At 40.2% G+C, this 113,646-nt stretch overlaps 6 protein-coding genes and 1 pseudogene across 10 annotated transcripts in view; 6 read left to right on the top strand and 1 right to left on the bottom strand.

The window, feature by feature from the left end:
- The first annotated feature begins 4,431 nt into the window (after nt 1-4,431).
- gpr20 (G protein-coupled receptor 20) lies at nt 4,432-14,729 on the top strand. Of its 3 annotated transcripts, none has more exons than XM_030750563.1 (7): nt 4,432-4,556; nt 9,519-9,799; nt 9,923-10,189; nt 10,301-10,545; nt 10,886-10,970; nt 13,891-14,016; nt 14,182-14,729. In XM_030750563.1, the coding sequence occupies exons 2-7, from the start codon at nt 9,602-9,604 to the stop codon at nt 14,365-14,367; spliced, it is 1,107 nt and encodes a 368-aa protein (XP_030606423.1). In that variant the 5' UTR covers nt 4,432-4,556; nt 9,519-9,601; the 3' UTR covers nt 14,368-14,729. The 3 variants fall into 3 exon arrangements, with proteins under 3 accessions (XP_030606423.1, XP_030606421.1, XP_030606422.1); XM_030750561.1 differs by having other exon boundaries at nt 10,271-10,545; XM_030750562.1 differs by lacking the exon at nt 4,432-4,556 and adding an exon at nt 4,829-4,914 and having other exon boundaries at nt 10,271-10,545.
- A 6,450-nt stretch (nt 14,730-21,179) lies between these two features.
- LOC115794037 (serine/threonine-protein kinase pim-2-like) lies at nt 21,180-25,418 on the top strand (annotated as a pseudogene).
- An 8,230-nt stretch (nt 25,419-33,648) lies between these two features.
- On the top strand, nt 33,649-52,882 carry LOC115794573 (solute carrier family 45 member 4-like). 2 transcript variants are annotated; one of them, XM_030750153.1, is made up of 13 exons: nt 33,649-33,784; nt 36,115-36,422; nt 39,050-39,238; nt 39,345-39,524; nt 40,740-41,386; nt 41,644-41,769; nt 41,872-42,120; nt 42,233-42,352; nt 42,715-42,814; nt 42,925-43,005; nt 43,097-43,227; nt 48,037-48,105; nt 48,283-52,882. In XM_030750153.1, the coding sequence occupies exons 2-13, from the start codon at nt 36,197-36,199 to the stop codon at nt 48,586-48,588; spliced, it is 2,424 nt and encodes an 807-aa protein (XP_030606013.1). In that variant the 5' UTR covers nt 33,649-33,784; nt 36,115-36,196; the 3' UTR covers nt 48,589-52,882. The 2 variants fall into 2 exon arrangements, with proteins under 2 accessions (XP_030606013.1, XP_030606012.1); XM_030750152.1 differs by having other exon boundaries at nt 41,641-41,769.
- Nucleotides 52,883-54,185: 1,303 nt separating this feature from the next.
- LOC115794574 (DENN domain-containing protein 3-like) lies at nt 54,186-77,025 on the top strand. The gene is made up of 28 exons (XM_030750154.1): nt 54,186-54,244; nt 58,089-58,248; nt 58,987-59,176; nt 59,324-59,410; nt 63,593-63,708; nt 63,934-64,058; nt 64,189-64,300; nt 64,456-64,575; nt 64,681-64,779; nt 65,283-65,402; nt 65,579-65,694; nt 66,118-66,273; nt 66,365-66,461; nt 66,582-66,685; nt 67,008-67,195; nt 67,324-67,483; nt 67,637-67,832; nt 67,954-68,122; nt 68,894-69,186; nt 69,270-69,440; nt 69,751-69,880; nt 70,392-70,499; nt 70,790-70,929; nt 74,670-74,830; nt 74,983-75,119; nt 75,381-75,499; nt 76,131-76,268; nt 76,454-77,025. Exons 2-28 carry the CDS (start codon nt 58,165-58,167, stop codon nt 76,670-76,672), a joined length of 3,855 nt encoding a protein of 1,284 aa, XP_030606014.1. The 5' UTR covers nt 54,186-54,244; nt 58,089-58,164; the 3' UTR covers nt 76,673-77,025.
- A 1,014-nt stretch (nt 77,026-78,039) lies between these two features.
- Nucleotides 78,040-86,935, bottom strand: LOC115794806 (potassium-transporting ATPase alpha chain 1). Its single transcript, XM_030750461.1, has 24 exons — nt 86,864-86,935; nt 86,307-86,411; nt 86,015-86,074; nt 85,581-85,784; nt 85,165-85,278; nt 84,888-85,022; nt 84,467-84,584; nt 84,003-84,271; nt 83,722-83,800; nt 83,143-83,262; nt 82,947-83,056; nt 82,433-82,567; nt 82,095-82,287; nt 81,648-81,823; nt 81,381-81,517; nt 81,089-81,239; nt 80,633-80,801; nt 80,182-80,336; nt 79,805-79,928; nt 79,461-79,606; nt 79,208-79,341; nt 78,699-78,800; nt 78,365-78,456; nt 78,040-78,272 (listed from the first exon to the last, which is right to left on the bottom strand). The coding sequence occupies exons 1-24, from the start codon at nt 86,867-86,869 to the stop codon at nt 78,244-78,246; spliced, it is 3,063 nt and encodes a 1,020-aa protein (XP_030606321.1). The 5' UTR covers nt 86,870-86,935; the 3' UTR covers nt 78,040-78,243.
- Nucleotides 86,936-90,627: 3,692 nt separating this feature from the next.
- On the top strand, nt 90,628-97,276 carry tbrg4 (transforming growth factor beta regulator 4). The gene is made up of 11 exons (XM_030750460.1): nt 90,628-90,708; nt 91,169-91,688; nt 91,795-92,115; nt 92,779-92,953; nt 93,177-93,334; nt 93,426-93,536; nt 93,630-93,774; nt 95,421-95,663; nt 95,823-95,934; nt 96,068-96,182; nt 96,727-97,276. Exons 2-11 carry the CDS (start codon nt 91,263-91,265, stop codon nt 96,826-96,828), a joined length of 1,908 nt encoding a protein of 635 aa, XP_030606320.1. The 5' UTR covers nt 90,628-90,708; nt 91,169-91,262; the 3' UTR covers nt 96,829-97,276.
- A 5,136-nt stretch (nt 97,277-102,412) lies between these two features.
- nacad (NAC alpha domain containing) overlaps nt 102,413-113,646 on the top strand; it is a 12,225-nt gene continuing 991 nt past the window's right edge. Inside the window, exons 1-9 of one of the 2 annotated variants that reach the window (XM_030749537.1) lie at nt 102,414-102,702; nt 105,554-105,840; nt 105,955-107,485; nt 108,431-111,493; nt 111,637-111,879; nt 112,423-112,514; nt 113,197-113,265; nt 113,381-113,527; nt 113,619-113,646. The exon at nt 113,619-113,646 is cut by the window's right edge and continues 107 nt beyond it. In XM_030749537.1, coding sequence (XP_030605397.1) covers nt 102,618-102,702; nt 105,554-105,840; nt 105,955-107,485; nt 108,431-111,493; nt 111,637-111,879; nt 112,423-112,514; nt 113,197-113,265; nt 113,381-113,527; nt 113,619-113,646 — 5,545 coding nt within the window. In that variant the 5' untranslated portion in view covers nt 102,414-102,617. Of the gene's footprint in view, nt 102,703-105,553; nt 105,841-105,954; nt 111,494-111,636; nt 111,880-112,422; nt 112,515-113,196; nt 113,266-113,380; nt 113,528-113,618 lie in introns of both variants that reach the window. The other variant, XM_030749536.1, reaches the window with a different exon arrangement.

Here is a 113,646-nt window from a genome sequence, read left to right as displayed (position 1 = left end):
GTTTTAGGGAGAGGAGAATAACAGTAACTCAAATAACCAATCAGCTCAAAGAATTCTGGACATTCTCCTCTAACCTCTGGCATCAATAAGGCATTTTTACCCAGAAAACTGCCACTCAATGGATATTTTCTCTTTTCGGACCATTCTCTGTAAACCCTAAAGACGCTTGTTTGGGAAAATCCCAGTAGATCAGCAGTTTCTGAAATACTCAGACCAGTCCATCTGGCCCTAACAACTGTGTCACATTCAAAGTCACTTAGATACCCCCCTATTCTATTACTCACTCTGAACTCCAGCGGGTCATCTTGACTGTGTCTACAAGCCTAAATGCACTGAGTTGCAGCTGCTGTGTTAGCTGATAGACATTTGTATTAATGCACAATTGAACAGATGTACTCATCAACATGGCCAGGGAGTGCACATTTTAGAGGACTGGCTTAAAGCTTAAAGTGGATCATTTCAGATAAATTATAACTTTTTTCCAAGCTATTCGTGTTGGATAAGGCGTTGTGCGTCGTGCATTCACTCAACTTCTCACTGTTATACTTTTCCACAGGAGTAAGGAGTAGATAGAGAAGTGAATCAGTAACTCAGAAACAGGTCAGCAGGTTACAATTACAATGTTAGAAAGTTTAACTGCCACTTTATCAGATTATGCTGCTAATAAAAGTAAGTCAAGTAGAGAAGACCTGGACACTATACGGCCCCTGGGCCACATCCAGCCCTGACTGGCCCGTGTGGGTTTATTAGGATTCAAACGTATACACTACTTACCACACTTATTAGACCACATCCCAATGTAAGGTTTATGCCGCAGCTGCCCTAAATTAACTGTATTGGTAATTACCAAAATGATGTTTTATGTTTCTGTAATGGTTAATCTACCACTATGCACAAGTGCTTCAATTGAAAAACACTGAAAAAGAAAGATTGATGCAGACTGTAGAATTTTTTTAACAAGACATTGGACTAAATACAGTATTTACTGAAGTTGGAGGTAAAGCCATGCATTTAGAATAGAATAGAATGCCTTTATTGTCATTATACAGGATGTACAATGAGATTGGAGGGCCACTCCTGTTCAGTGCCATGTAACAGAAAATCAAACTCTCTAAAATAAAAATATTATGAAAATATTATAATCTAGTATGATCAATATAATCAAGAGATATACAGAAATAAACAATGTGTAAAATATACAAAAAATAGCATGTATAAAAATATATACATACATTGGTGCATCTGTACATTGTAAGAAAAGTAATATGTGTATACATATAATAATGAAGATGATGAATATTGCACTTGGTGAATGAATATTGCACTAGTGAATGAATACTGGATATTACACAATATAGGAATGTCAGATATTGTTCAGTATGAATAATATAATATTGCACAGTTACAGTGGGTGAGTGTGTGAGTTCAGGGTGGTGATTGCTCTGGCGAAGAAACTGTTCTTGAGTCTGTTTGTTCTGGCTTTGATGCACCTGTAGCGCCTGCCAGAGGGCAGCAGGTCAAACAGGTCAAAGCCAGGGTGTGAGCTGTCCTTGATGATGTTCCTGGCTCTGCTGATGCAGCGGGAGGTGTAGATGTCCATCAGGGAGGGGAGAGGGCAGCCAACGATTCTTTGTGCTGTCTTGACTACCCTCTGAAGCCTGACCCTGTCTGCCTCAGTGCAGCTGCCGTACCATACTGTGATACAGTACGTCAGCAGGCTCTCAATGGATGAGCGGTAGAAGGTCAGCAGCAGGTTTGAGTCCAAGTTGTTCTTCCTGAGGACCCTCAGGAAGTGAAGTCGCTGCTGAGCCTTCTTGATAACAGCTGTGATGTTATCTGACCAAGAGAGATCAGCAGAGATGAGGACACCAAGATTTGTGTGGGACCTGAGAGCAGAAATTTGAGTTTTGTGAGTTGAAAGTCAAGGACATCCCAGAGCTGTTGATGTGACTGTCTTTCAAACCTAAAATAGACGAGCTCTCTCACTGACCAAGAAAAAAACTGCAGTTGCAGTAATAAAGTCTGAAAAACATGCACATTTTTTGTATGATATTTTGGGGGGAATGTTGTTTAAATAGTGATAGAATGTTGGCTTTTTTTTTTTTTACTACATCTACATCTTTCACATTTTCATTGCGTAATTGTGACACCTACTCTCACCAGTAGCAGTTTATAAAGAGATCAAATGAATATTGTTGGTTGTTGGTGCTTCCCTCCACAACAGTCCCAGTTTCTCATGTGGCCCCTTAGATAAAATAATTGCTCAGCCCTGTACTAGAGGGTGACTTTTTCTCAAGCTACCACCCCAGTGTAAATATAACAGTAGAAACGCAATTAATAAAAAGACCTGTCTTTATTCTGTTTCTCATTGTACATGGTTCAGTGACTCTTCATAGAGCACTCTGGGTTATTGCTTGGCAAAAAAAAAAAAAAAACCCAACTACTTCACTTTTCTTGTATCTTGCTTCCAAGCAGTCCTTTCAGCCCTTAATGCTCTTCATTGTGCTGCAGTGTGTGTAGTAGTCTTACACTTATCCAGTGGCTTCTGTCATTAAAGTCAACCCTGCTGTCTGAGGCTCTGTAGTAATCAAATATTTATAACTCCAGGCAGTGATATAAATTTGTAATAATGATGATGATGTCTGTGATTTGCCCATGACACTCACCAATCTTAACCACTTCACTGCTCCTTTATTAAGAGTAAAATGACCATGTGCTGCATTCAGAAAAGCAAATTTACTCCCATCTTTGGACGTTGGGTTCATGCCTCACTTCACCTGCAACCCAAATTACAGTAAGAGTCATACACATCATTTCTCTCACGCGCTCAGCTGCTGTTCCAAAATAACCTTAAAGTTCACTCTCTTATTTCTTTTTGTCATGCTTTTTTTTTTTTTACATGGTTACAGTTTAATGTGAGTTTGGATGATGACAAGCTAAACGCAGGAATTGCAAACATATTACATCCAGACACAGTCACTAATGCTCATATACTTCAATATTTAGTCACAGACATTTACCAAACCAAACCAATTTCTGTCATCATTTGTCTGTGAGATCCATCATGATCAGGCTACCTGGCTAAATATTCAATTTAAGACAGTGACAGACATCATTTTACCACTTTGCTACTGGGTATTTTATCCAAAGGCACAAAACCAGGTCACATTCTCACCTTCTTTCTATGTGGTAGTAGATTAGTCATGCAGCGATGTGAGGACAGGGCTGTGAACCTGGACTGTGTCAGGTTGACAGAGAGTTAAACATGAAGTCTGGGACAAATCATAAAGTTTCTAGAGTCTGACATTTGGTTAAACAATCACCACTGGCAATTAGACTGTAGATGAGACAGGAGACTTTGGAGGATACAGGATGCAATGCAGAGAGCCCCCACAAAATAAAAACGGATATAATTTTAAAAAAACAAAAAAGACTCGGTGGGAAATGGTATAAAGCTAATTTGGTGCCAATCTCTAAGGACGTTAGAAACGCTGATTTCCTAATGCATGATTCTCAGGATCACATTTTAATCGTTGATTTAAAGGAGTCTTTAAAAGTGCTTTTCTTCCAAAGTGTTGTGTTATGGTTGCAAGAGGGTTGTGAGTGTTTCCTTTCACATTTTCCACCTATGCATCTTGTCAGGAGGGATACATGTAGTTGTTTGCGCAATCAATAAATTGTTCTTCTCATCATTTCCATTACACAAGGAAGTTAGGAGACGTTGCAAAAGAAAGGGAATTTTTGCTGCAGATTGCTGCACCAATCTAAGAAGTGCAAAAACTTCAGCTGTCATGTATCATCAGTGTTCAGAATGATATAAACCAAAACTTCCAGATACTCTGGTTGCGAGCCACACATTGATGCACCATCTCTCTAAAGGCATACATTCACCACCACATCAGATATTGTAACTGTCTTTTTGTTACCCACACATACAGACAGATATATATGCTGTTTTTCCTCTCAGGCTTTCTCTAATATATTCTCCTGCCCCTGCTCCTTGCACTTCTTTCCTTTCTGTCCTTGCACTGCTCGTTCTAACAGGTTGATCCATGACGCTTCTCTTGGCATCTGTTATTCCGGATCTTTTCTAGTGAGCCTGACAAGTCATGAGTGATGATGAGCCTCTTGTCAGGAAACCTAGAGATGCAAACCTGTCCCACTCTGCAGCACTGAGGGAGGACTGAACCAGGGAGTAGTTATAAAGAGGCAATTTTTAGTCACTAAAAGTTGCCTCTTTATAACTACTGATGCTTAAAGCATGCTTAAAGCATCAAATGTGTTTTAGAACATGTGCTATGTGTGTGCATACTTGTGCTTTAACACTGATGTGTGTGTGTGTGTGTGTGTGTGTGGTGTATATAGACACATGTGTGTCCCACAGAATGTAAACACATTCTAAGACTTCCTGTCTGAGGTTCAAACTGAAGGGAGCTTTAGAGAGTGAGGGAGGAATGTTTTAAGCCTGAGCCACTGGATGATGAGAAAGAATAAAAATGATGCTAAAAGAAGGAGAAAGAGGGGAAGAAGAGAGAAATAAGGATACACAGAAAGAGGTGAGATTTACAACAACAGATGGAGTGGATGATGGATGTGAGAGTGTTTGAAAAAATTAGAGAGATTCAGAATGGACAAGGACATCTCGTTCACAGATTTAAAGAAGAGCGTTGATTATTGCAGCTGACAGACACGACCAGCACACTCAAAACAGAAATGAAATTCTACCTGATGATGGACTGCTTAATTCAGAATGACTTACATAAAAGTGGATGAAGATACAAAGGTGCAAAGGTCACTGAAAGCTGAAGCGTCTTTGAACAGCGATGAAGGATTTTTGGATTAGGATTTAAGGACACCCTAATTTCATCAGCGCTGATGACTTCAGTTACTCATTTGACTCCTTTTTCTCAGCTGGTACGTTGCCTTGAAACAGTTATGTTTTATTAAAGAATCAAGATTCATATGAAGTGTTAGATGTTTGTGATTTGTTTCTTAATCATGGTGTGCTGAAAGACCAACAGCGAGCTCTTATTGCAAGTGCGAGTACCCTCAGATCAGAGTTCCCTTGAAGGGTTTAAAGCAAAACTAGAGTAAAAAAATATAATATATTACCATCCCACTCCATAATTTTGCTTTATGTACGTTTGTGATTGCTGCCTCTTAGACAGTTCATAGTACACACACACACACACATGCACACACACACACACACACACACACACACACACACACACACACACACACACACACACACACACACACACACACACACAAAGCAGGACTCCCACGCTACTGGAATTTATTTGGACAATGCTGTGATCTGCCTCCGGTCCCTCTCTTTTCCTCTCAGTATCACTTTGCAGTCATTGCATCACAGCTGTCTTTGAATTTAGAAGAAGAACAACAGCAATAAGATGGAAACAGTGATGCATTAGATTAAGTCTGGGTTGACTAATATTGACAAATATTAAACCTGTATCTCAGTATATCTGGTATAGCTGCTCTAGGAAGTAGTCACACCTTATAGCATATAAAGTGTGTGTACTGTATAGTAAATTTCATTTTAAATTAATAAAATTTGAATTTTCTTCCCAGAAATCTTTACTCAGTAGCCCATAATGGCAAAGGGAAAACATCATTTTGGAATTTTTTTTTGCAGATTTATTAAAAATCATGTTTTTAATTTTACAAAAAGTTTACATTTGAAGCCGTTTTGGAACCAGCTCTAGTTTTGGATTATGGGAAGTCTCTATCAGCATTACACACCTGGATTTGTTCAGATTTTTTCCATTCTTTGTGACAGATCCTATCAACCTTCTTTAGGCTGAAAAGAAAGCATCTATGAACTGCCACCTTTGGGCATTTCTGCAGATTTTCCACTGGGTTAAATTCTTAGTCTTTGGCTGTATGCTTTGATTTCCTGTCATGCCAAAAAGTGGGATGCCCCATTCTCAGATCAGTTACACTTTGGTGCAGGGTTTCTTTGTATTTACCTGCATTCATCTTTCTCTCTGTTCTGACCACTGTCCTTGTCCTGTGGTACTTACAGCCACACCACAAAGCTGCCACCATCCTACTTACAGTAGAGATGAGCAGTGGCTGGTGTTCACTGGACATGATGCTTGTTCTACCCAAAGTGCTAAACATGTTTCTCAGACCAGACTATTATTTTTCTTTGCCATTTTATAAACTCAAGTACAGTGTCTGTGTCTGGATCTACAAAGCGTTCCATTGAGTTCATGGCTCTGTTCTTTTGTCTTGGCATGCAGTGTGAACATGAGATCCTGTGGCTGCAGTTGTGCGCCTTTCTAAAATATGTCTAATCAGTTAGGATTCCATGAGTGGATTCCAATCATGTTCTAGACATATCACAATTATTAACCCTTACATACTGTTTTGACATTTGACATCAGTAAAAATTCCCCAAATGTCATTTTCTAGCCTGAAATTTGATGACTTTTCCTAAAGTGATCCAAAATACACAAAAAGTATTTAGAAATTTTATACTGTTGTAGGTGCTACTGGATTTTGTATATTGAGGCTGTTTCGGGTCAAATTTGACGTGTATCTGCTGGGATGATTTTAGCTCCACCAGTGTGGGTCAAATCAATGAAATTGATGGTTTTAGGAACTCTTGCAACTGCAAAACTGTCCCTGCCATGTCTGTGGGTATTTTTTTATGGAACATTGGTGATAGAGTGTAACTAAATAATCTAAGAATGAACAAAGTAGAATCCTTTTATTCTGAGCTGAGATTAAACTAACTGGAAAATGCTCTTGTCATTTTCACGTAAAATAAAATAGATTTAAACCATTATGCCTGTTATGTTTTCATGTTTCAGGTAAAACAGGACATGGTATTGTGTGATAGTAAATGTTTTTCTCCATGAATGAACATTTCAAAACCTAAAAAAATCCATTTTCAAGCAAATTGAAATGCTATAAAATATTGGAAATAAACGAGTTTCAATACTTCACCTGTATTTTTAGGTAGTGACTTTATTTATCACTTATTTTAGGATGACAGTAGAGTTGATATTTTTTTGCCATTCTGCTGAAACTTATAATATCACTAGAAAACCTAAAATAAAACATCAGTCACATCTAATTATTTCCAGATGCTTGAAGGCCTACAGCTTGTCATGTTGTGATGGGTTGTTTAAAATGACCATCGGTCATACACCAACTCCTGTGTGTGTGTGTATCAAGAAAGAAAAAGAAAGAAAGAAATAGCTCAACAAAAAATTTCCCCCAGAGTTCCCTCCTATAACACTTGTTAGCAGTTTTAATGATGATGAACTAGCTCAAATAAGCTGAATAATATTAAGGGGTGTCACTGTGAAAACACTCATTTATTTCCTTCGGTGCTCTTAATGTTATGTGGCTAGACTGCTCCAGTTCATGTAGATGAATTACATTATTCATGCCTCACCCTCGGTTGAGCATGTTATTCCCATTAGCATGAATAGACTGCATTTTTCATCAGCCGGCTGATTATTTTGCTGAGATATTGGTTGTAAGCAATGAGCATACACAACGCAAAACACTGGGCTTCTTAAACTTTTCCACTGTGGGACTCACAAGAACAATTAAACTGCATTTGTCATGGAAGACAGTAGATAAACATTGAAATCCACACTCATTTATGTTAAACCTTATATGACCTTTTCTAAGGCTTTAAATGCCAATCGATCCCTTGGGAGATTGATTCATCTCGCGATGCATCTCTTTCATGCTCCTCATCTCATACAGTACTGCTGATCTGTTGGATTTCAGTTCAGTTAAGTAAAAAAAATCTATGCACAGCTAAGAAGATGACAAAGTTAAATGAAGTATGTGTTTAGCATTAGTACAAATTTCTGTAGGACATTGTGTGCACATTGTAGGACTTCTCCAAGCTGTGATATTGGGTGAAAGATGTCCAAAATATATTTTTCATACTTTTATGATACTTTAATGTGTAAATTAAAGGACAAGTGCAGTTGTTGTCTGCACTTGTAAGTAATGTGTACCATAGCGGTTATACTGTAACCTCAATCTGCTTAGCAGATGATCAGTTAATAGATTGATAGATAGATAGATTTGATTGTCCCACAAGGGGAAATTAACAGAACACCCATCCAAGAAAAACAAACAAACAACCAGACAAAGATGGGAGATAAGTGTCTGCGGCCTTGTTGCCATCACAGATGATGTTTCATCTTATGCCTTTTCTCCTGATTTATTGTTCTTCAGCCATTAAATGCCATACTGGGCTTGCAAAGGTCTCAGCAAAGTATCCAGTGTTGGCGTGTATAGAATAAGCAAGACTGTAAATATCCAATCCACATACAAACAGACTTTATCCAGTTTTCCAGTTTCACTCTATCACAGTCATGAGGAAAATTCACCATCTTTCTTTCCAGAGGTAAGCGCACACAGGCCAGCTCAGACAAGGGCTAATTAATGCAGCCATTAAATGACTCTTATTAGAAATCTAAGCTGAGCTATATAAATGGATAACAAAGGATTTATTTCTCTTTTATTATGACTGAATGACTATGTCCCTAGATGTCCAGAATAATGACATGTTTTTCTGTACTTTGTGAGTGGGTTATATCCCTGCCAAGAATGTTTATTTTTTACTTGTAATAATAGCTGGAATGAGAATTGCTCATAGCCCCTCAGGGAGTATTGCTGTAGCAATAAATAAATATGGTTACATTATAAATAGATGGGTTAAGCAAACCAGATGTTGCTTTAAAATGGCTGTGCCAATTCTCTCTGTCTGAGGTCAGAGACAGAGAGAATGAGCATATATATATATATAGGGTCTAGCAAGAAAAAACTTTCAGCCTGGCATGTGTGTGAGGGGGCTAATGCTAATTAACTTGCTAATGCTAATTAGCATGCTAATAAGCGGAAGAGAATGGATGGATGGATGGATGGATGGATTTGGGAAGGGAGGGTAGGGGTCGTCTGACACGAGATCCAGGCAATGCGGAAGTGTACGAAGGGATCCAGTATGAGCGCTATGTGTACACAAAACACGGCATCGGCGGAGGAGTTCAGTTTTCTGGGCTATTTCCAAAAGTCGTTACATTTGTCGTTTGATGCTTTTTGGGAAAAAAAAGTTGCGGGGGAAGGGGGGGGGGGGGGGGGGGGCTGTCTGAAAAGTTGCTAAATCTAGCATTGGCAACACTCAGGTCCTAAGAATTTATGTTTAATAGGAAGCTTGAAATTGTCATTTGTGTTCCCCTTTTCCACTTCTTTCCCCTCGCTTTCACGCTAGTCGCCATTTTGCTTTCTGTAGCCACGCAAAGTCAAGTGTGAATAGGACTGTGTGAGATCACCCGTGTACATCCCCCATGGTAGATTGTAAATGCCGCATATATATATATATATATATATATATATATATATATATATATATATATATATATATATATATATATACACACACACACACACACACACACACACACACACGGTTGTTGTAAATAAATTGATGTAAATCTTTCTGTTATTCTATCTGACAGCGTCTACTTCAGCATCGGTGTCATCCTCACAGTCTGCATCACTATCATTAACGTGGCTCATCAACACGTCACTCATCATCATTATGATGAACATCAATGGTACAGAGTCCTGGCTTTTTATCAACACTTCTTCTCCTATCCTGCCTGTAATATCCAGTCCTGCTAACACAAGTGGTGTGGAAAAATATCTTCAAAGACTGGCACATTTAGATGAGGGACTCTACAATGACTTCTATGGTCTCTGGATTGCACTCATGGTCATAAACTCCATTATATTCCTGGTAAGGTGTTTTTACAGAGCCCTTTTAATGTTGTACACACTTTCACTTTTTTACAACTTAGGCTGAAAATGAATACCTCGTGTTAATTTTCCTCTCATTTACCTCATATCTCCTGTTTTTCAGGTGGGCACGGTGCTCAACATATTTGCACTTTATGTTTTCTGTTTCCGCACCAAGCAAAAGACCACCTCAGTGATCTACACCATCAACTTGGCAGTGACTGACCTCTTGGTGAATCTCTCTCTGCCAACTCGCATCCTTCTCTACTACAGTGGAGGAGCGTGTCTCACCTGTTCATATCTGCACATCTTCAGCTATTTTGTCAACATGTACTGCAGTATCTTATTTCTAACCTGCATATGTGTCGACCGATACCTTGCCATTGTGCAGGTGAGTCTTGTCTGTGGTTTGGTTACACAATCATGTTTGCAAACTGCTAGCTACTTACCAAACCTCACAAAAAAAATGAAGAAATCTGCGCATTCTGTTCTGCCTCTGCAGGCTGAAACCTCTCGTCGTTGGAGGAACTCCAGTGTGGCCAAATGTGTTTGCATTTCTGTATGGCTGTTTGCCATTGTGGTTACCTACTCCTTTCTCTCCACCGCTTTCCAGCACACAGGCTGCTGCCTCTCAAAGCTCCTCATTCTTACCATCACTGAGTTCTTTTTACCCCTTGTCATCATTGTGGTCTTTACTTTGCGCATTATGTGGGCTCTAACAGACCGTCGTCTGATGCAGCAGAGCAGGTATAACCAACATTACACAGATGGCGTGAAAGAAAGCTGGAGTTGCTTGCTTTCTTGTGTTGGAGAAAATAGTAACTTTAAAATCTTTACATGGGTTCTCTCCAGCTACTCCAGCTTCCTCCCACAGTCCAAAGATGCACGTGCATGTTAAAGTACATGTTAGGTTAAGTGGTGATTCTAAACTGGCACTGGGTATGAATGAGTCTATGTGACTGGCAGGGTGCACCCAGCCTTTTGGCCACTGACAGCTGGGATAGGTTGGAAGCCATGAAATGTAAGCTATTGAAGCCATGCAGCTAATGCCAAATCATGGTGGTAGTTTTAACTTTATTTTTATCAGGGACAGGAGAAGGAGGGCTGTCCAGCTGCTGACAACTGTGCTGATCATCTTCACAGTCTGTTTCACACCATTTCACATCAGACAGGTGAGTGAGCATTTTTTTTTTTTTTTGACACATAAACTACTCCTCATATTTAGTAATCCTCCAAGACTCAAATGTTACCGGTAACACCAGTGGATAAAACAAATATGAAAGAATATTTATAGTGCTATCTGAAAACATGTCAAATAAAATAAAAGGGCAAGAAGAATTCATTCTATTCCGCCTGGAGGAAACTGTGGGTCCTCTCAACTTTTTCCTCCAAGAAGGTATCAAATGAACAATGTGAGCCAGAAAATGGCTCATAAATTGCAGTCAGTTTTTATACACGGTCCCCCATTTTCAACAGCTCAAATGTAATTAGAGAATTTACTGATAAATGGTTTATGGTCAGGTGAAACCTGTTCCCTCATTATTTCACAACAAATTAAGCACAAAAGATCAGAAGTTTACTAGAAGTACTTATGTTGCATTTGCCATATTTTTGGTGGAACTCTCAATATGAGCTGCAAAGCGATAAAAAGGTAAGAGAGATGGTGAAAACTTTATGAGTGGTCAAATCAACGATCTTGGACATTCCAGTAAAGCCTTTCACAACATCTAGCCAAGTCGCGTGCTCCTGGCGCGTGCTCCTGGCAGTGAACCCCAGGAAGGCTGCCGGACCAGACGGAGTACCTGGCAAAGTGATCAGAGCATGTGCCCACCAGCTCACCCTGATTCTCACCAGGATTTTCAACCTCTCCCTGGCCCAAGCAGTCATCCCCCCCTGCCTAAAAACAGCCACAATCATCCCCGTCCCCAAAAGGTCATCTGTCACCAGCCTAAATGATTACCGCCCTGTGGCCCTCACACCGGTAATCATGAAGTGCTTTGAGAGGCTGGTTCTCCAGCACATCAAAGACCATCTGCCCCCCACTTTCGACACCCATCAGTTTGCATATCGTGCAAACAGATCCACAGAGGACGCCATTGCTGTAGCTCTCCACTCTGTGTTGAGCCACTTGGAGCAGCAGCAGAGCTACGCTTGCATGCTCTTTGTGGATTACAGCTCAGTGTTCAACACAATCATCCCGGACATTCTCACCACCAAACTGCCCACCCTGGGCCTCCCCCCTCTCACATGTTCCTGGATCAAGGACTTCTTAACCAACCGGCCCCAGACTGTGAGACTTGGCCCCCATCTCTCCTCCACCCACACACTGAGCACTGGCTCCCCACAGGGCTGTGTGCTGAGCCCCCTCCTGTACTGCCTCTACACCCATGACTGCAGTCCAGCCCACAATAACAACCTCATCGTCAAATTTGCTGACGACACCACAGTGGTCGGACTCATCTCAAAGGGAGATGAGGCAGCCTACAGAGAGGAGGTCCTGAAGTTGACAGCCTGATGTTTAGAGAACAACCTGGTACTGAACACCATGAAAACCAAAGAGATCATCATCGACTTCAGGAAGCACAGGACTGACCCAGCTCCCCTCTACATCAACGGCGAGCGTGTGGAGAGGGTCCACACCTTCAGGTTTCTTAGTGTGTTCATATCTGCTGATCTCTCTTGGTCAGATAACATCACAGCTGTTATCAAGAAGGCTCAGCAGCGACTTCACTTCCTGAGGGTCCTCAGGAAGAACAACTTGGACTCAAACCTGCTGCTGACCTTCTACCGCTCATCCACTGAGAGCCTGCTGACGTACTGTATCACAGTATGGTACGGCAGCTGCACTGAGGCAGACAGTGTCAGGCTTCAGAGGGTAGTCAAGACAGCACAAAGAATCGTTGGCTGCCCTCTCCCCTCCCTGATGGACATCTACACCTCCCGCTGCATCAGCAGAGCCAGGAACATCATCAAGGACAGCTCACACCCTGCCTTTGACCTGTTTGACCTGCTGCCCTCTGGCAGGCGCTACAGGTGCATCAAAGCCAGAACAAACAGACTCAAGAACAGTTTCTTCGCCAGAGCAATCACCACCCTGAACTCACACACTCACCCACCGTAACTGTGCAACACCCACATCTCTGTGCAATATTATATTATTCATACTGAACAATATCTAACATTCCTATATTGTGTAATATCCAGTATTCATTCACTAGTGCAATATTCATTCACCAAGTGCAATATTCATCATCTTCATTATTATATGTATACACATATTTACTTTTCTTACAATGTACAGATGCACCAATGTATGTATATATTTTTATACATTCTATTTTTTGTATATTTTATACATTGTTTATTTCTGTATATCTCTTGATTATATTGATTATACTAGATTATAATATTTTTATTTTAGAGAGTTTGATTTTCTGTTACATGGCACTGAACAGGAGTGACCCTCCAATCTCATTGTACATCCTGTATAATGACAATAAAGGCATTCTATTCTATTCTATTCAAAGCTGCAGTAGAGGCCTGGCTGAGCATCGCAAGGGAAGAAACACAGCATTTGGTGATGTTTAGGGGTTCTTGACTTCAGGCATGGACTGCAGAAGCTTTCTTCCAAATATTGAAAACAATCCTTATATTTATATTTGTCCAGTTGCCTTTGAGTCTGTGAAAATGGGGGGCTGTGTATAAAAAAATGCCTATAATTACTAAACAGTTAATGCAGCGCTTTTATTTTAGTATAAATGTCCAAAAGCATATGGACCTGTATCTCAGTAAGGTAAAAATGACACAAAAGAAAGGAGCGCAATTAGAAAGAAAGAAGTTTGTTAACATAAAATAAAGAAGCTTAAAAACTAGACCAAAGTACAATCGAATGTAATCTAAAAAGCAGAATATAATATAGCAAGGATCTCAATTAGTTAAAATTGATACAAAATACAATAAACTTAACAGTTTAATAAAATACTAAAAACACAATGGATGTATTTGTGAGATCAATGTTTCTGTTTGATGTTATGGTAAGCGCTATTGTATGTGCTTTAATGCAACATTCAGGCATGCCCTTTTGTGTTGTAGGTGGTGGTATACTTCTACCCTGACATGCCTCACCATGTGATAGTGTACCACTTAACTGTTACCCTCAGCAGTTTGAATAGCTGTATGGATCCTGTTGTCTACTGTTTTGTTACAAATAATTTCCAGGTGAGACTCAAGTCCATTTTCCTATTCTCTTCCTTCACATTCTTCACCTTCCTTCACATATTTCCTCCCTTCTCCTCATCCATCCATCCCTTCAGGTGTGATATGTCCATCATTATTTTTTACTCATTGATTCCCTAAATAATTTACTGCCCTTGCTGTCCCCAGGCCACTATGAGACATCTTTTCCGCCATGCAGAGCCTGAGCAGACCAGTGGTGACATTGTCAGTATGCAGCACAGCTCTAAAGCCTCAGGAGGCACGGTCAATGCCATGACAAATAATATGATATTAATGACCAAGATTCCCAACTCACTGCAGAGCTTAAACATGGGAAAGAACCACACACTGTAAAGTCTTTTACAAAAAGGTGCATAAAACTAAAAGTGACAGGGAAGGCCCTGTGATAGTTATGAATTCTGTAACTTATTGACCAGAAGATCCCAACACAGACACTCAGTGCTGCCATCAGTTTTTAATATTGAGCACCAACCAAGCCTTTCGCAAACTACTACAATAACATGCAGATGTTGTCTGCAGTCCAGGTTTCTCATCACACCAAGAAACATTCCCGTTGCTCTGGACTGACTTTCCATATGTCATGTCTCTGGGCACTTATCAGTTTAGCCAGCTGACTTATGGATATTGTTATTTCTAGAAAACATACAAGAAAATGTCTTATTAAAGTGTGTTCAATATTCCAGTGTTGTATGTTTTCCTTTAAAGTGAATTGCCAAGATGCAGATTTAAAGAACAGATATTAACAAAGATGATTATAAGTCAGCGGCGTGCGGGCACTTTTACAGAAAGGCAAGCAGAGACTCTTTAACAAGACAAACTGGACCATATTAAAGCTCTTCCTGGCTAAAGAATTGTAAAATATTATAATCCATCCAGTAATAATATAGTCCATCCATCCATCTATCCATTTTCTTCTATTCATCCTTTTCAGGGTCACGGGGGCTTGGAGCCTATCCCAGCTGTCATAGGGTGAGAGGCAGGTTACACCTAGGACAGGTCTCCAGCCTGTTGCCTGTTCACACCTATGGGTAATTTAGAATCACTGATTAATCCAGAGATACTTTGATGATACTTCTATAATCATCATCAAAATATTTACCATTAGTGGACAATGATGAATAGTGGAGGAATTGTTTTAGAACCATTCCTTTAGAAAAAGAACACCATGCAAACACCTCACTACATTTAAAACTGTATTATTGGCAACTTGTATATAAAGTCTCAAAGTAAAAGTACTCATCAGCCAAAAAAGGTTCCCGACCAATATTATGTGGACTATAATATTTGAGTTTGAGTCAGGTTTGAGTAAAACCTGACTCAAACCTGCTGCTGACCTTCTACCGCTCATCCACTGAGAGCCTGCTGACGTACTGTATCACAGTATGGTACGGCAGCTGCACTGAGGCAGACAGGGTCAGGCTTCAGAGGGTATTCAAGACAGCACAAAGAATCGTTGGCTGCCCTCTCCCCTCCCTGACGGACATCTACACCTCCCACTGCATCAGCAGAGCCAGAAACATCATCAAGGACAGCTCACACCCTGACTTTGAACTGTTTGACCTGCTGCCCTCTGGCAGGCGCTACAGGTGCATCAAAGCCAGAACAAACAGACTTAAGAACAGCTTCTTTGCCAGAGCAATCACCTGAACTCACACACTCACCCACTCTAACTGTGCAACACCCACATCCCTGTGCAATATTATATTATTCATACTGAACAATATCTAAATTGTGTAATATCCAGTATTCATTCACCAAGTGCAATACTCACCATCTTCATTATTATATGTATATATTTATTTTACTTTTTTACAATGTATATGTTTTTATACATTCTCTTATTTTCTGTATTTTTAATACATTTTATTTTCTGTATATTTTATACATATTAGATTAGCTACATATTAGATTATTTTTATTTTAGAAAGTTTATTTTCTATTGCATGGCACTGAACAGGAGTGGCCCTCCAATCTCATTGTACATCCTGTATAATGACAATAAAGGCATTCTATTCTATTCTATTACTGCTGCAGATGTTTAAAGTTGTGCTCACTGTAAAAACTTTATCGTCTTATTCTTCTGGCTGTTCCCTTTAGGGATCACCACAGCTGATCATTTGCCATCATCTCATCCTGTCTCCAGCATGTTTTTCTGTCACAGCAACCCTCTACATGTATTCAGTTCTAATCCTGTACATTCTGGTCACTCCCACTGAAAACTCTGCCACCTCCATCTCAGCCTCCTGTCTTTCTGTTTAATCTCCAGCAATGCATCATATTCTATAAAATTACATGCTTGCTGTGAGCCCTAGCTCTAAAAAACAAACCAAAAAACAAACAAACAAACAAAACAAAACAAAACCAGCTTAGAAACACGGGCATTATTTTAAAAAGTATATTAAATAAACTGTCCTTGCTTACCTTTCTGTAAAAGTCACTGCACACTACTGGTTAGGCTACTGATACTGATGGGATTTCCCCCCCCCTAAATCGTTGAACCACAGCTAAAGTATCCATCCATCCATCCATCCATCCATCCATCCATTTCTATGGAGGACCAAAACTGACATAATTAGAAATAAAATCATAAATATATATATATATATGTATATATATATATGTCAATAGACGACAAGTACCGTATATTGTTTTTCCTTTTCCTTATACATGCATTTTCATCAAGAAATGTATAAATTTTCTTTTTTGTTTTCCTTACACGTGTTTTTGTCAAGAAATGTAAATATATATTGTTTTCCTCTTTCTTATACAGTACATGTGTTTTCATCAAGAAATGTATGTATTCTGTTTTGCCTTTTCCTTATACAAACATTTTCATCAAGAAATGTATATATTTTCTTTTCCGTTTTCCTTACACATGCGTTTTCGTCAAGAAATATATATATTTTGTTTTGCCTTTTACTTATGCGAGCCTTTGTTCTTTTTACATTTCCTCGTCCCCTCTTTTACTTTACCGTATGCATTTCTGCCTCATTATGCAAATGAGGAGGGCTGCCTTCTTGCTCCAGCTCCTCTACTATTGGTCAATAAACAGGAAGGAGCAGGATCCATGTGCAGATCAATTGTGCATGCCTGCGTCTTTGACTTCAGTTTAGCAGCCCCAAAAAGTTCGGCACTATCCATAACTGACACAACCGCAAGCAAAAATGATCCTAAGGCATCAGCAGGCAGCAAATATCCAGGTCTCCCAACAGTTCTTGTGTGGTACACAGACTTGTGCAAGCGACACACCACCTCCTCCAAAACCTGGAGAACTAATGGGTCAGCTTCATTATCCGTGTCTGCAGCTAAATGCAGTAGCCTCTCATTCAAAAATATCTACACGAAACAATAAATAGTCATTACTGGCAGTATTGCTTTCAGCTAGGCTAACAAGGTGACTTAATTCTTCTGCAATTGCCTGAGACAAGACCTGGAATTGTCAGAGACCTACCTGGAAAATTCACGGATGCTCATCATCTTTATGATATAGCGAAAGGTAAGGTTAACAATGACAGTATTTATGTGTTAGTTAGCCGTGGTAATGTTATCCACCATTGTCATTTTACCATTCTGTATCTGTGTATAAAACAAACAGTCTCCGATTGGAAAGTAAGCTAACTAGTAGCAACTTTAGCCACAGGTAGCTAAAATATATACTGCTGCCTGTCAGTGCTGTAACATTAAAAGGTTTACTTTCTATATTAATGTCAAATCACTGACATCTTCAACACTGTTGTTTAGAATAGTGTTTTAAATATTGACTTAAAAGCTATATGCCAAACCATTTCATGTTCTGATCTGATTCTGAATTTTTTTGCTTTCTTCTTGTGTCCATCTTTCTCAGCAGCAGCCCACCTAACAAGCATGGCACAGTCATCGAGATGTTGCTGCAGTGTGCCATGCTGTTCCAATAATGAACAAAAAACTGTGTATTTGAGTTTCCACGATTTTCCAGTGGATGCAGAAATACGTGTCTGTTGAGGGAGAGCGATCAGGAGAGATGAGGGGCCAAGATTTAAAATCCTTTGTGGAGGAGGACAGTGTGTGACAGTGTCTAAAAGGAGACACACTAGTTCAGAGCCTCCCTACAACTCACACTTCTTGGGTGAACATTCATTACTGCAAGCAGCTGTGTTGGAAATCAAATCTCTCTGTACATCTACCCTGTGCTTCTTGTTTTTAAATAGCTATTAATTAAGGAATTGATGTTGTGAAGAATTCTGTAAAATGTTTTGTAAATAGCTTGTCTTGAGTAATATGCATATGTACATCTTTTACATTTAAATTGCATCTGGCAATGGAGCACGCGGAGGAGAAAAAATGTTCAAATTAAAGCTTCTCTTGTGGAACAAAGAAACGAGGTTTGTGGCAGTTTCTTGCAAACATTTAATAATTATATTAAACACTGTACATGGAGTAATGATGTTAAAAATATATATATTAGTACATACACAATTTAGGTCCATTTTACATTGGCAAAGAAAATGTATTTATGAAAGGCATATCAATTGCATTTCAACATTAAACTAAATTCCTCAGGGTTTTCAACTTAAGAAGACATCCATGTAGATGTCATGATAGAAATGATCAAGCCTCTGTCTCACTGAGAGGATAAGCTCCTCATCCCCTTCAAGTCCATGCAGCAACTTGCATATCCCTGGTTGTGGAGAGTGTCTTTCAGTTTCTTCCTGCTGGCCATGATGTGAGGACCTTCAAAGTGAGACATGTCAGTTTTAACATAGATTTAATTATGTCATGTGACCTTGCAAACTATGACAGTCACACTAATCACCTCCCTGTACATGTTTATAATGCCAAAATAACTCCTTTAATAGTTAGTTTAAGCTGCTGCAAATTTTAATGGTTAAATTTATTATAAAGATAATATAGAGGGCATATATGAAAAGCAAAGCAATAAATACTATTACATACATACTATTCACTCTTATGTTTATGTGAGAAATGCATTACCATCTTTGAATAGCTGGGGGCTCATATATATATACACTCCTGATCAAAATCTTAAGAGCAGTTAAATTTCAAGAATTTGCATTTTGCACTATTGGATCTTAAGAAGGTTCTAAGTAGAGCTTCACAATGCTAAAAGAAGAAATTGGCGCAAGAGACAAAAACGTTTGAGCAGGGAATTTATTGAAAACTGCATTTACACTCAAACATTATTTTTTCTGCTGATCAAAAGTTTAAGACCATAGCTCAAAAAAACCTGAAAACCCCCTCAAAACAGAAATCAAAGTGCCAAAAAAAGGACTCAGTAATGAGTAGATCCACCATTCTTGTTCACTTCAAACAATCATTTAGGCATGCTTGATGCCAGTGTTTCCAGGAGGCTAGTGGGAACGTTGCTCCAAGTGTTGAAGATGGCTTCACGAAGGGCACCCAATGTCTGGAACTGATGTCCATTTTTGTAAACTTCCCTTGCCATCCATTCCCAAATGTTCTCAATCGGATTTAGATCAGGGGAACATGCATGATGATCCAAAAGAGTGATGTTATTCTCCTGGAAGAAGTCCTTTGTCAGGCGGGCATTGTGAATTGCAGCATTGTCCTGTTGAAAAACCCAGTCATTACTACACAGACGAGGGCCATCAGTCATGAGGGATGCCTGCTGCAACATCTCCACATAGCCAGCTGCTGTTTGACGCCCCTCCACAACCTGAAGCTCCATTGTTCCATTGAAGGAAATTACACCCCAAATTATGATGCCTTGTCATGCCAGTAACATTGGAAGCCATCAGGACCATCAAGGTTAAATTTTTTTCTCATCAGAGAAGAGAACTTTCTTCCACCTTACAATGTCCCATGTTTGGTGCACCCTTGCAAAGTCCAAACAGGCAATTTTGTGCCATTGAAGAAGACGTGGCCTTTGAAGACGTTTTTTGTTTCTGAAGCCCTTCCCTCGCAGATGCCGTCTGATGGTTATTGGACTGCAGTCACCACCAGTAATGGCCTTAATTTGGGTAGAGGATCGTCCCATGTCTTGACGAACAGCCAATCGAATCCTGCAGCTCAGTGCTGGTGAAATTTTTTTGGCTCTACCACTTGACTTTTTTGTTCCATAACTCTCAGGATCATTTCAAAAATGCAAAATGACTGTCTTACTGCGTCCAACCTCAGCAGCGATGGCACGCTGTGAGAGGCCTCGTTTATGCAGCTCAACAATCCTACCATGTTCAAAGTCAGTGAGCTTTTTTGCTTTTGTCATCAGGAGGTCTTGACAGTGTAAAGACTTGACAGAAAATGACATGGAATCCAAATTTTTGCACAGCTTTTGGCTTGTAAAGGCTATGGTCTTAAACTTTTGATCAGCTGAAAAAAATCATGTTTTGAGTGTAAATGCAGTTTTCAAGAAATTCCCTGCTCAAACGTTTTTGTCTCTTGTGCCGATTTCTTCTTTTAGCATTGTGAAGTTCTACTTAGAACCTTCTTAAGATCCAATAGTGCAAAATGCAAATTCTTGCAATTTTTTAACTGGTCTTAAGATTTTGATCAGGAGTGTGTGTGTGTGTGTGTGTGTGTGTGTGTGTTTTGACAATATTTATTTATTTACTGTTAATCTATTAGCATAACTTATTCTTCAAATAGCCATTTAGATGATTGGGGGATGAAGAAATGTGACTGATGCCTGGATCTTCTAGGTTCTTATTTGTCTGCAATGTTTATCTCCTGACATCAGACGGCTCACCGTGCACCTTTCATCCTCGCTGAAGCTATTCAGCCTGGAATGAGCGTCTTCCTACTCATGTATGTATCTTTGCAAGAGATACATACATGGTGCAGTAGCGGGTGGACAGTAAAAAAAGGCGCAGGTGTGTGATGTCACCAGACAGAACTTAAGAACATACAGTTCACTTGCACAGTCACTCTGCAGCGATATCAGACCAGCTGAATTATACTCTTGCATATTCACAGAGGTTTGGGCAAATTTACAAGTTTCCAAAAAAGATGGTCTATGAGACGATGAACGTCCATTATCCTGTGGCCTTTCAGCAAAATTCAGGTGATCATTTATTTTTGTATTTATTTTAGATTTTTAAAATGTTGAACATTAAAACTCAGTGACACTGAACATCACCCAGACTTTTTGGACATAATTTGTTGATAGAACTAAGGAATCACTGCAGTACATGCAGCTTGATAATAACTGGATCTATCTCATTTGTAGAGAGCTGTGGCACCACCAACCAACTCAACCACCGGTTGGGAGAAAAGAGGAAGGCCAGCACAATACCAGAGTCCCCCAGAAAAAGGCAGAGGTGTGCCCGTGGACCCGCTCAGCTGGCATCCGAGGCTGTGCAGGAAAGGGTGTCAAAAGGAAGGCCAGCACCGAAAGGGGGATGCCTGAAAAAAAGCGAAAGTGTGAACCCAGCCACACAAACTCCAGCGAAGCCATCAGGGGGGCTAACTGGACAGAGCAGGACAGAGCTGAGAAGCTGCTGGCCTCAGACACTCCCAGGACAACAAACAGGGAGCGTGCCTGTGACCCCTCCCCAGGCTGCAGCACTCCATCAGCCTCCATACCTGACAGTGGGAGTGCATCCCTCCCATTCACACACAGCAGAGGTAAACTGAAAGTGTGATAGACACTAACAGTGAGCTTAAGCTTGTATTGTTTAGTCAGGCTTGCAAATTCTCTATTAGCCTGCAGGTTTTAAGCCTTTTTCCACCAACACTTGGAACATTTACCCTTAATGAATTTCTTTCACTAACTTTTCACTAACTTTTCACTTTTCACTAACTGTAATCATAATCATTTGATGCAAACAGATGTCAGTTTCAGGGCTCAAAGTGTTACCATCAAATGGTCAGTAAGCCGTGCAAATATGCAAAGATTTCAGTGGTCAAACAATCCTTTCTGAGTTGTAGCACAGCATCGGTCTCCTCCACAGCAGGTCTCACCAGCAGTGTTTTGGAGCTGTGTTTAGCTTCCAGGGGCTTTTTATAAATGTGAAGCAGAGCTTCTTAGCAGCTGATGGACACTTTTTATGACTGTCACAAAATGCTGAGTATTTACATGATGGCCGCCCTCTTTAGCATCACTCTGGCAAGCGCTAACATACACAGACACAAACGTGTAGGATTGGATACATTCCACGATACAGCTGTGTGCAAAGAAGTCGGAAGGTGACAGGAATATTGTGGAAGCATCTGGGATTTTCTTTTTGTTTAAGAAAAGTTGTATTAACAATAACAGCGCACCGATGCGAGAATTCACAGTTAGCGATTGGTGACCTCTAGTGCTGCCTTCTGCATGCTCTTTCCTGTCAGCTCCTTCAAATAAACCACAGAGTATTTCTAGTTGCGCAAACATGCCTGAATTTAAATGTTTCCTGCTGTATCCTACATGTGAGAAAAGGAAAACATATCTCGCGAAGTTCATATGTGAAAACAGTTTATTAATCTCAAGATAAAACCATTACATATTCAGATGTAGGTAAGTAAGTGAGGGGGATTAGAAGTGAGGCATGTGGTATAAAATGCTTTGAGTGCTCAAGTAGAGCAGAAAAACACTAAAAGATCCAGCTCATTTACAACTGTAAAACATGTATCTGTGTTTGTGTAGCTCACTTTGAGGCGACGTACAAGGAGCTTCACAAGCTCGGAGAAGGAGGCTTCGGCTCAGTTTATGCTGGGTGGAGACTGTCAGACAGCTTACCAGTGAGTATAACACATATATTCTTATATCTCGTGCACGTTGCCAGCATTCCCTGCACTAACCAAAATACTCCTGACTGATCTGTAGGTGGTGATTAAACACATCCCAAAAGATGATGTGGAGTATGAACAAGTGGTGAGTGATTCAAACATTTAAAAATGTTTCACCTTCCTGTGCCTTTGCTGTTTATGAGGAAACCAGACAGAAAACCTCATGCACTCATTCATTTTTTTTTCTTTTCTTTAGGTCTTAAATGGCAAGACGTACATGATCCCACTGGAGGTTCTCCACATGCTGAAAGTGTGCGGTGAACCACTATCAGTAGGCACATCTCCAGCCGTCTCACTACTAGACTGGTATGACCTAGAGGAGGAGGAGGTCCTTGTGGTCATGGAGAGACCAGTCCCATGTATGAGCCTGCATAGCTACATAGAGAACAATGGTGGACCCCTGGAGGAGCATGTTGCTAAGGTAATATAGTCCAGCCCAGAGAAGCTCCACAGAGCTTGTTTGATAGTTGCCACACTGACAGGAATCAGACCCTTCTTCACTTCTAACTGTTCTCTTTGTGTTTCAGAACATCATGAAGCAGCTGGTGGATGCAGCCATAACGATGCACAGCAAAGGGGTCTTCCACCGTGATATGAAGACTGAAAACCTGCTCCTCGAAACCGGCTCCAGTGACCCGCAAGTGCGGGTCATAGATTTTGGATGTGGCTGCTGGGTACAGGAAGAGCCACAATCCATCTTCTCTGGTATGACATCTGGCTTCTGCTCTTCATTCAGCCATTGCTCTGCAGAGTGATGATTTTGATTTCAGTCTGAACCTGTTCCTCATCTTATCTTTCTGTCTGTGCATTGCATGAACCTCAGCGTATGCCCCTCCTGAGTTTTTCACACGCAGGAAGTATGAGGCTATCCCCACCACAGTCTGGCAGCTGGGCGCGCTGCTATATGAAATGCTGAATGGAGTGCATCAATTTTGCACCTCTAGTTTCCTCCGCAGGAAAAGACCATTTAACAAGTCCTAACCAAAGGTGAGACATTGGTAGAATAGCTGTGTTTTGGTGCTGACACTGTATAAACATTTTGCTTACAAGTTCCAAAAGATTGCTGCAGGTTCCATCCTGATCTTTGCTTTGTTTTCTGTCCTCTCTCTGATCAGACTGCCGGAACTTTTTGAAGCAGTGTTTAGCTCGAAACCCACGGGCTACGTTAGAGCAGATTCAGCAGCACCCCTGGCTGCAGAATCAAGCAAACCTTAAACACTTGCCAAGAGGCCTGGACTTTGATCTCCCTTTTATTTCTTTTTTTACTTATTTCTTTTTTGTTTATTTACTTTTGTTCAATTCATTACTTTATAGTTACCAGTCGCGGCAGATGGCTGCCCCTCCCTGAGCCTGGTTCTGCCGGAGGTTTCTTCCTGTTAAATGGGAGTTTTTCCTTCCCACTGTCGCCAAGTGCTTGCTCATAGGGGGTCATTTTGACAGTTAGTTATTAGTTATTTTTCTTTATAGTCTTTTCATTGTTATTGTTATTATTATTAACCTTGGCCAAACACTACATAACTCTACCCCAAATTGGACTATAGAAAATAATAAATAAAAACAAATTGATCTAAACTTTCTTGATATGAGTTTTGTTAAATTATTTCCACCTGTTAAGGTCAGTAGCCTTGACAGTCATGTGTAGCCTTATTTAAAAAAATACACGTGTAAACAAATGTTACCTGTTCCCCTCTCTAAAGCCCCATTTGCTCATGTTATTTCCCATGCTGTTGAGCTTTGTCTTTAGTGTTTTTGCTTTTATTGGTCTGATTGATTCCACCTGTTAAGGTCAGTGGCCTTGACAGCTTTTATTTAAAACAGCACAAATGTAAATGAATACATTACTTTTAGCACAGAATGGACCACAGGCCACAGTGAGGTTGGAGTTTGGTGTAACAGTAACGTGTTGGCAAGACAGGGGTAGAAATGCTCAACATAATGTCACTTAATTTGAGGCCTCAACAGTCACTAGTTACCTGCAGCTAAGGTAACTGGTACTATCCTAGATTAAACCTGTAGGGTTTTTACCTTACAGTATACAGTGCCATGACACAGGATTTGTTAATGAATAAAACTGAATAGATCTAAAGAAGGAGTTCCTGGAATTTGGGTTTATTAGAACAGGACAAATAGATATCCACAGCCCTCTCAGGCAGCATCTGACAGAAGAGCGTTTAATGAGCAGGGATTTGACAAACTTAAAATGAGATATGAGATAAAAGTGCATTTGCTGCATTTGTTTTGTTAGCTCTTGATTTTCAAAGACAATGAGGTGCAAACAATGTGCAAAGCACCATAAGAAGTCTATGTTCTGATGAAGACTTTAAACAGCTGCTGAGTGAATCTGTGTCCATGCTTGGAGGTCTTGTGTCCATTTTCCAATAATCACAATATGCAACAGAATCACGGTGAATGTTCAGAACTGTCGGTTTGATTTAAGGTGCTGCCAGTTGGTTTTGAGAGAACAATGAGTTCAATCTTTTTTAAGACTAGTTTATACATTCAGTGGCTGATAGAGACGGTCAGTGAGGATATACACCTCCCACCCTGTGTGAAAACACAGCAGCAGAAACTGATGTTTCCTGACTGGAAAAAAAAGTGAACAGGGATGACTTCTGTCTGTTTTAACCATCTAGGAGCTGAGAGATCACACAGACAAATAGAGCACATTCACTCTCATATTGTGATGGGGGTCTGAAAAACCGCTAAATCTAGTGACAAAGTCGCTAAGTTGGCAACACCGACTGTCCTGCTCCACAAAGGATTTTAAATCTTGGCCCCTCATCTCTCCTGATCGCTCTCCCTCAACAGACACGTATTTCTGCATCCACTGGAAAATCGTGGAAACTCAAATACACAGTTTTTTGTTCATTATTGGAACAGCATGGCACACTGCAGCAACATCTCGGTGACTGTGCCATGCTTGTTAGGTGGGCTGCTGCTGAGAAAGATGGACACAAGAAAGCAAAAGAATTCAGAATCACATCAGAACATGAAATGGTTTGGCATATAGCTTTTAAGTCAATATTTAAAACACTATTCTAAACAATAGTGTTGGAAGATGTCAGTGATTTGACAATATAGAACGTAAACCTTTTAACGTTACAGCACTGAGGCAGCAGTATATATTTTAGCTACCTGTGGCTAAAGTTGCTACTAGTTAGCTTACTTTCCAATTGGAGACTGTTTCTTTTATACACAGATACAGAATGGTAAAATGACAATGGTGGATAACGTTACCACGGCTAACTACACTGTGTATAAAAAAAAAAAAAAAAAAGTTGAATTCACGATAAAATACTGGCAGCTGTGGTGGTTGCCGGTACTTCACCGTGAATCTGTTTACAGCATTTACCGTAGAATAGTTTACAGTTAAGTACCGGCAACCACCACAGCTGCCGGTATTTTACCGTAAACAGATTCACAGCAAAATACCTTAAGGTGGGTTCATAGTAAAATACCGTAAAGTGGGTTTATGGCAAAATACCGTCAAGCGGGTTCATAGTAAAATACCGTAAAGCGGGTTCACGACAAAATACTGTAAGGCGGGTTCACAGTAAAATACCGTAAAGCGGGTTTATGGCAAAATACCGTAAGGTGGGTTCATAGTAAAATACCGTAAACTGGGTTCACGACAAAATACTGTAAGGCGGGTTCACAGTAAAATACTGTAAAGCGGGTTTATGGCAAAATACCGTCAAGCGGGTTCATAGTAAAATACCGCTAACCGGGTTCACGACAAAATACTGTAAGGCGGGTTCACAGTAAAATACCGTAAAGCAGGTTTACGCAAAATACCGTAAAGCAGGTTCATTGTAAAATACTGTAAACCAGGTCCACGGCAAAATACCGTAAATCGGCTTCACAGTAAAATACTGTAAACCGGGTTCATGGTAAAATACCATAAACTGGGTTCACGGTAAAACACTGGCCGCTGTGGTTGCCTGTATTTTACCGTATAAAATATGGTGACAATTTAAAACCATTTATGGTAAACAATTCCAAATACAAATGATATCCCTTAAACCTAATTACAGTCGTTGATGAAAAACACAACTGTGTGATAAATAACAGTATTTTATTGTAAAAATCAACAGTACATTCAAACAGTGGCAGCTGTTGTTGCCAGAACTTCACCCAGAAAAAAATATGGAACAACAGTGGCTAAAATTTTACAACCAACTACCCATTATTAATTACAAAGAAATAACATATAAAGCCCATTGCAAATAAAGACATTGTTGAAATATAAATCACTTTTTGCATTTAGACATTCTTTGGGGAAAAATATGTAATTGTAGTAGGGCTGGAACGATTCATCAATTAGAATTAATTCGATTCAAAAAAATTATTGACACAAATTTACTGTTTCGGTGCTTTGTTTAAACTCTGCAGAGCTCAGTTGTCTCCATGTAAGCGACGCTCCTCACTAGCATTAGCAGCATTATAGTGCTCCGTCGTCTTTTTGTGGGTTTATTGGTGGCTGGCAAACCAACATAGAACTGCATTACCGCCACCTACTGGACTGGAGTGTGAATCACACAGGCGCGCGCGCGCGCGCACACACACACACACACACACACACACACACACAGATTCTAAAAAGCTCTCCGTCGCTGCGATGGATTTCCTTTAACACAGAGTGGATCATCGCTAGAGTTGCCATCTGTCTCGTAAAATACAGAACCCGTATGTTACGGTACCGGAAGGCCCGCCCCCAGGTCCGAGGGGCTCCGTCAAAATATTTTTTATACTTTAATCCCTTATTAGTGACTAAATATAGACCTGCAGTAGAAACGTATTTTCGAGAATGCTTGTGAATACAAAGCATACAACATTACTCACACATGCGCCATGGATCCCGCAGCCACTAGTTTTTCAAAACACTCATAGCAGGCAGCGGTTTTAACTGCGCAAGCGCAAAGAGGCGAAGCTGTTATAGAGACGGTGAGCTCAAGTAGTGCAAAAAGAAATGTTTTTCCAGCATCCAAAACAGCAGCTTTTTCTTTTAGTAACCACCATTAAAATCTTTACTGGGAAACAGCTGGAAGTCCTTCATCAACCACCTGATCAGCAAGTGTTAAGGTGAAGAAAAGAACATTGTAGCTGCTCCATCCATCGCTGTTTGTTCACACGGCGAAAAACTGCAGTACGGAGTTAAAATATGCAGATAAACTGTTAATAAAAAAAGTATTTCTTATCTGATTACTCGATTAATTGATGGAATAATCGATAGAATACTCGATTACTAAAATAATCGATTTATGCAGCCCTAAACTGTAGTGACACCAGTTCTGCTTGAGGACCCCCATTAGTCATCAGGTGTTTACTGTGGACTGGCAGAATCCTCTCTACAGCCAGAATAACAAAATAAAATAAAGCAGTAATAATAATAATAATAATAATAATAATAATAATAATAATAATGATATTATAGTTCATACACAAATGAATTAAACAAATTTTCTGTTAGATGACATACATACCCCGAATGTAAAATATACACCTTGTCTTTGTGTACATATTAAGTGTCTTTAATGCAAAGGTCACGAAGGTCCTCCTAGAGAAAGAATGCGGTAAATGTCTGCATTAATATTAATTTCCAAAGCCAACCTGCAACTGTTCAGAAAAACTTCAAAAAATACTGCAACTTCAGTAATGTGGCCATGTGATGCTGATCAGAAAAAAAAAAAAAAGAGTTAGCAGTTAGTATAATTACTGAGGTGAAAATTAGTCAGAAATTAAAAAAAGAATACAAAAACAAACAAAAAGAAACACCATCAAAAACAAAACAAAAAAACAAATTATAACACTGATGTCAAGTCAAACTGCTGTCATCGAACATCTCTGTGAAGCTGGCAGCACTGCATTCTCCACTGCACTGTGCTGAGGAGAATGACACATTATTTTGTTGTGTTTAAAAATTGTATGAATAGACAGAGAAATCACTGACATAAATGTTTATTAGAAATAAAGCAGTAAAAAGGACAGTACAGAGGTGGTTCTTATAAACAGACGCAGTGCCCCCACCACAGCCTGTGGAACTGTAGTAGGTGGACAAAGCTGCACCAGGAGGCAGCAATCCATTAGTCCCAGCTAAGTCTCCATTAAGGAATAAAATATCAATATTCTGGTAGGGGATCGAAAATTTGTGAAATATTGAAAAGCTCCAGGACAACTGGACCCAAAGGGCTGACGCTGGCAAGATGTCAATCCCATCATTTAGGTCTGCAGTGCTAAACATCAACAAATGCAGAAATTGAACATGAAATGGCTACACAGTGCTTACAAAAGCAGATTCATCTAAAGCATTCTGTTGATAAATCAAAATACACTGAACTGTGCAACCACTTAACTCTATTTATCCTTGATAAGACTGGTTTCTGATCAGATAGGTAGACTGGTAGGATAGCAAAGTGGTTGATAAAGTCCATCTGAACCACTGGCAGGCGGGGCTGGCGGTAGCATAGGACAAGGATGGGCTCAGCCCACCCAAATTTGATTCTTGCCCACCCAATCAAAACCTCTCATACTGCCTGCAGGCAGTGAAAGGTCCTCCCATCAAGCTACACCTACAATAGTTTTGATTTTCCACACTTTGACACTTTCTCACTCTGATTCTGCGCTGCACGCAGGTTCAACTGAACAGCTCTTGTTTCGTGCTTTTCCTTAATCTGGTTCACACTCTAGTTTCCGTGTTCCGCCTTTGTCAATACGTTTCGCTCATTCAACCCACACTAGACCTTGGCTGGAATACTCTGTGGCTCGGGAGGCATGTTTCTGCTTCCTGAATGAATTTGTCATAAAGTTTGCCCAAAAAAACAGAAGACTGATTCTGTAGTTTTTCACATTTTGTGTTTTTGCAGTTGCAAAAACACAAAATGTGAAAAACTACAGAATTAAAAAAAAAAAAACATGTATATTCCAGCCACAAAAGGTCACAAATCTGTGTCCTTTCTGTGATGTCCCAAGCTTAGATAAATGGGGAGGGTATATATGTATGTCTTTGTGTCTACTAGGGCTGTATTCAACCCCCAAAAAACAAATATAGCCCAATTTTTTGTGTCTACATTTATGCTTGCCCACCTACATTTTCAGTCTGCCCTCCCAGCTACAGTGGGCTAGAACTGGGCCTGCTGGCAGTTAAGAAGAGAGCACTGACAGGACCAACATCCTCCTATCAACACTTTCACTCTGTTCACTGCACATGTAGCAAATTACATTCTAATACATTTCACACTCAAATCCATAAACAGTTGGGCCTCACCTGGTAGTACATGCACCACATGTCACGCTGGCCAAGGTTCGATTCCAGTTTGGGCCTTTTGCTGCAGATCATCCCCTCTCTGCTGTGTTTCCCATCTGTCTACTGCCACTGTTCAATAAAGCAGGCATGCCACAAAAATACAAATAAAAGACAGAAAGCATAAATAAAGAAATGATAAAAATAAAATAAACAAAATCATTTTAAAATCTTTAACTATCACCACTTAAAAGTCTTAATGGTTGTCTTAGACACGAATGTTAACAGGAGCAGATACACTATGTCCTGGGGTTAACATGAGATTTGGCAGATGGGGTAAACCTAATATCTGGTGTAGCAGCGATGCAGCATGGGAAGAATTTTACACACTGATCAGCTGACATCTGCTGCTGCACTTTGGTTTACTGCTCTTTGTGGATATAACTGAATTCAACAAGGTGTAAGCAGACAGATCAGCTCAAACACTCAAGCATTAAGTACCAGTTCAGTCCTTAAATTTAAACTGATGCCTGCAAACATTGGCCATTAACACCACAGCCTGCTCTGCACCAGTCCAACACACTGCATTACCGTACATGTCACCACAATACTTCAGACTAACTACTTTAGCCTGCTCTAAACTGCATAGTATTTTCATGTAACCTTTGAACAATTATTACATTTTAGCGCACAGACACACTGTGGTCCAAACTGCAGTTTGTTGAGCTGTTTCAAACATTTCAAATCACCTGCCAATTACATACATTCTGTTTATGCTGCTCACCTTCTATAATGCTAGCAGAGCTCTACTTACAGAGCTCATATCTCCATGGAGACTGCCACTTTTCCACTAGTACCTACTCAACTCAGTTAGATTCAGCTTGGTTCAGTTTTTAGGGTATTCCATTAGGCGCTAGTACCTTGTTCTTGTGGTTTTAATGGTGGTGGGCAAACCAGCTTATAGGTGCATTACCACCACCCACTGGACTGGAGAGTGGACCAGGAGGTGCTACCACATACTTTTTTAGTACCTACTCAGCCACAGTTCCAGGTGCGCCAAGTTGATCGAAAATGTAGAAAATGTGGCATCAACAGACTGCATGCCACTGATTGGCCAGGCAGTGATGTCACTAGATGAGTCATGCAAACGACTCAATCACAAGAATCACACCTGCCGTTTCTGAAACCCACCAGTATGCTGATGTTTTCGTGCTCAGTGGATGACGACAGAATTCATGGAAAAGAGACAAAATTGACCTCTGTACAGTATTCAGTATCAAACTGCCTTTCAGATTGATTACTTACTAACTGGAGATGTTCAGGTCCACATTCACCCTGATTATGCATCCGGTAAAATTTAGCCTTAAATTTCGCCTTTATTACAACATGTCACCTAAATAAATGGTTCATTTTGATTAAGTTTGCCATGAGGAACATGTCTTAAACCAATTCCCCCAAAATTACAGCTGAACATTTCCGTAGCTGATATTGGTTAAAGTTAACTCTGGCTTTACATCCACAATGCTGGCTCAGGTCTTCACTGCTGCTAATAGTATCAATACTGTTAACTTACCTTACCGTGGTGACATAACTTGTTGATGCAAAGTTGACACAAAACTGGAGTAAACCCAGGGGCAGCATGATGTACCATCATGTAGTAATGTCGTTTATCCCACAGAGAGGGCAGAAAAGGCGCTAACCTCTGAGTGTAACTGCTCAGTCATGGCTCAGTCTGAAGCTGCTGATTGGATACTGTCTGTGTGACGCATGCATGTATCTCTCAGTCTCATTTTATATTAGCAGGTTACTCTGTAATAAGCTGAATATTTTGGGACCACTCACAAGGTGAATGAAAAGAAAATCTGTATGATGAAATCTAAACTCAGTTTACAGTTCAGACACAGTTGATACACACAGAATAAAAAAACAATATAATGTTTTGCATTTCCTTTTCTGAAAAAGCAATCAAAAAACTGAAACTATTATTTGAAATAATTCCTGATTAAATTTCAGTCAACCTGGGAAATACATTTAAATGTACAATTCAGCAATATGTATAATTCAAACAGAAATTATTTTTATGGTATGATTGTGACATTTTTACAGAAATTTTACAGAAAAGAAAGATTTTCATAGTGAAAATGTGTGATTTCAACATATTTTGACAGTTAAAATGAAAGTTATATCTTGGTTCTTGATTTATGGTGATTAAATGTTTCTGCTACGGAGATACACCCTTTTCGATTTCATGGTCTATTACTGTTGCCATTTGGCAGTTTTCCACTGTATTTTTTACAGACTTTTTTGCAGTGCAGGAAAAAAGATCTTCACAGTAAAAATGTGTGATTTCAACATATTATGACAGTAAAAATTACAGTTATGTACTGTTTTTTTATTTACAGTAATCACATGTTTCTGCTACAGAAATACACCCTTTTTGATTTAACGGTCTATTACTGTTGCCATTTCATAGTTTTCCACTGTCATTTTTATGTACTTTTTTTTACAGTGTAACACATAAATACTGTCATTGTTAACCTTACCTTTCGCTATATCATAAAGATGATGAGCATCCGTGAATTTTCCAGGTAGGTCTCTGACAATTCCAGGTCTTGTCTCAGACAACTGCAGAAGAATTAAGTCACCTTGCTAGCTTAGCTGAAATGTTTTCTTCTTCCTAGGGGAAAATAATTGAGAAGCACTGGCATAATGAGGCAGAAATGTATATGGTAAAGTAAAAGAGGAGACAAGGAAATGTAAAAAGAACAAAGGCTTGTATAAGGAAAAGGCAAAACAAAATATATATATATATTTCTTGATGAAAACGCATGTGTAAGGAAAATGAAAAAGAAAATATATACATTTCTTGATGAAAACGCATGTATAAGGAAAAGGAAAAACCCTATATATTTACATTTCTTGGTGAAAACGCATGTATAAGGAAAAGGAAAAACAATATATATTTACATTTCTTGACAAAAACACATGTGCAAGGAAAATGAAAAAGAAAATTTATACATTTCTTGATGAAAACGCATGTATAAAGAAAAGGAAAAACAAAATATATACAATATATATATTTCTCCTTTTTTATTTCTAATTATGTCAGTTTTGGTCCTCCATACCATCCATCCTCTTCCGCTTGTAATATAATCAGAAAATATTGGGGAATAATAACTACTGATCTACAGCAGGGGGCAACATTGCCCATCCTTGGAAAACCACTGGAGAAAGAGCCCAAAGGAAACTTAAGCACGTTGGAAACTGCTTGAACTCAACTACTGTTCGAATGTAAGCACAGGGTTATTGAGTTATTTTATTTTTTTACTACAACATAGTATGATATTATATATATATATATATATATATATATATATATATATATATATATATATATATATATATATATATATATATATATATATATATATATATATATATATATATATATATATATATATATATATATATCCAGTATACATTTACTGTGCCTCAAACCTTTAAAAAGTGGGTCTGAAGATTGATTAAACAGAAGCTATCAGTTCTTTTGGGCTATATATATATATATATATATATATATATATAAAATGAGTCTGATGTTTCTGATGGCCACGCCCCGCATTTGTTACTGTGGAAACCAATGAACCTGATGAGCGTAGTAAACCAGATGGTCACTCAGTTAGCTGAACTGCAAACCTAAAGAAGTGAGAGAGATTTTGCTGACACGTCAGAGAAGTTTTCCACAATGCGGAAAGGGCTGAGCTTTACAGCGGTGTAAAATCTCAGGTACGTCGCACTTTCCTGTCGGTCATTGCTTTAATATATTAGCTAAGCCTAGCTCGCTAAGGTAACTTTAGCCGCTCGTCAAACGTCAGTCAAAGTGAGGTTAATGGGACTGCGCCTTAAGTCCGGTTTTCTGCTTATCAGTCCAGGCGAGAAGACACTTTTTCGCTGTGCGCGCTATCCGCATAAAACGGCTGATAATACCTAATTTTTCTTTTACTGTAGGTTGGCAGGTAGCTCAGGTGAGGCAGAGCGTTCCCCGAATAAAACATGCCGTAACTGGTCCAGTGAGCCCCCGACGCTCACGTGTTAAAACACAGTCTACTCTACACAGTGCTGTGAGTAACACGCGTTCAACTCACACTGTGGGGGGGTGTAAAAAATTTTAAGAAGTTTTTCTACATTACTAGATGTTCTGATTGCCGACTACACACAGAGACACGTTGCGAAAATGGCAGAATATTGCACAACACTCATTAACTTAAACATGAACCTAAACGTGACCTGAGCTTTATTTGGTATTCTTTACTCCAGAAAAGACAAGCAGAAAGTGAGAGTAAAGAATAGAGAGAATTGGGAGCTGCTCTTACCCCTACGACATTATTATTATTAGGGCCCGAGCACTAAACGTGCGAAGGCCCTATTGTAATTATTATTATTATTATTATATAGTATGTCTCGATGGGCTTTGCTTGACTTCGGCCGTTTACACTTACGCAACCGCTGTAGTAGTGAAATAATGGTTTGTGTGGGTTTTGTTCATGCCTCTGATTTCAGTTTTATGAGCATGTAGTTTTATGAGGTTGTAGTTAGGGGTGATGTCAACATTTTTAACAGAGCAATCGTAGGTTATCTCAGCCTAAACTCTTTGTGCCTTTATTTGGGTGTATAATGTTACCTTTTATAAATCATTTGCTCAGTGTAATGGGATAAGTTATATAAACACATTATAAAAAACAAACAAAAAAATAACACAACCTTGTGCTTTCAACCCAAAGACTGAGGAGATCCAGTGTGTCTGTTAGGCACCTGGGGGGTTTGTTGGCAGGATTTGGTTCCACTTATTCTCCTTATAATAGAAAGACTGCAAATCTCTACTAAATTGTAAGCTAAGAAAAAACCTTTTAATCCTAAGGGAAGTGATCTCTTCCAGGATGATAATAGAGGTCAGATGCTATGACCGTCAGTCACCAGATCTGAACCAAATTGAACACTTGTGCAGGGGTATGGACTAATGTGTTTCACCACTCTCTTCATCACCATCATCTTATCACTAAAGGAGGGAATATCTCTTGGAGTAGAGGCTCAGAGAGTTGTACAATCAATATCAAGGAGGATTACAGCTATTCTGTTGGGCACATGTTGCTCTAGGTTTGTGTGTGTGTGTGTGTGTGTGTGTGTGTGTGTGTGTGTGTGTGTGTGTGTGTGTGTGTGTGTGTTTGTGTGTTCCTGGAGTTTGTCTGGGGCCAGGCACCGTTTTTTTGTTAGGCCAAGGGAACCTTCGTTTTCCATTATGGGAGTATATTTTTTTACACAAGTGCTTCCTGCTATTTAAGTCTTGCTGCTATGCTTACAAAAATATCAGTTATTATGAAAAATCTGTGGAGATTGTGAGCAGATGTTTGGGGAAATGCATTAAAAGGGTTCCCTGTTTAAACCAAAGCAAAGCTACATACTGTGCTGTCTTGTGGCTTTAGCTTTTTGTACAACTATTATCTGTTTTGCTGCAGGTTGCTGTGTAACATCAACAGTAGGGCTTTGTAAAGAAATTTCAAGACATTTTAACCCTGAGTTGCACTTACTGTAGGTTTACTTGCACAACCTTCTTCTGTAATCTTATACTGTCAAACCACATGTGCGCAACCACCAGCACACACACTACAGCAAACACAGTAACAGACCTGTTATAGAGTTCAGTGCATGTTACCACAAACAGCTACTGGAAACCATAACACACTTATTACTCCACCTTCTCTCTCTTACGCGCTTCCTCAGCCATCTCTGTTATATCTTTTTGGAGGTGTGCAGAAATCTTGTGCGCAAGCAGCTGAAAAGATCATCACCACTTTCCAGCTGAGTTTCTTAGCCATATCAATGGGCGAGTGTGTCCAAACCTGGACTGGTACTACTGTTTTTTGGTTTTTTTGACATATTTTTATCATTTCAATGACTGTGCCTTTCCTCTGCCGTTCCTTTGCTTTGACTTTAGTAGTGACTGATAAGTGTTCCAGGATAGCTTTAGCTCCTCTTATGCAATTACTAATCAAGGTAAAAACCATGGACATGTTTTGTTTGACAGTGTTAAGACAGTGAAATTGTGCTTGCATTTTTAGGAAAAATAGTGGCACAAAGACATATAGACTGATATATACCAACCACAACCAAAGGGTTCCCCTAAAGTCAAACCAGACTGAAATGGTGGTGGCAGCAGAGGCAGGAGATGCTTCTGGTGTTCCAGAGATCAGAAAGCCCATGCACGCAGAAGCAGATGGCAGTGAGAGTGAGACGGACATGGAGGAGGAAGGCAGAGGAGCGCAGATCCCTCTGCATCGCTGGGTAATGCACGGGGCAGTGATGTTTGGACGTGAGTTTTGCTATGCCATGGAAACAGCCCTGGTGACACCAGTGCTGCTGCAAATAGGTAAGGTGACACAACACAGTTGTACACACAGAGGCAGACAGGCACTTTCCTTCTCTCACTTAAGGATTTTTTTTTTTTTTAGTAATGTCACTTTATGTCACTGATTCAATATGTGCAAAATAAGATGAATTTGTGATAGAATAATTTATTTTGCAGTACCTGTGTTAAACCAGCCTGTTCATAAAAAAAAAAAAGATCCATGTGATGCTTCTGCACTGGTGTTGATAGTACCTTTTAATCTGTAGCTTTTTCTTCTTCCCTTGTTATTTATCTAAGTGATATATTTGTGGCAGCGTTCCCCCTAGTTAGTGTCAAAAAATTTGAAGATTGGTTGCAGTTTAGCAGCGATTATGTTGTGTTATGTTCTCTGTCTATATTACAGTTGCTGGATTTGATTTGCGGTGAAGCTATCCACTGTTATCCAAACAAGATGCCTATCAGTTTGTAGTTGTAACAATAGTCAGGTAGCAGTGGTGACTTTGTGGAATTTGATTGTTATTACAATCATTGATTTTCCTGGCTGCTCCTCTCTGTCATATCGCCCATGTCTGTACTCAGGCGGGGAGCTGTGGGGTTTGATTTCAAGTTTGCCGCCATAACAACAAACACATTTTTCCCTGGCAAGGAATGAGAAGAATGTTTAACACGATACATTTCAACCTCACTTCTCTGCTTTATAAGAAAGACTGTTTAAAAACTGAAATCAAATTCATTATGTTTTTGAAGGGTTCTTCTAAGTTCTTCAATTCTTCTTCAGTTTTACTTTTTTTTTTAAAGCATAGTCTCAGTGAAAAATAAGTGGTTTAATTTGGCAGTTGTCTAGATTCAAATTAGTGAGTCTGATTGAGTTATCTTTTCATATACCAAGAGTTCAGTGCCAAACCTACTGAATATAAATTGTCTACCATAGAATGTTGGTTATAGATGACAACTGACATAGTATTTTCAGTTTAAAATTGAACTGAACCTGCCACACTTATTATTTGGAATGGATTCATAAATAATTAATTACAGTATAAAGGGAGAAATCTCTATGCTGTGTTTTTTTTCTTTTTTGCTTTTAAAGCTTTACCATTCAGGGTCTTGCAAAAGATTGTGGTGACACTGTCACCAAACATTAATGTGTTAAGCCTAAAAGAAACTGCTTATCCAGTGAAACATCAACAGTGTTTCAATGTTTCTTCTTGTCAGTCATACTCTTATTTACTTTGCAACAGCCAACACCTTTAAAGCAAACATACAGTAAGTGCAGTGCAGTTCTTTTCTATGCTGGGACAGGTTGTAGTCTTGAATTTACTTTTGATCATTGCCAAATAAATGCATCTATAGCTTGCTGAATTCCCAGAGCTTGTGACTGCACAGCAAATGTATTTTAGCTACCTGTTGCAGATACACAACCTTGTTTGTTTACAGTGCACCTGTGTGGAACCTTGTTTGCAAAATGAAACTCAAATAAATTATGCGCACAAGATATTTTTACACGTTATTACTCACCAGAATACACTGTGTGTATTTTTTAGTTCACACAAACATGTTGAATTTTCTGCCTCGTTGCACTTGGACCCATTCATGTATAGCTACCCAGTTAAGGAAAAAATGCATATCTTTGAGCTTTCCTGTGAAAGTCCATTGAAAAGGAAATGAGCAGTAATAGAAAAGGACAGATGGAAAAATATATTTTTCATGCTAGGAGAAAGTCATCTTCTCTTTTGTTGACTTAAGGAAGAGAAAAAGCAGGAACAGAACATGATGTTCCCATGAGAATCAACCAGCTAACCAGCTCAGCCAACCAGCTGACAAAATTCATCAGATTTTGGTTTTGAAATGGCTAAAAATGACTGAAGAGTAGGTTTCTTATTTTGAGGGCATGCTGTAGCAAAGTTCTGTCTTGTGACAGGTATGTTATTTCACCACTTTCCTATTTTTTTTTTCTTTTTCTGTATTTTTGGCCAACATGTTTTGTCATCTAAAAAAAAAAACTGATGATGGAAGTGTACTAGTGGTTCTTGAGCTGTGGTATGCAAACCCTGTGATATTGTTGAAACATGAGAAAACATACCCCTTTGTATATGGAAATAATAATAAAACATTCTCTGCCTGTTCCTGCATGGCAGACAGTTAAATATGGCTTAACTTTGGCTTACCTTATTCAAAACTGAACCTGGTAGATGAGTTATTCATTACAAAAAACTCATAATGCCAGTTCTTTAGTCAGCAGTTTCTTAGTAAAAGTCAAAGACAGGTTTTGAAGAATCAGAATGCAAATATTTAATGCAAAAGGCTAACAGATCTCAATATTTTACAGTGTAGCATATATACAAATACTGCCTTGTTCAACATTTTCTTACATTTGACTGTAGTTTTTAGGGCTTGTCAGCAAATAAAACAATTGGTCTTCAAATGCCCGCTAATGTATTTATTTCATTGCTGTCCCTGATTTAAAAAATGAGCAAGATTCCAAAGCAGTAATATGAAACCATATTATGAAAACCATTTTTATGTCAGGGTTTTTTGCTAATGAACTAGTTTCACTAATAAACTAGTAATAACACTATAATGTGACTGTTATTCTTGTATTCCCTCTAATATAATTGAAGATACTTGATTGAATCTGTTGTGTTTTCCAGGCCTTCCTGAGAAGTATTACAGCTTAACCTGGTTTCTCAGTCCTATCCTGGGTCTCTTCTTCACACCTCTGATCGGCTCGGCCAGTGACCGCTGTACTCTGCGATGGGGCAGGAGAAGACCATTCATTCTGGCTCTTTGTGTAGGTGTGCTGCTGGGAGTGGCACTCTTTTTAAATGGTTCATTAATAGGTGAGTGGAAAAGTTCAAAGATAATCTGCTAACATGTCATAACAAATACAGTTGTATCCAATCTGTGTGCATTTTGTGTTTTTTTTTTTTGTTTTTTTTTTCCCAGGCCTTTCCATTGGTGACAGTCCCAACAATCATACTACAGGCATCGTTCTTACTGTGCTAGGTGTGGTGGTGCTGGACTTCTGCGCTGATGCCTCCGAGGGACCAATCAGAGCTTACCTTCTTGATATTGCAGACACAGAGGAGCAAGATATGGCCCTGAACATTCACGCCTTCTCTGCTGGTAATGGTCCATGAATAAAACCACTCACACTGACCATTTGAGCTTTAAAATATGTTTTAAACATTTATAGTACAGAGTTGTAATTGTTTTCCTATTTGCATTTATTTCTTGCTACAATAATGACTTGTAGCAGTAGAAGATACGTACAGATATTTGTAAATCGATGAATATAAATAGAATCGGTCGATGTAAAAATATTCTGCACATACAATGTAGGCAGTCAGATACTCACTTAATGTAAATGCCCTTTTGTTATGAAGGGAAACTGTAAGTTTTTACCTTTCAAAGTGGGAAAAGCATACATCTTCTTTTCCACCTCAGATTCTTTCTGTATCTCTGGCTATTTTTTAACTTCAGACTCCTGCTGTACACCTCCCACTTAGCATTTGCCTCACAATCTACAATACTACCAAGCAGCGATTGTCATGGAGTAGTGTTAGTGTCAAAGTCAAAGTGGCATGATAAGAATGTAGCAAAAGTCATGCAAAAAAGGCAATGTGAGAGGCTTCTCTTGAATCTAAAGATTTTTTCCCATTTAAAATAAAAAACAATTATATTCCATGTACTATCATAAAGTTTTAAAGACTCCACCCATAATAGCAAAAACTTAAATTATTAAAAAAAAATTGGTTGCTATCCCTTTAAAGTATCTCTTTGTGCACCTCTGCCTTGCTCACAGTGCTGCTGCTTTTTTTATATTAGTCTTGGTAAGTCTCATTCTGACCACTTGAATTTGTGCAATTTCACCATAGGCACCAAACTTGTGCAGTGATGAACTGCATTTTTATGTCGAGGATCATCACTGGTGATGAGAGCTAGGTCTGAGGCTACAACCCAAAGAAAAAAAAAAGTCTTTAATAAAAGAAACTGCAGAGTCCAAGCCCAAATGCAACACAGCAGGTCATAAACACAGCTAAGAGCAGGTTTTGGGGGTTTTATCCTCAATATTCAAGGGTTGTACACCTTGAATTCATTCACCAGTAATCAGATTGTCAGTGCTGCTACTTCATGCTCTTTCCATAAGTTGAAGGCTCACCCCTTTGACACACTGGAGGAGATCCAGCATTCATGCACTCAGAATGGGTCACTTATAGTTTCTTCAACACATTCACAGATCTGACTACATGCATAATGTTAAGATTACAGTTACACAACTCTCCATGCGCATTTAAAAATAATAATGCTATGCTAATCCATTTGCACTTGTCTCTCTAGGGCTTGGTGGAGCAATGGGATACATGCTTGGAGGCCTAGACTGGACTGGCACAGCTCTGGGCCAAGCACTTAAATCACAGGAGCAGATTCTTTTCATGTTTGCAGCCATCATTTTTATTATGTCTGTCACACTGCACATGCTCAGTATCCCTGAGCGGCCCTTCACTCCATCAAACCAGCTAAAAGACACAGAAAACGGGGACTCTACCAGCCATTTATCTTTCAGGTCAGCTAGCCACACACTAGATGTGATTGCAGAAGAGGATGCTTCTACTCAAGCTCAATCCCGAGTAGACCCGGAATCAGATGCTAAGGAAGGGGAATTAAACTTTCTTCCTGTGGAACGAGTGAGGAGTAAAAGTGATTCAGTCTTAGCCATGCCAGATGCTGAAATTGAGTTAGATCTTGACCTTGACCCAGACACAAAAACTTTCTTGCCAGAGACACACTTTCAACCAGAAATGCAAGAAAGCCTAGAAGATGTTTTTAAACTATCAGTTTCCAGTACTGGAGGTCCTCCTTCTGTTGGACCACACCCCCTTTCTGATGGGATTGTAGACATGATGCCTAGAAGTTCAGTTTTGCCAGACCTTAAGGATCCAGCAGATGGCCATCTGTTTTTCTCAGAGGATTCCCAGTTGAGACAGGTAAAACGAGCTGCTGTGATTACATATGTTTCTTTTTTAAAATGTTTGGTTGGTTGGTTGGTTGTTTTTAGCTTACAATAACTTTGAGACCATTAAAGACTGTACTACCACAAGTATGTTATCAGCATTTTGATAATGATACTTGATGACTGCTGGAGCTCTTCAAAGACAACAAGCCTCTGTTTCAGATATTTAGTCCCATGCTATCAGTTTCCTTCAGTAATTTGTGCTTCTGTGCCTCTCTTCTGTCCCAGCAGGCCAAGGCTGCCAATGGTGTTAGTGCCGGCCTGGCTTCTTCTGAGTTCTCCAATGCAATTAAATGCCATGCATCTACCAACTGTACATCCAGTACACGACCACACAAACCCACCTACTACAGACAAGTACAGTTTAATTTATTATTTAATGTTTAATTGACACCGTACTTTATTTTGCAAATGTAAAAAAGCTGATTTTATTTTTTATGTTTTATGTTTTTTCTTCAGCCCTCCTTTACTTTTTCATATTATGGTCGAGTGGGATCACCACGATATCGAGTGCGGCGCACAGGATTTTTCAGCCCGCGGCCAATCACCGCCTCTCGTAGTCTGAACGATCTGAGCATCATCCAGCGGTATACAGATAGGCGACGATTGCAGCTGTCAGCCAGCAGTCTGTCATCTGAGGGCTCCAGCAGTGAGGGAGGAACAGATGAGGGTGCGACTGTCCGGCTGCTGTGGTTGTCCATGTTGAAGGTTATTTATTTATTTTTTTTTCTTTCTCATCTTTTACTACAGCACTGGGTGATGTTAAGAGAGATGGCAGATGTTCCAGTAATAAATACTTACTGTATTTATTTCACTCTAGATGCCAAGTCAGCTCTGGAGATTATGCGTGTGTCACCTCCTCACATGGTTCTCCATTATAGCCGAGGCTGTGTTTTATACAGATTTCATGGGGCAAATTATTTTCGACGGAAACCCCACGGTATACACACACACACAAACCCCTTCTCATCCCTAGATGCATTGTTGTTTAAGTACTAACTGACATCATTTAGTATTTTGTATTTCATGGAAACTACACAGTAGTGCGGTGGTTCTCAGCACATAGATGTGATCCTACTGGGACACCACAAAGTTCTATACAGAGAAAAAATATGAAGTGAAACTAAGTCAAACCTTTTGTATTTTTTGTCTTCTGAATATGGGAATTCCAAAAGAAGTCTGAGTACCATTGCAGTATACGAACAGACAAGCATAAACACAGCATGCCACATGTTACACTTTCATCAGTTTAAGGCACTAAAATGTCAACAGTCAAGTGTTAAATGTTTCTGCTTTTTTTAGGCACCAGCTAATTCCACAGAGCTACAAAATTATCATAAAGGAGTGCAGATGGGCTGCTGGGGACTGGTTGTTTATGCTGCTACTGCTGCTGTCTGCTCTGGTAAAACTCCGTTTCCTTTTTTAGACTAGTATTTAGCTAACTATTCAGTTACACACACAATGCAAGTGTCCACTTCCCACAAATGTCACTGGCAATTTCTCTGCACCCAGCCATCCTTCAGAAGTATCTGGATAATTTTGATCTGAGCATTAAGGCCGTCTACATCGTTGGAACTCTGGGATTCTCAATCGGTGAGTTATTGCATTAGAATGGTGGAAACATGAATGTTGAAAATGTAGCTTCTGTAAAATTACTTACAGCTTGCATTCTCTTTTATCTTAGGAACTGCAATCATGGCAATCTTCCCTAATGCCTATGTTGCGATGGTGATGATCAGTAGCATGGGCATAATATCCATGAGTATCTCCTATTGTCCCTATGCATTACTTGGCCAGTACCATGAAATCAAAGAGGTATGACTATGCACATATTCCTGGTGCATATTAAAACCTTTGTGGTAAAGTCTGAAGTTGTTCGACCTAATGTGAGTTCACTACATCAGTCTGATGTGATATTGTCTTACTCGTGAGGTTTGGTCTTTTAATATGTTTGTGATATACAGTTTGTTCCGTAAGTTTTTGGACTATTAAACTTTTTTTTTCTTTTTTTTTAAATTTAGACTCTGTACAGCAGCACAGTGGATTTTAAATCAAATAATCAAGATATAAATGAACTGCAGACTTTCAACTTTAATCCAAGAGGCTTAACAAAAATATTTTATTAACTTTTAGGAATTACACGCTCCCAAGTAATTGCACAACTGACTAACAAGCAACTTCATGCCCAAGTGAGGTCTGTTCACTTGTTATTTCATGGCAAATCAGAAAGATAAGACTGTATGTTGATTTCAAGTGTTACACTTGCATTTGGTAGCTGTTCACTGGCACTTTAAATAGTAGTTCCCAAGAGATGTTGATACAAATGAAGGAAGTCAAGATCAAAATCATGTTACAGTACATCCTGTCTAGGGGCAAAACACAACATGAAAACAGCATCCAACAGCAACCTTTTTTTTTTTTAAATATAATTTCTTATTTTTCCAATTTTTGATACAACTATAGCATAAATACGTAAAATCATAATAACAACCAACAAACAAACAAACAAACCAAAACAGAGGAGGTGCAGAGTAGGGTTTAATATTTTTCCCGAAAATGACATGAATCAAATCCCGGGAAATGACGAGCCATTTCCCGGGAATCCCGGGAAAAAAGTTTATTTATTTTTTTATTTTAATTAGGCCTTCTGTAGCCTGTGTCGGCCTTAACCTATTGTGATATTGTAGAGGTAGCTTTCCAGCTATGTCCTGTTATGCCCAGTAGGGGGCAACGTCGGCTTGATTAACGCAATAAAACCTACATCTCGGCATTTGAGTGCTCGAGCTATGCGGTGTTGTATCGTTCCTCAACACTCCCTTAACAAATATAATTCGAATATTCCTCCATTGTACATGGAATTATAACAAGCTATTTTACAACTGCTGGTGCAAAACAATACGGTTCATCTCCACAGCATTGATAAAGGCTCAGCCACGCTGTCGTGGCGACATCTGTTGCGCTATATCTCCACCAGTGGAACGCTGTAATAGTCACTGAAAAGTTAACTACCGTACTACACTATAATATGACATAACACAGGGCCTTGAGTAATGCACAACGACTTGGTCATTGCCATTCTGGCAACAGCAAATTTATAACACCGTGTCTGAGGGTTAAAGTAGGTTCGCTGTGAATCGTCTTTTGAAAAACTGGCCGATCCTTATAGCCTAAAAAATATACATTTTACTCAACTCCATTTTAAAAGCGAAATATGTTAAAGCAATCTATTTCATGATAATTTCTTCACACATTAGGCCCGTATCCTAATTCATGATTGTTAGTAAGCGGCTGCAAACGAGGAAAAGAAACACTCGAAGTTAAACAGATATTTCTTTATTGTTCAGGGCAGGCATATTTTATAGGCTATATAATGCAATATAACAATATATAATATAAAATTATATAATACAAAATACCTTAGGGTAAACACATTGCCTACGATTTCAACAAATTAAAGAGGAAAAAAGTACAACTGTGTAATACCTCTATTAAAACGCTTGAGATGAAGGCTGAAGCCTTAAACGGAGGCTGAACGTGCCTGAAATGAAGAGTAATGCTTTTCGCATTAAACGAACCCTTCTCTCAATATTTCCTTAAATTTAACGTTCTGAAGCTTTCTTTTCTTTCTGAAAGTCAAATCAACGCGCGCGACTTTTTTCCCGGTTTCCCGTCTAACGTTTCCCGGGAAACGGGAAATGGTTCTGATCGCATTTCCCGGGAATCCCGGATCCCGGGATTAAACCCTAGTGCAGAGGAACAGAAACAATCATATAGGTAGTACACAGGGTTATACAAAGTCTGGTCGCCTTAATAATATATATCTCTTCAGCGTCTCCCACATTCTTTTGAATTTGTCTGTCTGCGGTCTATCAAAGAAAGTAATTCGCGCCATATTATGTGATGTCACTTATCCACTGTATGGATTGGATTATGATTTACATCTTGGGCTCCACAGTTTCTCCAACAACTGGAGTAGCCTGAGTAATGTTTGCTTTGTGCAGCTGTAATGAAATATCTACAAAGAGTCTTCCAACCAAAACATCTCCATGAATTAGAGCTTAAGATTTTCCACTGAAATGTACTTTGTTGTAGCCAAGTATCATTAGGAAAAATTTGCATCTTTCTCCCATTTTTTGTTTAATATGAATTGTGTTTGTGGTTTTTATTCTCTTGAAGGTCCCTATATATTCTTGAAATTAATTTGAGACTTGGTTCTGTTTTAAATTCCTTAACAAAAATCCTCAATAGGCATTTCCAGAACATTTTTGCCTTTTGGCATGAAGCTGTATGTGGTACCTGATTGTAGAGTATAGTGTGAGGTTATGCCTTGTTTAGGCCATGTTGTAGCCCTTTAAGGCCGGGCGATCGCCGCTGAAGCACCCGTTACTTGCCCTCAATAGCGGCGAACAGCTGATTGAGACGTGGCATATCAGCGCAGAGTCGGCTGATTAAAGGAACGTTGATCAGCTGGCTTTTTACCGTAACTCAGCAACCGTTTGTCCTATCGAAAAAATGCAAACGGTTCCTGAAACCCCAGAAATTGCACGTCACAGCCATATAGGGGTATAATGGTATTTGCTGCCAGAAGTCCACGAAGGGCAGCACTTTTGAAGTATGTTGTGCCATAGCCAGTGCATTCGGAGTAAAAGGGATCCACTATCCAGCCTATTGACAGTGAAATCAAGGTCATATAAGCACCATCTTAGGATCTTTGCCTCTTGATGCCTGTCATTGTATTGATAATATTTAGCCATATTTTGATGGTAGATTAGTCCACTGGTTGCCTTGTTCCAGCTACTTTTTAATAAGTCTTTTGTATCCTATTCTTACGTGAAGTGGACACTCTCCAGTGGTTACCATTTTTATTTCTTCTTACTTGTTACACTGTATCACATCAACACACTAAAGTTAGCTGAGAAATGATAGTCCTGCATACAAGGCAAGGCCAGGCCACCTTTATCCTTTGTTAGCTGAAGTATTTGATTCCTCATTCCCGGTCTTTTCCCAGCCAAATGAACCTGGAGAGTCATTTGTCCCATTCATGAAATTGTTTATCAGCGATTTTAATTGGTAGTGTTTGGAACAAAAGAAGCATACTGGGCAAGATGTTCATTTTGACAGTTTCTAATGCTGTGTTTCCACTAGTGCCAACTCAGCGTGGCTCGACTTGACTCGGCACAGTTTGTAGGCTTTTCCATTAGGTCCTGCTACCAGGTACTTTTTTAGTACCCACTCAGCTGGGGTTACAAGCGATTCGAGGCGAACCAAAAATGTCAAGTCGAAGAACAGCATGCCACTGATTGGCCAGGGAATGTCGTCACTAGCTGAGTCATGAGAGCGACTTCTTCACCAGAATCAACCATGCTGAGTCATGTTGTGTTGAGTCGAGCCGTGCTGAGTGGGTACTAGTGGTAAAGAGGCATAATTGTGCCTCAGAATTTAGAATTGCTATCAAATTCCATCTTTTAATATCTTCATTTATTTTTTGGCATAGGGGCTTGAAGTTTACCTCATAATTTTAAGAGATTATTTGGGATGTACACTCCAAGGAATTTTATCAATTCCAAGTCCCAAGTTATGTTTTTTATTGTAATTCCTGGCTGGGGATGAAGTTGAAGCACGATATCTGAATTTTATGGATATTGAGTTTATAGCCTGAGATTGAGCCGAATGACTCTAGATATGTGATTAGGAAAAGAAGAATTTGGGTTTGTTAAATAAATTAAGACATCACCCACAAAGAGAGAGATCTTTGTTCTTGGCCCAATTTAACTCCATTGATATTATTGTTCTGCTTGACACCCTGGCTCAAGGTATCTATGAAGATGGCAAAAAGTAGTGGACTCATCCCTGTCAAGTCCCTCTCTTTAACTCAAATGTATCTGAAAAAGCACCATTAACTTTAGTTCTTGCTCTTGGTCATTATGTATTGCAGAAAGTCTGGAAGCCTTTTCTGCTTCCAGACTTATAAATACCATTTGATTCTGTTCTTTAATCACATGTTCAATTATATTTAATGTTTGACGGATATTACCTTAGATCTGCCTCTGCGTAATGAATCCCGTCTGATCCAACATAATGACCTTGTTGAGAATGTTCTCAATTCTTTTAGCAATAATATGTGTAAATATTTTGTAATCTTGGTTTGGCATGCTGATAGGACAGTTCCCACAGTTGAGTCTATCCTTATTCAGCCCTGGTATGTGGGGATTCGAGGAGTCCAGGGAAGGATATTTAGATCGTCTCCCAAGATCAGAATTCCTCATGCCTCTCCTGCTATCAGTTCAATAGTGTGTTTGCAAAATTTCTATTCTGAGCCTGGGGGAGTGTATACATTAATAAAGGGGATTAAAATACCCTGTACCCAATACTTTTGTTAAACCAATTCAATTAAATGTCATGATGTTTGATTTTAAAATCCACCATGGAGCTGTACAGAGCCAAAATGACAAAAAATGTGTCCTTGTTCAAAAACTTAATGAACTGTAGCTTTCAGAACATAATTCAATCTCTTTGATTTGTAATATTTATTATTTGCTTTGGGCTTCTGCCCTGGTTATTCAATTAAAAGCATCAGCCTGTTCAGCATAGTTACAGTCTTTCCTGTCATGTTTCTTTCCGTAGTACATTAACCACAGTCCAGAAAAAACTCAAAGAGGTTTTGGGATTGATTGTGCTATTTTAACCTGCCAGGTAAGTACTCACACTTTTGAACTTTTTAAGGCCAAATTAAGTTGACCCTGATGCATATATCCAGGTTACATTGAGCAAAATGAGAAACATTCGAAAGGGAGAGAGTATGGTTTTGTTTTTGTCTGGTCACAGTCTGGTCACAGGTTTGCTTTTTTTTTTTTGTTCCTCTTCTCTCAGGTTTACATCAGCCAGATTTTGGTTGCATCAGTCCTTGGATTTGTATTAGAGGCAGTTGGGAGTGTGCGCGTCATTCCCTTTGTGGCCTCTGGGGGCTCCTTCCTTGGCTTCCTTGCAGCCTGTTTCCTTCTCATTTATCCTGATTTGGAGCCCAGCAGCTCAGAGCAGGATGAGGGCTTGTTGGTTTTTTCTGGAGCAAAAGACCAGAATGCAGAAAACGCCAGTGAGCAAACGCAGACTCTGCTGAAACTCTCAAACAGAGATAATGTGAAGAAAACAGAGACCCATTTTGCTAGCAGAAATTAGAAGATGTGGGGATTACACCAAAATGCATCTGATTTACAGGTTTTACATTCTCTGCTTTTCTGAAGGAAAGCTAAGAAAAAAAAAATATATCAAGAAATCAAGGTGGGGTGGAGCTGGAAAGATTATCTACTGAAAGGAAGGAAGCATCTCAGTTTTGACATGTTCTGTTTATCCTACTACCTCAGTTGTAATGCAAACACATTTCCAGCTGGTATAGAAGCTACTGAAACAACAAAAGATAAATGACAGCTATCGGTTGTGACTGTTCAAATTAAATTAGTTCGTACTACTGAAACACAAATTTTATTGATAGAATGGAAATGAGAAGCACACACAGCACTTTCTTTTTCACTTTTGAATGCTGATGCTGCTGAGTAATGTCTGACATTTTACTTCATAGAAGCCGTTCAATAGCTGCTTAATATACAATCATAATGCTGTAACTGTTACTGTGTGTACCCCTGCATTACCTGTAGGCTAAATCCAGATGCAAAAAATGTTTTCTAATTTCTTGGTAAAATGCCTTGATATTTTTATTTTAAGCTCTTTTCAAACACTGGATATTTAATGTTTGTTGGCTCCACCAGTCTGTTAAAGTGATGGGATTCTGTTTTTTAAACATAAGTCACTTTTACATTAATGTTCTTCACAGCTTCTTCCATACCTATGATCGTGATGAAGATATGCATGGGGTGTGCTCAATGTTTTGCCATATGTGCAAAAGGCTCGTTACGTTTGTGAAAACTGCTCCTGTCAGTATTGTCTCTGGAGTGTAACCACGCTTAAGAGGGTTTAGTTCTCTCTGCCATTATCACTAAGAGCAGGGTCTCTGTGTGTGCCTGTGTCATGGTGCCGGTGAGAGCTGTACTCCGATTTTTATTTTTGTCTTGATTGCGCAAAACCGCTACAGTTCTTAATGCCATATTATTTTTTCATGATACACTAGACGCATTTTATCGGTTGGCAAATATTTGCAATGTAAAGGTTGTCTTAGTGAAGACACTAGGCTTCTTGATTGCATTGAAGATTTTATATCTAGTCTTAAAGAATAAGCAAATATGAATATTCTGCCTTTGCAAAGGGATCAGAGTTTCTGATATAGCTTATGTTGAATAGTGCTTGCAGAAAGTTACTATATATAGTGTGGCTCTTGTTAAGGGTGCCTTCCCACCATGACGGTTAGAACACGGCAACCAATCGAATGCAGCCTAATTTATTATTAGTGATCCAGTATTGATCCAGCAATAATGGCATGTGAGAGAATGTGGTCTGAAAGGTCAATAAACTAGAAATAACATATAGAATATGCAAATGATTATGAATTTAAAAACCTATATTTTTAAAAACAGTTTACATTTCTTTAGTTTACATTTAAATCAGTGTTATTACAACTATTTATCCTTTAACCAAGTTAAGAAGGCATTAGAGCAGAGGTGGGCAATGATTTTTCCCAAGGGGTCACATTAGAAACTGGGACTGTTGTAGAGAGCCACAACAATAAGCTAAATTCACTTCTGCTCACTATTAATTTCTCTCTTTACAAACTTCTACTGGTAAGAGTAGATGTTACAATCAGGCAATGAAACTGTCAAATAGGTGAAGTAAAAACACCAGAATTTTATCACTATTTAATCAACATTCCCAGAAACTATTGTGAACAAAATGTGCATGTTTTTTCAAAATTTCAAAGATGTTTAATGTTATGCAAAATGATGTTGCTATTTTGCTTGTAGTTTAATTACATCATCTACAGTTTTTCTGTTCTTTTTTTCTTGTTCAGTGAGAGAAATCTAATCTGTTTGTCTAGCCAAAGATTGAGCCAAGTGTGGTATGAAGAGCCATCTTAGTTGAACGGATCCATCAGTCCCATTTCCCTGAAATGTTACGGAAGTTGTGATGGAAGTTTGGCTGTTGTTTAGCTAGATGCTGTTCCAGGTCAGAATTGAGCTAATTTAAAGCGTTTTGAGCTCAGTGTCTCCACCACAGAAATTCATGCCTTGGTCTGAATATACGTCAGTAGGTTTACCAAGAAGGGTGATTAGCTGTTGAAGAGACTTTAGAAGTGCATCAGTGTCAGTTGATGCCAGTACTTCTAGATGTACAGTTCTGGTTGTGAGGCATTTTAATAAGAGGTCCCATCTCTTCTCATTACAGTGTCTTAATAAGTACCTTAATAAGGTAGGGACCAAAGCAATCTATGAACAGTTGAGGAGGTCAAAGGTCATCCAGGCAGGCTGACTTGGTCTTCCACTTGCAGCATTCCAGATTGCAGTACAGCTTCTCTGCCTCTGTTAAAGCTGGAAGCTGGAAGTCATAGTCCATGCAAAATTAATGTGCTTGTGGTTTGAGCTCTTGTTTATGATCTTGTCTGCCCTTGTTTCTGTCCAAAGAGGGTGTACATTCTTTGCAGCCAATCTGTTTCTGAAATTCTGACCTGATCTCTCCTGGCAACTTACTCAGAAGTCACTCCACATCTGACCCACATTTTAACTCTGCTTCACCTTCTGAGCCAAAAGTATTGAGCATGCCACTGAGAGACCTGATTTGTAAAGTGAATCTTTCAAATGCTTTAGTATCTCCCCACTGATTGTCCGGTGAATCCTTCACATCAGCATTCTTGTACAGCTGGCCACACCTCTCATTAAGAGCAGCCAGAATGTGGGCCCATTACCGATGCGTGGCTGGATGCAGGAGGATCAGGATGGGGTTTCTTTGTGCTCTTGGGAATCAAATTTAATCCATACTGGCTGACTGGCACCAGAGGTGGCTGCTGGGGATTTCTTTCCCGTGGCTGAGGATAATGGCAATGCCATCTTTGTTCCTTCCTCCAATCCGTGCTGTTTCCTCTCCTTGGTTACCTGTACTTGCTGTGTTGTGTGAAGAGATATAGGCTGGTTGAAAGGTCTGTAGTGGCATAACGGATAAAGACTACACAGTCTACACTACAAGAGCTCATCTGCAGAAAATATATAGGGGAGTGTCAATCATTAATTTCCACATATGTATAGAACAGCTATCAGTAACATCTGTATCACACTACAAACTCCAGGTTTACAACACTGGAATGTTTCTAAGAAAGTCACTTTAACAAGAACAATGCAGGTAAATGAATAACTTACATCTGCAGCAATAATACACACACACACACGCACACACAGTCCACTTAAGCATCCATTTTGGCATTCGACCTCACTAATAAGCCGCTAATTTCTGGCTGGAGCATGCTCAGAAGGTCGGTCTTTCCAACACATTATATTAAAAGCAAATGGTCCTTGACCTGCTGCACATATGTAAGGATAACTGAGAGGAGCAGCATGAGAAATTATTTTAGCACACACGTTTGCAGTGTAACAAATGTAGGGCAGTGTATCCAGTGGAATAAACTGTAGACTGGTGTAAAAATCTTCATACAGCAACGTGGTCTCTCATTCAGCTCTGTCACTGTTAAACGTGAAAGTTGATGCAAATGCCCAACAGAGCCTTGAACGCTATGAGATTGTTAGAAGTATGTTTTATTGTGAAATATTAATGTCACGTGGCATGAAATCTTTAATACTAGTAAGGACAACAACTATGCTCAAGGCCAAACAGCTCTTAAAAAAAACTCAACCAAAATTGAAATTCCCCTGATTAGAGTGATCTGAACAAATGATTCTTGAAAAGAAGCACAGGACCTTCTCAGTCTGTTTTCCTCCTTAAACAGCTGTTCAGCTCTCAGGAACTAACACCATGAATGAAAACACTGTGAAAAGGTTGCACAGTTTCACAGCATGAAAGGATTTTATTGAATGACTGAAAGCAAGCTGTTTACTGTCAGTGCACCGACTTCTTTATGGGTGTTTCAGCAGGGCCAGGACCTTGTGCCACTTTAAGAATTTCACAACCTGATTCACAAGAATTTAAGAGAACTCGATTCGCATTCTGTGGAACTATGCATATGAATGTATTGAGAGAATATATTGAAAATAAAAATTAATCACAAATGCAAATAATGCATAAGCTGGTAGTGTGACATGGGATATGTGCCTTTTGTTTTTATGCACCTTTTTTTGGTTAAAATCCATATTTTGTTGTTTTGATACAGAAAATTGTTTTACTTCAAGTCATAAATGCATTTTTAGAGTAAAAAAACCAGTTTCATTGCTGTTACTGTTATTTTCTTTTCTCTAATTCAGTTCTATAGACTATTTAACTCCACCTTTCCTAATTGTTTCTGGAATCTTTCCACCAAGAAGCCTTTTAGAGGAAAACTTTTTTTTGTGCCAAACTACTATGCTTAATTTAAAAAATACTATTGGAATTGGTTGTTATTGAAATACTCATGATTTTATGACTCTTGCAATAAAAAGTCTGATTTTTGTGAAAAGTGAAAACATGCTGTTCTTGTGCAATTATTTCTGGGGAAAATTGCTGGGGAGAGAGAGATATTATTGATCCTGCAGCAACAAGAAAAATAGTACAATCTAAAATAGATAAACAGCAAAGTGAGAGTAGAAGTGGCAAAGAATGCAAACCTATACTTATACAACAGTGATAAAAACCAAAATAAAATATAAAAATGTAGGTAAAGAAGAGGAACACATTGTGAAACCAAAATATGAAATGAGCTCACAGTTGTTAAGGGATTTTAGGTCATCCAGAACATTACAGTTAAATATTTATCATGGTACAAACATTTGCTCAGAATAATTCATGTTAACAAATTTAAATGTATGTTCAGGCTAATCTTTTGACCTGTGGCCATATATAAAATACAACAACTCTTGCTCTCTGAACGCACTCTCTTTCAAACAAGTTTTGCAAGCTAAGGATAAATATTTAAACAGACTATGCATTTAATCTAAAATAAATAAATCACCCCCCCCCCCCCCCCCCTCCAAATTTTTAAATTAAAATCAAATTAAGCTAAAGCTGTTTGCTCGTGTGTGCATATGAGGGTCTTGGAGAAAGTAGATTCTGTATGGACTGAACTGAGTCCACATTATGCTCAGTAAGTAACAGTAAGTAACTACTGCCATCTTTAGGCCAGAGATAGCTATTACAACAAGATACTGAAAAAGGAAACCAAAGTAAATAACATTCTCTAAAATTCAGCAAAATCATGAGTTTTGCCTTTAAAGTCAGTCACGCTGGTATCGCCTGAGCTATGAATCCACTCAGACGCATCTTTATATCGGGTGTAACCTTTTATATTGACTTTTTTTTGTTTTGTTTTGTTTGTTTTCGATATCTAAAATCCCTTTTCGCTCATTTGAAAATTCGAGTCACTGTTTAGGCCAGTTTTTCAATGGATTTTAACTCACTTCACAGATCATGAAATCCAGTGTACAGAGCCCAATTATGCTTTGCACGATATAATAAACTTATTTCTTGGAGGCCATAAATGCTTTATATATATATATATATATATATATATATATATATATATATATATATTACTCTGACACAGCGCTTCCTCAAATATCCAGAGCGCATGTTTAAACATGCACACTTAAAAAAAAAAAAAACAGGAAGCGGACCTTGATAAAGGGAACCGTTTGGGAAGAGCTTGTTTCATTGAGCAGTGCAGAGGCTGCTGCGCACTGCGCGCCGCTCGGAGCGCCGTTATGAATGTGAAAGAGCAGAAATAAGCAGCCTCGCAGAAGCCCGTGAGGAGGTTAGTGACCGCTCAAAGAAACTTTAAACATTTTGTGAGAGTTTCGATGTTAGTTTGAGTCTTTTTCTTTTTTGTACAGCGTGTGACACGGAATCACATGTCACAACATCAATAAAACAGTTATTGCTAAATTACGAACTTGTAAAGTACAACACTTTTATGTTCTCGAGGAATGCTACTGCAGATATACACCCACACAAAGTGACCTTTATATGCAAAGTGTTACTTTGGTGGCAGTGATCTGACCTGGACGTTATGTGTCAGTAGCTGCACAGTTTAGTGGACCTTGAATGGACCTTGCAGTAAAACAAGAATAATTGTTAGATGTCAGTGATCTGTTTTTAAGTGTCCTCATCTGGATTGTTGTAAATTGTTCAAAGTACACCAAGTTACTTTCCTTAAAATATAAATGGTCAATTTGCCACTGTTCAAACAGAATCCAGTTTGATGCAATATCCGATTAGTATGGGAGCAGATCAAAGGAGACATCATGTGTCAAGTATCAGTCACTCAGCCTCGGGGCTCTGATTGTGCACTTTACACCTAATTGATTGTGAAAGTCAGAATGTCTCTTTTTAGGTCATGTTTCTTTCCAAAAATGGCACCGAGCACCTCCGGCCTCAAAAACCGCTTTTCCACCGAAGGGGTTCTAGTGCCGGTGCTAGTATTTGAACCGTTCGGCGGTTTTTCCACCACGAACGCAGTCGGTGCTCGGCCGAAAAACGGGTTCAACTCGGGCCCGCAAGCTAGCTGGTCTGGAACCAAGAACGCGTGACGAAAGCGGCAGAAGGGCGTGACTCTGCCGTCTCAACATAAACTTTTCTACCATATTACATGTGTATTACATGAGAAAAGCGAAGCGATTTTCACGGCTGTGAATTAGGTTGGGCTCTAAGGCTGAACTTGCTGCTTTGTATCAGTTCATATCACAGATAAAAGGACGCAAAGTGTGTACTTATCGTCTTGCTCGTATTTTCTGTCTGTGTTTACCTCTGTGCTGCACACAGATGCTGCAGTAGTTTGGTTTGGACCATAAAATGTGTTCGCAGCACAAGAAACGGGAGCGTGTTCTCCCACGTTTGCGCTCTTCGGTTTCCGTGTCCAGAGAGGACCCGCCCACACTCATAGGTAAAGGAGCAGTTCGCAAGCGCGGTGGAAACGCGGCCCGTTCCTAAGCTTTTCGCCGGTTCTTTTGGGAACAGCACGGGCACCGGCACTGGAACCCCGGCGGTGGAAAAGGGGTAAAATAAGTTGTGAAATTATCAGAACATGCTATACTAGTCTGGATATGTGTTGTGATGGCTTGATGCAGAATTTACAGTTTCTCCAGGGGTCATGTGACTCTACTGTAGAAAATGATGATCATATGATCGCATCCTTGGACAGATGCAGTTCATATGTGAATGTGACATGCTTTCATAATAAGAGTTTATTCTGGACATTCTTGATGTGGATTAGCTATCATTTTATACTAAACAAGGGAACAGAGCCGCCCTGTTTCAGTAGTTATTTGGCCTACGTTAAGGAATAATGAGTTGATTGAATGTCCCTGGGAGACCATTTGAAGTACTTTTGTATCACTCACATTCTAAGAAAGTCTTTTAATTCTTTTAGCTTAAAGTAATTTAAGGTGGATCAACTTGTTTCCATCTTCCTCTGCACACATGATCCCAATTTTCCAAGAAAAGATTAGACTGTCTGGACCATCAGGGAAGTGATGTGGTGACTAAGCTTTAAGGAAAGAGAAGCAGATCATAAAGGGAATAAGATGCCTATTGATAGGCTTTAGAATAATAATAGTCTATACAAAGTTAATAATACAGTGTAACCATCATTGTGCTACAGAAACTAAATGAAGTACATCAGTAACTACTGTCCACGCTTTCCACACTTAGTGGTAACACACATTGTACATTGCATAAGTGATGAGTCTGCATTTTGTCAGTATTATTTGCCATTTATTGTTGCTCATCTTACAGGCTACAAAATGTTTGTATCATAAATTACAACTGAGTTTCTAATTTTATAACTAAGTTCAAAGTAATGTGCAGTGCAGTGCAGGGTTATAATAGTTTTGGATTTTACATTATAGTTTAGTTTTAGTTAGTTTTTACTTTTATTTCTCTAATTCAGTTAGTTTTAATTAGTTTTCAGAGAGGTTTTGCTCGTTTTTATTAGTTTTTATTTTTGGTTTCATGCTTAGTTTTAGTTAGTTTCAGTTAGTTTCAGTATTAGTTTTAGTATTTTCATACCTGATCAGGTGCAAGATTCAAGGCGCAAAAGTGACTATTGTGTAATGAAAACTTGACAAAAGATACAGTTTAAAGAAATATAGTCAACAACCAACAAGACATGCTAAATTTGTGTAATATTAAGGACACACATGAACATCAACAGGGAGAAACAAAGAAAAACATGAACTCCCAAACTCAATAAATTCTACAATAAACTCCACAATAAACTTCAGCATCAGTGCAGCAGATTAATAACGCCTACATGTGGTGTTAAACAAAAACAAACTCTTTGAAGGAGTCAAAGGTCAAATCCATCTGCATCCTGATGTTCTCACCGCCTGAAGCTGCTTCTGTTTTGGAGCTAGCTTGGTTAGATGCTCGCTAATTAAACCTGCAGGGTCTTTGCGGCCTCTGTACACAAGCTACAGAAGTTGCCGACCTCATGTCCGCATTTATGCTTGTGTAGCTGGATTGTGTGTGTTAATTACCTTGTGGTCGTGTGCAGGTGTTTGTACTCAAAGAACCTCCATACGGGACTCTGCCGCTTTCTCGGCAGACCGCAGCCATTACTTTGCGGACCAGCGCGGCGAGCGCACGCACATGCGCACTCACACAGTTGTCCTGTGGCGCTCCCAGCTTAAACTCGGAGAGCGGAAACAATGATTTCATATCAATCCACAAGGCTTAAAAAACCCCCCCAAAAAAACAAGTAAATGAAAGTCAGTTTATCGATAATTTCAGTTAGTTTTAGTTAGTTTTGTAAACTCACAATTCAGTTTTAATTAGTTATCGTTTTTTCCTTTTAATTATAGTTTTTATTTATTTCAGTTAACGACAATGTTTTTTCAATTTCAGTTTTCGTTATTTCGTTCGTTTTCGTTAACTATAATAACCCTGGTGCAGTGACAACCAGAAACTATTAGTGACTGCGCCTTATATAAGTTGCCCGGGTTAATTTTATATTTTCACAGGACTCTCTGACCACTCAGCCAGCAGCTTTAGCTTTAAAGTTATAATCAGCAAGTCTTAGGAATTTCATTTTTTTTTAAATCAAGAAAAAAGGAAAAAACAGACGACATGATGTTAATTCGTGGTTTGCTTTAGAGAAAGTGATGTCTTAGAGAAGTCGGAAAACGAGTGCACAAAGGAATCACTCAGCATATCTTAAATGACGCGGTGTTGTGCAGCTAATGTAAGAGCAAATATGAAACCAATAACAACTGCAGCAGGCCACTATGATCTGATAACACTGAACTGGATTCACCTACAGGCGCTGTGAGCATCTTGTATTTGTTGAAGGCCGTTTCGACAGCGTGCGTCTTTCATTTCTCTTGTGGAAGTAAAACTGTCCTTCTGGGTTCTGAGAAGTTTTCATCAGAGCCATTTTTCTCATGATGTTGACAAAAACAGCAGCTCTAATAATGAGCAGCAACCACTCTGTCATGTGTTATGGCTTTATTTAGCTGCAGCATGTTTTCAAACAGAAAGGTGAAGAATTCAGCTGTCTGCTTTATTACTACACAAACAGTACAAGTATGAAATATATATTTTTTATCCTGTTTTTACCTCTCCACATGTATCTAATTTCTGGCTCATTTGACTTCATCCAGCCTCACTGTTTCTTCTGATCCACCACATCCACCCTTGGTCAGGTTGATTCACCCGGGCCCTGGACCGGCTTCAGTGATGGCGGACTCTCTGCCGCCTGCTCTGCTGGAAGCCTGTGTGGTGGTCGGAGCATCTAGTGACAAACTCCAGGAAGTCTACCAGGTATTTGCCTTAAAATCCACTTTGATACACACATGATTGACATGAGTGAAATGCTCTAAACTGAAAAAAGGGTAATGGTAATGATAAAAATAAGCTTTTGCTGGTTTTATATCATGAGATTTTTTTATCTTTGGCCAAGAAAGCAGCATCAGTGCAAATTCTGGTGACCTGTAGGTTAAGAGGAAAAGCATATTTCTGAATCTATTCTGGCCAAAGGTATCTTAGCTGCATGTCCAAAATCTTTTTATAATGCTAAGGATACCTGTGCACAAATTTTCTTTAATATTTCAGACTCACCATGTTTGCTACAAAATGAACTAAGCTAATCAGAATTTTAGAAATAAAATATTTTTGCCTGTTTCATTAAATTGGCCACACCATAGTACAAGCATATATGTAAAGCTAAATTTAGATTAGAGCCTGACTGATATTTCTCCAGTCAGCTGGTTGTTGTGTTTGAGGCTTTCCAAACAGGAGTTGCCACAGGGAAGTTGCAGAGTACCCTCTAGTGGACAAATTTTGCAACACTCATGACATGGTCGAAGGATGCTTCTCCTGTCTCTTCTTGACTTTTTAAATTTTCGTCCGTTATAAATGGTGGTACTGATATGTCCTCAAAGAGCTAATATGGACTCTAATTTAGATTACATTAAAGTATCAAACCTAATATGATATGAGAAATGACTCCTCTCCCCCTTCCCGCCCTGCTAAATCTTTCTCATCTTGTGTCCCATTCAGACCATTAACAGTGATGGAGCTCTCGAACACCTCCTACTGGAGCCAGAGGTACTTAATGTCTTGACGCCACCCTTTGTTACCAGACCACAAGCTGAGAGTGAGGTGCTGGGGTCGCGTGGGAAGCTGCGGCGCTCTTTTCTCAGGAAAAAGAGGGAACCGCCCCCTTCAGCTGCACCAACAACCAGTCAAGGTCTGGTACATATGACCCATAAATATGTACAGTGGCTGGAACACTTAAAAAAGAAACACTTCTTTTTTTTTACAATTGGCTTTCTTAATTTAACCCATCTAACCATGAGTGTCCTTTAGTTTTTATACTTCAGTTGTATTTTTACAGGTGCAGCAGATGGAAGAGAAGGAATAGAGGATGTCAGTGTACCTAAAGACATTGATCTCATGGCTTTACCTCAGCTCTGCTTCCCCGGTAAAAAGTTTCACAGTCACACACAAAGACACACTAAAAGGACACACTCACACATACAGCACAGGTACACAGACACAAACAATGCAAGCTGAATGCTAGTGTTACTGATGTCCACTGGAGCAAGGTAAAGGCTCCTTTCATGGTGATGAAAGGAGCCTTTACCTTGTGTCAACACTGGCAAAACTACGTGTTCAGTTTGTGCAGGTCAGAATGTGAATATTATATTGTACAGTGCAAAAGTCTTGAGCCACTTCTCATTTCTTTATATTTTGCTTCCAAGGATCCAAACTTTCTTGTAAATTTTTAAATGGTCTTTATTAATAGTTCTCCAGACTTTCTGAAGGTCTTTCAAAGTTTTTTCTGGACATTGGCTGCTTTTTCAGTCTTTCAGTCCAGCGTGCAGTGTGTCCTTAAAAGATATGAGGAATCTGGACAAGCTGAGGACATAAGAAGAAGTGGCAGACCTAAAAAAAAACAAACTATACAGCGCATGACCAGTATCTGGGAGTCATGTCCCTAAGAAATAGGAACAAATCCAACAAAGACCCGATACAGGACGTGAGAGACCCATATGGTCCCTCAGTTGATCCATCTACTGTTCACTGAAGCCTCATTAGAAATGGTCTCAGTGGAAGGGTGGCTGTCAAGATGCCATTCTTAAGGGAGGGAAACAGAGAGAAAAGGCTGAGGTATGCTAGATTACAGAGGAACTGGACTGAAAACCAGTGGCAAAAGGTCTTATTAAGTGATGAATCCAAATTTTAAATTTTTGGTTCAAATCGTCGTCAGTATGTACGGAGCAGGGCAGGAGAGAGTTGCAATAATGTCTACAGCCAGGGGCGCAGCTATATACTTTCTGAGGTGTATGCAGACACATTTTTAACCCCCCCCCAACACACACACACACACACACACAGGCTTTTTTATTTATTTTATTTTTCTTGTTATGATCTGTTATATTGTAACTACAGCACACAGTTGCAGAACAGTGACCTGTTATTTTACTACTAGTAACTTTAGCTAATAGCCTAAGTGACAAACTGCCAGAAAGTGCTTTAGTTTTCGAGATACCCCTACCGGAGGTAGAACTAAACCCAACCATGTTTTTTCCCATCTCTGAGGTCTCCTCTATATGAAATGGATTCTTGGACAAAAATATTTTACTGCCAAGATGGTCAAATTGATAAATATTGTTATATAGCCAAAAGTAAAAAAGAGGTCAAATACAGCCTGTCTACATAGAGGTTAGCACACAAAAACTGATGTAGATTAATAACACAAGGCCTGAGAGCTTTCAGAATACACATGCTTGTAGTCAGGACTTTGCTTTACTCACTAGAAAAAACTGGATGTGAATATCTTAAAGGATGGGGCAGATAGAGACCTTGGAACACATACCTAAAATAGGTGGACATGGAAAAAAAAAATCTATGCAAAATTGTTTCATTTACTTTGTAATTGCTTTGCCAGACATTGTCATACAAACACATATGATGGCTTGTTGGAAAGGTGAGGTTGTGCTGAATCCATCAATACCAAATATGTAAATGTAGCCTACATAATCAGGGTGTTAAGTCACTTAATGTATGAAGTGCCTCAACTGAAAGAAAGTGAAGTATTGAGAAAACTAAGTGTCTAGTCTAAAACATTATTATGCTGCATGTATTGTCATATAACACAGTAGGCTTGTTGAATTAATGTGCTTGTTTTCTACATCCAGAAATACCAAATATGTAAATATACCACGTGTAGTTGGGCAGCACGGTGGCGCAGTGGTTAACACTGCTGCCTTGCAGTTAGAATACCATCTGGAAGGAAGGCCTGGGTTCGATTCCACCTTGATTCGATTCCAGGCCTCTCCCTCTCTCTGTGTGGAGTTTGCATGTTCTCCCCGTGCATGTGTGGGTTTCCTCCCACATTCCAAAAACATGCACTTACTGGGGTTAGGTTAATTGGCTACTCTGAATTGCCCATAGGTGCGAATAGGTGTGAGCCCATAGGTGTGAGCGTGAAAGGTTGTCTGTCTCTCTGTGATAGGCTGGCAACCTGTTCAGGGTGTACCCTGCCTTTTGCCCTATGACAGCTGGGATAGGCTCCAGCCCCCCCTGCGACCCTGAACAGGATAAGCTAAAGCGAATGGATGGATGGATAACCCCAAATCACAACAAACAGTCACATCAACATGCTTTGTATTGTGGGTAAAGACCCTACAATAATACAGAGAAAACCCAACAGTCAAAACGACCCCCTATGAGCAGCACTTGGCGACAGTGGGAAGGAAAAACTCCCTTTTAACAGGAAGAAACCTGCAGCAGAACCAGGCTCAGGGAGGGGCAGCCATCTGCTGTGACCGGTTGGGCTGAGGGGAGAGAAAAAAAGACATGCTGTGGAAGAGAGCCAGAGATTAATATCAATTAATGATTAAATGCAGAGTGTAGTATAAACAAAGTAAATAAGGTGAATGAAAAGAAACAGGCCTATAGCAGCATAACTGAATGGTGGTTCAGGGTCACCTGATCCAGCCCTAACTATAAGTTTGATCAAAAAGGAAAGAGCATCTCCAATAAATAGTTTGGTGAAGTCAGCTCCCCATGATGTCACAACTGAAACATATCACTGCCGCTCTTCCAAATAATCATCAGTGACAAAATTGGTCATATTTAGACAGTTTGAAAAAGAGCAGGAGCAAAACTCTGTGCACGTCAAGCCCGCTGACAGACACCAGCATTTGCTGATCTCACTGCAGCTGCCGTCCTTACAGTACAGGTGTGTGAGGTCACACACCTGTACTGTAAGGACAGGTGTGTGTGTGAGGTCACGTACCTCTTTAGGTGCTGGTGCCTTCTAATACATAACAGGTTCAATGAACCCATCTTCCCTGATCCTCCATCCTCTACCCACTGGGTCCCAGAGAAGAGGCTTGGGCAGGTGGTTGTGACACCACGCTGATGCTTGGTATAAAGCTCTCTGCACATGTTGTGCGGAGGCATCCTCAGTCAGGCTGTAACCAGGTTTCTGTAAGGCAGAATAGATCAATATGTTGATCAATTATTAAATCATTTACTAACAGGGACTTGGAAGAGAGAGACCTAATGTTTAATAATCCACATTTAATTGTTTTATTTTTTGGTGCAGTTGATGAAGCTGTATTATTTATTGTTTTTAAAATTTTATGCTTAAATAGCTTTTTGCTGATTTTAGCTTTGTTTTTTGGTGGTCTGGGAGCAGGCACCGACTCTGTGGGGATGGGGTTTTGGGGGGATGGCAGGAGGAGAGAAGCTGCAGAGAGGCGTGTAAGACTGCAACTCTGCTTCCTGGTCTCTACCCTGGGTGGTCAGGTTTTAGGAGGGTTAATAAATTTGGCCATATTTCTAGAAATGAGAGCTGCTCCATCCAAAGTGGGATGGATGCCGTCTCTCCTAACAAGACCAGGTTTTCCCCAGAAACTTTGCCAATTATCTATGAAGCCCACGTCATTTTTTGGACACCACTCAGACAGCCAGCGATTCAAGGAGAACATGCAGCTAAACATGTCGCTCCTGGTCTGATTGGGGAGGGGCCCAGAGAAAACTACAGAGTCCGACATTGTTTTTGCAAAGTTACACACTGAGTCAATATTAATTTTAGTGACCTCCGATTGGCGTAACCGGGTGTCATTACTGCCGGCGTGAATAACGATCTTACCAAATCTACGATTAGCCTTAGCCAGCAGTTTCAAATTTCCATGAATGTCGCCTGCTCTGGCCCCTGGAAGACATTTGACTATGGTCGCCGGTGTCTCTAGCTTCACGTTTCTCAAAACAGAGATATGGTCTATCTGTCATGGTTTGTCACCTTGATCCACCATGCAACACCAGACTGCTAGAATAGTACAAATAGTACAGTTTTTTTGCCTTATATACTCTATTTTCATGCTTCAGTAAATAACTGCACCTCTAGCAACATATAAAGAAATGGGGGTGGCTCAAGACTTTTGCACAATACTGTATATCTTGGACCTAAATATCATTAAAAAGCACCAACTGTCTTCTCTCAGATATCATTACATATAATTTTCAGAGATTTATATCTGATTTTGTACTTGCTTTCCAGCTGTGTATGTAGTAATAGTACCACAATGACACCTTGTAATCATAAAAAACCCACCATGACAACGTGTGTATGTTTTTATTTTTTACCCAGGTGGCCTGCAGGTCGCCAATAAACAGAAAGAGGAACAATTCCACTTCCTGGTTTTCACTGACATCTTTGGCAACAAAACCCACGGAGTAGTAATGCAGTGCTATCGTCCAGTACTGGTACACATTACTTGCATGTAACACTACAGATAACAGTATCAATCACAGCCAGCTGTGTAACCTTTGATGCTTGTGTGGTGCTGCCAGGTTGAATGACAAGATATTTTGGAATGCAGTAGTTTTAATGAGCAGTGAGCATGTGTGCAGTGTAGTATAAAGGTTCATAAACCTAACAAAGCCTTTAACTGAAAATGAGTCACCATTGGATTATCTGTGTTTCCACAGGAGGGGATGTCTTTCTGTCACAATGGTGGAGGGTCTCCTAAGTGTCCTAAGCTGTTCTGTGCCTACAGCATTTGTGTCATATCCAAGCATCCTTACTTCACTGCACTCAAAGATTGTCTTTCATGGTGGGAAACCAAGAACCTAATTACTCAGCAAATTAAATTCAACATCAAAGTGGTTTTGTTTGTAAAATTTTTCACTCATTTAAAAGAGCTGTTAGAAATCTGCCTTTGACTCTTTCTGTTGATTTGCTAGTCTTTTAATCCAGCTGAGAACTTGTCGATTATCAGACATGAAAGAGCGAGTGAAGGAGTTTGCAGCCAAACTGACACTTGTGCCAATTCCACCTCCTGGACAGCTCCACTTGGTTTGTGTGTGTTTGTAATTGGCTTTTCAAGGAATTTGACTTTAACAGATTTCTAAATCTGTAGCTCAGAGTAAGCCAGTGTATCCAGCGCAGTACAGCACATTCATATTCACACCAAGATTATTAGGCATAAGACGGTGTTATTTGTTTTCCAGATGTTTACAATACGTCCTCTAACCATCATACTGCCCTCCAGAGAAGACAAGGACCACCCACTTATAGATTTAGACCTCCATCTGCCTTTCCTTTGCTTCAGGCCACAGCAGCTACTGCAGGTACCACACGTGTTTTGTATTTATGATAATCAAACAAGTAAAAGCTCACAGTAATTTCCGCTCCTCTTTCTCTGTTTGTCCGTCCGTCTGTTTCCCGCTCTGCAGGTGCTCTCTTGTCTCTTGCAGGAACAGCGGGTGGTGTTATTTTCTGCTGACTGGGCCAGACTCACGCTGGTGGCAGAGAGCTTGTTGCTGTTTCTACAGGTACGGTCCAGAAATAAATCCATATTATATCTTCAGATGACTACAGTAAATATAAGCTCGTAACGCTTATTCATTTCATCTTTCTTTACTTATAAAATGTTGAGAATTACAATCATCAGTCCTAAAGGGTCAGTGCCTAAGCTGAAAGGAAAGATGCAGCTGGAAGCTGGGAGTATGGACAGTTTATAACATTCATGAAAATGAAAGCCCTATTATGTAAATTAGTATGTCTTTATGATGGATGTTAAATGTTAATAATGTTACAGCAAAGTACAGTAAGGGCTATAAAAATGAATTAATCAATTATTGATTTTTCTTTAAGCATTCAAAAACAAATCGCATATATTAAACTTAAGAGCTTCAGTATAGAAAACCTAAATTAATATGTCTAAAAAAGTGGCGACACTAGTGGGTAATGAACCCCCTCGGTCCCTTATAAAGCCATCTGCTCTTTAGTCTTTCGGCCCATTAATTTCTTACATGCTTATCTAATATTCTTCCAGCCTCTGTCATGGCAGCACCCATATGTTCCTGTCCTGGCTAAAGGCATGCTGGACTTTCTAATGGCTCCTACTGCCTTCCTTATGGGCTGCCATCTCAATCATTTTGCAGAGGTGTCAGCGGTAAGTACATAACCCTCCACATTAGAATTTCCAGTGAATTAGTCCTTCTCTTTTAAACGAGAGAAGAATTAAGAAATGTACTTACCCCCAAATTCAAACAGAGTTTAGTAGTTTTATAAAAAACAAAAACAAAAAAGTAACTTTATTCATTTTAATCATGTTAATATTTTCTACAGGAAACAGATGATCTGATCTTAATAAATATTGATGATGGAAGTGTCAGCACTTCTACTTCTGACTCTGTTGACCTACCTGACATTCCTCCAGTTGCTGCACACGGCTTCACACTGAGGTACTTTTCTATAGTGCCAAGAACTCTTTGAGTAAATATTAAGGTGTAATACAGGTGTTAAATTAGTAGTAGTTATAAAGACTTACAGTCATGTGAAAAAATACACCCTCTTTGTAAGGCTTTATATTTCATGACAAAAAAATAATGATGGACTTCAGATTGTTTGGAAATGGCCTGATAATCCTTCCCAGACTGATGAGCAGCAACAACTGCTTCTCTAAGATCACTGCTGACGTCTTTCCTTGTTGGCATTTTGTTTAACGCACATGTTTAGCTCAGTTTTTGTTAAATAAATGATGAGATGGTGCGAAACCTGGTAAGGACCTGATGAGGATCTGAGGGTGTACTTTCTTTTAACAGAGATGCACTATATATGTGCATCTTTTTTTTAATGGTAAACTACTCTAAAACTTTATTTTGCAGGTGTCAATCGTTGCAAATACATTTTGACTTGGATCAGTGCCACCACGCAAGTTGCGCTGACATCAATGAACAGCGGGCACAGCGGAGAACGTGGCAACACGACCTTAACCACGACATCCAGAGGATTACACTGGAATTAATTGTCAACATTTTCAGGTTCTGAGTGTATTAATTAATATACTATTAATAGGACGTGTCTCTTAAATACATTATTAATATTCTGTTGATGTATGTGTGTATGTAACAGGGATGTCAGCAGTCATCTGAACTATGAACATCGAGTGTTTCACAGTGAAGAGTTCCTGAAGTCCAGAGAGCCAGCCGAGCAACTGTTTTACAAGAAGGTAAACGCTAACCTGGTGTAAAAAAAATGCTGTTTTACTTAAATGGGTCATCTATCAGTGGACATGTGACGCTGGAGAGGTTTACTCATCTCTAAAAGAACCGACGTGGCTGTGTTGCAGGTGCTGGAGACACATATCTTCCATTCCTTTCTTAAGGATCGTCTCAACAGGAAAATGGATAGCTTTGCTCGACTGGAGCTAAGCACCCGTTCTGAGATGCAGAAGTATGTCATTTATTTTACTTTCTAAACCTCAAAATAACTGATAATGTTAAAAGAAGGTAGGCAAAAATCTGGCGGCAACACAATCTTCATCAAGGTAGGATTTAGTACAGGGACGTTGAGGTTGACTGCATTATGGAGATGTACCTGTTTAACTGCAAAGTAAAAATATATTCAGATTTAAAGTAGTGAGGGAAATGTCTAGTGGGAGCACAAATACATACCTGGTTATGTTCACTATATGCCCACTAAACTGCTGACAGATGTTTAGGTGAAAGAACTGAGAACTGGTTTTCTGCAGCACTCCTTTGTCTCCATCCTCTAGAATAAACACTGTGGTCGCAGCCCCACACAGGCCGACCATGCAGCAGATTCAAGCCAGGAGAAGGGGCTCCATCTCAGAGAACAGGCTGACTAAGAGACTGGGGATGAGCCTCCCTAACTTGAGAGAGGATCAGACTATCAGCTTCCAAAGAAACACACTGCTCTCCAGGACCCTCTTATCTGACCCTGGTGAGACCTGCAACCAGTTAAACATGATGGTTGACTGATTTAAAGAAGCAAACATTGTGAAGACAAAGAAAAAGTCATTTCTCATCGTCTCCCTTTGCCTTCCCTTTTTTTTTCCCCTTTCCTCTCAGCACCAAGAACACCTCCTAAGCCTGTAAAGGTGTTTAAACTTCCAGACTTCCCAGTGTCTCTGTCCTTCCACTCTGTTCAAGGTTATTACATGGAGCTCATCCAGCAGCTCGGAAAAGCTATTTTCTCTGTCCAAAGTGAGAACTCTGCCATGCTGGCCAGGTATTCTGTTGTTATTCCTCTCCCGCTGCTCAGAATCAACCGTCTCTGTGCTTTATTCCTTTTTTAAAGTTGTATATTCTATTACAAAGTTTTTCAGAGCTGTTGCTGACCTCAGTGACCGAAGACATGAATAAAACAAGTTTACTTCTGCAGATACTACTACTTGCGTGGTTTAATCAACACATTGTGTTCGTGGCGACTGGACGCGCTGAGCGACTTCCAAAACCTCAATAAGACCGACACTGCAATTTTCCCCACGCACTTGGTCACATGGCTTGTAGACTCGCTGCACAAAGATGAGAGACAGCAAGCTGAAAGACGACCGGAACTCAAGCGGCTCATCCTCAAGGTCGCTCCACCTACGTTTTCATTGCTCTTGTGGTCGGGCCCATGTTTGGTCCGGTAAAAGTTCTGCATCTGTTTGTGATGAAGCAGTGATGATGTCTTTTTTTTTTTTTTTTCCTCATTAGGTTAAGACAGATAATGAGAAGCCGCTGGTGGAGCCTGACGACCATGTAAAGAAGTTTCGGCTTCCCTGTAAGCCTCTGCATCAGGAGGAGTTTGTGCGTTGTGTTCAGGAGTGCAGGATTGTTAGAGATGTTGCAACCATACAGCGTTTATTTGATGCTCTCACTGACAGTAAGTGAGCACAGAAAACCTGTCTCCTACTTTTATTTTCCTGTTTTTCTCTCCTGAAAACAGACTTAAAGCTGTTGTGTGTTTGTAACCAGCAGTGGAGGCCAAGGGAAAGCACTAAAAAAAAATTCTGTGGTGTAGATTCACAATGATGGATGTGGTGGACCCAGAAGTGATTTATAGTCATTATTTTTCCCATCAGCGCTCCATGAAAGAGTTAGCAGTTGATTACAGCAGTGGTTGCCATCATGGTGAACTCAGGCAGCTGTCAGATGATCTAGTATAATCCTTTATCTCTGGGAGTAGATTACAGTCTGTGCAGCATGTTCTCTTTTTCTCACAAAGACATAAAAGAACTTGATATCTGCCTCAGCTTTTCAACCATTTTTTAATTCTTTCAGTTCGAGTTTGTACAGCCAAGATTTTAATAATCATCAGCTGTTTAAATTAAACACTGTATTCTCCTCCCAGTACAAAAGGGAATCTTTTGAACAAAGTGGATCTTCCTGTTCCTTTTCTTACCCGCTTATTGATTTCAGGGATGTGGGGAGCTGGGCAAGTTGAGCAAGAAGCAGAGACTATAACAGCACTGATCACTGAAGTGCACGCCTTGTAATTTTTTTTCTTTTGATTTCTGGATTCTTGTCAGTTCAGATGGTCATTAGGTAACTCCTGAAAAAAAATAAACAATATTCTTACGTATCTAAGACTGAATACAGAGCTGATTTTGGTCCTCCTCCTTTGTCTACTTTATCTCTGTCTGCTTGCACCTAGTTGCATACACACACACCTCTTCGTCTGTCCGAGGTCAGCCAAAGCAAGTGGACCCTGAACTTTTCAGAGCCTTCTACACGTTCTGGAAAGACATGGAAGCTGAAGCACAAGATGTCAATCTGCCCTCTGATGTCATTGACCAACTTGACAATAGTGAATGTGTCTACAAGTTGTCTTCCTGCGTCAAGACTTCCCACGGTGTCGGTAAAATCGCCATGACGCAGAAACGTCTGTTTTTGCTTACCGAAGGGCGGCCCGGTTTCTTGGAAATTGCAAAGTTCAGAGATATACAGGTCAAGTAGCATCTTTAAGATCTCTCACAATTCTGTGCTCTTCTTCTCTTCTGTGAATAAACAAGTCCTCAATCTCCCTGCAGGAGGTAAAAATGACCTCAGCTCCCTTTCTGCTTATTCGTATTCCATCCCTTCGTATCCTGACGTCCGGCAGGCCTGAGGCGTTTGAAGCCAACCTGAAGACGGAAACTGAGCTCTGGAACCTTGTGATCAAAGAGATGTGGGCTGGACGCAAGATGGCAGATCAACATAAGGTCCAGAAAACTCTGCCAAAAGAGCTTAAAACATTTTGATTTAATTAATTTTATTAACTATAAGTAGCTTCCCAGGTGACATCTAGGTAATGCTTGTCTTGAGGATTTCCTGTCTTTAAATTTGTCATCCATACACATTTGGCTTCTGCTTGCATGCTGCATCTAAATCATACTCTTTAGTGTTTGTTGCAGTGTTATTGATTTAGCTACTTTGCTATACTCCAGTTTTTATTCTTTTAATTCTTTGATTATTATTTGATTATTTTTCTTTGATTATTTTAACTTTTTATCTCACTTTATGTGTCTCTAGGACCCTCAGTATATGACTCAGGCTCTAACCAACGTCCTGCTAATGGATGCTGTCACAGGCTGCTTGCAGAATCAGAGATCCATCACTGCTGCTTCAAAGCTGGCGTACTTTGATAAAATCAAACATGAAGGTCTGAGCTCTGAGTTTTTTTTTTTTGGCTGTTTCTGTCAAATTGTGCAATTTTTAGAAATATATAAAAGAAAAAAAAGGAACAGACAGAATAGTATGTTTATAGTACACATAATAACATACTGTTCATTAATTTATGAATGAATTGTAGGTTTTTGCTTACTGTAGCTCTACTAGTACTAATAAAATCCTTTTGGAAGTTCCATTGATGTCTTGATGTCTTGTAGCAACTGTCAGATAAATACAACCACAATGATAAAGACATCATAGTTACAGACATTAACAACAACAAAAAATGTGTTGTGTAGCACAGCAATAACATCACCAAAAATCAAAGCATAACTATGTACTTGCGACGCATGTATTTGTTCAGTGGAGCTATGCAACAAGCTATAAAAGACTGAAACTCTCATATTTAGAACTGACCTAATCTGCTGATTACTTCGCCTCTCTGTTCTCTGTCTCAGTCTGTCTGTTGTTGATATTTGTTTTTTGTGTTTGTCTCTGGCCAGTGCCTATGATAGTACCCAAAACTACCTCAGAGACTCTGAAACACAAGATCAACCCATCACTGGACATGGCTGAACCTCAGACTGTACATGTGCTGCTTTACACTCCAGGTAGCCTCTGAACCTTTTTAATTAATAATATTAATTAAAAATGTTAATATCTTTATCTTAATACCTTAATACCCTATACACACTATTTTGAAGAGGATCTGTACAAATGTGTACAAACTGTTGTAATTGTTGTTATCCTTTTTTATGTATTTAATGAAAAAATAAATACAGAACCATGAAGAATGAAAACTGGGAATCAGCGGCAGCGCTCCACCAGCTCAACAAATGCTTTTTTATAATTCAGTTGTCCACTTTTCTCTCACCTTTTGCATGCTTCTTTCTCATTTCAGGTCAGCTGACTGGTAACGGCTCAGCAGGTGAGATGAACCCAAAGCTGTGGGTGGCACTCAGTGGGGGCAAGGTGGTTGTATTTGATGCAGCGAGCTGGTCCATGCTGCAGGACTGCATCCAGGTTGGAGAGTCGCAGCTGGTGAGTGGAAGCATGCTGTATATTTCTATGAGTTATTTAATGTGTCTCTCCATTGATTCTGTGCATGAAAATGACTTGAAACATCTTTATAGATCTTAAAGAGTGCCTCTGCATGTGTGTGTACATTTTCATAACTGTTTGACTTGCTGCAGCAACAGTGTGTTTATATTATAGGAGTGCACCGCTAGATTGCTGAAGTACTGTTTTGTTTTTGTTTGTTTTTTTTTTAGATTTTTTAGATCATCTTGCAGTGTTATCCAGAGGTGGCAAAAGTACTGACATTCTGTACTTAAGTAGAAGTACAAGTACTTGTGTTAAAAAATACTTTAGTAAAAGTCGAAGTACTTGTTCAACTTCTTTACTTAAGTAAAAGTAAAAAAGTACAGGCTCTGAAATGTACTCAAAGTAAGAAAGTAAAAGTAGTTCTTTGGAGGACGTTTCTACCTGCTATTTTTCTGTAAAGCTAACTGAACCTCATCATATATTATTGTAATAATATAAAATAATACATGAGAATACAAATGTTATTCCAATCTAAATTTTAATTCTAATGAATGCACTCAGCTTGAATCTGTTCTGTAGGACACAAACATTGAAAGTGAATTCAAACACAGCTCTGTTCTCTGTGTCCTCCATAGTAGAGGGTGACTGTGCCTCCACCTAAACACCAACATGAGGATACTCAGGGGTTACAGTGGGATTCAGAAGGTGGAGGAACCCTAAGATCAGCTGTAGTGGCTCTGCATGGGGAGAAGAATCACAACTTTCTATTGTGAGCTGCAGTAAATGATGTTGGTGTGCAGGCTGTGATCAGCTGACCTGCTGCTGCTGCTGCTCTGAGGTTTACTGCTCTGTGTGGATGAAGTGAACTCACAAAGATGTAACCCAGTATTTCACAGCTATCTGAGCTGATCTCCATCCCCTTCACTGTAGAAATGTTGGATTCAGTGAATGAATCTCAGCATCAGCAGCTTTGATTCAGACTCATCTCTGCTGCACTGATGTAACCTGTAACTCTGACCATGAACACAAAGTGCACCAACACAGAGCTTTACTGTAAATACAGTACAACAAGCTGACCTGTTTATTACACACTAAACTGCAGTATTTTCATAGAATCTCTGAATAACACAAAGTCAGCATACTTCAGTTTATTTTCCAGTCCTTACCTTTAAATCTAACCTCTCTTCTTCCTCTCCTGTCCTCTTTCTCCATCTCTGAGTGAACTTCTCTCTCTTTGCTCTCCCTGAAATACAGCAGCTCTTCTTTTAGCTACACACTGTGTGACAAACTGCACACACTTTGTGTGTCTGCTGATATTTGTTGAGCATTTAGAAACATTGCATTTACCTGCCACACGTTACTCCCTTCATGCTCGCTCCTCTTCAGTAGCGCTAGCTAAGCTGTTTATGTGCCGCAGCGCAACTTACGCACTCGGTCCGGCCCGATTATAGCGCTATAAATGATACATTAATTATATGGGTTTGCGTATTTAATCCCTTTGTACTCGATAAGCCCTGGGGATGGAGGATACGCCAGTACGATTGTCTCTTATATGTTATTATTCCTCAGTTTAGGCTCAGATCGGTTGATGTTTGAGGCGCACTGACCGGAAATAAAAACTTCTCTCTGACGTGTTAAAAAGTAACGAGTCTGTTTGAAAATGTAAGAAGTAGAAAGTACAGATACTTGTGTAAAAATGTAGGGAGTAAAAGTAAAAAGTAGTCAGAAAAATAAATACTCAAGTAAAGTACAGATACCTGAAAAATCTACTTAAGTACAGTAACGAAGTATTTGTACTTCGTTACTTCCCACCTCTGGTGTTATCACACCATCTGCCAGTTTTTGGACCACACCTGTGGTCATATATATAATGTTTGTATACCAGATAATGGTACCAAATATGCTGAGTTACAAATACAAGTATAAAGTTGGGTAATTTCTTCCCTTCTGCTGGCAGGAGGGCTGGAACATTTCCACATTAGCTTCAATTTTCAGACCCAGAGGCAACGTCCAATTGTTTATCCACAGTCTATGTTTACTACACCGTGCAGAGAATGTGAAGCGCGGTCGATGAACCCATTTGTTTTGGTCCAGGGCTTTAGTGCAACACTCACTTGCTCTCAGTATCAGTGTTCTCAGTGCTTAATATTATTCATGAAGAATAATAGAAGTGAAACAGACATTTTAATACCTTTGTGTTTGAAGATATAGTGATTTTAATAAAATTATTTATAATTTCCCAAATTTGTCACAATTTTGAAAAGTTTTGTGATTCTTCTTCTTGATTTTTGTTACACTTTTTCAGTGTGAAATCCCTACAGCTTCCATAAAGCAATATCTATTTATAGAGTGTATTTACTGAAGTGTAGTATGCTGTTCAAAAAAAATAAAGGAACACTTTTTAATCAGAGTACAGCATCAAGCTGGGATATTGATCTGTGGATAACCCCCAAACAGGAATGCTTTTACAGGTGGAGACCACTGACAGGTTTCCCCTCCTCATTTTTTCTGACTGTTTTTTTTAACTAGTTTTGCATTTGACTAGGGTCAGTGTCACTACTGGTAGCGTGAGGCAATACCTGGATCCTATAGAGGTTGCAGAGGTGTGCAAGGATGAACAGGATGAGCACTACCTGAGCCCTACAAAATGACCTTCTGCAGGCCACTGGTGTGAATGTCTCTGACCAAATAATCAGAAACAGACTTCATGTGGGTGGCCTGAGGGCCTGATGTTTTCCATTCAGCCCTGCATTGTGGAGCCTGACTGGTATTTCTATTTGCCATCGAATACCAGAATTGACAGGTCCAACAACAGCGTCCTGTGCTTTTCACAGATAGGCGCAGGTTCACCCAGAGCATATGTGACTGGAGTGAAAGGGTCTGGAGGAGCTGTGAAGACCGTTATGCTGCCTGTAACATTGTTCAGCATGACCGGTTTGGTGGTGGGTCAGTGATGATCTGTGCAGGCATATCATGGAGGGACACACAGACCTCCACAGGTTAGGCAACGGCACCCTGACTGCCATTAGGTATCAGGATGAAATCCTTGGACCTATTGTCAGACACTTTCTGTTGCAGTGGGTTCTGAGTTCTTCCTGATGCACGACAATGCCCGGCCTCATGTGGTGTGGTATGAAGGTAGTTCCTAAAGGATTAAGGAACTGATACCCCTGACTGACCCCCACGCTCGCCTGTCCTAATTCCAATAAAACACCTCTGGGACTTTATGCTTTGCTCCATCTGTCATCACCATGTTGCACCTCAGAGTGTCCAGAAGTTCAGAGATGCCCTGGTCCAGATCTGGGAGGAGATCCTCCAGGACACAATCCATCATCTCATTAGAAGCATGCCCTGACAATGTTAGGCATGCGTACAAGCACGTGGGGGGCATAAAAACTACTGAGTAACATTTTGAGTTGTTGCAATGAAAATTCCACAAAACGGACTAACCTGCTGCATCATGTTTTCACTTTGAATTGTCTTTGAATTCAGCCCTCTGTGGGTTGATAATTTTCATTTCCATCAAACAATGCTCATTTAAGCTGTGATATCATCACCCTCTTAAAATAAAATAAGTATATTTTTTCAGGTTTTTAAACTCTTGACTTTGGGAACCACTGAGTCAGGCCATTATTTTAAGAGGGCGACGATATGTTTCTTGTGTTCAACTTAACTGTCGTAACAAAAGTAATTTCCCAACTTCAGGATAAATCAAATATATTTTATCCTCTGTGTAGAACTGCATGATGGGACTGGTCCAGGAGCAGGTGTGGATTGGTTCTCAGGACTCTGTAATCTACATTATCGACACTTACAGCATGTCCTGCAACAAACAGCTGACAGAACACAGACATGGAGTGACTGGCCTCTCAGTGGACACCAGCAACCAAAACAACAGGTAGAGACATGACAATCTGTAGCTCATATAAAGCAAAAAAACAAACACGCACACACACAAAAGTGAAAGCAGTCTTATTACAGTGAGTTTCAGTGTGTAGATGAGCATGTTGTCATACTGCTGGTGTGTTTTAAATGAGGCTTCTTCCCCAGTCAGCTGACATACTCCTGCAGCTGTGAAGGGACCATCCTGCAGTGGGACTCATCCAGTCTCAAAGTGAAGCGGCACTTCTACCTCAGCTGTGATTCTCTCTCCTCCATACAGATTCATGGCGGCACTCTGTGGTGCTGTGAGTACACACGGTCTCCGCTTGATTTCTAATCTTAAGGCTGTTTCTCCCTCATTTCATCAATGTGACTGATTATGTGTAGCAGTGCTAACGAGTTCTCCCTCAGGAGCTCCACTTGTTCTCAATGCTCAGAGGGATCTTTTCAGCTTTCTGACTGAATGCACCTGACACTTTTTTCCTGGTGGTTCAACTAAACCAATCATGTCTACACATCAATCTAAATGTGTTTGGATAACGATTTGCGTATGTGTGTTTGTGCAGGTTGTGGTGACGGCATTGTGGAAATGAAAAAGAGTGGAACACCACAAAGAAAGATAACACTTCCCAAGGACATATGGAGCATGCCCAGTAGTTTCAGCAGCTTCATTGTTATTCCAGAGGTGATTCTGTAATCCTCGCTAATACGTCAGTAATTTAAGGAAGTTAATCATTCAGTCTGTCAATCCATGTCCGCCAGTCAGTAGGCTGGCATCCAGTCACAGTGTAGCTGCAAAAAGTTGTCATTGATTCAGTTATTTAATGACATTTTTCAAACAAGAATAGAGGGAAGCTGTGAGCTAGTTCAGGTAATCAGCTCGAGCTGTGTGCATCATGCACACATACAAAGTCTCACTCTCAGTGCATGTTATACCAAATCACCCTCAATGTAGTGGCCTGTTGAGAGTCAAAATTTCTCATCTCACCCTATGCCGTTTAATTGCCACTGCTGCCCTGCATCATTACCTACAGTTTCAACCCCTCCACAACCCCGGCATCTACCTGTAGGCTCCAGGAGAATATTTATTCATCACTCACCAGTTTCTATATGCAACATATTTGCAGGGAGAAATGAACTTGGAGCCTAGATGCCAAACTCTGTAGTAAATGGTTTCAAATGTGACTGACCTGAGATGGAACCACATATTAGTTTGGGTTGCTGACTAAAGATAAATGCATTCTGTCAGTGTTTGTCATTGGACTGTTTATGTTTTACTAGTGAACACGTGTGACAGCTTTGTGTGTTTGTTCCAGCGGGGCGAGCTGTGGGCAAGCTGTGCAACTTCAGCAGAGTTGTGTCTCTGGCAAACAAACAATCACAAACATCCGTTCAAAATAATCTCCCTTCCACGGAGTTCAGGAGTCACCTGTATGATTCGTGTCAAAGACCAAGTAAGTTTTTATAGTGTTTCAGGTTGACAAAATGATTGTTTTAAATTGCTGTCTATTGATACATTTGTTGTTGTCAGCATGTAGTGAGGTGTACACAAACTTGTCAGCCATTCAGCTATTTGAATAATTTAAAATGTGTCATTTAGCCATTGGTACCTCTCCTTGATGTGCTTTCATCTTCTCAGATCTGGGTTGGCTGTCATGGATGGAGGTATGCTGGAGGTCAGTGTGACAGTCAGCTGAGTAACCAGGTGTTGGTAGTGGACCTAGAGAGCCACACAGTAACAAAGGAGCTGCAGGCCCATTCAGACAGCATTCAGACACTCTGCTCTGTGGAGGATCGCTACGTCTTCAGTGGTTCTGCATGTCGTGATGGCAAGATCGCCATCTGGAAGGTCGAGTAGAGACAGAACAAGAAGCCGAATGCAAAGACGCAGGTAGAACTGAAGCAAGAAATGAGCGTGGAGATGGAGGAAGGAAAAAAGTCATTTTTGAATACAAAAAAATGTTACATGTATTCTTTTTGTGACGGCCAGATTTTTTTCTGTATAAAGGAATTTTTGACAGCCCCCAGAGAAACCAGAGCCACGAGGAAATAATGAAATTACTGTTTTTGACCTGTTTCGTTTGTCTGAAAACGCAATACATGCTGGGGTGGGGTGGGGTGTGTTTTTGTAATGGCCAGCAGGAGGTGACTCTTCTGGTTGCAAAAAGAATGCATGCATTCATGTACTCAGTAAACACTTTCCTAATGAGTTTATGGTTTCAATCATTAATTTCAAATCTTATTTAATGCAGCATGATGTTCATATTGTAATCTATGGTCTAATTAAGCATAAAATAGGCTTTAATGCAAGGCATCTTTACCTGTAAAGTCCTTTTTTTTTTAAATTAGAAACTGCTGAAAGGATCAGCTCGAGGCTTCAAAGCAGGAGTCAACAAACTGTGAATTTTCTTTTCTTTTTTAATGAAACAGCACGATATCACAGGAAATGCATTAACTTCTCATCTCTCAACAGACTCATTAACCGTCAGTGTACACAGACCATTTGTGCTTGTGTGTGTAGTCAGTCCACCAAGTGCTGTTTCATTGCCAGGAAAACGGTGAAGAGTCAAATTAAACAGATGGTGGTTATGCAAACTTTTTTCTCTTCACATTTGTAGTGATATTTCAAAAGCAGCTGAGATTTTCTGGTCAGCTAAGAACAGAAAATTATGAAAGCCCTTAAAGATGACATTTTTATTTTTATTGAGAAGACCAGTTGCCTGTGCACATGTAAAAAGGTCAAATCTGCCATATGAATCTGTGATTTAAAAACTTGACTCATATGCTTTTCATCCTTCACATATCAGTTCTGCGTGTAGCTGTAATCAATTTATTGGTGTTTGTCTAAAACAATTAAAATCAAATTTCTCTTGGTGATATCCTTTTGCACACTTACAGTGCTTAACTTATTTAAATCACCTCCACTGGGTGATGGTCTAATAATGTTTATCCCACAGCTTCCCTAAATGAACAGTATTGATACTTTTAATTTTTTTATGTTTCAGTAATTGTTAATCCACCTGTATTATGCGTGAGTTTTTAAATTTGTTTTATGAAAAAGCTGAAAAAATAAAGCACTTAATTTTTTAATTATTTTATATTATATATTTTTTTTAATGTATAATTTTGTTATTGATTTGACAGTCTTAAAATTCATCATTAATATAAATACAGTGCAGTCAAAGAGTGGCAACAAAACAGATCTGTGAATTTTTGAAGTCGTGATTACCCTTTTTTTTATTTTGTCAGAAGCATTTAGGTAGTTGTGAGTATTCATAAAATGCTAAAATTAAAGGCTTTAAATACATAAATCTTAATGAAATATAGATGAATAATGTGAGTGAAGTCCTCTTGGTTTGTCACATTCTGCCAGTGAGGGACGCTTTCATTCACGTGGTTGGATGAAAGGCTAAAATAGCTTCTGTGATCTCAGTAGTATAATTCCTGATCCCACCAGCCTGTGAAATGACAAGCCACAGATTAATCATCACTGAATGGGCATATTGAGTTTAATGATGATTGAAGAAGTTAAAGATTTTTTTAAGCTTACTTCCTGGGTGTCGTCGCACTCCCAACTTCCTGATCTCATCGTAGACAAAGATTAAAATACCATATGGAACTGGAACAAACCACCACTGAACCCTGGAGAGAAAACACAAAATGTTAATATTTAAAGAACTTTTTAGTTCTCGAACAAGCAAAAATAATTGCAGACATCAGGGGAAAAAAAGAATTTAGTATAACAGAAAATTGTTTTCTACCTACTGTGCTTGAATTACAAAAAAAAACTACATTCTATAGCATGCTGATGATATTTTTTCCTTCTAATCCAGTCTGAGCTTTGATTTTAAGATGACCATGTGAGTGAGGATCAGTGTTTTTACCTGATGGGCATAAAGTTGAAAATATTGGGCATTCCAGGGCAGTAACAAAGCAGATTACCCAGGCAGAGCTGGAAGATTATAGCGCTCACCAGCACTCGGTTCCTGCACACAGGAAAGCATAAAGTAGTCAAACTCCCTGGTAGTGTCTTGTTGCCATCACTCACTAGACCAAGTTTAACCTAATGGTAAAATAGATAAGAAATTCTCCACATAAAGTTACTGAACTGTTTATGAATCACAAAATTAGTGGTTTAAAGACTCTGCATGCAATTAGTTTAGCTCCCAAGAACAGTCTAAAAAAGAAGCTATTCACACTTTTGATTTGGCCACTTTCCTGACTCTAAGTTTAACATCTTAATAAAAAAGGTGCAACTTTAAGCCTTTTTAATGATATGACTCAAGCGTTTTTCCTGCTGTGCCAACAACTCCGAAAAGCAGGATAATCGCTGAAAGAATCACTGAAAGAATTAGATTTTAGTGAGTCATGTTAGAGACGGGTCTTTGCTGACCTGAAGAAGCCCTGCTGGAACACAGAGAGACGTCGGGTTTTCCTGATGAGCACATCTGAGATCTGACATATCTCTATACTGACGAAAAACACAGTGTAGCACGTATATTCTTGATACAGCCTCTGACTGTAGGTCTGTGCACAGAGAAGAGGAAATGAGGGAGTAAGTTATTTGGTTAACAAAACCACCAATATCTCAATTACCAAAAACACTTTTAGTAACACTGAAAGCAAAATAGAAGTTCTAAACTAACCCATTCTTGTCCATAGCTGTCTTGTAAGTCTTGAAGGTGGACGTCTTCCCACTGAGACCGCAGGCCAACGCATAAGAGTGGAAACCACCCCTCCTGGGCCATGGCTGTGAAATAATCTGTAAAACCTGCAAAAGACTGGATGGCTCCTAAAACAGAGATGGAATAAGAGGTCAACTGTGGCCCAAAAGAGAGATTCTGAGTATTAGAGGTACTGTCTGTATTTTACAGGGATGTAACAGTGGAAGACTTTGGTTTGTGGCCTGAGATACAGTTAAGCAACTTTTGTGTTTGTCGCTCAGTTCAGTGTAACTGAGATTAATAACTACACACACTCATAGTCTCACCTATCTGGAAGTATGAATACACAGCCAGGGCTTCATTCACCAGGCGATCACGCCGGGGGTTCCTAGGTTTCAGGTGCATGATGTCACTCTCTGCTTTCTCGTATGCCAGAGAAACAGAAGGGAACTACAGTAGAGATAGAAATAGACATACATGATATCACTGCAAAGCAGATACGAGAGTGAAGAATATAATAATGTAGTTGTTTTACTATTCATATCACTAAATCACCCACTCTGAAAGGACAAGGCTATGTTTGAGTGGTGCAAGCAAATAAAGAACAGCAATCATCACCTGTTGAAACTAATTATGAGGGTAATGACTATAATCAAGCAATTGTCTTCCTCAGGGAACTGGTACTAATGACATAATTACTCACAATGTCAGTGGCCAGTTCAATGAACAGGATGGTGATACAGCCAAGAGGAAGAGGCACGCTGACAGTGATGTAGATCAGATATGGAGTCAGCTCAGGAATGTTCTTGGTTAGTGTGTAAGCAATAGACTTCTTGAGGTTGTCAAAGATAAGACGGCCTACAAACACACATACACAGCAAAAGGGCTCGGTGTGCTTTAACTGTTCATTGCTTAATACTTGCAGTTGCAGCATCGTAATATTCACCATAGATTTTACCTCAGAATCGTTTATATTTTAAGTAACAAAGACATCCTTAAACACAGACACAAGCTACAAATTCACTCCATGTATGACCACTTTTTATACAGGACAGAATATTCATTGTTAGGTTTGGGGATGTCATCTGAGCCCAAACCTTTAAGATTTTTTTTTTTTTTTTGGTCAGGAGACAGAATTTCTTTTCTAGTCTCACCCTGTTCAACTCCGGTGACAATAGAAGCAAAGTTGTCGTCCAGTAAGATCATGTCTGCAGCGTTCTTGGCAGCATCCGAGCCAGCGATCCCCATGGCGATGCCAATATCAGCCTTCTTAAGGGCAGGGGAGTCGTTCACACCATCACCTGTTACAGCAACAATGGAGCCCTGGGGAGATGAGAGATGAAAACGTCCATCACGAAATCCGAAAGTGTGGTTGGATCGTGCACACTGGATAAAATAATAAATGCAAACCAATCTCCTCCCCTGCTGCGTCTTCATTCACTGTCCTCACAGGAGGTCCAGAGTAAATAAGATATTAGCTTTATGGAGTGTATGCATAAATTATGTGCATAATATAACTTCCTTTAGATGGATATCATGTTTGAAAGTCAGTCCATAAGTTATGAGGACAGAGAGAGTGTGGTGAGAGGACACTGTGTATATGCATTTACCAAACGCTGACAGCTCTCCACAATAATCAGTTTCTGCTGCGGGGATGTTCTTGCAAACACCATCTCAGGATGGTTCCGCAGTGCCTCGTCCAACTCATCGCTGCTCATGTCTTTCAGCTGACCACCACTGATCACACAAGCACGAGCTTCCCTGTGCAGTTACATACAATTATAATTAGACACATGTATAACAGGCCGGGCTGAACAAATGTAAGAAATAAACATTTGACTCAAATGTATGAACAGTCCATCCATTCCCTGATATGACACTGAAATGAGAAATGAGAGACACCTCTTGTTGACTTGTTCGACAGGTACGTGCTTCCTCTGGGCAATATCTTCCACTGTTTCACTGCCTTCTGAGATGATGCCAACATTAGCTGCTATTGCCCTTGCAGTAATTGGATGGTCTCCAGTCACCATGACAACCTAATGTTCCAACATATTAAAAGTAATGAGAAAAGTTTGCATTACACGAGTAAAAGCAATTTTTATTTTTTTTTTTAAGAAATCAAACCATCTAAAAACAAACAGTCTAAGTGTGGCAACATAAACACACCCTGATACCAGCAGTGCGGCATTTCATCACTGCGTCGGGTACAGTGGCTCTTGGGGGGTCAATCATTGAGATGAGGCCAGCAAAGCACAATCCTGACGTGGGGAAATTCATCTCATCCGCGTCAAATCGAAAGCCACGAGGAAACTCTTTCTCATTTAGATAAAGATGACAGAAACCTGGGAGAGCGGGAGAGGATGGTTAAATATGCAAAGCCCACAGCACCATCAAAATTAATTATGTATTAGCGAATATATTTTAAGCTGCAAAACACAACTAATTACAGTAAAAATGTTTAGAAATGTTACATTCTGCATAGTAGTGTTTGTCTAAACCTTCAAATGGTAATAGGTTCCACTTATTTAGTTTGTTTTAAGGAAACAAACAAAAAAATTTAAAAAATGTCTGTGAGAGACAGACAAACATCAGTGTTATGAGAAGACCTCTAACCCAGTACTCTCTCTCCCAGCCCTCCCAGGTCCATGTAAGCTGTCTGAAAGGCTTCTCTCCACTGCTCGTCCAGCGGCATTTCCTGGCCTTTTATCAAAATGGTGGAGCAGCGCTCTAAGATGCGTTCTGGCGCTCCCTTCATCACCAGCAGATAACGCAGGTCCAGTGGATCCTCCAGTTCATGGATAGACAGCTAAGGAGAACATTATTCTCAGATCAGCCAAGAATCAGAGAATTAATGTAATATCAAAACTCCAGATGATCACAAATGATTTGTACACAGTTTTTCATTAACAATACAGTGATTCATCTAGCATGACAATTTCTCCTGTTGCTACCTGGAACTTGTTAGTAGAGTTGAAAGGCACTTCCACTATTTTCTTGAAGCGGTTTCGGTAGTCCATGATGTTTCCGACAGTGAGCTCAGTGAACTTGACCAGAGCAGTCTCAGATGCATCACCAACCACGATACGCTGTGAGTGGCGGTAAAAGCCATGTGATAAGAACAAATCTTTTCATGAAAAAAAAAAAAAATAGGCCACCTGGCTTCTAAACAATGTTTATATTAGATTAAAAGATAGATTTATTACAGACTTGTAGTCCACATCACATAAAAAAAACACAAAACAATCAGTGATAAAAAAGAAAAACAAAAAAAAAAATACATAAAAAGACTCCTAATCTTTTAGGAGGCAGTCATACCAATGTTTCCAACATACAGATGTACATCAGATGTAAAAATTAAAGCAAGACCAAGATGCAACATTTTGTAGGCTCAGAGTTGCACTATATGAATGCTGACTCCAAACTAAGTTTATTTACACATAAGACAGGCAAGAACATATCCGTTACCTTAGGAATGGGTATTCCTTCCTGGTCTGGTTTGAATATAGCTCTGTTGCACAGGGCTGCAATTCTTGCCAGGAAACGCCATGTCTCTGATGACTGGTCAAAACTCTGGCCTGTGCATAATTATTATTATAGAATTGTCCTCAGCAGCACAATTGGGGGATTTCAAAAAGCAAATGCTATGAACATGCTAATTTACCAGACTGGTCTTCAGTGGTGTCAGCAGCGTGAATGAAGTTGTCAAACCAAAGATGAGCGACAGTCATCCTGTTCTGGGTCAGTGTGCCCGTCTTATCCGAACAGATCACCGAAGTGGAGCCTAAACACGCAAGGTTCAAAGGTTACGCACTCATCAAATACAAGAGAATAAGTGTCATCCTGTGAGAATAAAAAGGCTTTAATTTGTTTTTGAATGTAGACACAGTTGTCATTGATCACAGGCGGGTGGGCAGTTTGTTTCAAATAACAGGACCCCAGTAACTGAAAGCACCTTCGGCACACACGGATCTAATTCTGGGAACAGATGAAAGATCTGCACCTGATGATCTGAGAGCACTAATTGGGTTATAAACAGTGAGCAAGTCAAAGATGTACTGGGGGGCCAAACCACTGAATGCTTTATGAACTAATATCTACTACTACTCTACAAAACTGCATGGATTTTATTGCCACAGTCCAAGATGTTGCAGCTTTAAATAATCTGAACAGAAATAAAATGATACCTTTCACCAGCCAGTGATCTTTTAAATAAACTGTCCCTGATGAGGAACATACTGACCTAATGTCTCCACAGCCTCCAGGTTCTTCACAACACAATTCTTCCTGGCAAGTCGTTTAGCAGTGAGAGACAGACAAACCTGTCAACAGAAACAGTCTGTTACAGGCTGAGCTGTTACTACAAAGAAGAACCATAAACAACATGAGCAGCTACATTAATCTGCATACTAATACACAATGTATGATTTTTCTAAACGAGCATTCATGAAGTCGGGTTCTCGTTTTATAAGACAGACAAGTACCTGATACAGATAGAGATGTCATAGTTGATGTGAAACTTACAGTCACTGTAGCAAGTAGCCCTTCTGGCACATAAGCCACCACAATAGCCATGAAGAAGATCATGGCTTCTAGGAACGCATACCCAATAAACATGGCAACCACAAAGAAGGTAAACCCAAAAAAGATCGCAAGACCAGCAATGATGTCCACGAAATGCTCAATTTCTATAGCAATAGGTGTCTTCTCATTTCCGACGCCACTTGCCAAGCTGGCAATCCGACCGATGATGGTGCGATCACCTGTGTTAATGATCACACCAGTGGCCACACCTGGAGAGGAGAGGAGAGACTGTGTCTATTTACTGTGGTCATTTCTTCTAAAACAGTTACTGCTCCTGATTCACAGCAAATGAAGCCATATTAACAGGTGCTGTCATAAACATATTTTAACCCAAAATGATGCATAAACAGTGCAAATGGCAAACCTTCAGTCCAAGATTTGATTATATCTATTATCTATTGTACCTTCCAGACAGGTTGTGGAGAAAAAAGCAATGTTTCTGGTCTCCAGTGGATTCTCATGAGTACATTCGGGGCTCCTGGTTTGTGGTTCAGACTCCCCTGTCAAGGACGAGTTGTCAACCTGGCACACAACGTATATTGACAAAAGATATACTACATATCTGCATGTTGAAATGCAGATAAGAAAGAGAAGTGTGCGATAATGGAGGGGGCTTATTCATGTTAATTCCAGTTGAGCCAGACATAGCCAACTCTGACTAAATGTGAACCACTTAGTATACCTCCATGGTTGAAATCATAAATTATCCAGAGACATTTTTACTTTTTAAAGTCTGATTCTAGACAAGCATTATAACATATGTTTTAATGACCAGAATATTAAAGCACATATTACACAGTACAGCGCAGCACGGGTGGATTTTACCTTGCAGCCCTGACTAGTGATGACACGAATATCAGCAGGGACTCTGTCTCCTCCTTTGATCTCCACCAAATCCCCCACCACCAGTTCGTTGGCATTGATCTGGTTCTTCTGACCATCACGGATCACTATGGCTTGCTAATATTGGTGATTGGGGTGCAAGATTAGCCAAAATCAAAGAAGATTAAAACATGAAGGACAGAGAGATATAATATTACTTTAGTCATTAATAATACAGGCCAACATCTGCTTAGATGGCATCTGCATATGCGCAACTTACTTGCGGCACCAGGTTTTTGAAGCTGGCAATGATGTTGGTACTCTTGAATTCTTGGTAGTAACCAAAACAACCAGTTACCACGACAACAGCAATAAGGGTAATGGCCAAGTACAGCTGCAGTGAGAGGAAGGATGTTAAAATAGAAACCTATGCAGGCCCCCTCCTTTCTGCGCTCTCTCTTCATGCAGAGTACCAGTCAAAAGTTTGGACACACTTACCCATTAGTGTGTCAAACCTTTGACTGGCACTGTGCATCTCATCTCTTTGCGCTGTCTCTCTCTGATACTGCCTCAAAGCTAGCCATAATGCATTCTGCCCCCCCCCCCCCCCCCCCCCCCCCCCAAACACACACACACATATAGACCCCCCCCCTCCAAGTTGTACAGTAAAGGAGAAGCAAAGGGAATGTGATTCACATTATCAAAGCTTGTGAGGTTCCCTCTTCCAAGTTCAATTCCAAAGGCGATGAAGCAGATAACAGCTGCAACCCACATAAGACACTGCAGCCCTCCAGCCAGCTGCCTGGCAAACTTCACATACTCAGGAGTTCCCTTAGGAGGCTTCAGCTCATTAGGGCCATCTCTCTCCAAGATCTGACGGGCAAATGTGGAGGTCAAACCCTGCAGATGGAGTAGAGGACAAGACTCATGAAATAAGTGAATATAAATAAGTGAATAAACAAAAAAGGCTCCAGGAACCATTTTTGTCTTGAATTGTAAAAGATTCACACCAAGAGGGAAACAGGAGGTATTCAATATGTGCTTTGAAAGGAAAATAACAAATATAATAAATAAAACAGAAGAATAGCATAAAAACAAAAGACAGAAGTAAAAGAAAAGAAATGACTTACTTTAGTAACACTGGTGTTATACCTCATTTCTAACTCTTCAATTGTTATTTCATGGTCATCCTGCAGGAGGAAACAGGCAAAATTACTGATTCAGAAAACTTCCAAAGGGCAGATAAGAGTGAGTGAAGGTTATGTATTCATATCTGATATGTTGCAACTTGGTCAGACTTTGACAGTAGCTGGAATATGTCAGAAAATCATACGGCTTTTAATTCACAGCAGCACATAACTAATCCACAATCCTTTCATTTAATTTAAGGTGATAAAAATGTTTGTTTTTGTAATCACTCACTATATCCATTTCTTTTTTCATGCCCTCCAGTCTTTCCTTCTTCTTCATCTTTTTCTTCTTCTTCTTTTCCATGTCACCATCCATTTCGAACATGTCGTACGAGTCCTAAACGCAGGTGGATGTGGAAAGAATACTTAAGTTCATATATTCTTGATGATATAGAGACCAAACAACAGAAACGTTTTCCTACATTTGGTGTGTACCTTTCAATGCAACCTATTCATATATCCAACATTAAATTATTAAATAAGTTTTATGTTAAATTAAAATTTCCATTTTCATTACCACTGGGAGTTTCACCACTTCATTAAGAACCTCACAGGTAACCAGTTAAATTAAATAGATAAAAAATGTGTATTCGTGTATATACCCGAAATTATGCATTGCTAATTTCAACAGTGTATCAACTTGTTTCCAGACATTTTAAAATATATAACTTGCTTAGAGCAATTTTCCAAATTTACCTGAAGTTACAAAGCAGGCCCTTTTTAGACTTATCAAAGACTTAACCTGCTGCTCTCCTTCACAGCCATTAGATGAAGTTCTGTGTCACCTACCTTCATGGTTTTAGGTGGGATAGGGGACTGTTCTCCTAAATCAATGGAGGTCCACACCACTCGATCCTTCTTTGCCCCTGAAATTTTGTCAGTTAAGGTATAGTCCCAAATGCACACCCTGTTTCTCACTCACTCTCTCGCACACACACGCATACACACAAACACACACACCCAGTGGTCTGAAACATGACAAATTTTCTGGGAAAGGTTTTTATACCTCAAAATACCCTTTTTATTTACACATGCGCACTCACACTTCTGGACACAGGCTCGTGTTTATTGAACGGCCTGCGTAAAATGATAACTCAAGTAGCAACAATGTCACCTCTAGTCAGGTTGCGCACACGCACACACACACACACACACACACACACACACACACAATACGGTTTTCCTTGTATCATAAGCTTGTGTATCTCTTATCTAACCTCAGCATGTTTTTCCTGATAAACTGAATGAAATTTAAAAAGAAAAAGAACACTGAAGGTTAAAACAGACCAATGTCATTTCAACCAGTTGTATCAACATCGCACTGTATTCACTTCCCCCCAATGCTACACTGCAGACCATTTTCCTTTTGGTCATTGATAAATTAGGATATCTGATTGACTGAATTATTAAAAACTATTAAGTGATTTTTGCTGGTTATATAAGTTATATAAGTCCAAGAAAATGTAGCTCTGATGATAAAGGCATGAAGGAACACGGATGTATCTAAAGCCAGCATCTATTCCACATGCAGTTCATAGCCTAACAGCTGTGCCGCAAGACCAGACAGCCACCGATGGCCTGTAGCACCACAACCCAAAATACAAAGGGTAACATCAGCGGGAAAATTGCCTGCAGCTGGTGTTAATCAGCTGTCACACCTGCTGCCAATCTCAGCTCATCCGCAGTGCTGTAGCAGGTTATCTGGACCACAGAGGAAGGTTAATGGTGTCAGCGTGTTCACTGATGTTGCCTGTCACAGACACTGGCAATGTGACAGCTCTGATGACCACATGCTCATTCTGTCTGAGCCTATATCCTCCTCCATTTACAGCATTAACCCCACACTACCTTGGTTGTGTGGCTATAGCTTAATTGATCACAGCCCTAAAAATGAAATACAAAAACTTACAATAATAATAATTTATATATATATGTGTGTGTGTGTGTGTATATATATATATATATATATATATATATATATATATATATATATATATATATATATATAGAGAGAGAGAGAGAGAGCGAGAGAGCGAGAAAACATCTTTTTTTGTTCACTATAAAGAATAAAGACCAAATTGGTTGTTCAGTTAAATTGTTAAACAAGTATACATTTTTCAGCTGTCTTCCAGTTGCAGACATAGTGAGTCCATCATCAACTATAATAGCCTGTTGTCATTTACTGAATAAAGAATTAAGTTAAGGTCATACTGTCCCTTAACCGTTCCTACGCAGAACGCTTTGCATGCTGGGTAAATAAAACGTAGGTAAGATAAGTTGTGTTTAAGAGAGTCAATATTATACCATGCTGTATAATAGTGATCATGTAATCCAAGTACTTTTCCCAGCTCTAAACATGCAGTACTGGATGGTAAATAGGTCAAGGGAAAGCAAATAGAGATGAGTAGTGGACTACAGGAACAAGGCTATGGCATAAGTGGACAAGAAATGAGACAAGGGAACTGTTGGAATGCTGCTACACATGAATGAACGAGACAGGAGTAAACGAGACATCGATTCACTGATTCACACCACTAGGATCTACAGCAATGACACTGGAATGTCATTTGGACTGGAGAAGTGTAGTCAGGTGGTAACAAAGAAAGGGAAGGTAGTCAGAACTGAACTGAACTTCAGAACTGAAGGGACTGCACTACCAAAAGGCAACATTGCAGACACTGAGGACAGCTACAAGTACCTTGGAATCCCACAGGCAAATGGGAACCATGAAGAGGCCGGTAGGAAAGCTGCAAGTACCTGCAGAGAGTAAGGCAGGTCCTGAAGAATCAGCTGAATGGGGAAAATAAGATCCGGGCAATCAACACCTACGCCCTGCCAGTTGTCAGATACCCTGCTGGGATAATAAGCTGGCCAAAGGAGGAGATAGAAGCCACTGAAGCCACAGGAAGATGGCCACAAATGATCATGTGCTTAGTGAATACTTCAGGCAGCAGAAACCTGAGAAAGAACAGGCGCCATCATGGAGGGACAGGCCCCTGCATGGCATGCACCACTGTCAGATAGAAGAAGTGGTTGATATTGAATAATCCTATCAATGGCTGGACAAAGCTGGGCTGAAAGACAGCACAGAGGCACTAGTCATGGCAGCACAGGAACAAGCTCTAAGCACAAGATTGATAGAGGATGGGGGTCTACCACACAAAGCAAGACCCCAGGTGCAGGCTGTGCAGAGATGCCCCTCAAACAATCCAACACATAACAGCAGGGTGCAAGATGCTAGCAGGCAGGGCATGCATGGAACGCCATAACCAAGTGGCTGGCATAGGTATACAGGAACATCTGTGCCAACAATGGCCTGGAAATACTGAGGTCAAAATGGGATAAGCCCCCACGGGTGGTCGAGAATGAACTAGCTAAGATCCTGTGGGACTTCCAGATATAGATGGGCAAATTAGTGATGGCTAACCAGTTGGACATATTAGTGCTGGACAAGCAGACGAAGAAAGCCATAGTGATAGATGTAGCAATACCAAGTGATGGCAACATCAAGAAGAAGGAACACGAGAAGCTTGAGAAATACCAAGTGCTAAGAGAAGAGCTAGAGGGGATGTGGAAGGTGAAGGTAACAGCGGTCCCCGTGGTAAGTGGAACACTCGGGGCAGTGATCGCCAAACTGGAGAATCCAGGAACGACATCTGAGGTCCCTGTCCAGAAGACCGCAGCCCTGGGAACAGCTAAGATACTACGCAGGACCCTCAAGCTCCCAGGCCTCTTGTAGAGGACCCGAGCTTGGAGGGAAAAAGACTATCCGCAGCAGGGCAAGCTTGGATATATATATATATATATATATATATATATATATATATATATATATATATATATTCCCTTCCACTTATCCTGTTCAGGGTCCCGCGGGGGGGCTGGAGCCTATCCTAGCTGACAGGGCGAGAGGCAGGGTACACCCTGTACAGGTCGCCAGCCTGCCGCAGGGCCAACACAGAGAGACAGACAACATCCACACTCACAGAGAGTGAAAATGAGTGAAAAAGCAGCCAATATCCAAGAAAACCTTTGAAAGCCCTCCAGAAAGCTCTGTTCAAGACCACTTTAAAGAAGTTACAAGCAAATCTCGCTACTTGAAGGCAAATTATGAAGAGATGAGGGATGGCTCAAGACTTTTGCACAGTGCTGTCTCTTGTCAAATTTGATTCTGTGAGAGTCGTAATACCAGCTGTCAGGGTAAACTGGGCTAAGTAGCTTACAAATAAGACACACAGCATTTTCTAGCATGTAACATAGGCTGTCTTTCCTCTCCAAACTATTCAAAAGGCACTCCTCCTGAGATGTTAGTTGTAGTGAGTTTAAGTTTCCCTTTTATTCTTGAATTGGTGAGTTTGGTGAGTTTTGGGATTTATATCAGTCGTATGAACTGCGGTTTAAAATAAACAGATTTAAATGCAAGCGTGGCCTTTGTCCAACAATAAAGTTGAACATATTTTTTATTGAAGGCGACTGGACTCCTGACTGAGTTGGATGAGTCGAGACATTTCCAGCCAATTACAGCGGCAAATTCGGATCACGTGACAGTATCCCGCGACGTCAATTTTCTGCGACTATCTGTAATAGACACTTCCCATGTGAACAACTTTCACCAAAATGATCCTTAATTAAAGGTAAGCTATTCGTTATTTTAGTAGCCGGTGAAACTGTGCAGTCTGTCTGCGTTCCGACAAACAGAGGGGGGTATTATGAGGGGAGATAGAAAGAGGTGCGGCGCTTCAGTGCGACTCTTATTCTCTACAAGGTCAGGATTTAACCATGACCACACAGCAACATCTTCTCCCTGGGTGCCGGTTTCCTCTATTAAAACGAGAGGTGTTTCAGTCAATCTTACAATGCCATGTGCTGTAGGATTAGATTTAGGTGCGTTATTGATATTAAGGACCTGACACTGGTTACACAACCAGTTTTTCCCCATTAACAGCGATGTTCAAGAGACCTGTAACACAAGCATCAAATGAAAGACGGGTAAAACGTGTTTGACACGAAGGTGTGTTATCTTGTAGTGGAAGTGAAGATGTGACCTTTTTCTTATACCCACACCTAATGTTGAATTTGCTGCTGCCCCCTCAGGTTTAAAGTGGGATGGTGACAGCAGCTGCAGAATTGTGAGAAAAAAGCCGCGTCTTTTCCTGTCTGTGGCTACCATCTTTGTCTCTCAGACCCAATGGCCAGCCGCCTTTTGGGCAGATGTTCCCGTCTGCTCTGCAGGTCGTCCTCCCAGGCCTCAGCTGCTGCTGCTGCCGCTCACCTACCTCTACCTGCTGCTGGGCCTGTAGAGTTTCAAAGGGCCAAGGCCTGGCCATGGGTCACAGAGAGGTCAATGTGCGAAAGAACAACAGTTAACAAGGAAGACCACTATCCAGTGAGCCCTACTCGCACCCAGCTGGATGAGCTGGTGGACAAGGCAACAGTGCCAGAGGACATACTGTCTGCTTGGGCAGAGTATGAAGGAAATGGGAATCAAGCTGCCAGTGCCCTCATGAAGTGGGCTCAGTTGATGCTAAAGACGAAGGGGAAGTTTAAGGGACACCAACCAGAAGTCATGATGGATTCAAGGCTACTGAATATGATGAATACTCTATCTCGGCAGGTATGTGAGTGAGGTGGACTAGACCTGTCATGATCTAAGGAAGTTGACAACAATACTCAAAGACTTCATGCTTCTCTGTTGAGATTAACAGCTTTGTGTATTATAGGTGTCTTCTGTGTGGAACAGCAATCTAGTGTCTGTCTTGCGAACTCTCTGGATTATGGGAGTTCCCCCTGATGATCCGGTGCTCAGTTCTGTCCAGATGGAGGTCCTGTGGAGAATCCGAAAGCTAGCATACAAGCAGCTGGGCTACTTGGTAGACTGGGGAGCCACCAGGAAAGGACAGCGTGATGTTGAAATAGTAAACACTGCGCTTAAACAACTGGAACTACGCTGGACTGAAATCGCTGATGCAAAAGCTGTCAGCTCGCTTATATCCAAAGGAGAACGCATGTCATCTAGTTTGATGGACAGACTGGAGGACAAGGTATCAGAGTTCAAACAACTGTCACCATTAAAACACGGTTAAAGTTACAGCTTAATTTTTAATGTCAGTGTTCCAGGTAGATATCTGTCTTTTAAAAGGTAGGCACGTTCTTACTGTGTTAAAGGAATGTGCATAACATGAGATTGCTGAATGGAGAACGCATGTGTGAAATTTTGTAAATAGTATAGTACAAAAAGGTAAAATATTTCTGTTGGCTAGAAAATGTCAAAATTACTGTATTTATAGTGGCAGCACAGTGAAAAGTGACCAAGACTTAGACACTGTGCATATAAATAAAACATAAAAAATGTCTACAGAGATTTGACCCAGTCTTTAGGGCTATAATACAATTATCTGAAATTCTTTTGAAGCGTAAATCTAACCTAAGAGTAATATATGTAAATATATCTTGTCTCTAAGACTAAGATTAGTTTCAGCTTACTGTGTTATTTCCCTCAGTGCATCTCTTCTTTTTTTTAAACTTTTATTTACTATTATCATTTTTATATTAATAGCCTTTATTTTTTATTTTTAAATTATTTGTATTTTTTCTGAGAATTTATATATATATATATATATATATATATATATATATATATATACTGTATAATTGACTTGACATAATTCTAAATCATATGATTGATTTTCTGTCTCTACTTTTAGGCTTTGGAGCTCGCAGAGGGCTTTTCAGGGGAGGATATTCGCAAAGTCTGTGTAACTTTGGCAGCTCAGAGTCGCAGAAGTGTCCCACTTCTAAGGGCTCTGTCCTACCACCTCCTCCAGAAGCCCTCAACAGAGTTCACCACACCTTTGATAATGGACATGGCCTTTGCATACGGTAATAATATTGTAAATAATGGATAATGACAGTAATAACAGTGGTAATTAGTCTGTGTGCATCATGGCAAGTCTTTATATTAAAAGAGTTTTTGCAACCAATGTCATACATCATCAAGTTTAACAGAAATATCCAGTGTAAAGTGACGTGTTACTCTATATCACTGCCTGCTCAGAAGCGCTACGCTGCTAACAGTAGCAATTTTATTGTTGACTTTCTTTAGGGAAATTGAGTTTCCACCATTCTCAGGTATTTCAGCGAATGGCCTCAGAGTTGTTGCCTAGAGTCCCTGAGCTCAGTTCTGCTGATGTCACACGATGTGCTAAGTCGCTTGGTTTTCTCAAATGGCTCCACATGCCTCTTTTTGAAGCCTTTGCTGAGGTCAGTAATAACACAATCCCTCAATAAAATAATTTTCAGTATGTTCTGCATCTGTGATCTCAAATTCTCTGACTGTGCGTTTCTTCACCAGCACTGCACAGCAAACAGCAGCAAGTACAGTACTCCTCAGCTGTGTAATCTGCTCATGACTTTTGCCAGATTGGGCTTTCAGCCCAGCAAAGGAGAAGAGTTCTTTAACAAGGTACTAATATCATTAAAGGTTGTCTGTTGATTGTGCGCATTTTGTTCTGCTTCCCACCTAAAATGAATGCTCTGTGTGCCATTTTGATTACAGGTGCACTCTGTGTTGGAGGAGGCTCTCTCAGGCCTGGAACCCTTTCTGAAAACAGATGTGGTTTGGTCCCTGTGTGTACTACAGCAGGCTAAGCCCCACTATCTCATTCCCCTCATACAACAAAATCATGTTACCAAACTTTCAGGTAAGACCCACTATTGCATGTGTTTATTCTCAAGTCTCAGTTCTATGGAGTCCAGATATGGATTTTGTATCACACAGTTAAGCTCACACATATAAATCAAGTTTCCTCTAAATTGTCAGAAGTTCAGGGTGAACAGGACCTGCGCCTTTAAACTAGGACAGGTTGGTGAAAGTGCTTCAGGTAACTGATAAGGATGCCCCTGCCACATTACCAAAATTCCTAGCATGCCTTGAGGCAGAAACAACATGTCATAACAGCAACACATCCAATCAGACCCAGAAAACCAGCAGCAGAAAGATTGTTTTGCCCAGGAAAACATCAGCCCTCACACAACCCAGACCCAAATCCCATATAAAACCTACCACAGAGGGGAAGATATCAGCTGATCGACGCTCTTGAAAGAGGCTGAAACATTCACCGCAGCCGTCATGGAAACTGATGTATAATTCAAAATATCTTTTCTGGGCCACTGTTATAATTATTTTTAAATCATAATTATTTTTAAGTCAATTTCAACAATGAATATAGTAATTCAAATTTGCAACCCTGAAACACAATCTCAGAATAGTAGTTTTCTTAATCATAGGTTTGTATGCACAAATGTGCATACAATTAGACTTGAACCTCTCATTTCAGTTTGTGTTTCCAAGGGGTGTCAACCATAGACATATATACGTAGACGCCTCGTTGACTGGGTTGGCCCGCTGATGTTACATAACTGTGTGTCCGCCATATTGGAGGAGGCAAAGCTGCGCTGTGAACTAATACAAGTGAATGGACTGAACTTCATAAAGCGCCTTTCTTAAAGCGTTATTTAAGTTAATGCGTTCATTGACACATTAAACTATGCACTAATATACACTGGAAAACTGTTAGGCACAAAGAAATAATTTTGTTTTCAAAATGTTAGAATGGCCAAATACGATCAAAAACAATTCGTCAGTCTTACCTGTGAAAGGTAATCCCATGTGATCGCGTTTTGACTGTAAAATGGTTCGAACAACTCCATTCAGCACAAGAGTGCAGCATCTCTCTCATGTTACGTTGGCCGCTTTTGCCCCCTCCAGTATGGCGGCGACGTTGACGTACGAGTCAGCGCTCAATAGGCATCTATGTATATGTGTCTATGGTGTCAACGTGTTAAAATGCTACTGAAGACAAATGGATAGACGTTTAACCAATCAGAGCAACTCGTGAAGTAGGGCTGAGCAGTTGGACCAATGTAACTGCAGTGCAGTGACGTCAGCTATCATATGAAAGCTACTCAGCAATTGTGATTGGCCTAGCACAGATGAGCCTGGATGGGAATCTGAATGGAACCGTGTCCAACAAATAATTAAAAATCAAACAAACACATGACCTCTAAGATTTGATTCTCAGGCTGAGAAACATGACATGGTTTGAATTTTTTTTTAAACATTCTGTACTGTGCTGTCTTTCTGGGCCTTGAGGGTTAACTACCATTCTGGCTCAGCAGATGGCAGTACCACACCACTGTACTTCTGACAGGACAGGATCATCAATCCCATTTTCCTGTAGATACAAAGCTTTGATTGCTCAAACATTCTTGGAAGGCTTTTGAAAGCAGTGGTGGCAGTGAGTTTCCATCACTTAGTCCCTGTTTCCTTTGTCTTTTCTGTCTATAGAGGGCAGTCCAGCTCGAGTGGAGAACTACAAGCTGAAGCTCTTGCATATTGCTGCTACTCTCAGCTTAGAGCATCCTGGCTCATCAGATACTCTGTCCTCTCAGAGTGTCCTGTCTGTCCCGGCCAACAACTCCCCCCTGTCCACTGTGCAGAGCACCCTAAGAGAAACATTACTGAAGTTGGTGGGTGGGAAGTCAGAGGCCCTCCGCACAGGTGTTGACACAGTGTATGGATGGACTGTTGGTAAGAAACCGAGAACGGTAGCCCAGAAATATAATGTCAGATTGCATAAATTCCTCCTTTCCTCCTTTTTATTACTAGTTTTTAAAGAGTTAGCACAGCTTTTTTTTATTTATTTATTTATTTTTTTATTTGTTTAATTGGCATTTTGTTCTCAATCAGATGGTGAACTGATTGTGGATTCTGACAACAAACCACTTGACATATTAACAATTAAAGCCCCTCATCTACCAAGTGGAGGTGGAGATCAGGCTTTACCCGTTGGAGCACGACGGTGAGTCATAGGGAAGAGTCATGCAGGTTTGGGTACTTAAAGATTTATTTTGAGCCTTTTAATGTTGCAGCATCTTTTTCCTCTTGGTGTCTAAAGTTATTTTTCTCGCTGTTTCTCACATCTGTTTTTTTAGGGTAGCGTTCTTAGCTTGGGAATTTCCCAACTTTGGCTCAAAGAGTAAAGACCTTCTGGGACGTTTTGTCATGATGAAGCGACATCTTCAGCTGGCTGGCTTCATCACAGTGGAGGTAGGCCGGAACCAGCATTGTAGCGGTGCATGTGGGGGTGGTTTTGTTATTTTGTTTTACACACACACACACACACACACACACACACACACACACACACACACACACACACACACACACACACACACACACAGTGTTTGCTGTGATCATGAGCAATATTTCAAAGAAAAAGGGGAAGAGAAGCGGTGTTATCTGTCACGCTGATTGTGTGCAAACAATGGACCTAATATTTTGGTAGAGCTGAGAGTCAGGTGGGTCCTACTGCAGTTTGTGGTATAAATAGAGCTCCAGCCACAGCTCTGCCTCATCTAGGCCAATCCAAGCTCTGTCTCTTCTCTCATCTAGGACAATCTCCTTAGCCAACAGTGGCCTCACTTGCCTTTCAGGTTTTCAGTGTTGCAGACTGTATTAACTGGCCAACTATGCAAATCTGAGATTGAACACCAGCGTTATGTATTTTTTTTTTTTTTTTATGTATCTTTAATTATGACAGATGGTCATTAGCTCTATAAAGACATGCTTTGTCCTTTTTGTTTTCTTTCAGGTGCCATATTATGAGTGGCTGGAGCTGAAGACAGAGTGGCAGAAATTAGCCTACCTCAAGGATAAAATGGGGAAGGCTGTGGCCGAGGACATGGCCAAGTGAACCAGGCAACATTTGCAGGCTCAGCTAAATCAGAGCTTTCCCAATCAAATGGGACCACAGGGAATACTCACACCCACGTTCACACTCACAACAGAGCAGCATTGCAGAGAAGCTCTCATTTACTGGCAGGAAAAAAAGGAAGAAAAAAACCCCCATATTTTCAATCTGGTTCCCTTGGAAACGTGTGGGGCTTTCCCTGTTTCCATGGTGATGACAAAAAAAGAGTTTTGGAGCCAGAGAGCGACAGAAATAAACACGGGGTCTTCTGCAGAAATTATATGATCGAAGACTAAGTCATCTGTGGTGACGAGGCAAAACAGAAGCACTGCAGTTGTGTTTAAATTTGGTCCAAATTGTTCCAAATACCAGAGCGTGAATATATTGAAATAATTTATCTGTGAATGTGTGTCATCTTGTGATGGAATAAATTGCTTTGTAGCCATTTTTACCTCCTTTTGTGTTTTGATTCTGTTGCATTAGACTTTGTTTTGAGTGGTGTTCAGGCACAAGATGCTGAAATCTGTTTAACAGCTAGTTTGCACATAACTCACCTTTTATTTGCATACAATAGCTGTATCTACATAGAGCAGGATCGATGTCTTCTCACTGCTTTGCTAAATAAAATGGCATTGAATTTCTTGTTCAGATTTTCTGCATTTAGTGGTAACATACATTTAAATTATTAATTTCTTAAATAACTCCTATACATTTGAATAGATGAAATACCTTGTTCACCTGAAACTGCTTGCACAACATCATGGGCAGCCGCAGCAGCAGCCAATCAAATGTGTTTTTGTGGTCCACACTTTTGATTCCGAATGATTTATGCAGTCGAGTCTGGGGCCTGTACTGCCAAACAAGCTCAACATACAGAGATCATTATCTGGGTATGCATACACAAACATCTGCGTCATTGTTACAAAAGGTGGTGAGTTAAACTGGATAAATTAATCCAGGGTTTCTGAATCTATGAGTGCATTCACATTAAAGAGGTGGTGTTCACAGCGTGTTAGCTGTTATAAACATCAGCAGGCCTACTGATAGCACATTAACAGATTTTACTAAAAAATAATTGAAAACCAGTTGATTATCAGCTTCTTGTGGAATTGCTGACATTAGGGTAAGTGACTACAGAACAGGAAGGACAGTGTTGACATATGTTGACATGACCTCAGAACATTCTTATTTTGCTGAGCTCCACTCTTTAACCTTCAACAAGACCAGAAAGTTAGCAGAGCTTCACATAAGTGTTGATAGGTTTGTGAAAATATGCTGGCCTCTAATAACTGGTAAAGGAAAACTGAATTTCCACCCCCAAATAAAACCATTATATTTGATGTGATGTCAAAACGCAGATCAAAAGAAGTAAGCAATTTGGTACGATATCAGGGACAGCACAGAGACAGGAAAACATGTTAATTACAGAGAAGTAACACAAGTTTTACCATGTTTGGTGAAAACCTCACCAATGAAGAGTGAAAACTGGGAGCAGCAGCAGGCCAAAGAGAAAAACATTCTTTAGTATGTTTTCAGCCTCTCCCTCTCTAGCTGTTGGAGCAACAATACTATTTTTCAAATAATTGCATTGAACCACGGGCCTGGGCCTGAGGTCTAACCCAGTGATGTGAATTTGCAGAGGAGATGCAAACCTGTGGTTACAGTGTTTGGAGTCAGCTTCTAGTGGCCACTTAAGGAACTGCAGTTTCTTTGCACTTCCAAGTTGGCTTCATCTTCTTTGAAACCTCTGAAGTATCAAAAGCAGAGCTTCAGGAGTCGGTTTCATGTGTACAGCAGCATTTGCACATGAAACTCACATTCTGAGAGGATGATGGGAGCAGAAAACTCAGAAACACTTTTTTTTTTTTTAAAGTTTTGAAGGTTGAGGTCAACTTTATTGCACAGAGGCTATTAGACTTTACCCAGTGAAGCATTAATTGCTTGTGCTGAGCTGGCTCTCCATCATGGGAAGTTTTGGGTTGCCATGGGAACTACCACTGCTGCTTGTTTTGCACGCTGCCGCCGCCTCTTATGCTTCTATTTCCAGCTACATTCGCTTGTTGTCTATAAAACAGAACAAAAAAAGCAAAAGCAGTGGCTGAGTTAATTATTCAAAGAGTCTAAATCTAAAACAAATTACCGGCAGCTTCGCTGAGAGGCTTTTATCTTTTTAGATTTTAACATTCACAACAATATAGAAACAACTGCCAAGCACTTCTGGGGTAAGTTGAGCTGATGCAGGCCCACACATGCATTCAAGGCCACACAGTGGATTTCATTTTTGGAAAAAAAAAAAAAAAAGCTGATATTTTGAGCATTGTTGTCAAGGCCTTTCTGACAGTTTCCATGTTTTCAGTAGCATGCTGTTTTCTTCTGTTATAGCTCATAATGGCCGTACTGGCTTTCCATTCGTGTAATCTACATTTACATCAGTGTAAATTACCCCCCCCCCCCCCCCCCCCCCAAAAAATAAAATAAAATAAAATAAAACAAATAAAACAAATCTTCAGTTGTAACAAGACATTAGTTCGACATAAATAAGGGAAAACAAGAGTTTCTCTGGTCAGCAGGAATAAATTGTTGTTTATCGCTGTTGGGATGCTGACTAATCCCCACCACAGTTACCCTTGACTTCTTATCTCTGAGTAAATGGAAAGAGTTTGCACCTTTTTTAATTGAAAACATGACAGGGGCCATAAATTGCTCCGTGTTGAACAATGGGACCAGGCTCCTGCTCTAACTGTGCAAGAAAATGAATTGGCTACACTGTACATTCACAGCCAACAATATCTGGAGGACACAGTGAAACCTTTTAATTCATCAAACCGGTTGTTTTGACCTTGTCATCATTGTTGCTTGAATTAGTAATTTAAAACAGACCCATTAATAAATCCTTTTAAAGGAAAACATGTTGAGAAAGCTGTTTTGATCAGTTTAACCTAGATAAATTTCAGTGTCCTTTTGGTCATATTCCAGTCAGGGTTTATATAAAATGACAGTGAGACTGTGTTAAAGGTGTTAAAAAAAACTGTTTTTTTTCTTAATTAATCCACATAAAACATCTGTTTTGGAACTGCTTGATCTTAAAATCAACCAGTCACACATACTGTTAAAATGGATGATGTGGGTCTGTATGATGTCATTAATACAGCACCAAATATCTATTTTTCAATCCTTCTGTTTACAGGGGGCAATCAATTAAATACAAAAGGAAGGGTAAAGGGAACTGAAATGATTTGTTTATGACAGAGGATGACCTGAGGGGCTGCACCAGGGCTCAGTAAAATGCAAATAAAGATTATTTTTAATTGTGAGATGTGTAAAGATGCTCTAGTAGAGCCTGGGATTCAAATTTTGGAGCTGGAAATGAGCATATTTGCTCCCCTTTAAGTGAGAAATACTTCTTAGCAAACTGGAAAACTGGCAGATACATATGATATTTACAGTGAATGTTAAAGTGCTGCCGTTTATTAATTTCATATAATTGATCATTGTTGGACCGAAATGCATTTCTGATCTCACTGAAGAATAAATCTAGTACCTAGAGCTCTTAGGTCTTTATTGAGTCTGAACCAAACAGACAGAAGCTGTTTTTACCTGAAGTGCTGCACACACATGAACCCACCTTCATGATTATCTCAAATCTGCTCTAATTTTAGCAGCTTTAGCAGTCTAAATTAAAACCTTTACTGTTCTCCTGTGGTTTTGATTGATTAGTTGCTTTGTTCTATTGTTACTTTGTTTTTTGGTTGCAGTTTGGGACAATTTACTGCTTCACTTCAATCTATTACAGCTCAGTTTCTGGATTGTTATTATGTTATTTGCCTATTTTGAATGTCATTATCATTGTCTAGGTTTTTTCTTTTTAGAGAATATTATTAATTACTTCTCTCTTAAAGCTGGGGCTGATGTTATTAAACAAGAAATACATGGCATATTATTCAGTGGATCTAAGAGAGAATTAGACTATCCACGATATATAACTTGAGTAAAATAAACTACACTGCTCAAAAAAATTAAAGAAGCACTCAATCATCACAGTATAACATAAAGTTACTTAAACTTAACCAATATTCTCTCCAGTTAGAAAGCATAAACCATTTTGAATCTAATTCACCTGCTTTGATGCAGATGAAACAATACAAGTTCTTGGTTTTGCAGACTCTTTATCCTGCTTGACTGATTTTATTCTAGTTTTGTTATTCGCAAGTGTCCTTGTCACTGCTGGTGGTATGAGACAATACCTGCAGCCCATTCAGGATGGGCTCCTTCAGGATGGCGCATCACAAGAAGGTTGGCTGTGTCTCCCAGCAGAGTCTCGAGTGTGGAAGTGATACCAGGAGAGAGGCTGTTATGCAAGGAGAGCTGGACGGAGCCATAGAAGGGCACCAATCCAGGACTTGCATCTGCTCCTTTGTATGACCACCAACAGGCTATTCCTGTGCATGTTTCTGATCAAACTGTCACAATCAGACTCCACAAGCATGGCATGAGGCCCAGACATCCTTTAGTGGGACTTGTGCTCACAGACTAATGCCCATTCAGCCTGACTGGTATTCACCAAAAAACACGAGAACTGGTAAGCAGGAGCCCGCTGTGAACCACAGAAAGACTTTAACTAAGTTTGTTATACTGTGATGATCAGGTGTTCCTTTAATATTTTGGAGCAGTGTAGTACAAACTGCCAACATCTATGCAGTGTTTGAATCCTGTATGATGTTAGACATTACCTTTTTTAAACATATGTTATGGTTATGCTTCTCTTAGAATCAGTTTAGAATAGAGACGGGAGAGCCGCAGTAATGAAGGCTATCAAGTTTTTAAATTCTGTTTTTTTTTTTTAAACTTTTTTTGTATTTGAATGTTATTCTATCGCCCGTCTTAATCTTTGTAAAACATTCTGAATTAGCTTTGTGTTTGAAAAACACCTTTTAAATGATGCTGTCTTAATGAGAGCTGAAGATGGAAGGCAGAAACAGATGTTCTAGTGGCCCTCAGGGGAAATGTCTCCTTCTTGATTCCTGTGGGATGTAATCGGAGCAGAAGGCAAAGGGTGTAATTAGCAGTATACTTTTAGGATTCACTTTTGCCCTTTCAATTCTCTGGGTTTCACGTTTCTCTTTCCATTGTCTGTTTTGTTTTCCTTGAAACCCCCTTCTTCACTTGCTTTATCTATTGGCCTCTTGTTTTTGCAGTACGGGTCCTTTCCTTCAAGGTTGGTGGCAGCACTGAGAGATCAGCAGAATTGTGCTGACATCATCTCCAAAGCTCCAGTCATGGCTTGCTTAGGAGTGAAGGGGTAGGGTGGGGAACCAGAGAGGAGAGGAGTGAGAGAGACACAGGGAGGATGGAAGAAGTGAAGAGGAGGAGGGAGGAAAGCAGGAACTGGGCATCAAGAGAGAATACTGCAGCTCCCTCTCAGAGTCTACACACATATACACACACACACGCGCACACACGCACACGGATGAACTGGATCATGAGGCTCTAAAGCACACGCCCACAGCAGCAGCATCACTGTGCTGCACCACAGAGAGAGACCAGCCTATACTCCCATCGCTGACTCTCCCTCTTTCAGTCTCTGTTTGCCTCATTCTCTTTCACACACAAACACACACACATAGAGGCAGACACGTGCTGCAGGGAAGATTTGAATGCTGGGTCGCTGAGCATTCATATCCCCCCTCCCCTTCTTCTTCTTCTTCTTTCTCACTCTCTCTCCTTGTTCACCTTGTCTGTTCCGGCTGTATGGTTTATTGTTGCGTCAGAGCCAACGAGAGCCAGCGAGAAGCATGCCGGGGGATAGCACTCACAGATCTGTCCCCACCGACAAGCATCCAGGGCAGGGAGCTGAGGAAACAGGGCTCCCTGGACCAGGTAGGACCACTGGGCTTGGGTATGGAGAAAGCATAGGGTGCCCATTGATACAAATTAAGATAGAAACCAGAGCATAATCGAGAAGAAAGATTAAAGATTGTGTAGAGCAAGTAGCATTAAACAGATAGGATAGGAGAGAGGGAAGAATTAGCAGGAAGGAAAAGATTAACAGATATATAGGGACTGTTGGGCTACTGGAGAGGTAAAGGATTATTTGACAAGCACCAAGTGCTTAAAAGTACCTGGGAGATCTCAATTTAGAGCTGAGTGATTTCTATCTGTCTGTTGACATGTGCAGGCTGAGTAAGCTGTGATTCAGCTGCATGTTTGATTCCTCACTAAACTGCACGTTGCCTCCCCTTCCTGCTTCCAGCTATTAGCAGCTTCCCAAGAGATTCCACCCCTAGACATCAACTCTCAGCTCATCTCTTTTTACTCCACATCACAGAATCCAAATGTGCCACAATTTTGTATGGACCGAGTGATTTCTGAAGCCATTGTGTAACTGCCCCCCTCCTCCAAGCACCCAACTTCACTCCTCATTAGATGCATAGTCCTCTCATCCCCCACCCTAAATCTGGCCTCCTTACCCCCATCACTCCTCCCACTACCCCATCTTTATGCCACATCCGCATCCCCATCTCTCCATCAGTTTTATGTGAGCTGTAAGTGCAGAGCAGTGTGGAGTAGCTCCTCCTTACCCCCAGCTTCAACAGGAACATGACACAGCAGCATGGCAGAGCACAAACACACAACCTCACAAGTACAAGAGCTTTTGTTATTGTTGCCAAGAGGTTTGTTGTTTATTGCTTACATTGCAGCTGTAATATAAGATGAGGAAGCAGCTATAGTGAAAGTTAGTACATTTAACTTTATTAGAATCTTAAATGCCTTTGATTTTGTCAAAATATAGGTATGATGCATGCTCAGGTTACAACAATAGATAGATAGATAGATAGATAGATAGATAGATAGATAGATAGATAGATAGATAGATAGATAGATAGATAGATAGATAGATAGATAGATAGATAGATAGATAGATAGATAGATAGATAGATAGATAGATAGATAGATAGATAGATAGATAGATAGATAGATAGATAGATAGATAGATAGGGATTGGATGAGTTTTCAGCTTTTTTATGTAGCTGGAATAGAGACTCCTCTTCCTCTTGGGGGTTGCAATCCAGCGCTGCATCCACTGTGACGCAGCTTTAGTCTGCTCAGCTGCGGCCTGCTCCTCATACTGCAAGCTGGCTGCTCAGTTTAACTGCATTCCCTGAGACTGGACTTCAAGGCTGGGCAGACATATTATGTCAGTGGCTTATTTAGCAGCCTACCAGCCTTACGTACTTCCTATGAGTGTGCCTGTAACGATAGATCCTTTAACAGCATTTCTAGATATGTTTTAGGTATATGACTCAGATATACCTTTATCATAATGCCCATGGTCAACGAAGCTCCTGCAAGAGGAAACGATCAGAATCAGATTCTCATTTTGTGTTTTACTGAGACTAGGCTGCACTGTAGCAGAGGAGTTGCCTTTTGTGTGTTATGTATTGTGCATCTCTCTGACCTGGTGGCAGGTTTTAGTTTGCGTGGCGTGACTCAGCACGCACAAAAAACACACCTTCAGCTTAATATTGGAGCTGCTAAATGCTCATGCTTGCATCCACCACCTCCCCAGGGAGGGCAGGACAGCAGTGAGGGAGGAGAAGCAAAGAGCATGTGCTTAGTTACTACTACAACCTGCTAGATACAAATCTGAACTAAAGCGAGGATCAGATAGGAAAAGGCTAAGAGGTAATATGAGGGAGTGGTGCAAAGAATGAGCTACATAACAGAGAGTGAATGTGATATCTGGGCTCCTGGAAGAACAAAACACGTGTATGTGTCAGTGTGTGGCTGGCACTGAGATGAGCCACTTGTGTGTTATAATGACCAATCAGCATGTGGATTGAGGTCACCCTGCAAATGACCCACTTAAATAAGGGTTCTGTTCTCAGTGTGTGCGAGAAAGAGAAAAGAGCTTGGAGCGCATCTTCTTACATTGGGACATGTAAAATATATTATAGTACTCAAAGAAGATTGAATAATTGATTAAAAGTGTCAAATGGAACTGAAATCTATGACAAATGGAATTTGTTGTTTTATCTTCTCACTCCTTACTTTTCCTTTCTTACTCACACCCAAGCTTTCCCCCACTCCCCCTTGACACCATTTCCTTCCTTCATCCTGCCATTTCATCTCAATGATTTCTCCATTCCCGATGACAGGTGACGACACAAGATGATAGCAAGGTCTAGAAGGACAAGAGAATGCTTTAATACAATAACCACTCATTTTGCCTCTGGCTAATTGTGCAATTGGGAAGGTTTACTTGGAAAGAAAGACTTAAGAAGAGAAAAAGAGACTTGCAGAGTTAAAGATTGTTATATAAGTGGAGAAGCATTGTTTTTTTTTACTTTCATCTCTAGAGACCAGCCTTTTGGAGAATCACCACAAGCATTAAAAAAAAATAATACATTAAAAATAAATAAATAAAAACAGTCTTGTTTTCAGTCCTTGTAATGCTTTTTTTTTCTCTTCAAAGCCATTTACTGTGTCAGAGTGACAAGAGCTGAGGGGTATTTATTTATAGACTGGCATTTTGGTGACAATTTTTTTATTTTTTTAGCTCTTTCTGAAATAGTGTGTGGGCTAAGAAAAGTGAAGTTCAGTCACAGAAACCTGAAGTCCAATATTATACAATGAGAGTTCAAATGCATTAATATTTTCCCCTAAAAATTTGGGTTTTGCTCCCTCCCTTTATTTATAAAGTTGTTTTATTTTTATTTCTCTTCTTCAGACATGACCAGACACCCATCTACTGACTCCACACCAAGTGACAGTGGTTCATCCCCAAGTGACAGTGGTTCTAGTCCTTCTCCCAGTACGCCACAAAAGCTGCTCCCAGCATGCACTTCTCCATTTGGACCACGACTATTTCATGTGTCCCCTAGTTCTTCTGGTACTCCAAGACCTCAGCCTGAAGGCTCTGACCATCGCAACAACACCATACCCAGACTGTCTGGAAAATTAGGTGGTCATGGACCATGTGGCCGCCATGTCCCAGTTAAGATGGAGAGAATCAAGGTACATGTGTTGTATGTGCACTTGGTCATATTGCAGGACTTATGTTACCAGATGTATTTTAGTAGTATACCAATATGAACATTTGTTTGTGTATGTACAATGTTTTATTCCCAGGTCCTAACTGGTTCTGAGGTGGAGAGTGACTATCAGGAGCCACAGACCATTGATACAAGGGTGGTAATGGGTGAAGAAACACTGCTCAAAACAACAGAGATCAAGAAAAGGAATCCCTTTGCTAACCCAAGTGATCAGGCTATACCTTTACCAGATATTCAAAGCTTTTCAGATCCTCAGGCACAGGCAAAACAGACTCAGCTGGAAACCAGAAAAGAGGAAAAGCAATCCCCAAAACAGGAGGATCAGCAAAAAGACCTTGTCCATCCCTCAACAACTCTCCCTACCCCTTTTCACAACCCCCTGCCCTCTCCTTCTACCTCCCCAGAGTCACTCACCACAGATAACAACTTGATGGAGAAAAAGGAAGAGTGTCAAACCCTCTCTCAAGATGAAGTGCCTTCCCACTCTTTTTCTGAGCTTGCCTGTCCAGTTGCTCTGTCCTTTTCTGAACCAGCTTGTGCTGTTGACCCACTACGAGTGGGTGTGCCCTCATCTCTTGACCCTGACCTTTACTATACCGCCCCTTCAACCCCAATTAAAATGGCTTCTCGTGCTTCACACCTGAAACATCATTCATATCCTGGCTCCCCTGTTTGTCCTCTGTCCCCTAGTTCTCCCTCTGACAGTGAGGACCTCTGTTCCCCTCTCACATCTCCTTCTGGCTCTTACATCACAGCAGAGGGAGGCAGCTGGACCTCCTCTTACACATCCTCCACCTCCCCCTCCACATCTCCAAATCTTCTCCTCACAGAAGAAACACAGGAGGCCCCTGCTTGCTTTGTGGGCTCCTTGTCTGAGATTGGAGATGAAGTTGGGGAGGAAAAGGGAAGAATAGGTCCAGAACGTGAGGAGGAAAGGGCAGGGGACTTCTGCCTGTACCATCAGGGGGATTTTGTTATGAATTCCCCAACAAGTATAACAGACACGGTCATCCTTGAGGAGGAAGAAACTGTAAAAGGGGAAGAGCTCAGTGTTTCCAGAGAAAGCTGTCGCCCTTGCTGGGTGACTGAGGACACATCCCCTCTAAGGAGCAGCAGCAGCAGTGACTCCCAGGAGGATGGGGGAGGTTATGAAAGTTCACTCTGCCCTCTAGATGAGGACAGTAGAGGGAGAGCTGAGCCTTCTAGATCTATGCAGTCAGGACTGAGACTGCAACTTGAGGCATGTGTATCAGAGGAACATTATGGACAGATGGATGGCCACCAAGAACCTCCTTCCACCGCGTTGACTCCTGACACAGAGAACATGACCATGGCCTCGTCAAGCCTTAGCCCTGACTCGCCTATCCTCTCTCTGGATTCCTTCTTTCCTGGAGCCTTTGACAGGCTTGGCCCCAGTTCTTTCATCTTATCCCAGGCAGCCTGTGCTGATGATATACCAGAGGAGGAGAGGATGATCCCGGCCTCTCTCATCTCCTTTCCCCTTCACACCAGCCTTATCTTTAAGGCCGATTCAATGGAAATCACCCTCTTCCCCACTGAGGAAGAGAATGAAATAGAAGTTAATGACAGAAATGAAGAAAAGAATGTTGATGCGTATGCAGCAGGAGAAGAGGAGGCAGATGTAGAAGATGACGATGAAGATGAAGAGGATGATGATTATGATTATGATGATGATTTTGATGGTAATGCTAATGGCGCTGCCAGCTGTGATGAATATGAGGAAAATAATAAAGACGATGACAGTGATGACCGCAAAGAGGCAGGTGAGGAAGCTAAGGTAGAAGTGAAAGTGGTAGAAGAAGATGAAGAGGAGGAAGAAGAAGATGATGAAGAAGAAGAAGATGATGAGGATGAGTGCCATAGCAGAGCAGTGGAGGATCCTACAGATGAGGATAGCTCAGCATCTTTCCTTCATTCACTTTCAGAAACTTCTCTTAATGAGGGCTTGGATGAGTCTTTTTGTTTCCAAGACGATACAGACGAGTCATCAGATTCCGCCTCCTATAACGGTGAAGAAGATGAACGTCTATACAGCACTGAGAGGCATGCACAATCATTAGAACCCACATCAGCAGATGGACCTGATCCTGGTGAAGCGCAATCAGAACCTGAACAGGCGTCTGTCACTGACACATTTCACAATGAGCCTTTGCTCTCACAGCAGAGCATGGATGAACTCGTGGATCGCTGCAAAACCACGTGTCTTTCTGAAGCCACAGCCCACCCCAAAGGAAACGATACAGAACCCAAACTCGTGGATGTATGTAAAATCCTTGAGCCTCAATCAGACCCTGAACTAGAATCTACCAGTGGAGCAGATCAGACAAAACCTCCGCCTGAGCAAGTGAGCACAGACAAGCCACTGGATCACCAGAAACTATCCTGTCCTGCAGAAGCAAATTCTTGTCTACTAGACACCTCCCATGACCCGAACAAGGGTGGGAGTGGGATTGAGATGAAGTATAACACTCTTTCTTCCAACCCTCTCGAGGGGGCTAACCCCAGTCCTCTTTTTAACCCTTCCACCACTCCTGATGCCAATCATGCTTCACCTTCTTCTGCATCTGAGTCCCACATGTTTACTCCTTCTGCTACTTCTGTGCAGGAAACAACAGATCAGAACATTTCAGTCCTTCCAGAAGAAGATCACCAGGTGAAAGGTGCTGATTTCAAATTGGACAGTAATAGTGCAACAGTGGGAATAGAACCAGAAGGAGACTCTTTGAAACTGCACAGTGATAACTCAGCACCTGAGCCCATAAATGAACCAGAAAGAGATTCTTTCAAATTGCTCATCAAGCCTCGTCATTATCACTCTGAAAGCCAAAGGACTGTAGGAGCAAGTAGACGTGTACTGTCAAAGTCTTTCTGCAGTAAATATGATGTGCCTGTGGGGGCAGAGGCCATGTGCAGGTCCAGTACTCACAGTGAGTCTGATGTTGACCTTGACCAGAAGAATGGGAATGCTTCAGCAGAGTCTGTGAGTGTGGAGTGTAGAATCAGTGATTCTGGTCCCTCTCTGAACAATGTCACTGCTACTAATGACTTGAATAAAGGTGTTCCTCTTCTATCTTGCCCTAAAGACCCCAGTCCCAACCCCAGTAATATCCCTGTTTCTGCCTCTCCAGAAGTCATCTCAGAAGTAGCTGACAATCTGGCTGTAACACCTGAACACTGCCCTGGTGACTCTTCCCAGGAGAACCTAAGGGAAAACACCCTTAGTACTGATGAGGGGGTGCTGGGAGCTGCTGGTTCCCCACACTCACCTCTTGCCATCTCCCCCAAAAGGGAAAATTCAGAAACAGACACAAGCAGAGAGATGGGTTCTATAGCTGGAGCATGGTGTGACACCAGGGTGGGAATGGGGTTTGGTCTTGGATTAGGACCGGAGACTGAGTTTGGTGCCTGGGAAGCAGGAGAATCTTTATCCTTGTCTCTGGGGAAGAGGTATGAGTTAGAGGCGGAGAGCCTGCTCATGTGTGACACAGAAGGCCAAAGCAGGCAGACGGCTATGGTTTCTAATATGAGCAGTGAAGAGTGCAAAAATTATGACAACGTTCTGGGGTCTATCCTAGATGAAGAAGATAACAACAGTTTGCATGGAGAGAAGCGCCAAACAGATACCGAAGAACTGGTTGGAGAGGGAGTTTCTGAGTCCAACTTGGCACGCTGTAAGTCCACTGAGGAGATTTCGGTAGCAGGAGGAGGAGAAGATGGGAACTCCAGCTTCCTGGAGGATGATATCAGTAATCTAAATCCACACAATGACGGCGATAACACAGAAACACAAATACAAAACACTTGGAAGAATTGTAACAATAACAGTGAGTCTGCCTTTGGCTCTGCACATGGAAGTCTGAATGCTCTGTCAGAGGAAGTCAGACACCAGAGTGTGAGTGTAAGTGTTAGAGAATCTGTCTCTAATATCCCACTTGAAGAAATGCCACCTCAGGTTTCAGACACGATTCCTGATGAAGACAGAGAATCAACAGATAGCTTGATAAACCAGACATCAGACATGGCACAGACACCATTCTCTGAGACAGGTATCTCCAGCATATCAGTGCCATTAGATGAAACTCACTCAGATGCAACTGCAGTGAACAAAGATTTTGATTTACCAACTAAAACCAAAAGTCAAACTGGTCCAGAGTGTCAGACAATCACTCCAGAGAGTGATACGTCATTTTCTTTGGTACAGGGATTCTTTGGGTCATTCACTCCTAAATGTAAATCTGATGATTGCAGACCAAGTAAAGCTTGTGAAGACAAGGTTGATGCTGGTTTTTTGCCAGAAATAGAGATAACGGAGACTCAGACAGAAAGCCAAAGAAAGCGTGATGGCAGTCCTCGGATGGACAAAATTGTCGATGAACCAAAGACTAAAGATGCCTTTAGAGAACAACAGCATGTTGTTTATAACTCAGGGGAAGACAAGGAGGAAGAAAAAGTGGAAGAGAAAGCAAAAGAGAAAGATGAAAGAAAAGATAAGAAGAAGAAAGAGGAAAGAAAATCCCATTCTGCACAAAACGACTCAGAGCACTTTGCTTGTGATGGCCCCAAGGAGGGACATTGCACTGATACATCATTTGATGCAAAGAAAGGGAGGAGAGGAAAACAGAACAAACAGAGGACACCCCTGGCAGACAGTCATGGTGACTCCAGCCCCAAATCTGTTGATCCAGAGAAATCTGCTGTTCCTTTAAATACCACACCAGAGGTATGGTCAAAGGGGACTGCAGAAACATCAAAACTGAAGACAGGACGTAATGTGAGCAGCAAGTTTTCATCACTGGATTGTCAACAGAAGACACCTGGGACAGATGGGGTTGAACCTGGTTCACAGCTCCAGGTAGAAAACAGTCCAAGTCCTGATGTCACAGGTTCCAACCATGGACTCTGTAGTTCTACCACGCACACAACGCACACAACAGACAACCTAAATATTGTTGTGGCGATGAATCAAGATTTGCAACAGGAAGTGCTTAATAACAGACTGCGACCTGATAATCAGAGAGGAGTCACAGTGGACATTAATGATAACAACATAGATGTTATCCAAAATACCGTACCATACTCTCTAAACCCACTTTGCTACTCAGCATCTCCAGTTTCCTCTTCCTCTTCCTCCTGCTCTCTACCTTGTGCCTCAACAGAGCCGGAACATGATCTTTCGACACCGGTGCAGGAATCTCAGCCTGTCCTCTCGGCCCAGCAACAACAATCTTCACTGTTCACGTGCCGCACCACCCCTGTCCATTTCTCAACCTCCCCTACAACACAGAACACCCCTGATTCCCAATTCCTTCCTACCACTAACCTCCAAGAGATCACCGATGTCCTCGATACATCAGCCATATCTGCCACAAGTGTCTCTTCGTCCTCATTCTCCACTGCCACACCATTAAGTCTGTTTCAGTCTACCCAGGAGTCGTCTTCACCCAAGTTGGGGAATCTAGATACAGTCTGTGCTCTGGACTCTAGTTCCCATCCCCAGTCCCAGTCATATTCACAGTCTCAGGCTAATGTCAACATACAGTCTCACAAACAAGTCAGTCAAGGTCACACATGGAGCCCACAAGACAGGCGCAAAGGTGAGTAAAGACATGTTTACTTCAACCCGAATATCCCCCCTGATCTGTTGGATTAGAGAGTTTGTTAAAAGAAAGTCAAACATGAGCTTCCTAACACTGTTATCATGGGAAAAAAATGTTATAATCAATGTTTGCTCTGTAAGGTCCTAGTTTGGCTGAAGAAGAAACAGACAGCGAGGGCGATGGAGGACTGCCCCGACAAGGTAAAAAATCTCAGCCCAGAGATGTTCAAGGAAGCAGAAATCGATCACTGCAGAAAGATCCAGCCAATCAACGGGAAATCCAGCCCTTCTCTACCCACCAACTAATGGACAGACAGCCCAGCTGCCCTATCAAACATAGCCACAACATTTCTGAAGAGACTGACCTATCATTCCAGAGCAATTGTAAGTGCTTTGATACCTCCTCTGGGGCAGAGAAATCCCCCCAATTTTTTTAGCTATCTGTTATACAACCCACCCTTCTCTTTCTCTTTCATTTTCTTTCATTCTCTTTTAGTTTCTCTTTTAGGCTATGCAACATGATTAACCTTTCTCTATCTTACATTTATATGTTCACTGATATGCCGGATATCTTAAACTGATCACTACTTAAATTATGGATGAATAGTTTTCGATTCTATTCTTATTAGGAAAGTACACTTACTAATGTGTGCCAGTATTCTGTTTGTTTTCATGTTTGTCCAGACTGGAGTTGAGCACACTGCTACTTTGTGTTACGTACAGATAGTATTTTTATATAATTATTTTATTCAACATAAGCTAATTAAAGTACCTGGTACTGATTAGATGCACTTTTTGAAGTCATAGGATCAACATTATTCAGAATTAGTACATAATTATTCTACTAATCATTAGATAGATAAACTAATTATTTTTACCATGGTTTTTCTTACTTTATATAAATGCTTTGAATATGTCTTTGGGTAGGTTCAGTACTGGCTTCCTGTAATGAGTCTGAGAGTGAGGGTTCAGTTCCTGAGCTGGAAGAGCCAGACCCACTGAGACCATCAGAGCCACAGGTGAGCTTGTTTACATGCATGTGGTTTTTAAAGGTGACCATCTTTTCGACTACTGAGAGAAAAAAAAGTTACTAAATGCATCATTTCAGTTTTATTTATAAAATTTACATACAACATAATTCACATCAGAAGACTTAACAAACTAACAGAGTTAACAGAATTCCTATCATATTACAGAGAGAAACTGAACAATTCCCTTTGAGTGAGCACTTGGCTGTAGTGTGAAGGGGGGAAAAACTGTCTACTTTCCAAGAACATGCTGCAGTTTGGCATGACAGTCAAGTTATATTCATGAAAATAATTTGTTTGTTCAAACTTGTGATTTCACAGCCAGAAGAACTGTGTGCTCGTGCACTGAGTCTGAATAACACTTTATACAGAGATCTTGATATGATGAGGTACCTGCTCCTGGCCAGTCATGTTATTCAGCGTTACCATTTCAGTTAATAAACTCTGACATTTATTAGATGTTGGTCCTTTGTGATCTAGCCAGTGGATAATGGAAGTACTGGTAGCTGCTTTTCATACCTTAAGCTATACTTTAATTTTGTGTAAACAAAGGAAAACCAAAAAACCATCATAAAATTAGCACAATGAACAAATAAGTCTGTTATCAAGATTTGCATAAACACAATGGTTTATTTCATAAAAATAATTGATTTTTATTTATTTTTTTTTTCAGTCTATCTCCTCTGCAGATGAAGGGTTAAACAGACCAAAACAGAGTCGCAGTGAGAAGAAGGCTCGCAAGGTTAGACTACTGGCAGACTACTACATATATTTATAAAGTGGTCAAATGTAATATAAAAAGTGATGATTTTTTTCATTTGAATCCCTGATTCTCACTCTCTCCATCGTGCATTTAGGCCATGTCTAAGCTGGGTTTGAAGCCAGTCCACGGTGTGACCAGAATCACTATTAGGAAGTCCAAGAGTATCTTGTTTGTCATCAGCAGACCAGATGTATTTAAAAGCCCTGTATCAGACATTTATATTGTATTTGGAGAGGCAAAGGTGAGTACTTCTTGTCTTTTTGATTACTCAAGTTTCACATGTTCGTTTTCCCTTAATTTCTTTCTCCTTTCTTATACTTTTACCTCCTCAGATTGAGGACCTATCTCAGCAGGCTCACA

This window comes from Archocentrus centrarchus, chromosome 16, assembly GCF_007364275.1.
Source record: "Archocentrus centrarchus isolate MPI-CPG fArcCen1 chromosome 16, fArcCen1, whole genome shotgun sequence".
NCBI classification, from domain to species: domain Eukaryota; kingdom Metazoa; phylum Chordata; class Actinopteri; order Cichliformes; family Cichlidae; genus Archocentrus; species Archocentrus centrarchus.
Note: the sequence above shows the minus strand (reverse complement) of the source record. Positions and strands in the feature narration are given on the sequence as shown.

What these genes read in the sequence shown, in the direction of transcription:
- LOC115794573 (XM_030750152.1), top strand. Translation starts at nt 36,197, where the DNA reads ATGGTGGTGGCAGCAGAGGCAGGAGATGCTTCTGGTGTTCCAGAGATC. An exon ending in TTTAAATGGTTCATTAATAG is followed by an intron (nt 39,239 to 39,344) that starts GTGAGTGGAAAA and finishes TTTTTTTCCCAG; the next exon opens with GCCTTTCCATTGGTGACAGT. An exon ending in AACTCTGGGATTCTCAATCG is followed by an intron (nt 43,006 to 43,096) that starts GTGAGTTATTGC and finishes CTTTTATCTTAG; the next exon opens with GAACTGCAATCATGGCAATC.
- LOC115794806 (XM_030750461.1), bottom strand. An exon ending in ACTCTACTAACAAGTTCCAG is followed by an intron (nt 82,288 to 82,432) that starts GTAGCAACAGGA and finishes TGTTCTCCTTAG; the next exon opens with CTGTCTATCCATGAACTGGA. An exon ending in AGTGCGACGACACCCAGGAA is followed by an intron (nt 78,273 to 78,364) that starts GTAAGCTTAAAA and finishes GTCATTTCACAG; the next exon opens with GCTGGTGGGATCAGGAATTA.
- gpr20 (XM_030750561.1), top strand. Translation starts at nt 9,602, where the DNA reads ATGATGAACATCAATGGTACAGAGTCCTGGCTTTTTATCAACACTTCT. An exon ending in GATACCTTGCCATTGTGCAG is followed by an intron (nt 10,190 to 10,270) that starts GTGAGTCTTGTC and finishes AAAAAAATGAAG; the next exon opens with AAATCTGCGCATTCTGTTCT. An exon ending in CACCATTTCACATCAGACAG is followed by an intron (nt 10,971 to 13,890) that starts GTGAGTGAGCAT and finishes TTTGTGTTGTAG; the next exon opens with GTGGTGGTATACTTCTACCC.
- tbrg4 (XM_030750460.1), top strand. Translation starts at nt 91,263, where the DNA reads ATGGCCAGCCGCCTTTTGGGCAGATGTTCCCGTCTGCTCTGCAGGTCG. An exon ending in TGGACAGACTGGAGGACAAG is followed by an intron (nt 92,116 to 92,778) that starts GTATCAGAGTTC and finishes CTCTACTTTTAG; the next exon opens with GCTTTGGAGCTCGCAGAGGG. An exon ending in TTTTTGAAGCCTTTGCTGAG is followed by an intron (nt 93,335 to 93,425) that starts GTCAGTAATAAC and finishes TTTCTTCACCAG; the next exon opens with CACTGCACAGCAAACAGCAG.
- LOC115794574 (XM_030750154.1), top strand. Translation starts at nt 58,165, where the DNA reads ATGGCGGACTCTCTGCCGCCTGCTCTGCTGGAAGCCTGTGTGGTGGTC. An exon ending in ATTTGATGCTCTCACTGACA is followed by an intron (nt 68,123 to 68,893) that starts GTAAGTGAGCAC and finishes GCTTGCACCTAG; the next exon opens with TTGCATACACACACACCTCT. An exon ending in ACCAGCAACCAAAACAACAG is followed by an intron (nt 74,831 to 74,982) that starts GTAGAGACATGA and finishes CTTCTTCCCCAG; the next exon opens with TCAGCTGACATACTCCTGCA.